The 144,179-nt window shown below is 45.1% G+C and overlaps 3 protein-coding genes across 4 annotated transcripts in view; 2 read left to right on the top strand and 1 right to left on the bottom strand.

Annotated features, from left to right (window-relative positions):
* The window catches only part of Pxn (Peroxidasin), a 62,910-nt gene extending 54,858 nt beyond the window's left edge, over positions 1-8,052 (top strand). For both annotated transcript variants that reach the window (XM_084578784.1, XM_084578783.1), the window contains 2 exons: positions 1,425-1,636; positions 7,012-8,052. In XM_084578784.1, the coding sequence (XP_084434910.1) occupies positions 1,425-1,636; positions 7,012-7,106 (307 nt within the window). In that variant the 3' untranslated portion in view covers positions 7,107-8,052. The remainder of the gene's footprint in view (positions 1-1,424; positions 1,637-7,011) is intronic.
* Positions 8,053-29,128: 21,076 nt separating this feature from the next.
* On the top strand, positions 29,129-98,745 carry LOC146179076 (uncharacterized). The gene is made up of 15 exons (XM_084579592.1): positions 29,129-29,468; positions 30,157-30,283; positions 30,723-30,751; positions 46,640-46,819; positions 74,080-74,221; positions 75,585-75,835; positions 76,754-77,054; positions 78,122-78,300; positions 79,273-79,449; positions 80,456-80,635; positions 82,068-82,247; positions 89,772-89,907; positions 91,637-91,920; positions 93,221-93,302; positions 97,766-98,745. The coding sequence occupies exons 1-15, from the start codon at positions 29,129-29,131 to the stop codon at positions 98,082-98,084; spliced, it is 2,907 nt and encodes a 968-aa protein (XP_084435718.1). The 3' UTR covers positions 98,085-98,745.
* Positions 98,746-114,380: 15,635 nt separating this feature from the next.
* sha (shavenoid) lies at positions 114,381-124,664 on the bottom strand. Its single transcript, XM_084578782.1, has 5 exons — positions 124,227-124,664; positions 122,561-122,860; positions 119,817-120,061; positions 118,854-118,997; positions 114,381-116,879 (listed from the first exon to the last, which is right to left on the bottom strand). Exons 1-5 carry the CDS (start codon positions 124,662-124,664, stop codon positions 115,961-115,963), a joined length of 2,046 nt encoding a protein of 681 aa, XP_084434908.1. The 3' UTR covers positions 114,381-115,960.
* Positions 124,665-144,179: the final 19,515 nt, after the last annotated feature.

The raw sequence follows: 144,179 nt of genomic DNA, 5'->3' as shown, positions 1-144,179 counted from the left end.
GTAGCAGTTCCTTTTGGGGAGCGTTTATTTTGCTTCCTATTTAACATATATCTGCTAGTCAAGTTGGCAGCTAGTTTGCAATAGAGACTAGAACCGACGAAAAACGCACCTATAATTTAATCGTCATTAACTGTAAGTTGATTTGATCTGCTTTAGTTTTATGGGGTTTAACTTCCCAAAGCTACTCAGGCACTACGTCACGACAGGCGGATGGGCGATAATAAAGGTGCGAGCGCGGATCTGAGCCGAGTCACGTGGTCTCCTCTCGCCACTTTACCCAAGCCCGTAAGAGCAGATTCATTGGCAAATTCTTTATCGCTCGTTCGCTCGTCGTGACGTTCTCTGATGGGAGAGAAGGTGATGCAACGGCCTCGGCTCAGGCTACGAGAGACGCCGTAGTGGAGGGCTCCGGAAATTTCGACCACCTGGGGTTCTTTAACGTGCACTGACATCGCACAGCACACGGGCGTCTTGCACTTCACCTCCATCGAAAAACAGCCACCGCGGCCGGGGTTCGATCTCCCATCCTTGAGCACACTAGTCGAGCGCCCTGGCCTTTGCATCGCTATCGCGTCTTCTCTTTTTTATTTTTATTTTATTTTCATTGACGCTTGGTTGTGTAAACATTCAGAATGTGCGAAAAAGCCTTTAAATTGCGCTCACAGCACTACTGCTTATTTTACAGTGATTTTTAAATGTCCCACTTTATTTTATTGTCAACTTTAAAACGAGTGGGAGCAGGTTAGTGAAATAAAGATGGTTGGCGTTCAATCGATTACGTCCTCCTTTCAGTGTGTTAACGGTAGATTTCTGTACAGCAGGAATCAGCATCATCTGCGTGTAGTTACAGGCATAAAGAAAAAATTAATACAAAAAGCAAAGCCGCCCTCATAAAGGCAACTTTAGTTATTCGTTTCACTCAAATTCCGTAGCGTGCATCACAGTAAAGAAAAAGAAACAAGGGGGGGGGGGGTAGAAACACCTCTAGTTTTGTGCTATCCCACAAGCTTTGCTCCAAAGCTAACAGCCATTTTAGTCCGAAGGGGGCTTGCATCATACCGTTCAGAGATGGCAAACGTGGCAAGCGCTAAAGGTAAAGCAGAGATTCATTGTTTTGAAAACGCCATCATCAACTCAGTTCAGTGTTTTAAATCTACACTAAGCCTCCATGTAGGAATAACTGGTACGAGTAGGTTTCGCTGCTCAAAAGGCAAATGCATCAGTACAATACGTTTTACCTTAGATGCTCATTATAACGTCATATGGGCTTCCAGTACTGGGTAATCAGGCGTCAGCAATGTTTTCAGTTTAGCTTTAAAGTGCTGTCATTTGTAGTCTTCTTGGCGCATAGTTAAATTCTAGTAAAGCTTCACGCCGGTTTCTCCGCGTTCAGTCGCTCATTTATATCCCTTTGTCTCGCGCAGACTCTGGTACATGAACGAAGGCACCTTCACAGAGAAGCAGCGGCAGGAACTGAAGCAGTCCTCATTGGCCAGGGTGCTGTGTGAGAACGGAGACAACATCACGCACGTCACTCGGGATGTTTTCACTCTTCCTGAACGCCAGCAGGGCGGAGTCGTTCACTGCTCTCAGATACCGGCTCTGAACCTCGAAGCCTGGAAGGAACCCTCGCCAGGTCAGTATGACAAGCTTAAGGTGTTCGAAAAAGGAGACGAGAACTTAAGGATAAATCGAACTATTATCGTTGGTGATAAAGAACTCCGCCGCAGTCAGTGGCGTCAACCAACACTCATGACGTCGTAGCCCACGCCCTCGGACCTGTTGGCGAGACAACACAAGCTGTGGCAGATGAAAAGGGGTTCGTCATATCTTGGTTTAATCACGGCCCCATGAAAATGTATCGAAGTTATTGGTTGAAGGGTCTGCTTTCATGAGCATCTGTCGTTATTTTTTCTTTGATTATATGTGGTTATAGTGATGTTAAGGGGCGTAAGGATTTAGTGTCAAGTTATTATGTAGGCGATTTCTGTGCCCGTGTCTTGCAGACAAAACGATAAACACTCAGCGTTCATCGTTAGGCCATGGTGTGGTCTATATTTGATCAGTACATTTAAGTCGGGTGTAACATGGCATTCATGCTATGTCACCATATCGGCAGGGTATAAAAAAAGCATTGATATTTTTTTTTCGACATGCATTATGCAAAACTGTATTTGACATTGCCATGTATACATTTTTCGTTCGCTGTCTCCCGGTTCAATCAGCGCCAATAGCGACACTTACAGGTTAAGAATGGTGATGACGACGTTTTTACCTGCACTAGAGCACGTGGGACATCTCTAAAAGGCAGATCGTTTTGAAGGCCCGAAATAAACGTAGAAAACGTCCAACACAACCATTTTCAGTTCAAAGTGTCCCAGTAGTGACCCACTGCATAATTAAAGCAAATCAAATAGCCTCAAATCACAAGAGCTATTTTGTACATTTTTCTATCCTCTTAGAAGGGCCAGTAAGCTCTAAAAAACAAGGTGCGAAAGTGGAACCGAATCTCTACCCGAAACCGCAACTTAACTCTTGCATGTTGTAGGATCGGCATAGTCATCGTTTTAATTGAAATGGTACAGCGCGACATTGCTACCCATACATATTGCTGTAGACTAGTTAGGCTGAAGCAAAACCAAGGTGTCAATGATAATTGAACGAACTGTGGAACGCGGCAGAAGCAATGAATTTACTCCGAAATGAAGAGTCCTATTTTTTATCGCCCCACCAAGTTACGAATTTTATTGTAGCACACGCAAGCATGTACTTGTCAAGCCTTCTGAATCGTCCGTAAAATGTTCTGATAGAAACCCTTCTTCCATTTTAAAAGTCCTGATCCAAGGTTTCCGGAAAAGAAACTTTTTTGCAGCAAATCTTTGGAATTATATTAAAACCATGTCATTACTATTAAAGTTATCTGTCACCACCATAAGAGGGCAATATGAACTATCTGTGGGATGACCACAGCACCCTTAACGTTGTAGCGACTTCTTTAGTGTATTTTTCGGACCATACATATATATCGAAAGCTCAATATAGCCCCCGCCCTCACAGACTATAGTGTTAAATATTGTTTTGGTATAAACAGTGCGAAGACACGGACGAAGGAGAAGGAAAAGACACACACGGCTATGTGTATTTTTTCCTTCGTTTTCCTCCGATGTCTTCGCGCCGTTTTATACGAAAATGCATAACCAAATCGCCCAAACTGCCATTCTATTAAAAATGTTCTATAAATGTTGTCTTTGCTAGGAATTTGCTCAGAGTCACGGGTACAGCCTTCAAAATGTTTAAAATTGTTCTATACATGTTACGTTTGGTAGGTCTTTGCTCACGGGTTCAGCCTTCAGTCTTTTCTTTGCGCTATTCATCTGCGTCCATCTGCCATGTCCTACGCCATGCGACTCCTTTTCCAGCGCAGTAGCATTCGGGCATTGCGATACCGCGCTCGAAACGTTAACAGTGTTTCAATAGTTTCCTGTAAGAGTACGCATTAAAAATTTAATTCTTCGTACCTAACAAACAAATTCTTCTTTTGTGCAATGCTTTTCGGCAATGTGAACATTTTGCATAATGGAAAGGATGGCACAAAGTTTCATATCGCTTTGCAAATGATCCGGTCTATGGAACCAGCGGGAAACCAGCAAAGCTGGGTACGTATGGTTGTCAAAAAATGAGCAAGGTTCTCGTAGAACGAAATCATTTTGCACATTAAAAAATGCTTTAAGACTAAGCAGGCCAAAAAGACGATCGCCACAGATATGCGGTCACATGCTATACGCTAGTCACGCATAGGACTCGGATCACACGGTGAAGCTTGGCCGCCGAAGAGGGTTCAATTTAGAAGCTTCAGCTCGAATACTTCCACACATCATATACATACTCTTCAGCAGGGTTCAAACTACAGACGGATTAACACAAGTTTCCATTTTCCTATGCTTCAGACCATTCGACCATCTGCGCAGCATCTCTGTTTATACACTCGAACTCTCCGTCTTCTTCAACGTTCATCCAATGATTTCACGAAGCTGCTACGGCGACCAAAGAGTGGATAAAAGCTGCAACAATTCAAAAACGAAGGCAGCGAGAGATGGCAAGCTCACTTTAAAGCAAAAAGCAAGAAAACCTTGGCCGCAAAAAGGGCCCCCATGAAGCCCCAAAGACAGCTTTGGAATCCAAAAAACAGCGCGAACAAACGTACGGCTCAAATAAGAGATGAAACCTACGGAAATCATGACAGCAACGATGAAACCTATGGAAATCACGGCAGCAACCAGAGAGATCACGCGTGCTACTTAGCTTGCAAAACAGAAACGGGCAGAGGATGGTTATATTCAGCAGCCCCAGGACGATTGCGGGGATATAGGAAGGCGAATTTCGCCTACTATAATAAGTCGTCCTATAGATGGCTATGGTCTTCGTACGCTGTATTTTGTACTTACATATATCCTGACGAGGAGATACACTGCACTATTTTACCGAGATATGAGATTAGACACCACAGACAGCAATTTAAAAGAGGTTGAGGCGGTCTTTGCCCACTTGCATGCGGTAGCTTGCAGAAAGTAATTGAGGCTAAAATAAACTAAAATAAAACCCTTTGTGACCGCGGGTGGGCTTCGAACCAGCTGAGTGGTCTAATTTAGTGAACAGCTACGCTGTTCTCTCCATTAATATGCCATCGTCGCAGCTGAGCAAGCAGCATGTTGAATACTAGCCTCTCTTGCTGCGCTTTAAATGTCCTCGTCTTCTCCTTCTATGCGAGCAAAATGAATCCGCAACACTCCACTATCGCATTGCTATCTTAAGGTACGTTAAGTGGCCCCCAAATTCTGTAGCGCGGTTTACCGCCAAGCCCACCGGTCACCGATATCACAGATCATTTTAAGGAGCCTGCTTAACCGCTTTAGACCATTTTTTTTTTAATAACCTGATGCATTCCTTGTCCTGACACGGTTCTTATAGAGGCCCTTACTGCGTGAACGCAGGACTCAACAGGTAAATAACTTGAAAATGAAGTAAATGATGATCAAGCTCGAGATTCGCGACAACATGTTAAGTCAGAAAAATCTTTAGCTGATTTAAATCTGTGGCTTCATTCGTTCCTTCTTGTGCACTATGCCGCGGGCAGTGTTTTCAAGTTGGCTGTAAGTCCGAACACCTCGCATAAAACAGATTTTGTTCTGTTCATTATCTATGAGTATGCCATGCGAAAAAGCATCAGAAGGTCAATTGAAAATTCATTTTTATTAAATTCAGTGTCTAAAAACTGTTTGACCGAGTCTGAACCGGTCTGACCGGGTTTTATCAGGCTAAATTCAGAAATTAACGTCGCTCCGGAGCCTAATCCGGAATTTAATCTGAAAAGCAGTATCTAAAACCCGAACCGGGTCCGAAGCAAATTCTCTTCGACAGCTTGCTAAAAACAGTTTACTGCCAGGAAATCAAGCGCGAACGACGCATATTGGAGCACGTCCCATCTTCGGCTGATCCATTTTACGTCGCATCCGCGCGGGTGTGATGTGAACGGAAAAGTGCGACTTTGCTTTGAATAAGACGAGGAAGAAGTTGCATTTTAAAATTTAAAAGAAAAACAAGGGAAGTAGCCAAACGCTCGTCTGAGTTCCTGCTTCCTGCGCTGTTACGGCGCAACATAATGGAGACGAAACAGACGCCTCTAATTGCGCCAGCGGAAGCGTTTCCAGCAACGTGCACTCGAGCACACTTGCCACACTGCGACGCTCGAGTAGGGCGGCCGTGAAAAAACACACACGAAACGTAGTGCATGTTGCCTTCCTCTTTCTTCATAAAGTTCCCATTGAAAGGCAGAACTTGGACGTGTTCCCAACGCGCCGTGCAAATTTTCGTTCCGTTTTAATTCCTCTACCAGCGCAAGAAAACCCCTGAAGTGCTTGTAAGAGCGTCGCTGAGCGCATCGCTGCCTTCCGGAAGGCAACTATGCCATGCTATCTTATTCAGAAGACGCCGCCTCGGGACAAAATAGCCGCGTTTTTGGCGCTAAAATTGAAGTTTACATTTTTTTGTTTTTCAGTGCGATGTTGTAAAAGCGCTCCGGGTATCAACAAACTGCCTTACGAGAACAGCAATTGCAGAAAAGAAAGCCAAGAACAATGTTGAGACCGAGCCAAGTTTTTTTAGGGGCGCTTCCGGATTTCCTGTGGTGGCACTTTCATTGAAGAGCCAACGCACACCGACCGTCATGGCGAAAACAGTTCAGTCTCCGCCAGCTTCGTGGTGAACAAGTTGCATCTGTTCAGACCACGTGCCTGCCACAGAACTTCTAGAGGGTGCTTCGAAAGTATTTCTTTCGGCTTCCCCGTTGTAGAAGACCGAAGGTCTAAACTTTTTATTTCGGTTTGCAATTGTTCTGTATCAATAAACTGTGCACATTGTCAAATAATGTTCCATTAATAATTAGCAGAAAAAATATAGGAACCGTCAGCTCAAAGGAAAAAATAAAGTACAAGACGCATGGGAGTAGTACAAACGACGCCACTGCCAAAGGCACGGATATATAGCTTTTATTTTTTTCTGCTTGCGCAAGATAACATACAATCAAACTAAGTTCGCCTCATTTCTGAAGTCCTCTCAATTTCCGCAGCATTCAAATTTTGTAACCGTTCTTGCTTATATCCAAAACAAGCATTCAACACAAAGAAATAGCAAATAATACATTGGATATTTTATAAGCAAACAAATAAATAAACAAGTATGAGTTTCTGGTGCGGACCATTGAATAGAAAATAGACTGGTGTCTAGTTGCCTTGCCAACCACAGCAAACAACCATAAAACAGCCTGTGTACGTAACAATTTGGCCAAGGCCGAAACGTCATTGCGGTGGAAATTCAAACAATAAGAGGTCAAATAATGCGGCTATCCTGTCAATGTAGCATTGTTTCCTATGAGCACGGAGCTCTCTAGGTTGGGGCACTGAACGGTAGGTTTTTCACGATTCTCAACATGCTTCCACGCGTTTTCTTTTTCAGACCCCAATTGTCCGGGCGTTCGAAACAAGCCAGCGTCGAAGAAGCTTCGCTCAGCAACAGCAGCGCGTGGCCGATATGGGCAAGGAAGCACATGATTGCCCACACCAATCTTCCTGAAAAGCATGCTTGCTTTGGCCACCTACACAAGGCGTAAACCTGAAGCTAGTGCCTTGGACCGCAACGCTCAATACCAATTGATTCCCCTCGGCGAATGCTATCTGATACTCATGCCATGAGGTAACCAGTAAAAAGGACCGTTGAATTTTAGCAGCTTTTTACTTTGTAAAATTAAAATGTAAAATGAGATTTAGTTCCTTGTTAAAAAAAAAAGCAGAGCAATTTTCGTAATTTTCACCTGTGGGCTGCTCGAAGGTATTATGGATTAATGGTGCGTTGAATTTGGAAAAATGAGTTGCTAATATGTACTTATTTCCCAGCCTGGCCGAAACGAAAAATGTTGACACGGTAGTCACTTTAATTGATCTTCGCAACATCATGGTGCTAAGGTAAACTTTATAGTGCTCGATAATCCTTACCTAATAAAATAAACTGCAGAACGTGGGCAATTTTATGAGAGTGTTCCAAGGAAAAGCATGTGACATGCTTGTATTTCTTTCATGCTTATAGTTTGTTTCTAAGATGCTGGAAGCAAAATAACAAAAAAGAAGGAAATGAGTGTTAATACATGGGGGCACCGTTTTACGTAAAAGGCGATGCTTTTGTCTTGCTTCCACCACATCGACTGCATTTACCCAGACTTCTTGCGTCTGTTCTGTAAATAATGTTATTTCTTGTTTGTTGGTTTATTTTCCCCCACTGTTTTTGCGTATATATATTACTGCCAAGCACATATGTTTTGTGTTTCTGGCGTAAGGGAGCGGATTCCGGCGCAGCACTGCCATTTTGAGAGCGCTTTGCACTCATAACGTTTATTACCGCGCACTGTTACGTGTTTTTCTTCGCTGACTTACTGAAAGTCGCAAACCTTTGTATTTACACGTCGCATAATTTGTTTAAAGCTTAAATAAAACTGCTTCTAAACGTGGGGTCTACTGTCTCAATCTTGATAGCTTAATTCTATACCAACGCGCACTGGAGACAATTTTGTCCAGGATATACCTGCTTCCACCTATAAAGGCATGTTGTTTTCAAATACAAACATCTTTTCGCTTTAGATGCTTACCAATCAATGTAGCATTTTATATCTGGGTGTTTGACAATAGATTAGGCATTAGATTCGCAAAATAACTGCAAGCCGCAAAAAAAATGAAGTAGAAGAACATTTTCAAACTTGTATATTTTCTTCTACTGTACTTGTAGCAGTAAAGAGAAAAATATTATTTGCAGGGCACTGCAGAGGCAGATTTGGGAGAGGAAGGGTGTCTTCCCGTCCAAACATGGCGCATAGCAAAAGCGTACGTGAGAAGTAAAATTTTTTTACTAAATAATTAAGCTTTCTTTTATAGTGTAATTATAGCTGTATTTAATTAAACGTTACTCTAAGCGAAGTCCTCTGATAGGAGAGCTCCGGAAAGTCTTAATTAGAGCCTCTTAAATAAACACGCAAACGCTTCGCCTCACGTGGTAAGGATATCCCAGAGCAGTCCACCTTTTTTCAGAGCATGTGCTGCCCTACGAGCAAGAGGCGAGAGGGACGAGAGCTAGGTGGTTGAAAACGAGCCAACTTTGAACACACAGATGCGCTCGAATTCGACGAGGTACCAACTGCGCTCGCGAAGTGGATAATGTGAACTACAAAAATTTATGCTTTGAAGTAAAAAAAATAAGAGTTGTTGCAAATAAAACCTGTCGTCAACTATAAGCTAAGCACTTCTGTTCGGAGATTTACTCATCTCGCAAAGCTTTCTTGGTACAATATGCTGAAGCAACTTGTCCCTTGAGCATATTCAACGGCGCTTAAGCACTGGTTTGGTTTGGTTTGGTTTATGGGGTTCAACGTCCCAAAGAGGCTCTGGCTATGAGAAAAGCGTAGTGAAGGGCTACGGAATAATTTCTACTAACTGGGAATCTTTTACGTGCACTGACATCACACAGAACATGATCGCCATGTTTTTCGATTCCACCGTTGAGCGCCATCCCGACCCCGGCAGCCGCTCAACATGCCCGAAGCAAAAAAAAAAAAATAATAATAAATAAATAAAAGCGCTTGAAAGGGAGGAATTTCTAAGTTTTAAACGAGCGCGGAGGGCAAATTGAAGCTAAAGGAAACTACTTTCATAAAAACAACCATCTTTCGTGTGGGTAGAAATGAAATATAAGGAGCTTTCGTCATCGAATGCCTACACGCTCTTCCGAATCAAACTGTCACTTTTCCCAACCTCCATCACCAACACGATATCCATTAAACGCTTTATTTGAATGCATTCTCTTGATATCGTGACACCCTTATACCTTCCTTGGTATCTCATGGACACATGACTGTCTTCCACACTCTATAGTTCAATAACGATCGAGTAGTGAGCGTTTGATCCGACAGATGGCGCCAGTGGTAAAAACTATGAGGAAAATTACCATGCGAAGCAGATTAATTAAACAGTATTTTAATCGAAAACTTGATTGTTAAAGGGTATTCAAAAGATTCACAGTTCAGAAAAGTTAATTTCGCACAGGCCAAGCTGCCAGATCTAGGTGGCAGGCCTTGACACATTCGTAAGTACTATTGTAGCCCCACCTGTGATGCTCGGATGGTCGGAACTGTCGCAACTCGCAATGTACCCGCAGAGGCGCATGAAGGAAGAACTGGTGGCACGCCGAAAAACAACTTTGATCTATCTTATCTAACCACCATACTTTCATTGGAGCTGTTATTTTCGACTATCCAATAAGTATTGGATTAGGAACCGGTAAGTGTAGTCCCTAATTCAGTAATAACATCAAAAATGATTTATTACCGTATCTTTTGTGTTTTCTTTTTTTTTTTACGTGTATGGATTGTGGGGGTGTTCTCATTCGCCCTTGAGATCCTAATGCTATTCGCGAAACTCCATTAAGTGTTTAAAAAAAAGGAAAAGAAAAACTGAAAAGGGAACACTGTGCGCAAGTAAAAAGCCAAAGCGTCCAAAAGTTATATTGAAAAAAAAATTTAAAGCTGAATTTCTTTGTTTTTCAACTTTTAACATCTTTTTTTACTTTTTCTTTTCTCCGCAAAGCGTCCGCTCTTGTTGACAACGGACTGCCCAACCCACTCGGATCCGTTCCGAGTCACGTGATCGCACTCCGTCAAAACATGGACGCTGTATTCGTACACACTAAGTCCATTCAAAACGAAAATATCACAAGCAAAAGGAAGGTAAACACTGACGGCATTGCGCCAGCGCGCCAGCCGCCGCGGGGAAGACTCGCCAGGGGCGGATGCGCACTGCAGGCGTAGGTTGTATTGGGTTACATGCTGCGCGATGCAATCCAAGACGCACGCTCTGGACGCTCCACGTGGGGTTCAAGGTGCCCACAGCCGCCGCCCGCTAACATTGGTAAATGCCCTTTCAGATCAATGAAAACGGGCATGTGGCACTATTTCCCATCGACTAAGTGTGCATTCAAAATGCCCAAGGGACATGAATATAATTCTCTTCCATATCCCACTGAGCTGCGGGGCAAGCCACTACACCTAAAAACGCCCCACGTACCGTTCCAAGAGTTTGAGGCGCCACTATCCAGCAGTTATCCGGATGATGATCATCGGAATCTCATCGACCTGATCAAGGCAGCAATGGCAGTCGGGAGTAACTATCAACGTAGCTCCTCTAGTACGTTAAACAACTTTTCAGTCAATCAGTTCCTCAAACTAAATAAGACTGATAAAATGGTGGTAACGCACTCAGCGTGTTTTAGTCGGCCCAGTCGGGTGGCGGAAGAGTTCTAAAATGGAATTTTCCTTGCAAAGAAATGTGATGCTTTGCAACCGGAGAATCAGCATCACCGAGGTGTACTAGCGTAAAATTATACCCGATTACCGTATGTCGGCAGCGCATAGGCAGTGGCCTCTCATGCCTCACACGCCGGCCGGAACTTGCTCTGAACGCGTTCAATCACTCAGTACCTTCAGCTTAATATGATATTTTAGGCTCTGTTTTGCACATAATAGCTGGAATAGGTTGCTAAAACACCCACGCAAAGCGCACCCAATATGAGAAAAAAAAATTACGTATTCTATATATCTACCAAGATGATATGTGTGCCTAAAGACGAGGTAAGCTTACATACGTTCCGTATAGATTCTGAGCTCTTAAACGTAGTAGATAATCTAATAAAGATCTTGGTTAGGATATATGTGGTCTGTTGCTCATAAAAATTAGACACTGGCGTTACTGCGTCCCTATCGTTTTAGTATTTTTTCGTCACTGATGTGTTTGTCGCGCCGCTTTAAATTTTTAAGATAATGAATTCTGCAAAAAAAAAAAAAAAAGCAACCTCTCCGACGATGGCTACGAAGGTTTGCCATGAGCATTTCGACCTGGATTAGCAGAAAATGTCCGGCAGCATTCATTTCGCTGTATAAAACGCTTCGTTAAGAAATGAAACAATAACACCTTTTTAGTGCCCAATTCAACAATGGTAAAAAGTTGTAGCCAGTAGTTTCCGAATTCACACAAATTCAAGGTAAGCACAGATATTTCGGCAGCGTTTCCTTCTGCCAAGTTGACTCAGGGTTATCGACCTTGCTTTAGGCTTCGAGGGTGGCTGTTCCTGGCCCTACGGGGCTGGGACGGTAGGTCAACGCCGTTTGCGGTGGGAGCCACCGAATTTTTATCTGTTGTAGGCCGTCATTGCACCCGCCACCGCTTAGGTGGTGGACGACGGCTGTTACGGCGAGCGTCTTTCTCTCCCTCTTCTTTTATTTCTTCTCTACTTTCTCTCTTCTTTCTCTCTTCTGTCCTAGCTTTGCGCAGAGGCAGTGTCGCATCATATGAAGTCTCTACTTTCTCTCTTCTGTCCGCACGAGGCAGCAAAGGGGGCTCAGCTACAGAGTCAGTAGCAGGCCCATGCATTTTATGTTCCTTCTTCCTACAGCTACAACAACAATAACAATATCTTGCTTTACTTCATAGCGCTAGTCTCGTGAATCGTTTCTTTTGTTTATACTGCGCTACGAAGTAGACTGTCATTATTGTCGACAAGGAGCTACGCGAGGCAGCCAGCACCAGTAGATATCCCTGTGGTGTCACTGAAGTGGTGCTTACACCTGATTTGAGCAGCACCTATTGTTTGCCAGAAAATACTGATGAAAAACGTTCCCGATAGAGCACTTCAGAGTTTACAGCAATCGGAATTGTCGCCCTTACTGGATCTCTAAAAATATGTGATAGGCGCTCAGAGTGGCTCTGCATTCGTTCGTTGCTGCTTTTCGCTTGGGAGTGGTCGTTACAGCCAAACGATGATAACATAAATGCGAAACCATTTCTTTCTTCTTGTCTGGCGTCCTCAGAGCATGGTCCCCAAAGCGTGTTCTTATAAATTGAACACCTAAAAAAAAGAAATCGTTTCCACGCTAAGAGTTACACCAATATCCCTCCGGGTTCCAGTCGAAAGCGGTATGTAACAACTACTTTACGTCGACTTGTTTTTACTCTTTATTCACTTTATTTTAAAAAGTTATAGACTGGCCGATTTGTCTAAATTTGGCCAATTTACGTTCAATACAACCAATTATAAAAATTTCAACCTGGTCACTGTTTTTCAATGCATTGATAAACTCAGGTGCACATGACTGAGTTTTCGAAACATAAATGATCTGTCGGACAGGATCGCCAAAATACCCACGGACGGCTCTAGCATGAAGATCAGCACAGCGAACAGCCATTCGGCGTTTCCACACACACTGATCCTATCCCAAACTAACATCATTGTCATGCCGTAAGGAACTCCCTCATCGTTTTCTACACTGCTATAGGAACCGTATTCCATACCAGCTTAATGAGAAATTTCTGCGCAAAGTTAGCTATAGGGCATCACTAAAGAAAACTACATTACAGCAGCCTATAAATACATGTTAGTCTCCGGCCTTCTGCATCAAACCAAATTTACACCCCATGATAAGAAGATTCTTTAAATTGCATGTTCTGCCCGTGAAGATGAATGTATGGCTGAAAAGGAAGCCACTACCCAACCCTGACTTCTTGCTAACGTCTCCATAATTATCGATGCGTATAGTATAAGTACGCTGGATAGCATTGAGGAAAGCAACTGTAACATTTAAGAGAATAAAGTAATGAAACAAATGTAATAAACGTAAAATACAAAGTTGCTAAATTGAAAAATAAGGTAATTAAAAAAATACGAAAAATGATAAATAGAAAATAGCAATAAAGAATGACGACGCGTCTAGTGTCGCAACAACAGCAGCAGCAACAACGCCCAGACTCGCATTTCTCCAGTGCAGGTTTTTCAGTGCTCTCAAAACGCTTGCTGCGCTTGGAAGCTCAAAACACATGTCAAAAACGGGGCCACTCGAAGCGAGCTTTACGTACAATGTATACGTGAAAGGTCATTTTGTGACGTTTAAAAATGGTAGTCTGCGAACACGGGATAATTGTAGAAAAACAAAAAAATACTTCCTGGAACCCTTATTTCTCCCAAATACAGTGAAAATAGACTGTAAATACATAGCGGTGCGCCCGAGCGGCCCGCGTTCCTTGCTCTTTCGAAGCGGTAAAAAATGGGCTTTGGAGGCGTGAAAAGAACGAAGCAACAGTGGTCATCCATTAAGAGGGCCTACTGACGGCAGAGGTAGTCGTACATATTTGTGCCTTTGCGTTTTTATTTTTTTTTAACGAACAACCAATTCGTTTGCTTTCAGTCTTTCCGAATGAATCCAACTTAACGCTGACCGAAATATCCGGATGGCATGCGATCGCTGGCAGTCCTGTGAGGATTTCTTGTTCGGCAGTTCGGAAAAAAAAAGTTATATTGACATGTTTAATGGTTTGCCTCGCCCCTGTGGTGCAGTAGTAAGACGCTCGACTACTGTACCGGAATACCCGGGTTCAATCCCGCTCGGCGGCTGCATCATAGTCATCAGCCTGAGTATACCCACTGCAGGGCGAAGGCCTCTCCCGTATTTCTCCACTTAACCCGGTTCTTTTCTAGCTGCATCCACTTGACCCCTGCGAACTTCTTAACCTCATCCGCCCCCCTAACTTTCTGCCGCCCCCTGCTACGCTTTACTTCCCTTGGAATCCAGTTTGTTACCCTAAGCGACCATCGGTTATCCTCTCTTCGCACTACATGTCCTGCCCATGCCCATTTCTTCTTCTTAATTTCCACTACAATTTCGGTAACGAGTTATTTCTCTGACCCACTCTGCACGGTTCCTATCTCTTAATGTTACCCCTACCATTTTTCATTCCATAGCCCTCTGGGTTGTCCTCAACTTAAGTAGAACTCTCTTGGTTAGCCTCCACGTTTCAGCCCCATAGGTGAGTACAGGCTGCGTTTCGATGGAAGCGAAACGAAGCGGCGTCCGTGTGCTGTGCGATGTCAGTGCACGGTAAAGATTCCCAGGTGGTCGAAATTACTCCGGAGCCCTCCACTACGGCACCCCTTTCTCTCTTTCCTCTTTCACTTCCACCCTCCTTCCTTCCCTTACGGCGCGGTTCAGGTGTCCACAACTACAAGTGTGACAGATACTGCGCTTTTGATTTCCTGTGAACCAATCATTATTTTTTTTAAGGGCCGGCCCACTGGCAACTTCTCCACCTTTCACAAGGTTGATTTTCCATGCCAGTTGCTCTATAATGCGAGACATAATATATACCAAAGGTGGAGGCGAGTATCTTGCACACATATTTCCTTCCAAAGTCAGCCAGCGCACCGTAGCACAGCAGAAGGTTAGAGGGCGGCCTCTTGATAATCTCTTGGGCGGCCATGTTGGATTTTCCGCAGTGTCCTCTTTAGTTCACGAAAGTTGCGCATCGCCAACTGGGCCCCCTACTTTCGACGTACATAATTTCCAACCTCGGTCAACCATGGGTTAGCAGCCTGCTTCAACAAAAAGCCTCCACGAAACGTCTCGCTAGCGAAGACCTTTTTGCAGAGCTACCTTTTCCTGCAGCACTTGGAACCAACGTGGGTGCGTGTGGCATGTCCCGTTTCTTTCCGCTTGATCTGGCAGAACACGTGGACGTGAGCGGAAGCGGCTTCGCTCCTCGGTGTGCGCGACTTCCATTGGGTCGCGGCGAGATCAAAAGCTGTTGAGCTGGCGCTCTGGAATGCCTGGACGTTGTCGCGTATCTCGTGGTATGTGGGCCACTTAGGTGGAGCCACGCAGTACCCCACTGCGTTGTGCCCAGGTGCCGTCGTTCGTAACGTTGACAACGGGGTGCTACCGTCCAGTTGTGCCGTCTGGTTATTGGAAACTGGATTGTTTTTATAACGTATACCACTGTCACGTGGAGAATGGGAGCTGTTCACATGGCGTCATTGGGAAAAAGCCCTAGCGCAGGTAAACTAGCGAAAATCTCAACATCTCCCCCCCCCCCCCTCCCCAATTATTCTTATGCCGCGGCTGAGCCCACCAGGGACACCACTGCCTTCTTTGAGCTCTGCATCTTGTCTGCATTTTTCAATTACTATAACCAAACCTCGGACCCTCGAGCTTATATAAAGTTCGCGTATACTGCGATGTCGTAGTGGGAAATTTCAGCAACAGAAAGAGGCTGGCGCAAGTATCACTGAGCGAAATCTGTTCACTGGTTTCGTTCTGAGCAGAAATGCGAAGAAGGGAATATATAGCGAGCGAGTACCTTCCAAGTGTACGTGCAGCTTTAGAAAAGGCGCTTAGGCCTCAATTTATCCTTCTTCTAAAGGTCAGTGAACTCAGCGAGATTTTTTTTTGTTTTGTTTTGTTTTCGTGTGGCTTGGTGGCATGGTGACAACTTTTTTCTTCTTTCATTCTTTCCTCCTCTGAATAGAGGCAAGAAAGGAGGCGCTTAAGAAATGTTCACAAACGCAATATTATGGGACAGAGACTTTTATACAGTTATGCGGAAGGAATCCTTCAAATTGTACACTCAAAACCTCGCCCACTTCTCAGTCTTCGTGACTGCGAATTACGGGGCCTCGATAAGTCTCTCGTGTAAGACATTTTACGATTGAGCAGCTCAGTGTAGGGCGATGAGCTGCCGTTAAAATGCATTCATGAAAAAAGGTAATACTCACTGCAAGCAAGGAAAGGATAAGAGAGGTCATTTCCCAAATTCAGGTGCTGTTCAGAGAGCATTCATAATTTCGAAGCCATTCTATTCAGAATAAATGACTTAGAAAGGCAAAGTAAATAACACATTCCACTAAAAACTTATGATTGATTTTTCATCTATAGTCTAAACTGTTCTTCAGCCCAGAGCGCGTCAGCAACTAATTTCTTTGTGCAATCAAAGCCTAAACTTGAAAAAAAAAGGGAATCTCTAAGGTTATTCTTGGTTTCAGTTGTTTGTTGGCTTCTCTTATACATCAAATGGCGCCGAATAACCACTCCCTGGCGCAGTGATCGAAGGGTAGCTTCTGGTTAGTGTTGTTGTGTGTGTATTAAAATGAAGAGAAAGAAACCAAGTAATAAACCTCGCTGATGATGATGACTTCGCAAAGGCGTTTGAAAAAGTACCCCATAAACTATTACACCTCAAGCTAAGTAAACTTAACATCGATCCAAATCTTTTTTCCTGGCTTGAATATTTTTTTTGTAACCGCTCTCAGTTCGTATCTACTAACAATACATCTTCCTCATTACGTCCCGTCGAATCTGGCGTACCCCAGGGTTCGGCCCTCTCCTCTTTATAATTTATATTAACGACTTACCTAATTGTATATCTTCTAACATTCACCTTTTTGCTGATGACTGCGCTATTTTTTAGGAAATTAACGACATTAACGATTTCTGTGCTCTACAAGACGATCTCACTTCCATATCCGCTTGGTGTAAATTATGGCTAATGCAACTAAATTCTTCAAAATGCAAAGTTTTGCGTGTTTCCCGCACATCACCTGCTACTAATACATATCATCTGAATAACACTGCACTCGAGGCTGTCACATCATATCGATATCTTGGCGTCCATATAACTTCTTCTCTCACTTGGTCACTCCACATCACCACCGTAATTAACAACGCTAACAGCATGTTCGGCTACCTGCGCCGCAACTTCTCCGCCGCTCCTACTTCATTAAAACTAATGCTGTATAAAACGCTTGTCTGCACTAAACTCGAATACGCATCAGCAATTTGGGACCCAAGCTCCACTAACTTAACTAATTCACTCGAGCTAGTACAAAACAACTCAGCCCAGTTCATCCTTCTTAACTACAATCGTACAGCAAGTGCCACCTCGATGAAAAACAAGCTACATCTACCTACTTTAGCCTCCCGTCGAAAATTCTCACGGTTATGCTTATTTCATAAACGTTTCTACAATTGCCCCATTCTACGAGATGAACTATACTTCTGTGCCATATTTCATCTCATCCCGGCTTGATCATGCCCATAAAGTCGGCATCACATCATACAAAACCAAAGCTTGTTCGCAGTCATTTATTCCCCACACATCAGCAGATTGGAATCACCTTCCCGGATCGACAGCCAGCATTCAAGACAGCCTGCGATTCCGTGCCAACTTAGCTAACATTGTATACTCAGGCCCTTAACAATTGTAGTCATTGCTGTTACAATCACCAATGTTATTTTTGCCTTGCACTTACAACTATATTCTTACTATAGCAGCTAAAAATGTATAACCAGGAACATGACACTTGTATTTTTCATTTTTGTTCTTTAACCTTTGTTCTATTATTTTTGTAACCACTCCCCTCTGAAATGCCCCTGGCCTTGAGGGTAATAATAAAAAAATAAATAAATAAATAAACCTTGAAAGCAAGACAAAGGCCAGACGGGCGAGTACGTTGACACTGTTTGAATGCTTCGCAGCAATTTCTTCCTCATATCTCTGCGCGCGGACTCCGCGGTAAAGCTTCTTTATTATTCTTCGTTTCTTCATTTTTTGCTTACACCAGATGGGAAGTAAATAATTTGAACAAGTGACTCTGGAGTGTCGCGAAACTCAACGAGGCGGGTGACAGCTTCCGCTACGGCTAAAGGAAGAAGAGACGACAGACCTAGTGTAAGGCGTAATAAGGTCGACAGCTCGTGAGCCAAGTGTCAAAAAAGCAGCCAAGGACGAAGGATTCATCGCCACCGGGTCAACTCAACACCACGCGCAGCCACACATCAGGGGATGCAAAAGCAGCCCAGAGGAGGAATGGCCAAATAGCGCAGTGACAATCAAGAACATAACCGTGGGAAAAAAAAAAAAAAAAAAGAAAAAAAAAGGACAGAGCGGAGAAATACGAGGCCTCCCGGTCGAAGAAGTCTTGTCTACGCATGCGTAGTGTGCTTCTGACTGCGGTCGCATAGCCTTGTTATACGTGCAGCGGTACAAAGAAGAGAAACGCTCGTGGCGGTGGCGACGGGGGAATCACAACAATGCGCTCGCATCCGTGACATTTCCACGGTCATGACTCCGGTGGCACGCGGCTCCCCCTCCCGCAGCTCCTCGCGGCGTTGGCGGCGCGAAACCAGGAACCCGGGTGGCGCGACGACGCGGATCCCAGAAAGAAGCCCTCCCGTGGTCCGTGAAGGAGGGAGACCCCGACGAGAAGACAGCCGACGATTGCACGCACGTGCCCGTCGACACGGCGGGCCTCCCCGGGTGACGCCTTCCAAAGGCAGAGGCAGAGTCATTCGACGCGACCGCTGTAGAACTGGGTGGTTACGCTGGTGTTGACGTGTGGACCGAAATAGTGTGATGATTCCATTACTGATTAGGACTGACTTACTTTTATGGTGTTCGCTCAACACATCGCGTGCTCGCGTTTGCGCCCCCTCGTTGAGGAAACTCTTTTAAGCACCCGAACTAAAGTTCTTACCTAAATAAGTGGCTCTACCTCGCCTTCATGCAGCCAGAGAGCACACATTTTAGTTTATATGTGTCTATATGCTACTTCAAATGTAGCATTTCTCGATGATCCGGGGAAAGAAATATGGCTGTCGCACAAATATGCCTGTGAATATGTATTCCGTATAGCAGAATAAATGGGCCCTTTTACAAGGACAATCGAGCTAAGTTAAGAATGGCAAAAGTAATTGGAGAAAAAAAAAGCGCGCACAAAGCAGATACTCCGACGACCTCTGGCGCTGCTCACAAGCACTATAAAGCAGAGAGCTCAGTGGAAGAAAACATGCGATCCATGGGATTGCATTTCGCCAGCAAGCCTTCTTTGTTTCGCGAATGTGTACAAGCGATGAATAACTTAAATGGGAAAACGCTTTTCGAATGAATGACGTCCAGGCGACTTTCCTGTGTCCAATCATCATAGGTAGCGCACTGTGCACTGTAAGATTTGTAAGATCAGGTGCTCTCAGGTGTCGGCTTCTGGTTGGCTGAATGAAAACTTACTAGATAGACAAACCGCCTGCTTAAAATGCGAATCTAAAAGAGAAGCCACGTTACTACGACGCAAGGGCAGCGTACAGCGCGCTTTGCTACCTCATCAATCCCATTGAATACATTGAATACACTGCAAGTCACCGGTTTGGCCGCTAATTGTTGACGCATTCAAGGAAGAGTTTTCAAATTAGCTCAACTTTAGTGTCCTCACTAGCTAGTACCATTCTCCTGGTACAGAATTAATATCGTAATGTATCGGCTGTACGTATTAAGCCTTCGATTTTGTTTTCTTTTTAGCGACTTATAGCTTAGGTGAAGCTAGTAGGAGGCAGAAAGGTCATATCTGAGAGAGGGAAGTAAGTGTTTAGTATGCCTACACTGCGTTCCGATTCAGCTAAATAAAATGTACCCATGTAGCACTGTTTCTGTAGCGAATTACTCACTGTCACGCAACAATTGCAGCAATGTTCTTAAAAGGATTTCCTTTCGCCGTTATTGAGGTTGTTGCTGCCGTGAGATAGAGGGATGTGGAACATGAGGGGGGGGGGGGGTACGATAATTGAAGCCGATATAAGAATGACACTTTGATTATTCGGTTCGTGACGAGCTGGTGCGAGTTGCACAACTTCCACTAGTGTGGCAGGCAATTTCAAGACATGGCCTAGACGCACGACGGCTGTAATGTGTGCGTCGGGCACTCCGTGAAGCGAGGCGAGGTGACGCCTTCCCCTGCACACGGGACGACGGCCCGTTCTCCAAAGCTGGCCGAGTGGGATCGGGGCGAGTGAACATTCGGATCGGAACACGCTGACGCATAAGTAACCTATAAACATCGTCGTGCTCTAAATAGAAAATATCTGAAGCTCGCTGACAGTTTTGACATGTGTTAGTTCAAATATACACCGCCCGTCCAGGAAAACGAAGTTGCCGTCGTCCCCGCAATTGAAGGCGATGGTGAGAGAAAGAGAGAGGAACACTTTATTTAAGGGTTTTCGGCTCCAATGTTTGTAGTCGTTGTCAGTTTAGAGACATAAAACAATACAAGTGCTTAGTACTAATCTACGAACATCGTAGTATTATAAATACTTGTTCTTATGACGCACACTGAGACTGTGTAAAATAATTTATTGTCTTTGTGACATAAATGGGGGGGGGGGGGGGGGGGGGTAAAGATGGGAACTATTTATGCTTGTCCAGGCGTCTGCGCAGGTATATTTTTTTATTAAGGTAGAAATGAAACGTTGCGTAAGGCTACTAGACACTTCTCAGCTTGATAAGCCATCAGCCCCCATTGGCGAATTGCTTAGGCAGTTAGACTATACCTGCTCTCCTCTCGGGCGTAACCTAGCGCTGCATCAGTGCAGGCGCAGCTTACAAGTCATGTTCCTGTTACAGTATTTGAACGTTATAAAAGAACGTATATGATGTAGTGTTCTTTTTTTTTTAATTCCATGATGTAGTTTCTTCGTAGATATCTTTGTAGGCGCCGCTTTTAAATCGTAGATTGGTGATACGAACAATTTGTATGTCCAGTTTCATATAAAACGTGCTCAATACATATCAGCAATTTATTTTTTATACGCACATAACCAGCTCTCATACGTAGCCCATTCTAGAAGCGTAAGCCTATGACACGTGCAGTAAAATAAGTCGCCAGCAACCTAGCAACGGGAGTCTGGATACAAAACCGTAAACCGTGACTTCGGTTTCCTTGTAGGGATATGTTTGTTTCATGGAAGGTCAACAACGTAATTGTGGTGGGGGACACTTCCATAAATGTGTCCCTTGAAAAAGAGGTGGAAGCTGTATTTATGCTAGATTTTTATGCCACATTAATGGCCCCGTTTAAAGAAAACCCTCTTGCGGCGGCCGTCCTCCGGTGTTGGCGTTGTGAGGGAAAAGTCGCGAGTAGCAGGCAGTAGCTGGCAGCTGACATGGCCGCTTACTGACTGGATGTAGGGTTGACTGATATTAGGTTTGACAACTCGGGCCTCTCCTTTCATGTCGGAGGATGATATCAGAATCAAGCTGCCCGGAGTATTGCCTTCACTTTACACCTAGGCCACGCAGGCATGTTCGTACAGCTTGCTTTATACCGGGTGTCCAAGCTAACTTTAGCCAAGAGTTAAAAAATAAAACATTTGAGATAGGCCGGAGCGAACGCTTGTATACAGCTGCCTGTAATTAGCTAATTAATAATTAGGATAATTTTTCTAATTTATTAAGTATTGTCTTTAGACAATAAATGAAATTTGCAAAGTTGGAGACCACCTTCTGATACCCCCATTCAATTTATTTCCAATAAAGAAAACCTCACGTGTATCATTTTTCCAATCTCTGAAGAAAGCCCGGGAAATACAAAAAATATCACGTGACTAACGCATTCGTACGCCACGATTGTGGTGCTCTCAATCGTGCTTTGAGTGAATGAAATTAGCTGCGGCCGTGACTGGACTACCCAGTTTCAGCGGTAGGCTAATATGTTGGCAACGGTTGCAGTCAGCGTGGTGAGCTCGCTGCGACTTGCCCCGTCGCGTGCGCTGACTGCCTGAAGCGGACGAAGAAACCGCCGCGGACATATCGGCCTACCGCTGCAACGGGGGCGTAGCGCCAAGGCCGCAGCTGATTTCGTTCACTAAACCCCAGTTTGAGGACAGCACTATCGTGGCGCACGAATGCGTTAGTCACGTTATATTGTGTTGGTATTTCCCGGGCTTTCTTTGGAGCTTGAAAAAAATGATGCACGTGAGGCTTTCTTTATCGGGAAGTAAATGGAATGCTGGTTTTAGAAGGTGCTCTTCAACTTTGCATTTATTTTCTAAAGGTAATCGTTTATAAACTAGAACATTTAACTTAATTACTAATTAGTTAATTGTAAAATAAAAAATTGCCACTGGTACGCCAGATGGCTAGCAGTTGTATAAGAGTAGTTTCTGTGCCTTACCTCAAAATGACTCATTTCTTACCCTTTGGCTAAAGTTAGCTTGGACACCTTGCATAGGGTGTACCTACCCTCTTGCTTCAAGTGTGCCCCAAATTACACAACGGAGGAAAGGTTTGCTATTATTTTGCTGCCTCTGTGTCAGCCACTAGCGTATACATTTATATGAGCGGCTTCTTCCGCCTCGCTAGCGTCAGTTTTATTATTATAAGCATTGAAGCGGTGCACGAAGAATCCGCTTCATTTCTCATTACTGGTTCTCCCAAAGCAGCATTAAAGCCTGTTTGTGCCCGACAATAATATTCTATAGCAAGTTTTTTTTTTTTTTTTTTTTTTTTTTTTTTTTTTTTTTTTTATCGTTTCCTTGTGCAAGAAATGATATCTGATCACGGTAAGCTACACAAGGCAAGCAAAGAACAATACCCGAGAGTAATCATTTCTTCCCTTTGCTTAGTACTCTCTGAAGAGATGCAGAACGCTGCAGATAGCAATCAGTGTGATGCTTGAAACTTGGAGGCATGGAAAGCAAAGTATTCGTATTAAAAAATTGTGTACTGCATCAAGGCATAAAGACGCGCGCATTTTTCTCCGGTATTGCGTGGGATTCATCGCCTTCACCATTTTCATTATTGCCACGAGTTCATAGGAAAGCCAACAATAATTTTTATTTGTTTTGCTGAATTTTTATTTTGGCCTCCATCTTTCCCTGCTCTGCTGGAATAAGACGAAAGGAAATATTAAATAGGTACCGAAGTAGCTCTAAATAATAACAAAGACGGTTAACATCGATGTAATTCGTTTTTATACCAGTAATATCTGCGACCCATACGGTGCATCCTGGGTCAGATTTGCGAGTGAATTCCGAAACATTATAAGTTTCTCAAAAGGGGACCAAATAGTGATTTCTGAAGCAATAACAACCATAATAACTGCAGCTGTCTCAATATTTACCTCGGCGCAATGACTAGACGTACTGAGTACTCCATTGACTCCATTCAGCCTCGAATCCACAAATAAAAAATAAACACTGCGCCATCTACTCGCTTCCCGTTCGAAACGACGAGCCATCTTGACTCAACACCCTCAACCATGCCGGCGCGTGAACCGGAATTTGCGCCGGTATAAGAGACCGACTGCGCAAACATATTGCCTGCATAAAAAAGAAGTGCAGAAAAGACAAAAAAGGGGGTCGAACTGGCTCCACGCTGCAGCCGAAAGCCCGCCCAGACCGTAGAGGCGATGACGTTGTCGTGAGCGCGCGTGGCCATCGCAACGATGGCCCTCTGCCGATTTTGTTCGTTGCGGCCCCAATTCGCACACCAACTTGCGGGGTACGGAGGTTTTTCCGAAAGTCCCGCCGTTCGCCTGACCTACTCTCTAGAGGGTAAAAACAAAGCAAAAAGTCACTCTTGCTAGGGAAGCACAGGCAAAGCCCATTCGCGTCAGTGTGGCAGCGAACCAGACTCGGTCCTCCCCTGCGGAATCCGCGTTCTCGTCACCGCGGGTGCCCGCAAGTGCGTAAGATTGGTCCAGCGGTCGATGACCCCGTTCTCGAGTGTTGCGAAAGCGAAGGCGACTAATCCGCCGACAGCAGGTCGGCTCAGGAGAAACCCAGGGCGTCGCAGCCAGCATGTCGTTACATTACCTGCCCGGGCGCGTAGGTAAATCGAGAACGAGTCACTTCCCTTCCTGGAGCTTAGAATACGGACCTCCGGTTACTGTTCACTCGAGTGAGCTATTCCAGGGGCAGCTTTATCTGGTAGTTTCTCCGAGTGAATCAAACACGGCCAACATAATCATGTACTAGCGGACACTAACATGGAGAAAAAAAATACGGACAACATGTATATGTCTTGTACATGCTCATGTCCGTTATTCCGTGATTGCAATGTACCAGCTCGCCCAACATTTTGTGGTAATGACATAGTACGATGCCACGACCTGGAACGCTTAAAAGTGCTTACTGCGTGGGCGTCTGTTAAGGAGAACAGTCAAAAGTGCGGGGAGTATAATATTAGCAAAATTATTTGATATTGTTGTTGAAATTAGATGTATTGTGCAATGCATGGATGCCTCTATCTTCCCTGCGTATATATATTCGGCAATGAGACTTGGATATTAGAGCGTTCCATATAATCTTCCTACTGTGCGTACGTTTCTGAATGAATTTGTCGTTAATGTGCTATGCGGAATCATGTCTCCCAATTTTATTTCGTAATTCAATGCGTTATTACTGATTCCAGCCTTTTTCTTTTTATCTTATGTAGTTGAGTACGAATGTTAAGAACAAAATTCGTAAACATCGCTCCGTAACTCTGCCACTCGACGTAAAGAAAGAGAAGGTGATTTTTTTACTTTTAAAATTTCTTGTAATCTGTATTTGGTTATGCCTGCGCCAGCCTATGGCTGGTTCTGAAAATTTAAAACATGATTCCTTGACTGGAAAAACGTCAGGGAGTAGAGGTAAAAACATCCATGCTGCGTTTTGTTTTTATTTGCATATAATTGGCACTGTGTACATTTTGTCTGCTTCGTTGATTCTGTGCTCTATCAACTCAAACTCAGTTAGAAATTCCTGCCGAAAGGTACTTCGATGCCTGTCTCATACGGATCAACATCACACTGACTGTCATAACGAGGGGCTTTAATAAACACTGCAAATTACCTCTGCTTCGATTGTTTGCAGTCAGTAAGCTCCATACGAGTGTGCTTTAATTTCTGTGGGCATGCTGACGACGTGATCTCCTAAGTATTTCAACTCAACCACAACAAATAAACCTCAAAATAAAGAGGAATATTTATTTTCCTGCTCCGAGCTGAGTTACATAAGGATGAGTGCCTTAACAAAGGCGGCTGCCATAGGCGCAAAGGGAACGCTTTGCTGGTTGCCTTTTTCGAGTGGCACTGACCTGAATGTCTGCTCCGCTTGGATAGAGAGACACAACTTTCTCAAAATATAAGGGAGCACTACTGGATATGCAACACGGCTACACGAAGAAAAGATCCCACGCCCTCATTGTACTTCTGTCCTGCAACGCCTAAAGCCGTAGTAGAATTATCACTCAAGCGTGTCGTTTTTCTTGCTCAAAACCCTTCTGTGTGTGAATTCGCTGTCGTCCCCACCAACCACACGACTCTTACGGGGCCGGTTTAGGACGTAAAACATCCAGCTTTTTAAACCTCAAAGCAGCCCGTGTGCCGTGACATCTAGTTGTTGATAGAGAAGAAAAACACAGAACTGATGAATCAGGCGCGACGTGAAAGCTGGAAAACAAAGAATACAAAATAGCTACGTTAGCCTGCAATGTGCATTTCAGAGGAGCCGATTACTTTTGGGGGATTGCGAGAAACGGTTTCACGGTGTAAATTCTGAAGAAAATTGCAGCGATCGTTCAGCCAGCTATAGTAAGCCCGCTTTGAAGCTACTCCGTAGCTATTACTTTTTCGCTGACACTGATTTTAGCTGATTATCTGGTAGCTAATACATACACTGACCCCGTATGTAGCTCCAGGACGGGGTAAAGTTGAGTACAACTTTCAAATTTCGTGCACTTCCTGCAAATACTGACTGCAAGCAATAATGTCTAGAATTTCGGTGAAACACCTGTTTTCCATTGCTTGGAAAGTAAGAACTTGTATGATCCAGAAGCAGCTATGAAAGAACAAGGCCTCTGCTGGCTGAGCGGCACTCTAGGAGCAATAATCATCATCAGGCCGATGACGTTCACCGCAGCGCGTAGGTCGCAGCCACCCTCAACAAACCTTATTTATTTAATTTTAACCGAGAGTATCCAGTGCGGGATCATTACCAAGGAATTATATTGTGACGGTTACAAAAGTGCCGTCAGCTTGTATAGCTGGTATATAATCTTGAAAAACCGGGATTGCTGTGGAGCTGCCATCTTTTTCTTTCGGCAAGGCCCAACGCACTCGAGAGGGCCCCTAAAATTCGCCTGCGTACTAAACCCGGATGTCTTGAGTTTCCAAGAATTTCAAGTTAACAGCGCTGTTATTCTGAACGAGCTTATCCCCTTCCAGTTCCAGGACTCCAACACGAATGAAGCATTCTTCTCCGTAGGCTCACTTTCCACTTCCCAGCAGCGCCAAAACATTTTTTCCGCCTCCCTGCCATTCACCCGCCCGCACGTGCAGCAACGTCGGACAAAAAGACTGCAATTGACGACGTTCGCTATTTTCAAGTTCAGGTTCCTTTTCTGTTGCTGTAAGCTTTAGCGCCAACACAGAAACTATCCTGACTAAACTGGCTTCTCCAGGTGTAGCCGTCGGGACCACTGCCACAAAGCATTGCAAAAAAAAAAAAAAAGGTAGAACGTGTGTCATCGCGCTGCGCAATCGCAAGTCACAATCACGCAGGTACTTTTTGCTTTGTTCGCGGCAATTTCGGGATGCTGGCACTACAGAAGGGGAAAAGGCCCTACAAGTGTAACTATGTAACCTCAGCCGCGGTGCGGGGCGGAGGCACGCCCAATGCGAGGGGCGCTTTATCTGATTGGGAAAGGAGAGAGCAAGAGCAATGGGCGAGAACTGTGTGCGGTACCCATCGTTTCTCTTGTCAAAAGATCAGAAACGCCAAGTCTTGTTGAAGGGCTTCCTTTTCCGGAAAAAAAAAAAAAAAAAGAGCTCTCGCGACTAATATTTTCGAAAATTGCATGCTGCACGCTTCTCCGTGACGGGAGACCTCCCTGCTGAGCTCAAGAAGAATGGTGTTCCAGGCTACAGCCACAGCAGTACTCAGTGGGATCCTTAAATAAGGATTCCACCCGAAATAATCTCATATTGTCTTTTTCTTCTTTTCTTTTTCGGATAATAAATGTTTTCAAGAACAATATCTCCATGAGATATGGACATTATTAGGTGGGCAGGCTTCATTCGTTTTGAATGTGTAGGCGAACGCGAAAACTTAATTTCAGTCGACTTGTGTTGCTGTTGCCAACGCATTCAGGCGCGTACATCGTCACTTACCTTACGGCCTTTCGCGGGAGGTCATGTGAACCATCGAAAAAATATGAAACTAATATTTTCATTATGTTCCGCATAAAAGAAAAGCAACAGCTTGGTTCAGTATTCCGCCGAGAGCGACGTTACCATTACGGCCCCGCCTTTCCAAAAGACGCAACGTTCTTTTAATACTGTAGGCCTTACTTAAAACGATATGTATCCGTGTATTAACTGGATATGCATCCCCATATTCCCACAAGGAGGGTACCACTTGCTCTTAATAAGAACCGCTTATAATCCAGCGCCCCACCACAACAGACAAAAAGCATAAAGACGTGGTAAGCAATATCCGCAATGCCTGTCGTTCCAATGAGCCGTACATCCTTCGAGGAATCATCGCAGCCGGATGTTGTGCTGCTAAGAGGGCTTTATTTTCGAAATAACCTTGGATAAAACTACCCTGCCTTGATATATTTGACTCGTTCCTACCAGCCAATGCAATAAAAATGGGCGCACTATTTGAAAATTGCGAATGCTCCTACAACGCTTGTGCTAGTGATCGTAATATTTGAGTACACTCTCATAAAGAATTTTGCACCTAAACGTTGTGGGGCTCATTAGGCTATCTAAATTTAGTTCTATTTTTCGCTGTAGTGATATGCCTATGACTTCGCGCATATAGCACATAAAACGCAGCGTGGTATTCTCGTATGGCCGTTAGCAAATAACCGTTTCTTTTTGTGCCCTTTGCATCAATCAAGCGATGAATGTGTGGAGTGTTTAGGAGTTATGAAGCAACGAAGCACGAAACAAGAACCTGTAGCTGAATTTCATTTGGTTCCTGTTCATCCAGTTTCTAATTATTATCTATACTTTCCTTGGTGTAATTGGCTTTTGGAGAACTTCATATGTATCCCATAACGAGTCCCTCATTTTCCATTTCTTTTTCATTTCCAGGAAAAGCACACAATGCTCTCCAGGCTACGCTTGAAATGCAACTTTCTTCCCAGACAGGTTTAAGCGCACGAAGGCTTCTCAGCTAAACAAATAATTCCTTCAATATGTTTCTTTTTTTTTTTTATTATGCTCACGGGTAGGGGAAGGCTGCAGGAAAATCCTAAAATCCCTACCTATGGTCTCCGCCCGGCGAATTCTATGAGCTGTGTTTACGGAATAATGTCACGAGGAGTGATACTTGAAGGGCCGATCTTTTTTTTTTATGCAGTTCCTCAAAAGCCTCTCGTGTGGGGCATTAATTACACCAGGATGCATTTAGCGTCAAATTTGAAGTCAACTGGTTAATGACTTACGATAGCCGACTCGTGTTTTCAGTTATACATCATCCTGTCATTGACGATAGATATCCTTGAAATGACAGTTGTACCATCAAAGTGGTTATTAAGAAATATGTTATCTGCACCTCCTATTTAAACTTTTCGAAATCAAAATTAAAGAAATGAGTCCTGAAATCGCCGGGAGCTTGTGTCTACGTAACCTCTGTGATCCGACAGACGGTGTCACTGTTTCCAGATTTTCGAGTAAGAAAACGTGCCCATTTAACCTGCGCCTTGAGATTGACACGTCCAATTAGTGAAAACTTCAAAAAATGCGGGTCAGTGTTCTATGCTTTGTTTAGGTGTTCTATGTTTTGTTTAGCTGTGCCACTTGAGACACTTTTGGAACGCGCTTTAACTTTCGAAGGCACGCCTGGTAGCGCGATTAGCGCACATTCTGGCGCTTGTCTGGAAAGTGCGCTTCAGTCATGACGGCGCGTCCCTGCTCCAAGCGAGCGGCTGGCAGAGACAGTGGCGTCGGGCGAAAAGGCCAAGTTGAAGGTAACAGCCGCGACCCGACGAGAAGACAGGTGGGCGAGGAGGTAGAAACACACCGGCGGCGGCCGCACGGCGGAGGTTGTTGTCCTCCATACGGGCGGCCAGAAGTGGGTCAGGAACAGGCGCGCTTCCTTGCCGCACCAAGAAAACAAGCCCTGGCGCAGCGACAAACCCGAGCAACCAGGACCTGCGCACGCGGGCGCTCACGGTCCCGCCCTTCTAGTTCCGTGCAGTGTGGAGCGGAGAGCCAGGGTGCGCGACAAGGCTCAGGTGAGAGACGCGCCACGAAAAGTAGTTCACCAAACTGCAAGCCTTTTATACTATCATTTTTCTTCATTGAGGTCCCTCATATTTGACAGGAAATTGACACAAGGGTTTCATCAAAAAGACACTGACTGAGGGAGGTCTGCTGCTGCGGTGGTAGGCAGCCCGGAAGCCACAGCGGAGTGGCACAGTACCATCCGAAACGTCCCATGCTCACCGCTGAAAAACCGGCTTCGGCAGGTGCATCCTGGCGCGCTGCACGCAACGGAGAGCAGCTGAAGGCAGGAAAACCCAACTCTCTCTCACCTCGCGTCTCCCTCTTCCCCTCTTGAAAATCCGCAACAACCTCCTCTCAGCCAAATTGAGCACGGAGGTGCTACGACGTCACCGGTGACGTCACCCGTGACGCTACTCGTGCCTTCTCTGCCGCCTTGTGGAGTAGCCCAGCGTGAGCCACCAATACCACCACCACGCGCCGGGATAGAAAGAGAGCAGAAGACCTGTTGCGGAGGAAGCAACGGTAACGGCGAGGCGCTCGGCAAAGCGTGGCGACTCCAGCCAAAAAGAGACAGGACAAGGAGAGGAGTGCGCGAGCGGGGATCAGGTCACGAATTCTTACGTGGTGCCGCGGGTTCGCTAGCTACTGCCGGCTGAGGCGCAACGGTGCTGGCCTTCTACGCCGCCGTGCATCCAGAAACCGGTGGACGTCGGTGTGCTACGGGCCGTCATGGCAGCAGGCGCTGCACCGTCTTGGATAACACTCGCCGTGGGCGTCTTCACAACCGCAACGCTGATCTTCGCACCGGTGTCAGGGACCCCAGGTGAGAAACGACTGTTTGTTGTTACCTGTGAAAGAAACGTTGTGCACGACAACCTCACGACCGGTGGACAGCGACGCTCGAAACGCGGAGCTCGTCGATGGCTGGCGAATTCTGGTCATCGGCCAGTATCGAGGGCGCGTTACCTCTTGACACCGGCTGCAGGCAGGTGCGTCGGAACACGAGCTTATTTTCATAAGCGTGGTTTGGTTGGCAGTGCTGTTCCTCGTAGCTCTGTGTACACGTCGGTGTGACTCAGATTATTGAAGTTCTGAGTGTTGATCGCGCGGTCACTGCACTAGCTTTAGATCGGCAAGGGCATGCGAGTGCTCTCTCTCTATTGCTGAGATATAAGATGTGGTGATGCTTTTAGCTATTATTATGTCATTTCTGAATGAGCAAGACATTTTTTTTTTTCATTCATAATTTATATGCCTCGTAGATCAAAGTCACCACTGGCCTTTCTGGGAGGTAAGTTGGAGGGAGAAATGTGATTGATATGTCAAAGCTTTGAGACGTTGTTTGTGTGTCGTGCTGTGTGAAAATGCTGCCGCGCATTCGGTTGTTGCGCGCAGCTAGTGCTGACAGCACCGTTCACGGATGTATGGATGTCGCCTTTCAAACGACTGGTGATAGTAATCACCAGGCTGCTCAACCTTTTGTTTTTATGTTTTTTTAACTTAGACAATCCGTCAACTATAAACACAATCCGCCAGCATTAAACGACTTTCCTTTGAGTCCCGGGTTAACTTTAAACGCCTGTGCTTAATTTCGATTTAGCTTCCATGCGTCCTCTCCCTGCTATTTGTCCACCAATCTTCCAAACCTCTCTGATCGCCTCTACCGTAGACATGCTGTCAGCGTCTCCTGACGTTTGTTTCTCCCATTGCCGGTAGAATTAAAGGCGGTTTCTCGCAAGATGTTCCTGCACGTGTTTGGTGGACAACTTAACGTCTGATTCTGTAGGCTATGGTGCGACACTTGCGACGAGCTGCACTGGGCAGTGGAAGCACGAGATCGTGAAACCGAGGATAGTTACGAGAGGCACTGGGATCTGTGCAGGAGCTGCCAAGTACGAACAGCTGTTTTATTACAGAGTCGCGCAGCGGAGCGAAATGAAGGCATTCATCTCAGTAATTAATGGGATTCAAAAATTTCAAGTAATGCCGAGGATCAAGCCGCATTCACTGGTAAGCCTCTGTATAAGGTGTCAGACTCTGACTGAAGTGCTCAGCTACGTGTCTCCTAGAAATAGTTTCGTGCGGGAGAATTACGACGAAATGTCAAGAATGTTCGTGTTTGACAGACAGGTGTCTGACGCTGTTTTCTTTTTCACTGCCTCGACGAGAGAGGGACCCCCTTTTCCGGTAATAAAAGGCCCCCACCCCAAATGGTCCGAGTCTTCTTCGGACCGCAGTAATCGAAGACCTAACACATTGTATGGATCCCCCTTCACAAACAGCCTTTCAGTGGTGTCAGCTCAACAATGCGGCAACCGCAGCCACACGCTTGCGTGGGTTCCAAGAAGGAGCAGTCATTACAAACTGCTTTATACTATTTACATGGGCTTACTTTTGGGCATGGTTGCGAGCAGTGCTGTCTTTTGCGCGTGCGCGACCCATGTGTGGACAGGCCTGCCACGAGTGCATTGCATGTGCTGCATGTATTCCGCTGATCAACGACTCTTCTAACCAGTTTAGGTATTGTCCCTTAGGACAGCGTGCCCGAGCATCACTAAGAAGGAAGTTTTACAATGGGATGTCGGCTCGGGGGAGGCGGGAGTAGTAGAGTGCCATAGCGGATGCGCACGATGCTGATCTGGTGAAAGGGCCAGGACAGGTGTTCGCTTTCCTCAAGCTCCCGGAACCTATTCTCAGGCTGCTTGTCATGACCCAGCCCCTATTGGGCCTTTTCTGCAGAAATGCAGTTCGTAAACCCCTGCACAGGACTTGTGAGCTATTCAGTAACATCACGGGTAGGATAGCGAATGGTCATTGCACATGCATGTGACCAAGGCTACTGGGAATAGCTGAATAGCCGTATATATGCGGACGCAAGCCACACTTCTTTTAAAAATGTTCCCGCCAACGTGAGCGGCGTTTACAGGGACGCGACAAGAGCGGGTTGACTTATCGGATCGAAAACCGTTTACAGGGTTCACGTAAGCGCTGTTGGGTCGACTCCTGCACAGGGGGTTCGTTGAGTCGACTCCACCCCACTGCAGGAAGCATGTAAATGAGGTCGAGTTGAGTCGGCGCACAGTGGGAGAGAACAGTATGGAAAACACTAGGGAAGCAGGGACAAAACGGAATCAGGTGACATCTGCTCAACTCGACCCCCGCAATTGGGTCCATGTAAACAGTGCTACGGAAGAAGGAAATAAAGAGCAGTAGCCGAAACATGGTGCTGCACAAAGTGCCTACGCGTTTCTCAATGTTGACATCAACTGCACATAATTTGGCCACTGTTCAGCATGGCCGCTGTGCATCTGAGTGCTATCGATGAGGATATCAAATCTGCCTGCATTTACTGTGCGCTGTATCTTGACCTCTTCGTTATGACAGCCTGCAGCAGCTGGTAGTTCCAGCTGGGAAAAAGGCTTACGTTGAATGAAACGTGAAACTGTAATATGCAATAAAGTAGTTGGGCAGGAAAAGCTTCAAATTTGGCCCCAAAAGTGTCGCAGCCGCCAAACTTTTGAAAATAAAAAAGCTCCGATCCCATCCACATATAGACGGTATCCTGAGGGCCTTATTTCGAGCGCGATAATCATTGCTGCTAGGAATCTCATCATGCGTCGCTTGGAAAGAAATAATAATAAAAGAGAAGGGTTTGGTATTATGGTGTAGTGCGCAGATACAAAACGATGCTCCGAGAAAGGCAGACATTTGTATGACAACGGTCACCATTCGCTGAAAAGTGCCTTTAGTTTCTATTTGAGGCTCATCAATAACTGATGGCGTCTCAAGCAGAGATAGAGGGCATGCCACCGGTGTTCTTGACTGATGTTCCAGTAGGCTCTAAGATAGCCCGGAAGTCTTCTTGTCCCTGATAAGCAGAATAGCATTAATTATTACGGCGAAAATTCACAATGCAATTAGCATGTTTTTGTAAGCACGAATAACTTAGCGTATATCAGGATGTTTGACCTCACGAAAAAAAAAAAAAAATACGCCACCGAACTATTGCCATCGCTGCTTCGGTGTGATGAAATACTATTTCCTTGATACTTTAAAATTGCGCTATAGCTCGCTGCGTGAAATTTGTTAGTTACATATCGGCGGTAAAGGCGCAGCTGCCTGCAAAACGCTGAGCACATATTACGCGAAATTTAGACAGTCAGAATTGTTTACAAGGTTATAGACCCCAGAATCAAGTAAAGAACGAAGAAGCAAGGATTTCCCAGCTACGATAGCATGCTGGTCCTGACATCTTGTGAGAGCCCGAATAACATCATAATGCATTTGGTCACTTAGCATGACGCGACAAGTTTTATCATTGGTATCACAGCATCACTATACTAGCTTCACAATCATGTGAATTTTATGTGTGTGTTGCGCCCTGTGCAGCGTACATTCTAATTCAGATGCCCCAAATATCTACTCCATCTATTTACATTTTTATCGCAAAGAACAATTTGTCATTAGCGTCCACCGAACCGCAGCCAGATCGACACAAAGGAAAGCGATACAGCGCCCGCATAATCTTAATTGTGTATGAAAAATTTGTCCTGCGTGGGGGAATTTTTCTGCAACTATATATATATATATATATATATATATATATATATATATATATATATATATATATATATATAGTCTGTGTGGCAGCTGTGTAGTTATCTATGCAGATGAATACTAATGAGCAATTACTACTTTATTATAAAGATGTAGTACACCTTGAGGGACGGCCCTAAAACGTTTGCATTGACCAACTACCGCATTTTCACGATTCCAAGTACCCCCCCCCCCCCCCCCCGCTTCCTTTTTCGCAAAAATTTGGGCAAAAGTACGCATACGAATCCAAGCAGCCCTGCCCACCTCCGCCCTCTTTTTTTTTTGTTTTTCTGTTTGTTTGTTTTTGCAAGAAAGAGATGGTATCCAAGGCCGCCAAGCGGGCTTCTTCACTCTGTTGTCAAGCCGCAGCTGTCAGAGTCGTCAAGTGGCGCGGCGCCGTAGCGTGGTTGTATGCGTGGTCTCCAGCTTCATGTGTTGCGGTGTTCTGACAACGCATGACACCTGGCGACTCAGAATGCGGAAAACCGGCCGAAGTGACCCCGATAACTCTATATCTGTGCATTATCACGTGGCTGTAGTATCGGTGGCGCTTGGCAGGTTTCATGAGTATCGCGGGCGCGCGTTGCTCATGAACAAAGAACGTTCATGAACGTTGTTCGTGAACGAAGACTGAAAGATTTTGTAGAGGATTCCCTACAGCTTAAAGTTTAAAAGAACTGTGATCGAGTTTGCCGAAGGTGTTTGCAAAATTGACTCGGAGATATCCGCGCGAAAAGAAAGGATGGAGGAGGCATTGATTTTAGATTTTTAGAATCTACGCCCCCCCCCCCCCCCCCCCCCCCCCCCCCCGTTCCAATCACTATTGTAAAAAGTGGGGATGCTTAGAATCGAGTAAATACGGTATATGCCTATCAAGAAAGCAGGGGGCATAATACCTTTAAAGGATGCACTTCAACCAATTGTGTCAGGCGATTTTCATGATGCGGTGACACGGTTAAACACTGGTAACTTAATATATATTTTTTGTTACACCACGTGGTCCCGCTCTATCCAAGACGCATTGAGAAGCAGTCCAAGGCTTTGGCTGCAGAGAGCCTTCTTAGAGGAGGAATAGCCCCTTCGTCTTGAGAGAACTGTCATTTTGTTTGCTGCCAAGGTATCGCACATGTTGCGAAGTGCAGAGTAACGTTTTGTGCAGTGTTTGGAAGACGCAGTTGCGGTCGAGCTTATGAAAATGTTCACATAAGCATTTAATACCGCCTGGTGCCACTTAGTGTACCAATGATAATGGGGATAACAGTGCTTACCATTGAAAAGTAAACACATTGACTTTTTAATGACGGTAAACTTATTTTTCTTACAAGTCTAATAGCCAAAATTGATTTTGTTTGAAACAATTGTGTACGGCGTCATAACAATCTTTGGCAAAATGTACTCCTTTGTGTGGAATTCGCGACATCGGGCTTGAGCTGATAACTATCCATCGACATCGCAGTGGACGCCATGTTGTTGTCCCTGGAGCACTGCGAAAAGCCGCCGGTGTGTCCTAAGGTGTTATCGCGTCATGATCAGTCTTAGCTGCGCACTGGAGAATAAGATGTCGCCTCTGATGTCATCTGGCTTGCCTGGCCAGGGCAGATGCGAACGCTTGCAATGTTCTGCTTGAATTTCTATACACTGAGGATTTAAATACTTTGTTCATCACGTGTGTCCTTCACAAGTCGCTTTTTCTCTGGAATAATCAACTCGATCGGTATAATGTTCAACACCTCTACAGAGAGCGATTCTTATGCTTTGCGCATTGGTAGTCGCACAAGCACTATTCCTGGAAAGTATAGGAAAAAGTGCCAGCTGTGGATTCAGCACTGCCTGTTGAGTTATCAAGAATTTTTTCTGATCAGCCTTTTTCAGTTTCGATATTTTTCTACACTGCTTTACCTTCTGTTTTTTACCTGCTGCTCAACACTTTATTCGTCCCGGTTCTTGTGCCCTGCATACTTAGTGTTTAGTTTCCTTGTTTGCTTCCGCCATGTTGAGTCAACGCTTTTTAGGTATAGGTATTTAAATACTCTACATGCTCGCCTGTTACTGTCCATTTTTCTGAGGCGTTCTTCATACAATGTTTAGTTTTAGATGCCGTGCATCGAGTGATGTCCAGCCCATATCTCACCTAGGACACCTAGTGATAATCGTTCAACAGCTCTCTGATTTATTTCTAATCTCGATTGTACCTCTGCTTTTAGTCTCGAAACCGCATTACCAAAAGTAAGCCCTGGCACTATAATTTCTTTCCAAATACCCCTCAGGCTCATATTTCTGTTGTATCCCCACAGTGCCTTATCTTTCTTTATTCCAGTATCTTTTCGACATTTTGCGATAACATTCGTTTCGTGTTTTTACATGTATACGCCAGTCCTTCGCTTACCCATACCTCGAGATATTTATATGCTGCCATTCTGGGTATTTCTTGACCTTGCAATAAAGGAGATAGAACGCACATAAAATCCTTCAGGCTAATTACGATAACATCTGTTAATATAGGCTGCCAATGCGAGTGGTGAAATTAAAGATACTGTCATGGAAAGAAAGTAATAAGTTACTCGGAGAACTGCAGAACGGATTCAGTAATGGTAGGCTCATATACGATAGCCTGTTTGTTCTTACGCAATGCATAGCGATAGCTAAGGCGGAAAACAGACCATTGTATTTAGCCTTCCTGGACATAAACGGGGCGTACGACCACTTAAACAGGGAACTCCTGCGGAACTTACTATGAGAGGAAGGTTTAGGTCATGAGGTAGCAGATTTCTTGCAGGAAATATACCGGAATAATAAAGTAGATATTAATTGGGAAGGCATAAGAAGTGAGCAAGCTGTCAAAGTACAAGATTAAGGCAAAGCTATTTCTTTCGCCACTATACTGTTAATGGTTTATATGGTGAATATGGAAAGAACGCTACAGTATAGTAAAAAAGACGAGGCGGGAACACCGTAAAACAGCGCCTACAAGTTTATTGTGTGTTGATGACCGTGCACTATTGGCAAATAGACAGGAAGGCTTGCAAACTTTAATTCTTGTGGAGACGAAGGAGACATTCTAAGGCTTCTCGTTTAGTGCAGTTAAGTCGGGTCTGATGGTCTTCAATGGTTCAACGGATCAGGCGCTTATATATAATACCTGTCATAAATCAAATTCCTTTTACTCTACTGCCAGCTATCCGCAATTTGCTTCTTCTTTATGAAGGTTCCCTACGTTTTTAACAACGTTTCCTTATCTTGCGTCTCCCATAGCTTGTGTAGCGACCCGTGATGACACACCTTCCCTGGCACTGACTGCTAAACTGACCGCGTCTTCTCGCTTGAGGCGAAGGCAGGCGGGGACAATAACCTTTTGTAAGCAGCACTACTAGTGTCCCTAGAAATACTTCTAAAGACTCTAGCACTACTGCGCATGCGCGAAGCCTCCTCGGCCGCTATTTTCGCCGGGATGCCACGCACTGCACGTGCTTTTCCAGGAGACGACTTCCTTCGCTTCATCCAACGCGAAGAACTGCTGAACAATAACTGCGTGCAGTGCTAGCATTTTCTTGGTCTTTGGAATGGATGAATTATATTGTCCCGCCTCCCTCAACGTGCCTCAATAGAGAAGACACGGCCAGGTTCGCCAGCTTCCCGTTGTGATTGCCGTGGTTTAACAGGAGGGTAGGGGGGAAGGGGTAGTGTGTCAAGGTATGCTTACAGATGACTCACGCGTCTCTGCACAGGCTAGGTGAGACCAGCCTTGCACTCAACTACTGTTTAGAAACTAAACTCACCCCGCTACTATACTTCGTCTCACAAAATGCTTGCAGCACTTCCAAGGCAGAAGCACCCCTGTCCAACCAGTATCACCCGCACCACAATAGGCAATTGTGCTCCTACGCGCCTCTCGCCCCCCCCCCCCCCCGAATTGGCGTGGGTGACAGTACGAGCAAAATTCTCTATTATAGTGCCCACTTAAGAACACAATGGAAAGGGCTCCCCTGCCTTTCGCAGTGCTGCAGATATCTTGTGAGACGAAGTATAGGAACGCACTTCTGTACAAATTCTCGGTTTAACCGGTCTTGTCAATTGTACTTCACCTGGCGGCCACAAGGAGGGTGCGCTACTGGAGAAAGGTAGGGACCTCGAAAAAGGCCTATTGGTGCATTTCCTAGGGCTTAAAAAGGTGGGCCTAGCACCGTACATCGGTTCGCTCCATCAATGATTGAGAGGATGTCGTTCCGGGAAATTCCCGCGCAGCGAACTCCTCCTTCCATTTCGCCTGTCACGACCACTGAAAATGACGGGCGAGGAGGCCTCACGCATGCGCTTGACATTACTGGCAAAGTTCTGTTTGCTGTTGAGGAACACTGCACACTTTTGCTTGTGTTGCTAACCCGAAGATGTAGCATGCGAATTAAAAGATCGCTTGTTGCAGTCGTCGGCAAAAAGGCTGATCTTGTATTTTTAAGCAATGTAGGCAACACAAGCAAATACTCCCTAGCTCTTAACAATGTGCCTAAATCTAGCAAGATTATAGGCCTGACTTTTTTTTATACCCACAAAGAAAGGCACTTTGGCGAAAGCGAAAGCTCTATTAGCTTGGTTTAGCATGATTCAGTAAGGTTTTACATGGTTTGAATTAGGGGACTCTGAAGCCTCGCCTTGAGAGTAGAAGCGATAGCGCCTTTAATCCTGCCATATCATTCCGGCATTTTTTATATTTTTCGTTTAAGCTTTTTTTTTTTTTTTGGGGGGGGGGGGGGGGGGGTATGTGCTGTATTTGTCGCTTTTTTGGTGGACACCTATGCACCTAATTAGGTCAATGGCAATCAGGTCCAGCAAAAAAAAAAATACAGAAATAGCGTGAATAGCGCATTCGTGCGCAACAATTGTGCTGCTTTCAATCGTATGTTATGCTGGTTTAATTTTGCGAGCAAAACCAGCTGGTTTCGCGGGATTGCTCTGGGGTTCAGATGATACATGGAAAATCTTCTCAATAATGACGCTTCCTGAATGTGATTTGCAACTTTGGAAATCCCATTTACAGCTTAAAGGAAATATTTACAAACTGAGGTACATAATATAACTAATTATTGATTGTAAACAAAAAAAAATATATATATAAGATGCTGTGATGCGTAAAACGGCTGGCAGCTGTATGGACCTGGTTCCCCTGGCCCATCGCAAATATTTCGTTTTTGAATTCTTGGCTCAGGTTAGCTGGGACGTACACTCGGTATTTTAAATTTATTTTCCCAACGCAATCGGTTTATTTTTCAACCGCCCAGTGAGGGTGTGACATCAAATGTCAGCATAGTTCACATGCGGCATGGAAAAAGAAAAGCTGGGACGTGATCGCTTCTTCGTCCTTTAATTCGCAGCTGGCAGGCATCAAAAGCCTGAATCACTAACAGAGAAGCAATTATACTGCAGATTTCTCCCCTGACGTCATAGCTGTCTCTCAGCAGTTGACACCGAAACAGCTAGCGTGAAAGCACCTTCGGTTAGAAATTGTATAGCACTAGCGGGCGATTACCCCGTAATGATCCATATGCACTTATCTCTTAAGCATCATTAAAAAGAAGGAAGCCCATGCCACAATTTTATGCGTCAGTTTCATTAAAGAAGTCTGGTCTGTTCGTTCTGACTAGCGAATGCCCAGACGTAAAGAAATTATTTGCCACCAAAAGACGGTATTACATTTATTCATTGCTCTCTTCAGTGCAATATAATTAAGGTTCGTCTTGGCCTGGTATTATTTTGGATTGTAAAAGAACATGCTATGTACTTTCATGCCGGAACGAAGTAAGGAGAGCTCCTGTGAACAAAAGAAAATATTTTGCGAATTCACCAACATTTTAGCGGCTCTACTGGGAAAGGAAAGCTGGGTGGGAAAAGAAAGGTGACTGGCTTTGAACAATACATGCTCCTGAAGGGTGAAAAAGGCTTGCCTCTTGCCTTTCCCGCCCAGCTTCAGCTGCAGAGTCAGAAATGGTCTACCCAATCAAATATTTAAACCGGTTGTACCGGTGCGTCTTGCAAAATATAATAGCAGCTTTAGAATAGGCTTAGAGGGGATAGGGGGACACTAAACGCACCTAGCCGCACTCTTAGCAATTTCAGCATAGCATTACGCGCACGTGCAGCTGCGCTTCTGCGCCCCGCCTTTTCTCTGTCTCTAAAAATGTCTCCAAGCCCTACTTTTTTTTTTTTTGTTATTGCTGTTCAGAGCAGTCTTAAATTGGACATAGTGCCTGGCAATAGAGGGACCGGTCTTTTGTACGGTTATCGGGTTACCTGCGCAATCATTGGGGTCAGTTTTCCCCGATTCCCCTTCTTCGAACCCAAAAACCGATGCACTGCACTTAGACACAATGCCCTGATCACTGATTCCTCACCACCTCCGTGACTCGCGGTGGTATTCTCTTACTTAGCGTGAAAGAATGTTAAAATATTTTGTGTAAAAATGTTGGCCTCATCACCATCTTGTGAAGACAAATGGTTTTCGGTTCCTCTTTTCTGTTGGTTCGCCAAGGCTGAAGAGTGCAACTCCGTGATTAAAAAAAAAAGAAAAAAAGAAACAAAGAAACGTTTTCTCCATTTTACTCCGTCAGGGACACTTAGCACTTACACGCGGTACAACACCAAGTGACTTGGAGTCTCCAGGCTACAAATTTGCCTTGCGGAAAGGGATGTAAGGGAGCGTGGTCATCATAAATAAGAGGAAAATGGCAGCTTGTTTTTGCTTTAGGATAAGAGAACAGTATCTATTTAGCCAACGGAGATGGGAGTGAGCCATGTCTGGACTCGCCGTGATCCGGTGAAAACGTCCACGGAAAAAAAGCGGCCATAGTACAACCGTCCCCAGCAAAAATGGTACTGGAAAAAACTCCCCCGGAAGAAACGTTTCCATTTGTGAACAAGAAAAAAAAATGTCCCCGACGGGTGCTATACAACTTAATATAACGTCAAACTTGGCCTCGCCTGATGTCTGGATTATTAGTGATGAATTGATTTCGCCATCACCGGCTTCTACTCATTTTACTTTACGTATTCTATGGATTCAGCTTGAACCTAGTTTGTATTTTATTTCATTTTTACTTGCGTTTTTTACCTACACCAGGGCTCGCTTGCCTCGCAGTAGGTTGTCTGCTATGCACCTAATCCGGGATTGAAGGCATCTGTAGTCTCAGACTTCGCGTGTTCACTTGCAGGCAGTGCGTGCTAGCCCAATGTGCTCACCTGCGAGGGGGAGGGGGGGGGGGGGGTTATAAACGCGACAATGCATCTAATTTCCATCCCGCAGTCCGACGACTTCTCGGTCGAGAGCCTGCCATTCGTGTTCGCCAGCGATATTACAAAGCACGCAAAAGGCAGCCGAGCATTCTACGCGGATGTGCAAGAGATTATTAGAGTAAGGTTCACTACCGTGCACCTGTAATCTTTCTTTCAATATCAGAACAAACAGATGACTAGCATCGTGAGTGCAATCAAAGGTAGCGTGACCGTCCGTTACCTCGGACTAACCAGAACCATCGAAGCCGTGATGCGTGGGACAGCGTTTGCTTTGCAGTTCCCACGAAGACATCCATGAACGCTGGGCGCGTCTCGATGACTTTCCGGCGATCGATTATAAATCAATACATTGCGTACGCATTCCTCGCTTCCAACGGAGCGGTGCGACCTTGCCCTTCGCCGACCCCGCGTGAAAGAAGGTCACCACAACGCCTATCTATACTACCACGCCGCGCTTGCCGATGACAGGAGAGCACCCATCACTGCACTGACTGCACAACGCCGCGGTAAAGAACCAGAACAGGAACCATACGGCGACGTCCGGATCGTACACGACTCCGATTCGGAAACATCCCAGAAACGCAGCGTCTCGACTACGTGATCTCGCAAAGGCAGCGTGGCGGTTTCTTCGGTTGCTTGCACCGTACGGTGCCTGCGGGGAACGAGCGCCATTGACCCTGATACTGACACACGCCTCTCTCTGTGTGGAACACGTGTACAGGCGTAGCGTCGCTGTGAGTGCGTACGCGACGCGCCGACCCGCGCAAGTTATGCGGCGGCGTGTCTTCGAGGGGGTGTGAGAACATTTGGTTTGCACGGCGGGCCAAGAGCAAACAATGGCGCGATGTCGGAGCCCCGAAATGGTGTCATCGAGCAGCAACAACGGCTCGTGATGTCAGTTCACGGTACAAGGCCCATTGAGTTCGCCGCCGGGCGTGGAAGGAAAGGTTGGGGCGTGGGAGGAAGGGGGTGGCAGAGACCATTACGTCAGCTCAGAGACGGCTTCGCGTGGTTTACGAATGCCGCACTGTGTGACTTATCCTTCCTAGCGATGCCGTTTTTGATATGCCGGTCCAGGAGCTCCGGTGTCGAGGGAGCGACATGGAAGAGGGAACACGGAGAACATTAGTGCGAACCGTACCTTAACTCCTAAATGGTTTGGCCGCGGTGACAAGTTTTGGTTTGTTTCCTTCTGCACCTCCTGCAGTGTAATATTGCCCTTGCCAGCGCGAAATACATGCCGAAATTGATATAATACGTTGGAACTCGAAACACTGGCGATGATTGAACCTGGGAGGATGAGAGTTGTTAATGTGTATTGGAAATCACATTCTTTTGAGCAGATACCCTGTGACGTCATCTAACCCATTTGACTATACGGGTGTTCGTCTTCGATAGGGAACTGCCACTACTTAGGAAGACGGGTAGGATGAGGTATAGGCGTAGTATCAAGTTTCACTTTTCTACGGCCGACTGTACGAGGCGTCCTTTTATTGATTTTTTTAACCTTTTTTTCCGTTGTTTTCGCTCAAAAAAGAAAATAAAGATTTATTACAGGTTGAATCTAGCCCATTTGAGCGCAGTTGTTTTTTGCCTCTGACGTTATCGGCCGTTCCGGAACGCACGAGATCTGCCCTAGTTTTAGCACTGTCGTACTGCGAATATACCAACTCATCTAACAAAGACCTGTGCTCCAAAATGTGGCTGGGCGAACAAGGCAACGGCAGCAGTATCAGCCTTACGGTTGCGGATTAAACTCTGCTAGAAGTCTCAGCAACGGGAAGTGTTTTTGGTCGTCGTATTCTTCCGGCGATCATGGTGAGAGTGACGCGATGTACTACAACAGTACGACTTCAAAAATTAGTTGGTTTTGTTCAAGAAACATTAATATCGTTATCGCGCTCGATGCCACCGTTGCGCTGATGAGCTTTTTGAGAATCTCCCGCTTCTAAACCTCTATGATTTTCTTAACCTTGAAAACGCGTATTAAAGAGGATTACATAATTTCATACAACTGGACGTCTACATTATGGGAATATTTTGTAACTCTAGAGGACAGGCTGGGAATTGCTCCCAGTCTACATGCCGTTTTATGCATGGGACAAGACTGCACGCTTTGGTTTTCTTCACGTGCCCTGTATGCTTGCAGACGTGAATTCGGCATCGCTGAATTTTTATTTCGTCAAAAAGTGAAAATCAAAGCCTTTTTATTTTCCAATGCCATCCCTCATGCATGTCGCCTTGACATTTTCTTTTTCTTTTTTTTTTTATGGCCAAGAGGCCTCGTTAGAGTGCTGAAAATCACTCCAAAGGAAGGTACAAGCTTAGACACACAATGCAAACATCTTCGACAGAAGTATAGGCCTGGTTGGCTTGTGGTACAATATCAACCAGTATTTTTTTGTGGGTAAATGAGAGATTAGCGACCAGCCGAAAGGACCCGCCTTCGCTCCCCTTTAGTTGATACGCGATGAAGGCCATTCATATTCGCGGAAGAGAAAATTCCTGGCACCCTGTTGTCAATACTCTTTTTGAGCGGAATGGGTCATGGGTCATGACTCAGTTATGGTGCGCTGGCTTCTTTGAAAGTTACGTTGTGGTCGATGCGCGCTCAGAGCTCGGGCCGTGCGTTGCGTTCTGCTTTCATTCACCGTACATTGATATTTTGAGTGGTCTGATTCTCTGACTGACGCTTGCAGCCTCGGCGATTTATGATGGCTGCTTTCAGTGACTGGAATTTTTCTGGCAATGCGCGTTTGGACAACAAAGAAAACAGGAACGAATGATAGCACAAGATCTCATGAGTCTCTCTTTCTGCCTATCTGGATATATAACTGCTGATACTGATTCGGAAGCGAACGGCTATAAAATAGATCGCCGGTGAAGACCGGAATGGATACTAGTGGTTAACGGCGCCTCATTATACTGATTTGCCATGCTGTACATTGATCGTATTGGCTTTACAGAGTCAGAAAACGCAACTGATGCCGTGTTTAGTGGGGCTTCTCCGAAAGTGATGCCATTTTAGTATACGCATCTATGAAGCCGTGTAAATTAATTGCGGTAGGCTAGAACATTCACTGCACGGCAACACTGTTAGTTTATTTTCAAATGCAATTAATGGCAATTAATGGCAAATGCAGCAATGACGACAGCAAATGTTTTAAATAAGTAATTGAAGCAATGATGCAAGGGAAAATTTGCAGCTGATGTCTACCAGAAAAATTCATAATTTAGGCAACTTTCCACGCCCCCACTGTCAGCGTACAGAAGAAGGAGGATGGATGAGGCAGAGGGAGCTTCGCAAGAACACACAGATAACGGGAATCCATTCACCCCTCCCCCCCCCCCTCTCCCCCCTCCCCAACCCTTTCGGTTTCCAGCATCGTCGTTTCCTTATAGGTATTTCCGCGCCCTGTTCAGCTCGTTTAGAGCCAGGAATGAGCCCTTTTGTTCTGCAACGCTCGCGGGAACGTACACACACGTGGCCTCGCAACGAGCCGAACATGAGTGGGGTTACGCTTTGCGCATACTCTACGATCCATTGAGCTAAGTGGCGGGCGGTCGCTCGTCTGACCGGTCTTCGGAGAGCGCAGGCGCGCACGACGATAGATCATTGAATTAGCCGCAGACAATGCCTGGTCCGCCAACTGTCGCCCCTCCCCTTCACCTCCCCGATGAGCCACGCCCACTTACAAGCGATGAACGTTGAGTAGGCAGGATCGCTCTCCGCATTCGACATTGAACGCTGTTTCGGCAAGCCAAGAGCAGGATTTAATGCAATCATTCAACCGCTACGCTACTGTGAGCAGGATGCGAGGGCGCGTCGAGTAGGTCTGTATAGCTCTTTGAAACAACTGGGTCGCCGAAATTCCCCTGCAATATTCTGCAATCAGTGAGCAAGTAATTTGCCGCCTTGATATGCTTTCAAATGCGCATGTACTCTGCAAATTTCTGATAGACAGTTCATATGACTGCCACATGAATTGAGTAAGGTTATATACAGCGATACAGCCTTGGCAAACATATGATTATTTGTGCAAACAAAGGTCTGTTTTGCCATAGGATTGGATGATTCACTGATTCACTCGCGAGTTCTATTTAGTTAGCCTGCACCGAAATTTAAGCGCTCCATTTTTTCGCCGTGCCTAGCTCAAACGCGAGAACCTCAGTCACGATGTAGACGTCAACTTCAGTGAAACACGTGGATAAGGCGTGGGCTGGTTTACCTTGAAATTAAAAGGATAGGCCGAATAGGAGGACATTTTGGCTTAAATCTTCTGACACGGAAATATCGAATGAAAAAGAAACCACGAAACATATCGTGATTGTGCAAAACAGAAAAAAAAAAACTTAATTATCAGAAGAGGCTCTGGAAATTTGCTCGAAAAAGTCAGAAAAAGCTTGCACGAACCGCTCAGGTGCCTCGGTTTTAGATAAGTCAAAGTTACCTAACAAGTCAACTAAAAAATAATCTGTTTTTAAATAAACAGATAGGCAAGAAATATAGCCAAATCACAGGTGATTTTTATACCCACTTTTTTGTTGTTCAGTTTGCTGCCTTGACAAACATTTGCCGCTCTGTCAGGTATGAGAGACAACAGAAAACGGGCGTAGACGGGACCCGATGCATTTCTTGTCCTTTGCTTTCCCCGCTTACAGGTCAGCAACAATGCACCAACTAGCGTGCTGTGGTTCGTCTAAATTAGAGCTCGCCCGCCTCAAGCATTTATTTTATATATTCGGCTATTGTTAGAAAAAACAACAGCAGAGAGAATATAGATCTTTGCAGTGTGGTCTTCTTGGGTGCCAGCATACTGTCCGCTGTACTGTCGTGTGAACCTATTTTTTCTTTCTTAGCACCATGGCAATGTTTAACGTTCTTCCTGACGTCATTCGCCCTCTCTGCCTCCGATTTAGTATTCGATGCTGCTAACTGGAGTGTAAGAATTTCTACCTTGCTTTTCTTTGTATATTCAAATCAAAGCACATACTTCTGACTGCGACTAAGTCATTTTTGTCTTCTTCTGACAAAGTCATGCTGTGCAAGCTGGGACGCGGATAAATTAATATATTCCTTTATTATATTTGTAGTCCTTCTTGCAGCTCAAAAGGAGATTTAACGGAAGCTATGGCGCAGCCTGTCTAGTTTTGGAAACATTCGCCACTGCGTCACGTGTTCTGGCGCAATACCGAACCATGGTGTTGTGTGAAAGATTCATTAACTTATTCATAAATCTTTATTCGTGATCATGACCTGAAAAATGCGCTAACCCCATTTGTTTTTCTTGCACCTCAACAGATGGCGCTTGCGGTTACCCGGGATCCCCAGCCCACTGCAGTGTCACCTTCTCGAGGGATGACCTTGCCCCCGGTACGGTGGCGATGTACGCTTGTGACCCAGGATATGAACTCCTGGGGCCCTCTCGGAGGGTGTGTTCAGCTAACGGAACCTGGATACCCAACGGCGTGCCCTTCTGTGGTAAGTCCCGTGCCGGATATTTACCGATGAGTTTGATAAGTACACGTTACATTTAGTCACACTATTGTCAGCACCAGTTTTTTGGCGCTATTTCTGAATCAATTGTGACGCGCATTTTATGTTTATTTTCTTGGGAGGCAAAGGCTTGTGTTATGTTAAAGAAGACGAGAAAGGACATACTTTTTTATCGCTGATAAGTTTTGTGTTTTATCGCTTTTCGCTGATTTATTAGTGAACAGAGCATAAAGAAATTGCTCTGTAAGGTGCCGAGTAATCAAATACCGATCGTACGGACGCTTTTGGCGCTTTTCTTGCCTTAGCAGTCATTATTTTATGTCTCATTTAAGCCCCTGCAGCAGGTCAGTGTCATTGCGGTCGAATTGAGAAGTTCCTCAATTGCTCTGACTTAAATTATCAGCTGACATGATTAGTAAGATTACAGCGTATGCGTGAATAACTCTTGTTGTGATTGATACTCAGCGTTCAAGCATCACCGATTTAGATGGAAATCCCAGGAGTCAGTACTTGTATACGTACCCACGCAGTTGACTAACCAATGAATGCTGTGTATAACGAATCCCAGGTCTCCTGGCCCATATGGTGCCATCATAAATTATTTGAAACAGATGTGGGCATTCTTCACCCTGAACTTTCTCTGCTTCTGTACATACTGTTGTCAACCAACCATTTAATCCAAAATCTAGGTTTCTTTCATCCTTCTGATATATTTGCCTTCATTGGAATCAGTTTCAAATTTTGGCGGGAACGTTATCCATTGGCATACCTATGCGCTGTAAATCAGAACCAAGCCAGAGCGCGTATTTCAGCTAGTTTATTTCCACAGGTACAGCAGAAATGAGCGCACCATAACAGAGGCGCACAGGAGGCAGCACATACACTAGTGTTTTTTCTTCCGCTCGTTCGTTTTTTTTTTTTTTTGAGAGAGGGGGGGGGGGGGGGGGCTAACTTCATTCACAACCATAGCCTTCACACACTTAAGAGAATGTGCCGACCGAGCCGCTGTCCACTTGGATGGCGTCACCGTCATTGTTCCGTGGGCAAAAACGGTTGCGGGTATGTATCCAGGTTCCTCCATGCAAAATTTATTGTTGTTACAGGAATGGAAAGCTATCTTCCTTCCCCATTCTCTCTCTCTTTCTCCGTCCTTTTTTCTTTCCACTTGGCATTTTTGGCCATGGCACACTTGGCCACTGACTCGTTTTGCTTTCCCGAAAGTTGCGGCATCATCTATTGGAAAAGGAACACTTTGCCCCACTAAAGTTATAAACAAAGTGAAGAACCACACACACCTCTAGCGTTGTTATTATATTAGTATTCATTTTCTTGCTCTGATTGGCTTAATCTGTTTTAATATGCTGCGTTTACAGCGCGTAGAAGAATAACACACCGATTGAGGCGAGCAAGTTCAGTGCACTTATGGAGACTGCGCTTCGGCTACCTCGTGGTAACTGGGAGGTATACATTGTCACTCAAGGTAACGAAAATGGCTTCAACCAATGAGCGGGGTATTTCAGAAAAGAAATGAGCAAGCAGAAAAATTACGAAACCTATTTTTATGCACGCTAATGTAAAGAAGATAAATTCGTTACAATAGATGTAGCCTCCAAGTATAAGTATTTATGTCAATAATTTATTTCAAGCCAAAACCAGAAGAGACAAGTTTGTAGACTGGCCGGAGAATTAACAACAAACACGATAGCGTACTCAGGAACTGCTTCCAGCTCGTTTGTTAGGTTGTCTTAATTGCTTCCTTAATATATAATTATTAAATGTGCACTAAAAATAACCTCGTGAATGCTGTTTGTATGAAGGGAATTTCGTTTCTTTCAAACTCCGGCGACGAGGATACAAGTTAACAGATTCCAGCCAGAGTGCAGATATAACAATAATAAAAAAGAAAGTTGATAACCATGGCTTGGTTACCCCGGCGTCTTTTAGTACTGCGCAATCAACCACAATAGCAAACAAAACCTACCTTTTGATTTTAGATATGTCTGACGAGCCACAAATATCCAAATTATATAGCCTGCAATGTTTACCTGGTGCTTTTTTTGTTTATCGAAAGGTAACAAGAAAAGCTTAAACCTGGCTACTTTTCGCCGCACGGTATTCCTGTCTGGCAGTCACTGCATACTTTACTTGTATCCGACTACAATAACACTACACATAGGCCTTTAAGCTTTAACAAAATGCGCTTATACGGAATGACCGAATGAAATTCATTGTAAGCGCGCACTTAAATTCCGTTCTTGACTGCGGTAAACGTTTTTGATCTTTCTCTCAACCACGGAGGAACGAAACTCCAAAACGAACTCTCGGCGTAATATAATGAGGCGCTGCTAGCTCATTTTCGTAGGCCGCTACATTCCGGCACCATCAGATCATAACGAGTTATTTCAGGAGCAGGTTATATAACAAAAATTTCAAATTCGACTGATACACTGGGGCCCAAGGCATACACGTGTCTCAAGTGTTGCACGATCTTCTTAATGGGCAGAGCACACAGTGTTTGTTTTTTTGTCTGTTCAAAGTAATTGTATCGAGATATGACTATATACTCTGGAGAATTCCATTCCACGGCCTAAATAATGGGACAACTGCCACAGAGTGCTTCGGTAACATATTTTGTGAGCTGAGAAGAGAGCAGTTTCAGAGTCACTCTTTAAATGAGAAGCGAGAGGTTTGAGCCAAGTGTGAACGCACAAAACTATTATCGAAATCTTTTCCGTTATAGATTCCGACTTTACATGATATATCCAGGTGGATTTGGGCATTGAATAAATACGACGTCCCTGCCGATATGTGACGTCGTACTGAAATTGTCGGCCGTCTGAAAGGTTTGATTGTTCTGCGTAAGGTTCGATATTCGCCGGAAGAATAAACAGGGCGCTATAAATGTACGCAGGAAGCAGAAAGGGTAGGAATGCGTTGTTCGAAGCGCCCGCTTCGTCACTCACCGATGTAAAACTGGTTCAGCAGCACACCGATCACAAAAGCAACGAGATAAAACGGTGCAAAGGGGAAGCGAGGTCCACTGCATCTTATGGCAAGCGGGCCGCGCTTTTGTTGATGATAGTAGTGGCCCGAGGCCAGCCCTTGTCAGTCAGAGGGCCCCACTCAGACTCGAAACACGCGGTCTGCTTTTTGGCCTGCATTGCGAGCTCGACCCGGTTAGGCGTGCGGACGTCTGAACTTGACGAATTAAACGTCAAGTCTTCCTCCCTCCTATAAAAGGAGCGGCTCTTTTCGAGGTGCAGCGAACGCTCACCGAAAGAATCGCGAACGACGCGTAAATAATAATAAAAAAAGAACTGCGCTCACGAAAGACGATGGGAGTGGACGTGTGTGAGCGTTGCGAGCGTGACACCATCCTACACATATGACGTCCTCTTTCCGGTTTGCATAATCTCCGGAGAGGAAGGAAGCAAAGAATGTCTAACGGGACGCTGCTCATCACGAACGTGACCTTCAGAAAAATGCCGCAGTGCAAACGCTCGTCAATGTACTTCGTTCAAGACGACGCAGCGGGGAGCTGTAAGATGTTGAACTCTAGGTTTTGGAACAGGTGGAGCGGGTTCAGCGTTTCAAGACGGGCTTGCTTGTTTATTTTGGGTTGTTGGTCCCAGTGTAATAATATTTATACATTGTAGACAAATGCAGCCACTGCGGAAATGCATACTCACCGTCATGTAATATCAAGGCTATGTTCTTTTGCCTATTAGAACCCGCTCTTTTTCATCTTGTCTTTAAATGCGATCATAAAATAAAAACGGTGGTCTTATCCCTAACTATTCCTTTTTTACTCTAGGCGGGATTACATGCGTGCTGTGCCACGTTTAGTTCTGAAGCTGGCACAGCAAGAACTGCCACACTGTAATCTTTTACCGAATTGTTCATATGCGTCGGGAGCGCGCTGTCTGGTGGCGCCAAAATGGTGGCGCACTACCTGAGGCTTGTATATGCTCCTCTCGGCATCAGTGCTCCTGATTCGGTCAAACCACCCTTACATTTCAATAGTGCTGCAAAGGGCTTTTCAAAGAGAGTACAGGCGAGGCCTCGCCTTTTCCCGGCTTTTGGGCTTCCAATTTTTTTCTGGCCGGAGGTGTCACATGTCTAGAGTTTATTTATTTATTTATTTTTATTTATTTATTAAGGAACCCACAGCGCTAGGGAATGTACAAAAAGAAGCACACATGACACCTCTGCTCGCAGGTAGAGTTACAAGCATAAAGAGGGAAAAAAAAGAAAGAGAAGGCAGGGCCGTTCGCCATGTACATCTACAACCTCAAAAAGAACGCATCATTTGATCTCACACTCACAACATCGCTCAGCAGTCTGTTTCATTCCCTAATGGTTTCCGGGGGGAAAAAAAAAAAGAAAGGACATTTTGAACAATTCAGCTCAAAAAATTGTTCAGGTCAACATGGTTAGATGTATAAAACGGCTCCTGCACATACTTTTCACGTTCAACCCGAACAGTTGAATAATCAACAGCATAATATAGCTTCAGACGTAACTTCTTTCGGCGCGTGTCAAGCAATTCCCAGGTGAGTGCATCCTTCGTGCGCGATGCACTGTAACGAGCCCCGCGTGTGCCAGACACAAAACGAGAGGCAACGTTCATCACACTCTTTAACTTATCTTTATCTCTAGCAGTAGGCTGGTACCAGACCGTGCACGCGTAGTCCAGAATCGGCCTGACATAAGTCTTGAATAAAATGTCCCGACATGACAGTGGAAAAGTGTTTGCATTTCGGCGAAGAAATCCCAAGTTTCTGCAAGCTTTAGGAGAGACATAATCGACGTGACGGCGCCAGCTCAATTCAGGAGTAAAATAAACGCCGAAATATTTAAATTCGAATACCTGTTCTAACATTGTGTTCCTAATAACACATGAATGCGCATCAGGGTTTTTCCTTCTTGTAAACTTCATATGGACAGTTTTGGAAAAATTCGAATTCATATTCCATTTCATGAAGTAAGACTAACCGGCCAAGAAGACGCACACAGGAAAAATCGACACAGAAAGAAAGAGGCTGGACTACCAACTGAACTTATTAGCAAGAACGGGGCTCAAATATATAGAGGCGCTCAGTCACATGACCTTTCCACAATCGCCATCACATCCTTCCGTCGTGGAACCACAATTCACTTCCATCATAACTCCTTTATCGTACCTACGCTTACCGAGTAATCACTACATACATATAAAACTATAAAACCACACTATCTACGCAAAGCTGCGTCAGAAAGAACTAAAGTCATACACAATACAAACATTCACATACAAACATTACAAACATTTTTGCGCGCGGGTATTAAACCATGAATCAACGCCATGATAACGGGCACACACATATCTAACAAGGCCTGGTGATTACAAAACAGATTGAATGAACCTGATTTCCTTTCTTCGTAAGGCAACAGAACAATCACTACAGCATGCATCTCCTTTCTGTGTTATCATAAATGCTTCAAGAACTTCACGCGCTATTTTGTCGCGACTTCTGCCGAGAATCTTAATGCCGTCAAGCACCGGCTCACATCTGCACTCTTTACAGTGAAGGGGCAAATTAGACCCGGTTCCATTCCTTAGGGAATTCGAGTGCTCCAGTGCTCTGTCGTTAATACAACGACCCGTCTGGCCTATATAGACCTTGCCGCAGGTCAGTGGTACTTCATACACCACACCGACCGCACATTCCACAAAGGGTTGGCCATGCCTCTTTTCGCACTGGGGCTTCTTTTTCCGCCCGATGCGTGCACACAAGCCGCTCAGCTTCCTCGGGGCTGAGAATACGACAGGCACATCATACCTGGCTGCAACCTTTTTCAGGCTGTGGGCGACACGGTGCATATAAGGGACTACCTGTGGCCTCCCTTTTCAAAGCTTAGCGGTGGAGCTTTTCTTGCCTTTCATTTTTTGTAACAGGGTCTCTGCTACTGCAGACACAACAGAGCACGGGAAGCCTGCCTTTTGAAGTCTGTTAATCTGATTATTAAAACTTACTTCCATCATGTGAGCGCAGGACTTGATCAGCGCCGATTCCAAGCAAAGAGAAGCGATCGCCCTTTTTACTGTCTTAGAATGTGATGAAGCGTAAGGCAGCAATTCTTTCTTAGCTCTGGGGAAATACATCCAACAGGCACGTCCTTTTGAAAAGCTGATGTTAATATCTAAAAATTGCAGGCAATTGTTCTCCGGTATCTCATGGGTGAAAGTAAGGCGTTTTCCTTGTTGTCCAAACAGGCTTAAGATTCCTTCTACCCTACTGGCATGCGTCAAGTTATGGTTAGTCTTTAAAATCACCAGAAAGTCGTCAACATACCTAAAAATTCGCAGGACAGAGCCGTTGTCAATAGAATGTGCTAAGGCACGGTCAATAGAAGACAAAAATATATTACATAGCACTGGGGCGACACAGGAACCTATGCAAATTCCCCTTTTTTGAATAAAAATGTTTGTTCCAAGAGACACAAAGGTGGAGCCAAGGTAAAACTCTAAAAGTGACAGGAAACTTTCCACACTAATACCTGATGAATTCTGAAAGGCTGTAACCCCATTAAAATCAATACACTCATGTACGGCCTCAAACAGTTCTGCATGCGGGACGGAATAAAATAAATCTTGAACATCAATGGAGAACATGAACCCGATGTCCTTCTGCTCTTTTAAATAGGCGGTCACATCTGTCGCATTCTTGGTAGCGAAGGGATCATTAGTAATAAGTTTGTTTAAGTTTAGAAGAAGAAATCGGCTAATTTGCTGTTGCCATGCGCCGCGCACTCTGACAATACATCTGAAAGGCATTTCGGGTTCGTGCGTTTTAACGGAAAAAAATATCTCCAGGTGACCCTTTTTACATTTGCTAATGCCATTCGCCAACCTGGTGAGCTGCAAGTCATTGCACATGTCTACCGCTTTTGTGTTCACTCTACAGGCTTGTCTGCTCACCTGAACAAAGTTCTTTGATACCGCTAAGGAGGCCTTATTGTCGTAGGTTGAAGCTGTCATCACCACGAATCCGCCTTCTTTATCAGCCTGTAGTTGCCGCAGGTTGTTCTTTTCGAAGTAGCTTACTACTCGCTGCATACAGTCCTTTGGGGAAAGGTCCGCCTTCTTTTTTTTTTTTTTTTTGATGTTCAAGATTTATTTTATTCCGTCCCGCATGCAGAACTGTTTGAGGCCGTACGTGAGTGTATTGATTTTAATGGGGTTACAGTCTTTCAGAATTCATCAGGTATTAGTGTGGAAAGTTTCCTGTCACTTTTAGAGTTTTACCTTGGCTCCACCTTTGTGTCTCTTGGAACAAAGATTTTTATTCAAAAAAGGGGAATTTGCATAGGTTCCTGTGTCGCCCCAGTGCTGTGTAATATATTTTTGTCTTCTATTGACCGTGCCTTAGCACATTCTATTGACAACGGCTCTGTCCTGCGAATTTTTAGGTATGTTGACGACTTTCTGGTGATTTTAAAGACTAACCGTAACTTGACGCATGCCAGTAGGGTAGAAGGAATCTTAAGCCTGTTTGGACAACAAGGAAAAGGCCTTACTTTCACCCATGAGATACCGGAGAACAATTGCCTGCAATTTTTAGATATTAGCATCAGCTTTTCAAAAGGACGTGCCTGTTGGATGTATTTCCCCAGAGCTAAGAAAGAATTGCTGCCTTACGCTTCATCACTCTAAGACAGTAAAAAGGGCGATCGCTTCTCTTTGCTTGGAATCGGCGCTGATCAAGTCCTGCGCTCACATGATGGAAGTAAGTTTTAATAATCAGATTAACAGACTTCAAAAGGCAGGCTTCCCGTGCTCTGTTGTGTCTGCAGTAGCAGAGACCCTGTTACAAAAAATGAAAGGCAAGAAAAGCTCCACCGCTAAGCCTCGAAAAGGCCGCAGGTAGTCCCTTATACGCACCGTGTCGCCCACAGCCTGAAAAAGGTTGCAGCCAGGTATGATGTGCCTATCGTATTCTCAGCCCCGAGAAAGCTGAGCGGTTTGTGTGCACGCATCGGGCGGAAAAAGAAGCCCCAGTGCGAAAAGAGGCATGGTCAACCCTTTGTGGAATGTGCGGTCGGTGTGGTGTATGAAGTACCACTGACCTGCGGCAAGGTCTATATAGGCCAGACGGGTCGTTGTATTAACGACAGAGCACTGGAGCACTCGAATTCCCTAAGGAATGGAACCTGGTCTAATTTGCCCCTTCACTGTAAAGAGTGCAGATGTGAGCCGGTGCTTGACGGCATTAAGATTCTCGGCAGAAGTCGCGACAAAATAGCGCGTGAAGTTCTTGAAGCATTTATGATAACACAGAAAGGAGACGCATGCTGTAGTGATTGTTCTGTTGCCTTACGAAGAAAGGAAATCAGGTTCATTCAATCTGTTTTGTAATCACCAGGCCTTGTTAGATATGTGTGTGCCCGTTATCATGGCGTTGATTCATGGTTTAATACCCGCGCGCAAAAATGTTTGTAATGTTTGTATGTGAATGTTTGTATTGTGTATGACTTTAGTTCCTTCTGACGCAGCTTTGCATAGATAGTGTTGTTTTATAGTTTTATATGTACGTTGTGATTACTGGGTAAGCGTAGGTACGATAAAGAAGTTACGATGGAAGTGAATTGTGGTTCCACGACGGAAGGATGTGATGGCGATTGTGGAAAGGTCATGTGACTGAGCGCCTATATATATTTGAGCCCCGTTCTTGCTAATAAATCAGTTGGTAGTCCAGCCTCTTTCTTTCTGTGTCGATTTTTCCTGTGTGCGTCTTCTTGGTCGGTTAGTCTTACTTCATGCAATGCACCAACTAGCCCAGCAACGTGTTTTACTGTATAATCCATTTAACGCACCACTCTAAAATCCGGGTCGGTGTTGCCCTCACACCAGCTGTAACTAGGACGTGGTCATACTTCCAACACTTATATCCCCTCCCAGGGCGCCCGATCTGTAAAAACAAAGATGTTGAGGCCGACATCCACCACTTACTGTGGGAGACTGCCCAGCACTCAAACCAACACGAATCCGGCACCTGAGCATAGCTGGCCTTTCAGCAACCAATCCTGCCTCATATGTCACTTGGACGCAGGGACCTCATCATCGCTCACTTCTGGACTTCATAAAATCATCCAACTTTTTTCCATTCAGTTAATCATTTATTCATCCTTCATCTCATGCCCTACTGGTGCCCCGAGGCAATAAATATCGATTAAAAAAAAAGTATTCCTGAAACATTTCAACATCTCGATCACTAGTGACAACACTATAAAGAACGCAGTCATCCGCAAATAACCGCATTTGAGTTACTATTCCGTCACTAATGTCATTCATGTACAGCAAGAACAATAGTGGCCCCAACACGGAGCCTTGGGGAATACCAGACACAACCTTTACTCTTTGAGACTCGGCGTCATGCACAACCACATACGGCTGCCGTTAACATAAATAATCTTTTACCCGTGATATCACTTCAGGGCTAATATTAGGAAAAGACAGTTTTTGAATTTGTAAAGAGTGCGTCACGGTATCAAAGGCCTTAAAGTCCAAAAACACGCAGTCCACGCTGAGTCGCCTGTCCAGTGCCCCTGCCAGATCGTGCACATATTCAGTCAGCTGCGTGGTACACGATAGGCCCCTTCTAAAACCATGCTGATGAGAATTAAACAATGAATGTGTGTACATATGTGCTGCTATACTGGTGTACAAACTATGTTCGAGTGTCTTGCACGCAACTGAAGTCAGTGATACTGGTCTATAATTCGATACAGTGTTGCGAGGGCCAGATTTTTTTTTTAAATTGGCACAATGCTTGCAATTTTCCAGTCATATGGAAGACAGGATTCTTCAAGCGATTTTTCAAGAATGATCTTTAAGTAGGGTGCGACCGATTCCGCACACAGTTTGTAGAATTTGTTTGGCAAGCCATCAGGACAACCAGCCTTAGCAATCTTCAGATTCTGCAACAGAGACTGTATTACAACATCATCCATAACACTCACCACTGGCTGGAAATTCAGGGTATTCATATCAGTATGTTCGATTTCAGAGCTGAAAACAGAGCTGAAATACTTTATTAAGTATTTCAGCTGTTTTCAGCTCAGCTTTTTCTGCGTAGTCATCAACAAAGATGTTACCAGACGCAAGATGTGGTACAGTTACCAGAATTTTTTCCATTTCTCTTTACATCCTTCCAAAATTCCTTTGGATTTTCTTTTAATTGCAACTTTATTGAAATTCCAAATGAATTTTTTGCAGCTGCCACAGTAACTTTCATTCTTCCGGCAATTTCCTGCAGCTGGAACCTATTCTCACGCGTCGGATTTCTTTTAAATTTAACGTAAACACGTTGTCTTTTGCGCGTAAGACTGCGTAGCTCCCGAGTAAACCATGGTTTGCTTTTACTCCTCCTTTTCGTTAATATCCATGCCGGAACAAAGCGCTGCCTCAGTTCAAAAATCGTATTCTTAAATCTCGATAATAGTTCAACCACTCCAGAGTTATCGGCATACGTTTCAAAGACCGTTCGGTACTCATTCAACTCATTGTTTATCTCGCTTATACGTTTGCTTCTTAGTTATATACTCGCCTATTTGCTGTACCAGCGCTCCTTACATGTTGCACATTCATTTCACAAAGCACAGCACTGTGATCGCTTATTCCAGGTAGCACCTGAGTGGAATTGACGAATTCAGATTTATTTGTGAGCAACAAATCTATGATGTGATCCCCACGTGTCGGTTCCAAAACCGTTTGACGCAAAGCATAAAGTCCAACCAAGTTAATCAGTTCTTGGCAGGAGCGGTTCGTATAGGACTGGAAGTGAAGTTGATGACTTCAGTTAATACTAGACAGATTGAAATCACTTCCGGTCACCATAAAATCTGTTTGAATTTCGTCAACTGTCACCGCCAGTTGCGCAAACGCATCAACGGATGAATCAGGAGGGCGGTAGAACGAGCACACAGTTATAACTTTGTTGTTATTAAGCGCCAGTCTGCACCATACAGATTCACATTCATCGACAACATTTATCTGGTAAGAAGAAATTGTAGCATCCACAAGAATACATACACCTCCTTCATGCATGTGTCTGTCCTTTCTATAACATTTAAAGCAATTTGAGAAAACTTCACCATCAGCAATTTCATTTGCTAACCATGATTTGGTGCCGAGAATAACAGATGGCTTCCCCATATCAACTAATGCTGCAAATTCATTAACCTTGTTTTTAATGCTACGGCAAGTAATCACAAAAAAGGAAATAAGCGTTGTATTACGCTGACACCGTCACCCGGCCGGTGCTACCTCCTTTGTAGCACCGGCCTTATCTCCTACTACAGGTACGACCTCATTTGTATTATCAAACAAGTACTTCTCGCCGTTTACAATAAGACTGTCATACCTGAGGCTGATCTTGTCGCCACTTTGTTTCAGTGATATCGCGAACTGCATATAATATTTCTCTTCCTACGTACTCCCTCAGAAAAGTCCTCTGAAATACTGACATCGCTTCCTGTTAATTTATAAGCCCTGTTTAAAACCTTCTGCTTATCAGCATACGAGGCGAAAATCTCTATTAAAGGGCGGTTGTTACCGGACTTGAATCTCCCTAACCTATGAGCAATTTCTAGTTTTACGGATTGAACACCTAATTTCGATTTACACTAGTCAATTACGCATTCTACTGAGTCCTCATTTGACTCGTTTGGTTTTGTATCCTCGACCCAAAAGAAAAGCAAATTGCAACGCCTCCTCTGGTTCTCCAGATGCTCAACCTTCGCCATTACTAAACTCAACATCCGCTGATGTTCTTCAAATTGTTTTTTTCCATTCATGAACTGCATAGTTCATTTCATCAAGGCTCGCTATTCTTGATTCTATTGATGCAATACGGCTGCCGAGATCGTGCATGGCTCTCTTACTTTCAACCTGGGGAAGTTCTATTGCACTCAACTTGGCCTTAATCGTATCTTGGCCATCTATGAGCATCTGCAGTGTTTCTGCGGTAGACGGACCTGGGTTAGGCTCAACTTCGCCACATAGAAGTAGCAGCAACAGATAAAAGGAAATGAGACGCAATAAGTGAAAACGACGACGCGAGTAATGTTTCGGTTGCGAGTGAGCTCTGAGACAAGCAAATAACACTTGGGGTAGAACCGACAAAACGAAATGCTCGCGAAAACAGTGCAAGTTTGAGATGCTAACCTGTAAAAGCAGCAAGGAAAACGTGAGCGGCAATGCTTCAGCCAAGCCGGTTCCACGCCCCTCTGGGTGACTGCCAGATCCCGGTATTTGTAGGCTGTCGATAAGGCAATCACTGCACCAGTGCTCATAGACCGGAACGTCACATCTGTCGAAGTCAGCGGCGACGCTCGTCGAATCGTCGTTTATAGCTGCAGGCGAAGTTGCGTTCCTTAATCTGTCGACGCATATCCCAGACGAAAAGGATGAACTCGTAGGCGATGCACATGAAACGACGCAACCGCAACATTGCTTCAAAGCTGAGGTGCCACGTATCTGCAAAAGCAGCAAGAAAAACTTGAGCGGCAATGCCTCAGTCATGCCGGTTCCACGCCCAGTCAGTTGGGTTGGCCTGATTCTTTGTTGAGCGAGTTGGTAAATATCCATTGTTAATTTAAAAAGCGCGAACTGGCATTGGAGTAAAGGCTTAGGCTGAATTGTGAGTCAGCGCTTGTACTGTGGCTTCATTTTATCTTGTCCGGTGTCTTCCTGTGCCGTTCCTGTTTCGTGTCTGTGCCATTCACCCGCGTAGCCACTGGACGTGAGCGTTTTGAGGCGATAAAAATTTTATGCGAAGCCAAGTGCCTGTGATGACGTAGGGTTTCCAGACACGACTGTCGGACGGCGACGCGATGAAGAAGGGCCTTATAATACTTCCCATTAAAAAAAAAAAAAAGAAATATTCACTGGCAAATGCATATTGTTTGGTTTGATTTCGTTAAAGAAACCGTAGTAGAGGGATCTACAACCCAGCTTCCCTGTGAGGCAGAAATTTATGCACAATGGCGGCAGAACCTGATTGAGGGACAATAATTAAATGCAGTGCATGCATCTGCTACAGTCCACGCAGCTGTGGATGCAGTCCCTGTCGCACAGGCCAATAAATAATAATAATAATAATAATAATAATAATAATAATAATAATAATAATAATAATAATAATAATAATAATAATAATAATAATAATAATAATAATAATAAATAATAATAATAATAATAATAGTAGGTTCACAGGAAGGGAAAGGCGCAGTATCTGTCACACTTGTTTCACAGATACTGTGCGAGAACAGGTTTTCTGACATTTTTGACGCGGGAAGAAAAGGGGGGAGCACATGGGGGGTGGGAAAGGGCAATGTCCAGAAATAAGGAGATTTAGAATAGGGCCACTAACCGGTTGAGGGCATAGGTTAATAGCGGGCGACAGTGCGCACTCACGGAATGCTGCGACAAATGGGCGAGGGGTGCTGCAATTACCCTGATTGCCGGACGATGTACCAGCGCTGCTCCTATTACCATAACGTAAGTCTGTGCCGTCATTGTGCACCAATTCCTGCCGCAAGCTGACTTGTAGGTTTTGCAACTGGTCTGATATCGTTTACGATATTCTGTATCGACTTGACACGGCACACCACCGCCCGGGATACATGCGACGTTCCGTTTTCTCTCTCTTCCTTTCTGCCTTCTCTCTCTCTTTCTCTCTCTCTCTCTCTCCTTTATTTCCACAATGTAGCGTTTCTTCGGCGTCGTCGTTCAGCGCGCGCAGGGGAGGCTGACCAAACACCTGACGGCGTACGAACTGGTGCTTGCCTGACTAAAAAGTTCGAAGAATTATCCTCCGTCAGTAGCTATACTGTGGAGGAAGAAGGGAGGCAAGGGGAACAAAAGCTGCGGGAATGCCCGCGAGCAAAAGAGGAGCACTTGCCGTCGTGGAAACGAGTTACGCCTGTGGCTGCAGGTACAGCAGCACTCCTTCAACCTATCCCACTAGTTTCTTGATGCGCTACTGAAGTTAAGATTAGTGCAGAGGCGGCGCTATGACGCTCCAGGATGTAGTGTAGAATGTGGTGTAAGCGTAAAGTTGTCATACGAGCACATGAGATAGCATGCTCTAAGGCGCGTATTCGCCAAAGACTATTTCAAATCGGAGGTTAACATAATGTCGAATGACATACGTTTTTCTTTCTCTTTTTTTTTCCCCCACCGAATTTAGGTTTTGCGACAGGCCGCCTTGCTTCGGAGTCGATTCGCCGTTGTTACCAGTTTTTTCGGCACGTCCATTGGTCATAAACGGCTCATCGGCTGAAGTTGTCACCGGCGGGCTTTGTTTGCGTATTGTGCATTAAAAGCGTGTCACAAACAGCCTAACGTAACTCAAAAGGCTACTCTAAAACTTTTGAATGTTCTTTCAAAGCCGGGTATGTAAACAACGTCTATTCGCACTCTTCTGCAATCACATAATGTTGCTATCTTCCACGCAGCTGCAAGGAATGATGAGACAGAGCATACAGGTCCCGCCTTCATCGAAACGCGGCATTCATAGGCGGGAACAAAACACGGGTCTTCTGGCTCAGTGTTCAACAACGGCATACACTGAGCTGTCGCTTCTGAGTCGAACACGGTTCACCACACATGGCGATCGTGTCGTTGAGTGCAAATGTCGGGCTGTTTACATTTAGTGCATACTGACCTCGTTTGTGCTCTCATTAAACCAACGAAGCGTTGCATGTGGCCAAAACGCTTGTCCAGACGCTACGAGCAAAACAAGCATTCGAAAACACTGCGTAGTGTATTGCGCCTTTATATGCAGTTTATAAAGTTATCTTCTAATGACCCGTACTCGAATTCTGCTCTGGAAGGGACTCCGGATTCTTTCGTGCGCTGATTCACACGCTGCAGATCCTCAGAAGACACCGAAAGCAGGGAAAGTTGTCGCTTGCGACAGTCCAGCGAACCAAATGCTGATGTATCATGTGCTTCTGGCTGCGCGGGGAACTTCTCATGCGGAAAACAGCCCCCTCTACAAGCGAGACTGCTTAGTATCAGGGCCAAGAGGGAGGGTGGAAGAGACATCTATACGAGAGCCCTTCTTTCGTGCGCCTTCGTTTGTGGCGAAATGTGTACAGGGTTCTGCCGCACCGCCAGCCCTTGACGATATCCGATGCTCCTTCCTTCCGGCAATGACCAGTCACGACCGCGACGGCTAATGTCCGCGACAGCCGAGCGGGACGGAAGAAAAAGGAACTAATGCAAAGCAGCCGGGATGCACCCGGGCTATGCGGTCCATGCTGGGCGTGCTAGACGGATGAACTATAATCCAGAACACGGAGAAGAGATGACAGTTCCTCAACCCTCCTCCTTTCTCTTTACGCAAGAACCATTCGAAACGAACGTAAAAATGAACTGCATATAAGGAAGAAAATATAAACACCAGTCCTCTTCCACCTTAAATAAATGAAGTAATAAAGAAAGGCGAGACGGAGGCGGTCCCTCCCATAACTCTCCTCTGGCCGTCATTGCCGTGTAGAAGATGGTGGTGTTCTACCATCTCTGTTTTGTGCTGTGTCTCTTTTTTTTTTTACTTGCTTTGTTGGGGTCGTCATCAGTGAAGAAAAGACTGCCTTCAAAGCTCCGTGTGCATTTGAGCGTATTCTTTCTCGGACGGACGGGACAGTTTCCGCTCTGTGGTCTCTTTGGCGGACGGGGTCGTTCCTAACGTCTATTTTTCCCCTTGACTGGGCACACGACGACCGACTGACAGAGGAGGTACTCGTGGCGGTAATCTTTGGCAAACAGAGCTGTTGAACAGGCACGCACGCAAGAAGAGAAGAGGAGGAGGGTGGAGGGGCGGGTGCGCGGATAGAAGGTATAAGTATGCCACCCCGACATTCACTGTGCCCAGAAGAGAGGAAACAACCTTACACGTGCGGGTACTTGAGCCTATTGTAGACCCGGATGGCCTGCGTGTCTTCTGCACGAAGGCTCCCTTTGCTCCAGACAGGTCAGCAATGGATATGTACGCCTGCTCTTGAGCAATATCTCGTTGACGTTTCGGGTGCCCCGTCTAGTAACCTATGGCGAGCGATGTCGTTACCCTCAGTTGTTTATTTGCTTCGGGGTAAGGCTCCAGGAGGTCACTGCGCGAGGATTAGTTGGTGCTTGCCCGCTTTTACGCGGTGTCACTTGGGTTAGAATGGGGAATAAATGTACCTACAGAACGGTTATAAAATCGATTGAAGAATGACGCCGATTTCTTGTTCACAAAATGGCGGCTCAAAGACCTCTCGACATCAGTGGGGCTACGCGTGGTTCTCTGGGTGCAAAAGACATCGCGGGATAAAGGCGGAAATGAAAAGGCAAAGTCGCAGTGTCTTTGATGAGGGACTATGTTCTCTTCCTTCAGAAAAAAAAAAAAAAAAAAAAGCTCAAAATACCAGATGATCGTAGATAGCAGAGTCTTGACCAAGGGAGTTATTTCGGCAACATAACGCCTCTAAATTCGTTGAGCATTGCAGCCCTCCCCGTACTTTTTCGGTATTTTTTCGCCCATTTTTTTTTCCCCGACATTGTTTTCCCAATAATTCTGCCTACGTCATTGGTGGCGTCAGTAGATACTTTGAATTACTTTGAATTTTTCGCACCTGTCAGCGCTCTTGTACGGAGTGCTGAAATCGCTTTCCGAAGTTAGACCAGCAATAGTCGCTGTCTCAGCGCTAAGCTCTTCCTCTTGTATTGCTTGATATGTTTTGTGGCTTTCTACGTTTTCCTTATCATTATTTACTGCAATTAGCTGACGCTCCTGAATTAAAACGAAAATTAAAAATCTGTCTGTGTGGCGAACATGTGAAGCCATAACGCCGTTCCGCCGTCGCAGTCGGAAAACTTCACTTATTATGCGAGAAAAAAAAAAAAAAAAAAACGATCCCAGAACTCTGTACGGTCATTCTCTCTCTTCTCTTTTTGCCTTTCTTTTTGCAAACCACCTTAAAAAGAAACGCGACTATTTAAATCGCCCTAATCGATTCACGTTATAGCCTTTGTTCAACGCAAGTCTCGTCTTTGGGTTCGAGCGACCATCCCAAGCTAGTACTCATATCTAAGACCGTGTAAGAGCGGCATTGCTTGCAGGTAAGATAGATTCTTGCGTTTGCCCTGTGGGTAGGAGGTCGTTCCCACAATTTTGGAAGCCTGGTAGAGTTGAATCAGATGCATTCGCGATAACACATAAACCCTGATGCCATGCCTTGTTCCAAACACCCCCCCCCCCCCCTACCCCCCCCCCCTCCATACCGACCATTGAAAAAAACAAAACATAAAAACTTAATGGTTGCGGATTCGTATTTTTTTCTGCGGCAGGGTGCCTTGTATTGAAACTGCTGGTCAAAACTGCAGGAAAAGGGAAAAAATGTATTCCACAATGTCTGGGATCATTGAGTAGAACAGTTACGGAACAACAAATTCTTTTCTTCGGCGTTATTTTCTTTTCGCTTCGTGAGACCAAGGTCTACTTTCTGGCTTCCAAAGGCAGGCTTGCAATTCAACATTTGGGGCGTACAATTCGCAGGCTTCTTGCCGAACTTGCACCAGAGCAGCAAAGCTCCGGAAAACTCGGCATTCCGACCGCTAACGTGCTCTTTGGTACACCTCCTTTCTTTTTATTTTGAAGGCGTGGGTTTATTTTTTGGGAGCGATGTACATTTCTTTCCGCCACAAGCCTCTGCTGATCCTTCTTCTGTCCTTCTCTTTCCTTGTTTCATACACCAAGTTCAGGCCTTCATATTTCGATAGAACAACAAAATAGAAAGGAAAGGTGCACTTTTATTTAATATTTTTTCTTGTCGAAACGCACTCTTCGGAAGCACACCCACAGGAATGGACTTAGCAAGCTTAAAAATGAAAAAAAAAAAAAAAATTTCAACACTGACAATAAAAGGTAACAAATAGAGCAGCAAATAAGAAACAAGCCAGACCCCGTCGTAGCTGAAGTAAAAAAAAAATAGTGAGGCGAACGAAATGAGCGGGAAGATGGCTTGGAGGAAGCAGCCGGCGTTCCGGGTCAGATGCGTAGAGACGGCGGCAGGAGCTGTCTAACAGCTCCTCCCTCCTCCTCTCCGCCCTTGTTGACCACCATCTTCTTTTTTTCTTGGTCTTTGCTTTGGCTGTGTATTGGTCTTTTCTATTGCTGTGATTTCCTGTTGCACCGTATTTTCTCCGCAGGGTACATGCGTTGCTTTTCCTTCTCTCCCGGAATACCTGTTCTGATAGGAATTCTTCAGAATGGCAGCGGCATTCTAAGCTAGGCACTGTATCGCTCTCTTTCTGTACCGTTTGTATAGTTTATTTTTTTTTTGCGCGTTTTTTAGTCGAGTGCGCTTCTCGAGATTACTTGATTTCATTCTTTTCGGCGCCAGCAACAGCTCTTTCCACAGTGATTTTTTTCTTACTTTATCTTTATTATTTCACTAAAAAGAAGTATTATTAGGTATCGTTATACCCAGATAGACCGCCGAAATCCCCCCCCCCCCCCTCCCCTCCGGTCTGTCTTACCCACAGCGATTTTTTTCTTGCATTATCTTTATTATTTCACCTAAAAGAGGAAGTATTGTTAGGTATCGTTATATCCAGATGAACCACCGAAAGACCCCCCCCCCCCCCCCCTGTCTCTCCTCCCCAAGAAGAAATAACGGAATTGCGCAAGAAACTCCAAACTTCATCAAAACTGCGCGTAGCAAGCATTGGAGTGAGCTCACCTCGGAGGCACAAAGGGGCGCATATTTGTATGGAGCAACGAGATGCGAAACATTTGCACGCTTGGGTCCACTTGCGCAATGCGAATGCTTTTTGGCGGACGCTCGCATTCGCAGACAAACGCGACATTCCGCAAGCGGAATTCGTTCGCGGTTCTAGTTTCATAGATGGTATACAGCGGCCGAAACTATCAAACTTTGTGGCAACACTGGTTAAAATGTGTTGCCTTTAGCACGCGTGCTCTGAGATGTTGCTGATCTTCTGAGGGAAATGATACAGAGCAAAGGATGCGGCAGGGTGTTGCTTAGTGCACATTATAGTGATCACAATAAGGCGCATTGCGCCTCCAATGCACATTGATCAACATTATGCATGATGCTCAAATTTGAAAGGAAGGATTCGGTTTTCACGCAGTTGTAAATTATTTTATCACGAGGTTGGAGGTGTCATGCGGTAATTATTAGCCCTTAGGAAAAAGGAAACATTATTGAGAAAATTCTCCGAGCTCAGAATTGTAATCATTAGCCGGACGAAGATCATTTGTTTTCTTTATTATTCGAGACTAGTACGTCACTGCCAATCCTTAAAGGAAAGGTGTAACGATCATTCAAAATTTTTTGCTATATCTGACCGCTGTAGTGGCTCAGTCAATAGAAACTTAGTTTAGCACTACCGCTTACGCGCAAGCGTCAGTACGCATGCGCAGATAACCACGAGACCGGCAGATGGCGCCATGTTCCTGTCAAATTCCGGTGCACTATGCACGCAGGGACCAATCAACGCGTGCTGTGCTGACGGCGCACGGTAGCGGTAGACGGCCGTGGTAAACGGCAGCGGTAAACTAAAGGTCTCTATTTTCACGTGTTGCCGATCGGCCAGTTTATTTAATTGGAGCAGTTTGATGCAAAATACGCAGCCCCGAAGCTTCATTGATCGTGGGTACGGCGAAGATGGCTGAATGTATTACAATGCTTGATTTCTTCGAATTTTAAGGCATGCCTCAAGCCCGCTTGTTGCTATGGCCACAAATACCCCCGAAAAATATTGAAAATGCCGTTGTTATGTTGTTCAGCCCTTACCAGCTGCGAAAAGAACTTCATAAGTAATGTGCCCACAGAATAGGCACAGTTGGTTTCTTAAACATGTTTTCATTATATGGTACTATTTCAAGAAAGAGAATCATACGTTGTAAGTGGGAGAGGCTACACAATTCGATCAGGCGCATCAGAGCTCGCCGTCGCCTCTTGCGACATGTTTGTATATTTTATAGTTCCTGAACCATGCAGAAATCCGAAGTCACATTGAAGCGCAAAAAGTTATTCTTTTTGGCTGTTTATTAGGCTTCTTATTGGAGGAATAACAAATGCCCCGCAGCCGTGGTTCAGTGGGAATGCTCGACTATTAATCCTAAGGACTCGGCTTCAAGCCCCGGTGTACAATGTGAGAGTCCTTCACGGCGATGTCCACATAGCGTGAGTTACTTTGGTTTGCTAAACCTCTACAAACAAACCAAACTCCGGGGTGGCGCAGTGGTTACGGCGCTCGACTACTGTTCCCAAGGGCGCGGGATCGAATCCCGGCCTCGGTGGCAGCTTTTCGGTGGAGGCGAAAAGCAAGGCGTCCGTGTGCTGTGCGATGTCAGTGCACGTTAAAGAACCCCAGGTGGTCGAAATTTCCGGAGTCCTCCACTACGGCGTCTCTCATAGCCTCAGTTGCTTTGGTACGTTAAACCCCACAAACCAACCAACCAACTAAACCAAACTGAAGCAGCGTCGAGCTGGTTCTTTTCTCTATTTATTTTCTTTTTCTCTGCTTGGTAACATACTGACAAAAAAGCGTGGAGTTAATGAAAAAAGAAGGTTTGGTTTCATTCTTGTAGTGTAACGTCCCAAAGCAAGTAAGGTTATGAGAGACGCCGTAGTGGAGGGCTCCGGAAATTTCTGTCCCCTGGGGTTCATTAACGTGCACCGACATCGCACAGTACACGGGCGCCTTGCTTTCCGCCTCCATCGAAAAGCGGTCGCCGAGGCCGGGATTCAATCCTGAATTCACCCTTGGGCGCAGTAGTCGAGCGCCGTAACCACTGCGCCACCCAGGCGGGAAAGAAAAAAAGAAAGAATAAAGAAAGCATAGCAATTGCCCTATGACATTTTAACATAGGTTTTTATGAACGAAGCAAAATGGAGTTGAGGATATTTTTCTCCCTTCTCATAGAACATTACTTGAGTTTTCAGAAAGTATCTAACACTTGGGTAGCCTGACTTAAAGGAATGACGTAAGAAAAGCTTTTTCGTTGCCAGATGGAGCTAAAATGTAAGAGTTTTTGGCTGTTTTATGGACTTGTTAACAGAGCATCTTTTTATTTATGTGGGCCGTTTTCGCAGAAATTATGGCATAGAAAACTAAACGTTTGTCTTTATCGTCAGTGCTCTTTACGCGACTAGGACAGTAAACAATGCCCTCAGCAGGTAATACTTGCGAGCGGGCTAGTTGGCTCTCTCGCTTGTTTGTGTGTGTTGTGTTTGTGTACAACTATGCAGCGCCAGAAGTCTTCGGACTCAGCAAGTATATATTATTTGGCGCAGATATATATCTTACTGGCAATTTTATATCCTCTCCCCCCTCCAAAAATATATATATATATATATATATATATATATATATATATATATATATATACGCATGATTTTGAAACATACTCCGCGAATCCTGGCTGTGTAACACAGCGGTCTCTTATTTCGTACTGTATTTTGCGGCTATTCATACAATAGATTTTGTGAAACTGTATATAGGAGAAATAAAAAGAATGTGCAACATTAGGCCACTTTCATTTTGATTTTGGGTAAGCATCAATTTTGAAGCCCGTTACTCATTTCGTCGCCATATATCTTTTCTTTGTAGTTGGTCATAGAACGCCATTTTTGGGACAATCCTTAAGAGTGGACTTAAAAGCGTATACGATTAAAACTCCGTATGTGCCCACGGAAAAGAAACAAATAAATGGGAAAAATTGTCAAGGAAGATAAACAAAAGCAGGGAGAAGCAGGAAGGTTGAGTGGGCGACGGCCAGTTTGCCGCACTGTGCAGGAAAAGGGGAACCTAAGAATAGAAAGGAAAGGAAGACATGAATGTTTTATCAGTTTCCCACATGCCCTCTGGCCATTAGGGTTCGTTCTCTTGAAGAGCAGGAAGGCTTGAAGAGCAGGAAAGAAGAGAAGCAAGACTTAACTTGGGTTATGATGTCTCAATGCGATGTAAACCTCTCGTTTGGACAGCTTAAGGAAAATCCCGCTTTCTTGGATTTCATTTTCAATTGTGAAGCAAGCTCAGGGTTTGTAAGACTAAGGTGCTGTAATGAAATAATTGAAGGGAGTAGTCCAGTCCTACGACACACAGAAAAATATTTATTTCAAGTAGGTTTTATCGCTCGTATCAAGTAGTTAAGACCGCCATATAACATCAATGAGAAACAGCTTTCATGATAGCAGAAACGTTAACAGCAGTAAACTGCGAACCACCCGAGGTTAGATTTGGTGATATACATTGGTTGCTAAATTTTCGCGGGATGCGACAGAAAATGTTTCATAATCAATTTCGCGTTGCGAAACGTTGTTGTGTAGGATTTTTTAAAATTTTTATGGCTGCTAGACTGTAAAGCTTGCCGCGTTTACATCGGCACTCTCGACACCTAAATTACAGCCATAACGTGCGCTTCCTCGCAGTACTGTGTGACATTGCACTTTGGCATCTTTCACATTGTGTAGGCACTGGTTGCGCGAGGGTACTCTGATCACGCCACATTTTCTGCGCCGATTGCGTTCTTTTATTTTTGAGCAGTGTCCTCTGCTAGACATGCACCAGCCTGCGAAAAATATTTAGCCGAAGCTTTTACTCAAGTTTGGCCCCAGTGACCTTATTCGCCCCTCTTTACTGCTCTTTGCAAACATCTCTCAGCTTGGCTTTGAAAGATCTGCTGCCACTCGGCTAATCACTTGCAGACATTTTTTTCCTGCTAGCTTCGTAGCATTTAATTTTATCACAAAGTGAAACACCGCAACCGTTAGAGCGATGACCTGAATGCCATTTCCGGTTCTCAGACGGGAAGAGAGAAATAACACGAAAAACGCGGTACGCGCGAGATCATACTCCGCGTAACGGTGCTTGCACTATCTGGTCCGACCTTGACGCAGCCGCAATCGCGCCGTTACATCGAAGTCCGGCTCGCCCGTGGAGTGGGAAATTCTCATGCCGAGCACGTCCGCACCTCCGAGTTTGCTCTCTTGGTCATTAATGTTTCTTTTTTCCTATGCGCTTTTCTGCTTTGCTGTCTAGATTGTTTCCATTTTTGTTCCTCTGAAAGCCAAGCCATATTACGGCCGGTCTTATACTAGGGACGATGCGGGCCCCGGGAGGCGCTCGATCGTGTTTCACCTACAACGCATACACTGCTTTCAGCTACTCAAAGCTTACATTTCAATTTCTAGTACACTCCCTAGTCGTGATTGCAATGCATGAAGGTTTGTTATGCGGAGTCCCCTCCGAGCTTTTTGCAATGGTTTTAATATGCTCTATTCCAGGCAGCCACATCCACAGTTGATCCGGGCTGCATACCCCTACCTATGCTAATATTCATTTTTGCGGTTTCTTTCGCTCGCTTGAATATACATCGCATTTCAGTTCTTGACTGCATTTATACTGATGTTTTTTTTTAATGGCGTAACAACCAGTGCTCAGTCCATTACAAGGGTGGAGTCTGGCGCCAGTGTAGATGGGTTTGCGCAATGACCAGCTCAGTGGATGTATACATGTATTGTAGTGTTTCACGACATAGCTGGTTCTCTTCACTGGTATGCTTGCACCGCTCCTCCCATGCAGCATGGGCATGCATTACTACTATTTTGGCGATTCGGATCTCCGACAAAAGAGTTTCTTTATGTGTGATTCGTAAATGGTATCTTTGCGGGATCTAGGTCGCGGCGTACAATACGCGCTGAATCGTGTGGAGTGGACCTGTAGTGTAGTTCAAGCGGTTTGTGAATGGGTCCAATGGCATTGTGGAAGGAAGGGTGTTATCTGGGGCGAATTATATGGCAGCTCCAAGATGGTTGCCTCCCTCGATGTGCACGGTGCTTTGATATTATAACAAGAGTATTCCAAATTCGCTCCACTTCGTTCTACGTCGTTGACGGATGCCCCAACACACCCCTCGTAATATACGTGATGTGATATTCAGAGTACCGGGTAATAAAAGTGGGATAAAAATGGGAGAAAAGAATGGCTATTTTGTGGAGGTTTATGTAATCAAGCTTGCTCTAGAAGATACCCTACAGAAGCGTCACAGAATACCTTACCACTGGCCCATAGGTCGTGTTGTCAAGATCAGTGGCCAAACGGCGCTCACTACAGATCAAATGCTTCCGTCTCTTCTCTTTAATTTATCTACTGCCGCACTAACTACGGTAATCCCACAAAATGCAACGTGACGCATCGTCATGCACATAAACAGCAAACAACACTGTTTAGCCATTCAAGTTATGTTCCATGACGTGACGCTCATCTATGAGGTGACTGGTTATCTGCGAAATATATTTACATGTTTATTTTAGTAACTTCCTAAATTAATTTCTTTTTGGCACACCCGCGCAGAACAGTTCGTTTAAACAGCTATTGATTGTTCGACTAATTCGTGCCAGTAAACAAAAGGAACAAGAATGGATACATTTTGACTCGCCGGCTTTCTAACGTCTGTAGCACTTTCGGAACATGAAACTTTAAAACGTCGCTGTACGAAATCTCGCCACACGAAATACTAGAGGAATCCCGAGGGCCACAAATTGCCTCCCGGTCAGTGCGCCGCCTGGAGCGAGAAAACGGGGCGCATGCAGGCGGAGCGGCGAATTTCGCGCGTGACACCCTCCGGGCGGCTCGACGACCTGGACACGTAGCGGAGGCCGGCCGGCCACACGGTAGGAAAAACAAGCAGCGTCAATTACGGGGTTCAGCAGAGACCGAGCTGCGACGTTCGCCGCGGTCGGTCGGTCGCTCTCCTCTGATGCTCTCGCGGCTCCACCGTTTTCCCTTACGCATCCCAGACGCGACAGGAATGTCGCTTAGCCTTCCTACGGCGGCTCGGAAGCGGTGTTCGCTGAATCAGGGGGCTTGAGTAACGCTCGTAAACACCTTCGCGTTGAAGAGGAGGCAAAGAAAGTATAAGCAGTTGATGTTCGTGGATGCCCGGAAGTGCGGCTTGAATTACCCTGTCGCCGTAACGGGTGGCGGCGGAAAGTTGTCACTCGCTGCTGGCGGAAGAATGACGACACAGCTGAAACAACCACCTGCCATTTCCTGAGAGTACCTCCCCGCTCGTTCGCGCTATATTATGTGCTACTAAAACCGCCAGCGCCGGTGGAAGCCTGCTCTGAGCGTGCGCTCATTAGGCTGCGTGTTTACGAAGCCAGGCGCATGCGACATGCAATGATTGTGAGTTTATTAGAATAGAGTGAAGGTTATCGTGCGTTAGCGATGATAACCTTCACTCTATTCTAATAAACTAATGGTATTCTGATTTCAACCCAGGTCTGGGAGTTGCATAGCGGCTAGACCATGCGTCCCACTTTTTAATTTTCGTCTTTGCCGCTTTTGTTTTTACCAAGGCAATATCAAGTGATGATAGTGCCAGCACTTTGGTCGTACCCTGGATTACAATGCTCATACGAGAATTGTTAAGGTCTACTTTACAAAGAACAAAGAAAGAGGTGAGGGTGGCGAAATGCTAACAATTTGCAGAATCGACTAGGGGTGACCTGGCCTGATCCAAAACCTGATTCTCTTTTCAAGGTCAGTCCCTAGTTTTGTGCCTTGTATTCGTCATTCTCAACAAGCAATAGTGGGGGGAGGGGGGGGGGGGGCTTTTATGTTTCTTTCACCAGTCTACATTTGTTTTTGTTAAGCCTTGTTAAGTGAGCAGTACACTGCGCACAATGTTAGCCTAATTTCGTATTCTGGCGTAAAGAACTGCAGTGATCGCAAAAAATCCGCCATCCCTATTCACCGAATAGGGCTAAGACGAGTACAACAATGAGTGGCCGAAGGACTAGTTATTCACGTCTAGAAATTATTGGTCGTCTTGTTCTCTGTTTGGTCAACAGTTCGCTGTCTGCCAAGATGCACTTTTTTTAAAGAGCGAGGGCTTTGTACTGTCACCATCGATGTTCTAACACGGCCGTCACATGACCTCTCCTACCAGCGTACTGGGTTGGGTAAAGTGGCGAGAGGACACCACAGTTTTGATTTCACTTTCGGTTTCACCGCGAAACGAGAAAAATGAATTTTCCACACACAAGCAGCAGTCATAACTATTGCTTCATGTTGTATGTATTGCTTGCTCTGGCGCCTTGCACGTTTTTCTCGTGGCATACAATAAATTGCAAGACAAGCCCGCATCAACACTCGGAAATCTTGTACGGCTCACCAGCAACAAAACCCGGTACTGTCGCCGTAAATGGGGTATACTGTAGAAGACGTAAGACGGGTCAAACAGGACTATGACGTCATCATATCAAAGACCACTCAGCAAAAAGCGCTAAATTCGAAAAGGCTCACGTGTCACCCCAAGTGAAAAAAAAAAAAAAAGACAGGTGAGATATTCCGACTGACATCATATTTCTCCAATGAAACCTGTCACCTGCAACGAAACAAAAGTAATTGAGCTGTAAAGGAAATTTGGTTGCTTGGATTCGGTTTGTCGTAGGCAGGCCTTCAGCTGCGAGACGGGCACGCTACCCACATGCCCTGAAGGGTAGTTATTACAAGCTTGTTAAAAGTAGATCTATTGAATGTGCGATGCAGTCGGTAGCTGAGCCAGTCTGTGATAGTAAAAAATAAAAATGAATAATAAACAAATGAAGCAAACAAAAATAGATATTTATGGTTTCCCCTTCAATGCACGTAAGCTCTTCCTTCTGCCCTGGCTCCTGGTTACGCTGCGTTGCTGAATCCGTCAGAGTACACGCCCTCAAGGATATTCTCATATGTAAAGTGATTTAGATCTGACGGATTCGCTTAAAACAAGCGCTGTCTTTCTCCCTTTGCAATTTTTGAATGCTTACTTCATGAAATTTCATGTGGGTTGGGGCAAACCGGCTAAATTAGTTTCGGCCATATATGCTTATGTTAAGTTTAGGAAGCGGTTGTGGAAACATTTGTAATCTTCTTAACTTCAAGAGGTCTGCTGGTGGTTAAATTTGACCTTTGAGCAACAAGTGCGCAAAGAGAAAACATTCTGTCGCGATCGTAGTAACCACTTAAGTCGTTTTTGTTTGCCACGGTCGACTATGGCATAACGAGGTAAGTTTATTTGACTGACTCCTCATTCCATTGATACAAGCCTCACAGTTTCAGCAACCTTGCAATGGATGTAAATATTTGTGCGCTCTCCATCCTATCAACAGTCAACACTTGTTCTTGTTGACCGCAGTGCTCAACGTGGCGGCGGGCAAAGCACCGCTGCAGTCTTCAACAGCAGCTGGTGGCGTTCCCCAGAAGGCCGTCGATGGCAGCACCAGCGCCTTTTTCTCTCCAGACACCTGCTCGCTCACCGAGCCCGAGAGATCGCCATGGTGAGTCACAACGTGCCCGCGCTTTGTACGCTGTCATCTCGCGTGGTTTGAAGGTCTGCTCAAAGAGGTTCCTAAACTTAAACATCAGGACATAATAAAATATATAAAGCGCAACAAATTCGTGCACAGTTTGTCGCTTGACAGTGCTTAGTGTTTCAACCATTATAACCAAATAACAATCTTTAGGTGCATTTGTCCTTGTTGTTTAAGTCGGATACGTCGCAGCAATGAAGTGCACAATACCTGTCATAGGATGCCCTCCCCCAGTGGCGTCGATCAATTTTCTTGACGCTGTGGTGGTTAAGCTGAGAACGTACTAGGTTAACACGGCTCCTTACAGGCTTGTGTAACAGAGGAGTAAACAGAGTTTAAATGCGACACCATGGCGATTATTAATGGTCGACGTCGTCTGCCGGAGGCCTAATTTTATGGGCTTTTACGCTCTGTCTTCCATTTGTTTTCGCCATTAGATTGTTGCCTATAGGTGCCGTCCTAGCATCGTTGAAGACCGGGGCATCACTTATGTAGTTACTGCAGTGCGTACCGTGAAGACGCAATGCCAGTTTCTCTTTCACAGTATTTACACCGTGACTGAGTATCGTGAATTACCATGAACTCCATGCTAGTTTTCTTTTTTTTTCACGGCGTAAGAGAATGTATGGAGCAGGATTGTGCAGACTCCACTGTGGATTTCACTGTGTCGGAGACTCAAAAGTGTCAAAGACATACCGAGGCAGAGCTTTCGTTTTTGAAGACATCAACAGTGGCTTTATCTTACAGAATGGTCAATGCTTCTTTAACTGCGAGAAGAGCCCCCAAAGACATAGCGGAACGAAGTTCTTAATGGGCTATTCTGTCTTTCAAACAGTACCCGAAATCAGTCCCCCCCCCCCCCCCCCCCTCTCCCGCCCTCCTCAACTTTTTCGCTTTCATATTTTATATTTTGCCAAAATGGCTGAAAAAAAAATATTGTATTCACCATCATTACATCTGGCAAATAGAGCAATCTGCTGGCCACATGCATTTATCTTTTTAGCTCTGAATTAACCACTTATTAAAATGTCCTATGCCTAAGCACGGGCCCGTAGCTTCAAAAACCTAATTATTATATCCTAGTCTGCACTCGTCCAAATAAATTCGCCTTCTCATGGTGTCAGATGCGTTCGTTGTAACTTGTAAAAATAAACAACATCCCAGTTTTTAAGAAGACGTCATCGATACCACTTGTTTTCCAACCCGTATATTTTTTCTCCTATCGCACCTCACGTGTTTCATGATTCACATTTGCTACAGGTTGTGGCTGCATTAGATGATACCGGAGCAACAAATATTTGGATCCCAAAATTTCTCACTCCATTTCCAGGTGGTACGTGAATCTGTTGGAGCCGTACATGGTGCAGCTGGTTCGTATCGACTGGGGCCGTTCCTCTCCACCTGGCCCAGACGGGGCTGGAGGCACCACAACGGTGGTGGTGCGGGTGGGTAACAACAGGCCTGACCTGGGTGCCAACCCGGTCTGCAACCGCTTCACGGGATTGCTCGAGGAAGGCAGGCCACTGTTCCTGCCCTGCGCTGCGCCCATGCCCGGAGCCTTCGTCAGCATACACCTGGAAGGTGAGTGATATACAGATCGGCGGATTTTTGAACCATAATGCAGCCGTTTTTGATGATGCAACCTTCTCGAGGAAAAAACTTATTTGTCCCATTGCCCAGGCGGCGCGCCTTTTGCATTGTACCGATGGATACAAAATGTTTTCCGACAGTGGCGTATCGAGCTAGTTGTAATTTTTCATGACAGCTAACAATGCAACAGAGCATAAGTTTAAGACAGGGCTCTTGTGTCCCGTCTTTTCGCCATTCCTGTCTTTAAGTTGCAATGTTTTGCATTTTAAGCCGTTACAAAATTATCTCGTGTTTGTATATGGCAATGGTCCGCGATAAATATATAAGCGCATATCAACCAGTAAATTGAGTTCGCGGACATCGAATTAATAATTCATAGCTGAATTTGTTTTGCTTGCAGCGTAAGTTTCAGTCTTAGAAGCCCATCTTCGGCTATAGGACATCAAAACTGTTTTAGGAACATGAGGCGAGGAAAAAACAACAACGTGCTGTCTTTGCCAAAATTAACCAGGCTGCATGATTTGCCTTTTTCTTTTATTCTAAAGCCAACATGGATTACCAGAGAATGGCAAGTCGTTAAGAAGTGAGGACAGCAGCTCACCTTTACTTTGCACCAATTTATAGCTTCAGAAATGGTACGAATTTTCTGCTACCCGACTGAGAAGCGGAATACGCTGCCTGGTTACTTTTGGCAAAGACGGTACACGGGAGTGTACGTGTGTGCAGCAAGATACCTTGGGAAAAAGGCGTGCACTAAAATTTGCGAGAACAGTGCATCCTCGAATGCTTACATATTTCAGGAGATGAGGTCCTGTTTCAGACGATCGCGGAACAAGAATTTTAGCTGTGTGCAGAAGCTGCAACATTTGCGAGGAGTTTGAGTTCACGTCGCACGTTCTCTGAAAACAGGGCCAGGCCCGCTGTCCCTGTGCGAAGTGTTCGTGTACACGGACCAGGCGCTGCCGGTGGAGAGATGCCCGTCGTTCCGCGACCAGCCCCTCGGCTCGGCGGCCACGTACCACGGCAAGTGCTACGCCTTCTACAACAACCAGCCGGCGCCGTTTGAGATGGCACGGCGCTTCTGCGAGGAGCGCGGTGGCTCGCTGGTGGACGAGACGAGCCCGGCTCTGCAGGGCTTCCTCAGTTGGGAGCTGTACCGCCGCCACAGGCACGACACCGAATCGGGACAGTACTGGATGGGCGCCAACAGGTGTGTGTGTGTGTGTGTGCGTGCGTGCGTACTTGTGTGTGTGTGTGTGTGTGTGCGTGTGCGTACTTGTGTGTGTGTGTGTTCGCGACAAATTTGCGAAGCGATGAGGCATTCTAAAATTGCCCTCGGATGAATACCATCGACGTAGTCTCATAATGACATGGTCAACCGTATTTGCACAGGCCAGGGTGCAGGTTCTAACAGTCGAGCCAGATTCGAGGTTTCGTTGATACTTCTTTTGAGGTGCATTCTGCCGCTTCAAGTTTTTGTCTTTGAATATATTCGTATACAAATCGTACAAACCCATTCTTGTTGGGTTAGAACTGTTAAAACATCTAGTTGGCTAATCGAGAAGAGTGCAATAAGTTTGCTGTGTGGATAGGTCTGCAGCAACTCCACGGCGCAATATTTGCTATGACATGACGTTTATCCGGGTCAATTTTGTTTGCGTGATATGGAACAACTGTTGCATAGAGAGGTCACACACATTAGTAGTGCAAGCACTACTTTTCATGAAAGTGGTGCAATAATACATGCGTGTATGCTTCCTCCGCTGTTTCCTGGGGAAGTAAATTTTCCGAAAAGGAAGCTAGAATCCCGTAACAGCGTACTTATCAGAGTGTGATCGCGAGTTTGCAAGTTTTTCACAAGTTTGCAAGCCGCGCATGCATTTTATTAGGGGGCTAAACCAGAGCTAAACAAAGGCAACACGCGCTCTTTCACCAAGTCATTGTGCAATGAAAAACACCGTTACCTAGAAGTTGCACATTTTTGGGCATGAATGGTATTAACCCTACTTCGTGAGAAATGGGCTCCAGACAAAAATCTGGCAACGATGTATTTTCCCCCTGAAATGGAAAGGGGTTACACGTACTCGTGTGCTACATGCAGTAGCATGCTAGATCGCTGCTACAGAGAAAAAGTAGCATTCAGTTACATTTATAACCATCCTCAATTTTACTCTTTCATGTCTGCCTTACGGCTTCTCATGCGCTATTCAGAACGATGCATATTGGCTGAATCGATGATAATGTTTATGTGCTTTTCTTATTCGTTCCTGCACGCAGAGATCCACGCGATCCCAGCAGCTGGCGGTGGTTGAATGGCCGTGAAGTGACCATCTCCTTCTGGAACGCTCCCGCCAACTCGATGCTTGAGAACAACTGCTCGCGGTTCGACGGCAACCGAGGCTGGCTTTGGTCTGACACCGACTGCGACCTCCCGCTGAACTTCATCTGCCAGCATAGTGAGTACGGCATGTCCTCAGGCAGGATCAGCGTACAAGTACCCGCAAAAGCTGCGTGTGTGGCCGGGTCTGCAGCGATAAAGCGTTCTGAGTTTGGTGCTGCTTTAAATTTATTCATTCAGCTCTTAATCGACGGAGTAATTTTTTGTTCTGCTCTTTTGCGAACGTTGGGCTGTGCATCGCACCGCATTCATTCGCTGAACGCACCAGACTGTAGCTAATAGGCGTTAATAATTGTATTGAGCGGGGCTGTAAGCACAGGGAACATGCGAACAACGAATGTTGTAGGTGATTTATTAGTCAGATCAGGCTTGAAACGCACCAGATACTGTAGCAATATTTACAACATTTTGCCTATCAAAATTCAGCCTTTTTAACTTTCACTTCAATTCACTTTTCTAATCATCATTATTAAGGTATTTGGGGTTCTCAGCATTATAGACAACAAACCATTGATTTCTTTGAATGGGAGCACGTTTTAGCATCTCGATGGGTTTAACATGTAAAAATCTTGCTTGCAGATGTACCAAATTCACAAAAAAGTGCGCTTTTGGCTTTGCGACTGCGAACATGAGTTCTTTTACTCTACTAACGCCAAAGATTAACCCCATCGCAACAATTCTCTTTCACTTCGTGCCTGGTAGTATATAGAACTACTACCTCTTTTTTTTTTTAGAAGCCTATCGCTCGTTTCTGAAGACCGACTCGTTCGTTTTACTCAAAAGCCAAAAATTTGCGGTGGAAGCATACAGGAATAAAAATTAGAGTAATTGTGTAAATATAGCTGTTGCATACTTGAGAGTGCAATATTTCACCAGTACCACTTAAAGATATACTACACTTACATGAGAGAAAACACGCGTGCCCATAGACCTCTGGTTACTTGGTTATTAGCAGCACTATGACTGCTGCGCAGCTTTGCATCGGTTACCAATTTGCTTGTTTCAAGTCAGAGGAATCCTTTTATTCCAGGGCCTACGACATGTGGGAAGCCGGAACGGCCACCCAACTCTACAGTGCTTGCCCGGAATTTCGACGTCGGATCCGTGATCGAGTACAGGTGTGCCCCGGGACACCTGCTCGTCGGTCCCAACATTAGGACCTGCTTGGCCAACGGCTTCTACAGCGAGTTCTCCCCAAAGTGCAGATGTAAGTCCGGCCGCCTAACATGTATACCTCTTGTGTTTTCATGATGCTGCGCATAACGGGTATAAAGTAAGGCAATTTAGTAGCCAGAAATATTGTTCAGGGGTTGTTATACCAGCCGGTCGAAAATAGTGGGCGAGACAATTAGGCCGAAACGAGGAGGGATGCAGCGTTCAGAAAATTTCTGGAGTCTTCTGACGCGGAAACACCTCCATATGGCAAAGCCCTTGACATAAGGCGCCATGAAACTGACCTCGAAGTCGAACATTACTGTTACCCAGCTGCGCGTCTCGACATGACATCGCACTCGCGTTTTCGTTTATCAGCCTCCAGGGAGCACAGAACAGTTTTAGCGATATGCTTCCTGGTGCCTATTCGAGATTCGCACATGCGAGAAATGTGAAAGGATAACCACTATCCCATAAAGATTATTGATCAATCGTTTTTCTGCGACACTGTGACATGCATGGGCCTTTGCGGAATCCGACGCAATTATCAGCTGATCATCCTTTTCCAGAGCAGGCTGTGCTTTTGCTCTATATATAAACTTCAAGCCACAACCTCTTACAGGTGAACAAGAACGTCATTCTTCCGCCCTTCTGGTCTGCCAAACGTGGTAGTTTTACGACAGTTTTATTTACAGTGTGCGATAATTTGTGAGGGTAGCCTGAAAGTCGCAATTCCTATCAATGCTTTGCGAGGAGTAAGCACGCTGAATTGAATATAACACTGCCTACGGTTCCTTTTTTTTTTTTCTGAGAAAAGAATTGTATAATTCTTGGAGTGGACGGAGGTGCGAGAGTGCAAAACACGATATTCACTAGACATTTTGCAACTGATAAAGGTGAAATGCGCCTGTCCTTTAATTTTGACGACGTCAAGCACTGCACAGCCATTCAATTGAACCGCGATCACTTCGCTTTTATCCTTCAATGGCAGATCACTTTAAGGCTCGATTGGTGGTTTGATTGAGCGAACCATCAAATACACTTTGCGCTTTCACTCGCAGACTTGGAGTGTGGCCCTCCGGCGCCCATCCCCAACGGCTTCCTCGACCTCGTGAACGGCACGCGACACTACATGAGCGTCGTCGAGTACCGTTGCCGCGAGGGCTTCGTGCTCATAGGGCGCAGCTTGCTTGTATGCGACGTCGATCAGCGGTGGAACGGCCCGCCTCCAAGATGCGAGCGTAAGTACTCGTGTCGAAAATGCGTCTAAGACGGGTCATTTTTCTTGCACCGTGCTCCAGCAAAAGTCACAGAAAGTCATTCGACTTTTCTAAAACTGTGACAGGACGACACCATAAAACACGACAGGGCAAACGGGCATATCATGTCCCGTTTTATTTCGTCGTCACATAAATCGTTATACTAGAGCAAAGAAATGAGAAAAGCACGGTAGGACTGCATGCGGCGATGTCGCTGCCGTCGCTACCCTTCTCACTGACACCCCATCCAGGCCAGCCTTGTTCAAGGGAGTAGTTTTCCTGAATAGAGAAGCAGCGCTAAAAGCTTGTCAGACATTACAGACTTTTAGTTTACTGCTGCCGCTTACCGTGGCCGTCTACCGCTGCCGCGCGCCGTCAGCATAGCACGCGCTGATTGGTCCCTGCTTGCGGAGTCCGTTGAAATTTGACGTGGCTTTAAATTTGACAGGAACGTGGCGCCATCTGTCGCTTTCGGGTGATCTGCGCATGCGTGCTGACGCTCACGCGGTAGCGGTGCGGTAAGCGTTAGCGCTAAACTAAAGGTCTCTATTATCAAACACCCGCTCGTGCCGCTTGAATTGCTTGCCAGTGGGGTCGGCAAGGAAAATTTCCGGTTTCTTCTTGCATCGCGGAGCCGGGAAACGAAATACTTGGACAACAAAAAAAAGCATATATGTATTAAAAAACTCGGCTAAAATGTATTGCACGTACTCTTCATTGCTACATGAGCGGGGTTAAAAAGGCATAAGCTCTCGCATTAGTGCATCATACCAGTTCGTCGTCGTAATCAATGACGTGCGTAATCGGAAGCAGCTGCTAAGGACAGATGTCGAATTGGGAATGGCACTGTACAAACAAGGGCCCCTTGGCTGTTGTGCTTATTGAAGAGCCCGTAAATGTTCATTACAATCGATAGAGGGCACAACAAAAACGACAGGCCTCTCCACTTTTGCCGAGACAAGAAACGATGCTAAATAACTCGGTATTGATACGCGTTCTAAATTTACGGTCCGGTAAGAGCATTAGTCAGTGACGCTCGCTGATTAGGCGCTCCCTGCAACGAGACGAGAGCACATTTTTTTTGGAATTGATTTGCATAGCTGTAGCTGGAGCTTCGCTTAAGGGACGAACGCCAAAACGCTTAAGGTCACGATGCACTTCACCAGTCTGCCAATAAAAGAAACTTAGGAGTGCGCTTTCAGTCCTGCGAAGAAAAGAAAAGTAGCCGATAACAATTGAGAACAAGCTACTAGCGCGAAACAAGTACGTGCACGAGCTTCTATGCGTGCAGTGCAATTGCAGAAACCCTTGTTTCTGCATCGGAGCTCCCAGACAGCTGTCAGTAAATAGCGACGTGTGTGTGCCCGAGCTGGCATGGAGCATTGGTCCTTGACGTCGTGTTTTCTGGCCGCAGCGGTCATGTGCCGGCCGCCTCCCGTTGTTGCGCACGGACTGGTGCGTCTCTCCGCCGCTTCGACGATCTTCGGCACCGTGGCCGAGTACGACTGCGAGCCGGGCTACCAGCTGAGCAGCAGCGCTCGCCTGGTCTGTGGACCGTCGGGCTTCTGGCAGGGAGATGTCCCCGTCTGCCTTCGTGAGTATGCCTTACGAACCTTTCCAGCGCATCTTTAAGCTGTGATTTTCTGCTAGCAATTCAATTATCTTGAAACGGGCTAACACGGAGCATTTTACGGGAACCTCCTAAAAAAAGAAATCATCAACGCACGAACGAGGTAAAATGTAGGTCCTTTGAGTTCCACTCCTGCGCTTTCAGCATACAACCCACAGATGTCGTTTTCCAACTATAAGCTATAGTTTATAATTGTGTAGCAGATAACAGGGGTACTTATAACACGGGGCACAGTCCTTGGCCCCCATTGAATTTTGGGTGTCAAAATGCGCATGTGCAGTATAGCATTTGTGGCGAAAGCTATAAAAGGGGGCTAGCACGAAGAACAGGGGCTAGCGCGTATAGCATAGCCGAGATGTCGCTCCTGACAGGTAAAGAAATGACGGCATGGATGCGTATAGAAACGGCACAAATTCGACGAAAGTGTGCTCTCAACAAATTTTGTTTTATCGGATATGGCACTTTTGTGGAGAATATTTATGAAAAAGAGGTGTGGAATATGACAAACCGAAATAGTACAGGAACCGAAACAGAAAAATCACCACCCCTCTTCCTAAATCTTGCCACGAGTTTTGTTTCGTAGTCTTCCAAACCTTTTTTTGTAATTTGGTTTCCGCATAAAAAAGAGCCACATATCCCGCAAAAAAACAAAACAAAACAAGTACGCGCTTTGTCGGCCGTTCCGTGTATGTCCTGTTTGTATGTATGACTCCCCTATGACATAAGCCATTTTTTTTTTCGAAATAGCACGCGCCTCAAGTGGCCTCCAGCCAGCTTGCTTTGTGGCAACATGGCGGCGTCGTTGAAATGACGGCTGCTAGCTTCAGCTCCGATTTTTCGTTCCCGCTTCACAGTGTTTGTCGTTCAGGGGAAACGGCAGGCGTACAGAGATTTTGCTTTGTCTGAGGATGCGCGCACCTCGAAATTTAGTGGTGAAACGCGCCATGGTTACAGGTTGCCTCCTATTTAGGTAGCTGATAGGTTTAATGCGGGGGCGTCGCTGAGTGGTCATGAAGGTCCCATAAAGCGCGGGAGGTTCAAACTATTTAACCACTCGGGACCCAAAAGTCGACTTGAAAAACAACGTTTCGATGATGTTCCAGTAGCACGCATCTTTTCTATAACATTGGGTAATATGCTGTTTCTATAATAAGTAATTTTTGGTCGCGTTGTCGGGAAGAAGACAATGTGTGAATAATATTACATAAAGTCGTCACTGCGCATTCTGGCTAAAAATGGCGCTGCATGCGGCTAACAATACAAGAAATGTCCGGAACATTCGTTAATTGCGTTTATTTCGATTTTTATGCTCGAATTTAGAGCTTCAACAATGTATGTAAGCATTTATGGGAGGAAAACATTATACCTGTTTTTGAGTCTTCTAGGATATCCCGCCTTGCTCGTATTGGCGCTACATTCAATGAGCCGGCCTAGCTGCATTGCGTATAAAAATATTCCCAACTGTAATATTCACCGCCGGGCACGCGAGTGTAATGGGGGCCCACTATTTCCTTGCTTTTTAGTTTCTATTTCTAAACCATCGTTTCACATTTAGAAGCTCGTGATAAGGATCAAATAACATCTTGTTCACAGGTGATAAATGTACGGCGAGAAAATACAGGCGAATAAAAAACAGTATACTGCGAAACACAAATCCTCCATAACCTATACCTGACATGTCATAAACGGCGCAGCCCTGCCTTTCTTTTCTTCTTGAAGGACTGTAGAATATTTTGAAATGCATTATCCCGGAACAATTAACATTTTTATAATTAGTTGCTTTGAAAAAAAAAACTTCGACAGAGAAAGAAAGGGGATTGTCTGCAAGAACAGACAGCAGAGAGATCTGGCACTACTGTGGGAAATACTATTAGCACCAGCGCATGGCTCGTTCATCGGTGGTAGAGTCGAGCGTCACATGCGGAGATCCGCGTAGGTCGGTTTCTGTGTAAAAATGGAAAATTCGCCCTTCTTGCCAAATATTAGACAGATTTAGCTTACCGTTATTTGCGATCCGCCACCGTGACCCGCTACCGTGCGTGGGCGAGGTGCGCACAAGCTGATTGGTCTCGACGCGGCAGGTCTGTGCCGATATCCAGTATGTGGCGCCATCTATCGGCGTCAAGGGATCTGGGCATGCGCAGTGGTATGCGCGGTGGCGGATCACGGTAGCGGTTCGCGGAACACGGTAAGCTAAAACTCTCTATTAGCACCGGGCAAGTGGTGCCGACGAGTGGTGCCGAAGTGGGCAACCGGCCCAGATTAGAGTAAAGCCGAACGTGACAGACGGCAGAGCAAATGATTTTCATTTCGCAGTATAACTATTAACGCTGCAGGAGCAATTAAAAGGTGCCCGTAGAACGGAGAAGTGAACATATACAAACAGGGATGTCTATCGCTACGTCACTACGCTTTTATATGTTTCCGACTACAGTGGTTCTACACTACAGTTTCTTTGGCCATTGTGGTAAAAAAAACTGGCTCCGCATATTTAAAAAAAAAAGGATGAGGCTGAAGTGAGATGATGCAGTTAAATCTCGATTTAACAAAGCTGAGGTGAGCCACGAATTACTCCTTTAACTCGGAACTTCGGTAAATGGAGTGAGGGATTTCTCGGTCACCAAATTCAATGAATCTGATCATATGATGTACCGGCCTCTAGAAAGTCACCGCGGCACCATTTTGGCAAAGCATAATGGGGCCGAGAATGAAATTGCGGGCCGCGGTAACAAGCGACATCACTAGAGCGTATCGAAAGAATCAATAAAAATTGTTACCTCATCTCCCGAGCAGAAGTCGGCGATTTTTGCTCTCTTGAGTGCGCTCTGTAAGCAACGATCGCACGGATTCCTTTTAAGTTGAAGTGTGCACAGCACGTATTTCGTCCCCTTATGTGTCCCAGCCAACTGATTCCGCATACAAAAACCATCACGACCTCAAATGCAGTCTGGGGCATTCCATTCAAATTCCCAAATCTCGTTTTGCAGGGTGCAGTTTGGTAAAAGCAGGACGAAACTGCTCCGTGATGTTACCGTTGTCTGGTAATCAATAAATGTTGGGCGTTCTCTTCAAAACAGACCAACAATGACCAGTTTTTCAGCTTGACTTTTCGAAAAGGCTCGTTAAATCGGGAGAGATCGCGAAATCGGTTTCGTCATTTCGAGTTAGTCAAAGTATTTGGCCCTATTGGCTTTTGAATGGAAACAGGAATATATTCGCTGAATAGGGAGTTTTGTTAAGCCGGGTTTCATTAAATCGGGTTTGGCTGTATTAGGCAATGCGTCACCGCTAGTGGCGGTCGAGCGCATTTTTCGCATACTTCCTAGTTCCTAATAGAAAACCTACAGAACCGTGCCAAAAATACGACAAAATGTTCTGTATTTTGCATGTTTACGACAAAAGTTTTGTCTTAAACGGCAGAATTTTCTGCAGTTTTCCAGTTCACCCCTATTACCAGGGACTTTTTCTGTAATACCTTTCTTTAGTCTCTAGTTCGTTAGTACTTTTCTATTTTAACTTCAAAATTTCTAATGTTACTACAGAGATTCATGCTGTCACGACAATTTAACTATCAAACACCGCACAGAAATTCTGTCGTGGCAACCGAAAAAATTTTGTACTTTTTTTTTCGACTGGACTGTCCCTCATGTTGGTCGGAATAATAGATTCTTCAAGAAATGAAAGCAGCAGATGCAAATATCAAGTCGTCTTCACTACTTTTGTCCATTTGTCAGCAATTATTTGCTACTTGTATCCGTTTTCGCGGACGTTTTTTGTAGTTATTTTGCTAACAAAATGACGCGTGTCGCCATTTGCCGAGATGAGAACATGGCTTGCTTTTTGTCTTGATGGCAGTTTTCCAAATACATTTGTCAGCAAGTGAAAAGCATCAACTTTAGAGTGCGGTTGTATGTGTATATTACATGACCCTGAATTTTGCTGACAAAGGGAGATTGTCTCTGTAAGTATGCTCTGAAAGCCAGTGCGGCTCGTATTTTATTATTGTTGTAATGTGATGAAACCATTGTCCAAGCATGCAGGCTATACCACATCAAATAATTTACTAAAACCACCCGTGAGATTCTCTTCTTGCAAAGAAGCAAGGACGCCTATTGTGATTCATGATCGCTCAACAAATACCAAAGCTATAACAGTAACAGTAAAAAAATACAAAAGTCACCTTGTTATACTTACAGCGTAGTAAATTTCACCGTGCCGTCACATTTGCACCTATGTATTCATCCCATTTTACGAGTCATGTTTCCATCTCGGAGACTGGGGACACGTCCGCGCACGTTAACCGAAGGTCACAAGGTGCATGCGCCATTTGCGCTTACTTACTAACGCAAAATTAGCAATCAGGTCGTTCCTCCCCACTGGGAAAATATGTTAGTTTTAAATACAGCAGTATTAGGTAAGCAGCTTGGATTTCTTTCTTTGTGCTGTATTAAACAACGCAACTATGGTCTTCAAGCTTTTTGAAACTTTGAACGAGTGGAGAACGCGCGCGTTTTTTTTCGCCGAGGTTCTTTGTGTATTAGTTATTATTGTGTTTATTGTGTTCAGTTCCGATGTGTGCCTCTGTACTACTAAAAGAAGAGGCGCGAAGCCGCTTCACGGTCTGGCGACAAGGCCTGAATGGAGGTCGGCGCGCTCTGATAAGCCCGTCACCTGGGCGTCTTCACGGTCGTCTCCTGGGTGTACAGCATAGGTGTCGACGAAAGACGCGGACCCGGTTGAGAAACGTGCGAATACAGTGTGTCGCTTCCTTCCTTTTGGTCGCTTCCTTCCGGCGTCGCGATTGAGGTTACCATTCTTCACACCAAACGCTGGTGCTTCCTACGTGGAACGACGCAGGATTGTGAGAAAGAACAGAAAACCTGATGCGGCTGTCGCGTGAGCCGTGGCTTCCAGAGCACTACATAGATGTGATCTTTGTTCTGTTTGCTTACCTAGAAACGTTGGTATATCCTCGGAGAAAAGAGAGCTTAGAGAAATGCTCGATACGAACACCGCATAAGTGAAAAATGCAGTTAATGGCCAAGTTTAATTATGGGCCTCTACGTTGGTGCAGCGGGCACGATAAGCGATCAGAAGGCCATACTATGCACCACTAAACGCTCCGTAGTTGTTCCTTTCGACTAAGACAAAAGCAACACTGGCTCCGACATTGTCTAACTTTGAATGCTTAAAACAGCATTAAAGGCGCTCTCGGTTGCTCGTGGGGCGCATTTTCTGGGGGTACCGTTACATCGACCTAAAGCGGCTGAATATAATTCCTTTCCTTTTCGCATTTCCAGCCATACGTCACTGGCTGAAGTGATACCACGCCCACACTGGGCGGTCATTGTGCTCAGATTGCGATAAGAAAACGTTGGGCGTAGCACGGACCAAAGCAGTTAGGAATAGCATCAGTAGGCGGATTAGCCAATTAAGGGACAGAATGGTGTAGTTGAAATATTCGGTATATCGTTCTCATTTCAAACGGTCAAACGATGCAAACGCGTGGAAAAGAATAGTTTGACAAAAACACAAAAAACAAAAAATAAAGCTGCCTAATAAAACAGCTCAAGATTCTATCTATTATACCTAACAATGACAAGTCTGGGGTCAGTGTACCTGTGCTCTTCTGCCGACCTTTTTGTTTTCTTTTCTACACCAGCCTATGGTGTTAAGGATACTAGATTTTTTTTAAAACTATCGTTAGTCTTGAATTTGTGCTGTATTTCTCAGACATGAATGTGTCGGGGACGCGTGGTTCAGTTCTCTCAACGGTAGAGTGAACGTTGGGTAGAGTCCTATTAGCAGCGTTACCTAGCGGAAAAAGCAGAAATTTTATGACAGCGAATAGGAGCAGCAAATAAAAAACTCCTCCACCTGTCACTAATGTTGAAATCGGCAATAAAGAAAACAAAAAGCTTCTGTGGCTCAACAAATTAGCGCTATATATTTGTAGCGAAAGCTACACAAAACTAGTAGAAGCTCATTTCGCAGTGTGAGGCAGAGGTCACTATTGCGCATGCGCCGTTACCATGCCAACGCTGTTCCACATGTGGTCTGTCGCTCCGCAGTAGCAGAGGAGAGCGCAGAGGAGTAAAAGGGTAGTTTCCGCACTGCTGATGGGGGCGCCGCCGTGGAGAGTTGACTGAATGGAGCAGGAAAGCGTCTGCCGGCATCACATGCGCAGGGAACGCCAGCGAACTTTGATGTGTTCAACGAAAGGCTAGATGTAATGCTCGGTCACCCACAGCCAAAGTTATCGCTCCACATTCGGTTCAGCAGTGTAGAACTCCTCTCTGATTTTTTAAAGCTTTTTTTACTGACAATTTACAACAGGACAGCTAAACAACATTCCCTGGAGGTTTGTTCTCTTTTAGGTAGCGTTATGGTATGCTTTTGATTCTAAGCAGCCGTAAAACCAGTGGTGAACACAGCCAGGACGTGATATCATATGTTAGAGTGTGGCAACAATGACACAATAAAATTAACTGCACCGAAATCATTTACCGCTTTCTATGGATGTATATTTCTTTTTAACTTGTTGACAAACGGACAGGCGAAAAACGAAGAAGTTGTTAGACCCAATCGTTGAGAGATCAGAAATAGTGTCGGGGACTGTTGTGGACCACTTGAGACCGGAAGCGGGGGGGAGGGGGGGGGATTTTGTGCGGACTCCTGCCACAGTTGCGGGACCGCGTCGCAGAATTTGGATTCAGTCAAGGCTACACTAGATTCTAAAAAACGCGGACCTTATAAGCTACCATGTTACGGCTTACAGAGGACGTGGGGAAGAGGTTACACGAAAGCGTAGGTATGCATATCGTTAGAAGGCGCTGACTCTTATGAAATTCTGAAGTTGCGGCGGCGTCCAACAGTGCAGCCAGAGCTCGAGTTTCACTGATGCCAGCATCAACAAACGCCGTAAACGCTCTCTCTCCCTCGACCCCCCTTTCCTTCGTGCGCTCTTTGTTTCCGCACTTCTCTAGAGCTTTTTTTTCGCTTTGAGAGACCACAGTCGGCTCTGAACCCCCGTGCTTTCAGCCCTGCGAAATTGGCTAGCTAGACCAGAGCTATCGCACGATCTTTCTTTTTGTTTGTAAGTGCAGGCTTCGCGAACTCCCTTTTAAGAAATGCTGCCTCAGGGCGCAAAAATATTTTTCACAACGAAAAAAGTGCTAGTTGAATGAGAGCACAGTAAATTTCCTCACGGGCCATGCTGTTAGGCTAAATACATGCTTAAAGCGTTGTACTGGTACATAACTCAAAATGTGAGAATCCTCCACACCGCCTTCAGACGTCCTTCTAGTGATGCTACGAATGCGGTTTTGAAGGTCACCCCTGTGACTCCCTGCTTTTCTGGAACCTTGTGTCTCATCACACATACAATGTAAAACACATGGTCGATATGAACTCCCCTCTGTTGAGTTCCATTCCACTGACAAGCCAGATCTTGCGCCTTTCTCACTCGTGGGTGACGTGACAACGCAGGGCCGACGACACCGCGACCTGTGATGACAACGACGACAACCACTACGACCACAACAACTGAGGAACCGCCGGCACCCCCACGCATCAATGGCCACACCGGCGGAGGCAGCGAGGGTCCAATGATCGTTCCCACGAGGTGAGAGCTTTTTATCACAACTTAGTTTTATTCAAAGTAGCGGTGGGACACCCTGGTTTTCATTTTTCGTGGGGATTGGAGGACTTTATGTAGGAACGCAGTTTTCGTTGCTGTTTTTTTTTTAGCGATTATTCTTTGCGGCTGATAAATTGCCGCTCTTTTTGCAGTAGTATATTGGAATATTCCTGTGCGGCTGAAAGGCACTGATATAGTTAACTACAACTCGTAAATAAGGATGCATACCCTTGAACAGATGCCCTCCAGTCAATAGGGCTCTCACGAGGTCATGGTTAATTCCATCTCATGGACGTATTTGCCGCCGTCTAGGATTTCACTTTTGGATCTTAACCCGTGCGCCATTAGAATCTGTGTGGGTCATTGGCTTGAGGGCATTATTTTGAGGCAATCATCGTCATCAAAACTCACATTTAGGTTTCCCCTATTTTTAATGATATGGCGACTTGCGGCTAGTACTTTCGAGGGTCGGAGCTCATAACGCTAGTGTAGCTCATAACGCTAGTGCTACCGAAATGCGAGAGCTAAATTATTGTTCTCGCGAATAAATTTTTGTTCACAGTTTTGTCTACATTAATAACAACAACAAACAATTGATAATCAATAGATCAATTGAATATTGCCTAAAATACAAGAGGCCGTAATTTTACTCCAGAACCACGACTTTGTCTACACTGATCGCGAACTTCCGTTCATATCCTGGTGACATAGTATATACCATGGTGGTATGTACCAAAGCGGCCGCAACTTATCGGAAATGACGCGAGCGGCATGCACTTTGACGGACACCATCGTAAGGCTAGTACGGGGCAGTCTACATTGCCGATTTTGTATTAGTAGTGTGAGCTAAGTTGCATTAGAAGTGGCGACCCGCCAATTACCTACCCCATATCCCAGTAAGCGATTGGTCGCACTTTAATTGAGGTTCTTGTCCGTTCATCTGTCTTCTTCCGGGACGTAGTGACGATAAGCGTAACACATGTTCTTATTATTTTTCCATCACAAATGCAAGGCACCCTCTTCCGAATACATGTTTTAGCTGGTCGAACATGTTTTTGAAACGTTTCTTTGTTCACTGTACAGGTATTTGATTCACTCGTTCACTCTATTTGTGGCTCTTCGCTTCTCATTGAAGATGCATGTACTGCGAATGTGCAAAAAGGTACATGTATTTATTTATAGTTCCTACTTGTTCTCTTTGTATCTTTCTTCGTTGTGATTGCAGATGTTATATATTTAAAGAGCTGTTAGTGAATGAGCGGGAATTTTGAGTGTTTTAGAAATCGTGGCGTCAGAGAGACCTGTGCACTATTCAACGAATCTGAGCTAACAGAAAACTAGTAAAATTGATAAAATCGACTAGCGCGGCACAATAAATGGGGAGAAAAGATTTATGAAACACCTTGCCTGGGGAGGCGAGAGCTATGTCGCATCAGAATAGAATTTTTTATAATTTTGTTTGTGGCGGGCCCTGGATGGGCAAATGTTTAGATCAGTGGCGGCATGCATAGCTCACACAGTGGTAGGTGATTAAGTTACTGGCATGTATATAATACATAATCGATTCTCATGGTACTGTCTTCCGGAAAATACAACTGTAATCGACCATCTATAGGTGCAACGAAGTGTTGAATTTGTGACATTCTTCAGAATTGCGCAGGCGCCGAGGTACTGCCAACACCCGCTGAAGGTTTTTTTCATTGCCTTATCGCAGGTTCCACCCAGATTTCATGCCTGACCGCCCCGACCAGAGGCCGACATTTGTCACCACCACTGTAGCGGCCCCTCGGCCAACGGCAACAGCCACTGTTCGGGCGACGCAGCGCCCACGGCCCCAGCCGACGACGCCATCGCAGCCTCCTCGTAGGCCAGCCTTCCGGCCCGTGGACCACGACGTTGCTGGGTCAACGGGGCACCGCACGGTGTTGGCGCCACCAGACTTGCAGGGTGCTTTCGGCGATGACTCAACGGCGCGCGCAGGGGCCAAGCTCAATATGGGTAAGGCTCGGAGATTGCCTCATTAATTTTCAATGATCTTGCTTTAGGACAGAAAGGGGAGTGAGGTACAGGTGATATTATGAACTTTATTCTGAGTTATTCTTTTCGGTGAATTGATTTACAGATGCCATGGCAGATGTCCAATAAGTTTGCTAAGTTGCACTGAATTCGTAATGCGCTTTCGATTTTTTGTTTTTTCCTCTGATTTTAAACATCCAGCTGTTAAAGAGCCTCCAAAGCGTGAACCAGTTACGATCGAAAGATACTCTATTTGCAAAGAAATAAAAAATGTGGGGACAGGTTAATGCCATTCAGCTACTGCGCTTAGTGTGATACCACATAATGTATGTATTCTATTTCGTGTGTTTTGTCCTCAGGTGATTTGCTAGTTTGGTCCAAAATTTTCTGGAGTAGGGACATTGCTATGAGAGCACTGGACCCATTGAAAACATCCCGTGGATACGTAGCTTTTTCAGCGGCACGTTTGATAGCACCATGTGCTAAAAAAAAGCGAGCGCAGTTCTTTAAATATATGAGATAGGCATGTGAACGAAAAAAACTGCTAAAAAGAGGCAAAATGTGTTTGCGAGCTGTTTATATACTAGATGATGCAATTAACGTAAATGTGCAACTAACCTAATTTATTCTCAGTTTTCCATGCCCTGAAATGTGACTAGCTCCCTTTTTATCTTTACACCTACCAGAAAAAATATACTGCGTCTCTTGCAACTATAGATATCAGTTAATCTCCTTGTGTAAAATCACAGGTAATAGGCAGGTGTGTGGTTGAAATGAAATTAAGTGCACCATCATACGATCTGCTGGGTGAGGCCTCTTCTGCAAATAATCTGCCACTTCCTGTTCTTGCAAAACCCCTACCATTCTTATGTCACTTACTGTGAAAGCAGATGTATTATGACATGTACAAGACTTTTAGTGCCACTGCATGTCTGAAATGATGAGCTTGATAAAGCGAATGATTTCTATGCAGAGATTTAAAAAAATGTAATCATGGGTTGCAACTGCTGGCCGCTCGGGTTCTCAATCAGACTGGTGTGTTTCTACTGCTTGAGTACTAGTGAAAGTTTATATGTAAGTCAATTTTTTTCACCTCACATCGGAAGCACCCCAGAATGCCGAAGACCGCTATCAAGTCATACGTTTAGGCCTAAGCCTAAGTGTCCTCCTAATATATGTCAATATTTTACGTGGCATTGGTAATTTAAAACTTTGTTTTGGAATTTTTCAATTCAAACTAATGGTCTAAAATTTATTATTATTCTATGTTTTGCAACTGCAGGTGGCTTCATAGCTTTGGGAGTCTTCGGAGGCTTCGTGGTTCTAGCCGCAGTCATCACCATTGTTGTCATTGTCATTCGTCGGTAAGTGAAGCATTTGGCAGAATTTTTGTTGCTTCTGTAGCTCTTTACATTCCATTTCCTTGCAGCCCCTCTATAGCACTTATTGGTGGCACTCCTTTCAATAATGTGCACAGTGACACCCCCTTTTCATAACTCCAGCACTCACTACATATTTGCCTTGAAATATGTATGTAATATAGGTTCCTTAATGACTTAGGTATTTTCGACTTGTCAGATATTACTAAGAAAGCTTCATTGGAAAATAAGTGATGACCTGTAATGTCATAATCTCTACACAAAGCATTGAAATTGTGGCCAAGGGACTGTGTGAGCAGCCTAGTACACTTGAGAATGGTGAAGTAAAATTCTGCTGTCTGAGAACAATTTTCAGAACCGTTGCAGATGAATGAAAATGCTTTCCATTTGAAAAGGAACTGCTTTCACCACTTGGATTTGTTGATATGTGCTTTCTCACTCTGCACTTAAGACTTTAAGGTTACAATTTCCACATGTCCAATCCGTGGTGATCTTACAGGACAAGCAAATTCAATGCTTCAATGCCTTGATGAAGGCTGCACAACCAACCGTGCATAATTACAGAGACACATGCCTGAGCTTGTTTTTTGTATGAATGGATACCACACTTTGATTGGTGTATGTGCTGCATTTTTTGGTACCATAACTGGATTATGTAGAAGCACACACCTGAAATTACTTCCAAGGTGCAGTTACTTTTCCAATTATATGTTTTTCAGTACATGTGCCAAAGTTAGGCCCACCGCATCTAGCTCACGGAAACAGAGGCGATAAAAAATGTTTCGCTAAGCTCGGCGTAGTAGTATTATGAATGGCGTGATTTTGGTGCCTCCATGCAAATATCGAAAGCCTTAAGAGAGGCCAAGTTCCATGAACCCAGATGTGATGGTAAAGGTCACACAGCAACAGATGAAGTACAATACACCAACACATATCTTTATCCAGACATGCAGTACCTCTACCTGCCACATAAATACTGATGCCATGTGACATGCCGAGGTAATGTTAACTACATGCATATGCATTGCGTTTTCATTTTTCAGCTCACAATAACTAAAAAAGGGAATATGAGAAAAACAAAAATATGTCTGCAGATGCCTGTGTTAATCATTATACACACATTGCCGCCAGGCGAAGTAGATTCAAATGTAGGTTTTTTTTTTGCCTGCATTTCAAAAGGTTTACGAAGAGGGAAGTCCCATGTAGAAGGGCTAATTTTGTTCTTCTCGTGTATGTACACGTTTGGTATGGCAGTCAGTATCTGTGTCGAATATCTGTCTGACATCGTTGGCTCTGGGTAGTTTGCGCGTTCCTGTTGATGCCAAAAGAGCTTGATGGGAACTGTACAGGTGACCTGACACGCCTGCTGACTTGTGCATGAAAATTGCTTTTGGCAGCAATGAAGCCGACCTCCATGCGGTAAAGCAGTATCCTTGGCTCACACACACAAAAAAGGTCCTAGTCCAAGTAGCAGAGTAGAATATGACACAATCATTACAACCTGGTTTTGACAGAATTAGGATCCACAACAATGAGTTCATGGAAGTTATTACTTCAGCTGAGGAAATAAGGTTTTTTATTGAAATAAAGATATTTACCTTAAGAAAAGAGAAAATTTATACAAAGTACCTTGTACATGAGCTCAGAAATTTATTTGCCCAAAGAAAAATGCAGCGGGCTCCCACATCTATGTGGTTGCGTAATGCATCTATGTTCCAAGTGTGTCTCAAGACATTTACTGGTTCGCTGATGGCTTGCGGGCGAAAATGGATATCAACCAGACATGCCTTGGTTCAGCACAAGTGGATATTTTAAGCGCCAAAAACACAGTCATCAAACGTCCAGGGCTTTCATTGAGGTTTCGCTGAGAACGATACATCCAGGCGATATTTTTCCCCTATTTGTTAAAGCAATAATAGCCGATTCATTGAAAATTTGGTCTGAAGTTTGAGCGGCGGGAGAAGAGAGCTTCAGCTGATCCAAGCAAGCAGGTCTATATTAGTTCCATGGAAGGCGAAGAGTCTGCTTTCTCAAGGAGAACACCAATGAAATGCAGGCTGCTAATGTCGGCGAATGTTTACAGCATTTTTCGTTCTTTGAGTTCTGCCTTTACGCTCATAAATAGGGCAAGCATATAGTCACTAACATTGGTATTTCATGCACACGACCGGCTAGCCGGTCTTGTTCATGCAACTGATGGGGTGTTCAGATTTCCTGGCCCAAAATATTGCTTGGTTGTTAAAGCACAGGCAATAGTCCTCATATCACATATGCAGCACGATAGTGAGAAACCTGTAAATTATCATTTAAATGACTAGGGCTATGAGTTAAATGAATATTTCTTCGATTAGCTGTTATAAAAATCACTGTTAAGAATGTATGTTCTGCATATCAGTTATAACTGCTGGATTAACTGTTTGACATTCCATTGTACTTCATACTTGGTATTATGCTTAAAGTTAATTTGTTCTTTACATGTAGCAAGAAGCAATCATGTAATGTAATGTAACATTACATTGGCTGCACCTATGCCCTAATACTTGGTTTGTTACACAAGATATCTCAAGCCAGATATCGAACTGTGTCTGATGTGCATGTTTCGATCCCAGTGCCAATGATTTGGTGCTCAATTGTCCCCTCCAATCTCCCACACCTTCCCTCTCCCTGAAGAAGTGTTATGCACCCAAACTAAGTGGTTTTTCTATTTTCTGGGCACTCTTCTTGTGGGGAAGGAATGCATGTATGTTCACTCTGGTTGCATGTGTGGCACACTCTCTAATAACGAATAGTGTTCTCGGCACGGTGTTGTTACCCTCCTTTGGAAATGCCTTTTCTTCCGTTTGTTATTTTGACATATTTTTGGTGTATTTTGAATTTGCCTTTCATTTGTGTCATTTTTTGAGAAATTATCCATTTTTTTCCTAAAAGATGACACTGCCAAAATAACAAAGCTCACATTTTAGACAAATAGGATTTTCGGAAAATGATTATAGAACAATAAATCTATAGCTGTGATCATTTTCTTGAATAATTTAGAACATACATTAAACATTTTCCATGCCACCAGCAGAGCTTACTGTGAAGTCTTGTTTCAATTCAGACTACAATTCGATATATGATTTGTAGTTCGTTTTGTGCAATACAAGAGGTGTTATACCTCAAGTATTTGTATCCGAAAACAAAGGTTTCTGATATGAGACAAAATCTTGGGTATTTTTCCCTCTTATCTTTGAAAAGGAATGAGTACAAAAAGAGCAACAAGCACACCATGAATGAGCTGTAGTGGATCATTCGCGGGAACATAACCTCATATATTTTTGGTGTATATATGAGAGTTTTTTCAGCACTATGTTGCTCGAATCTATGCTATTTGGGCCGCTTCGTTGATGCTTGTGGGCTGGTACTCACGAATCTGCAGAGCACGTAAACATATTACTATCTGATTTAATGAGGGACATGATACAATTTGCAAGGCTTGTTTTATCTGGCGCCGGGCTCCAAATTGCACCCATCATTGCAGACATTGAAGAAATCCATCTAATGTCGCTCATTTGTCAGCAGTAAAAGAAAGGAAAGACAAAATCATGTGAATAAGGTCAAAAATGCATGGCAGGATTTAAAACAGCTTTGATGATTTGAAGCAGCTTCCAGTAATAAGAAATAATTTCAGCAAAAGGATGAGTGTTTTCTGTTGCCCATAGACCAGCCACATTTCGTGCAGCTGTTTATCAAGGCATTAGTTGATAATTGGTTTGGTTTGGTTTGTGGAGTTTAACGTCCCAAAGCTTGAGGCTATGAGAGACGCTATAGCGGAGGTCTCCGGAAAGTTAGACCACCTGGGGTTCTTTAATGTGCACTGACATCGCACTGCACATGGGCGCCTTGCTTTTCGTCTCCATCGAAAAGCGGCCGCCGAAACCGGGATTCGATCCCGCAACTTTGGGTACAGTAGTCGAGCGCCGTAATCACTGCGCCACCCCGGCGGGGAGCTGATGATTGGTTCCGTTCATTAAGAGGGTTTTGGGAAACGTTTAATAGTTGTTATCTGCTGCGTTACTTCATAGCTTCCACAGGTTTCAATTCCTTACAAACTCGAATTACAGCTGGTTGAATTTACTTCTCACAGCTCGATATGTAATTTGGTGGTACGGTCATGGGAGGTACTTTCTTTTCACTAACGACAGTGATGGCTTGGTCATGGTGGGAGAAATTGTCCAGGCGATTTTTTTTTCTGCCTTCCACCACCGTTTGTGCGGCATTAACCCTCACTGACCCTTCGCGGTTTGCCTGTTGTGCCCTTCCCCTTCCTGTCTCTACCCTCGCACGCTAACAGGTCACGGTAGATCGGTGTTTCCCGCTCCTCTCCTCACAACAACGCAACCAATCAACCATCCATCCAACCAACCAACTCGGGGGCGATCTTGCCGCTTCATACCTTCATACCACAGTGCGAGGCAAGGGGAGTGCGATGGCGTCGACCGCTGTCGCGGATCCAAGATGGCGCCAGGAGGTGGAGGGTCGAGCGGTTGCTCGTCGCTGGAGCACTCGCCTGTTGGTGCTTATGCCGAGCATGGCTTGCAGAGGCACTACAAACGAGCCTGGGAAAACCTACGCTACGACGCCGGCGCCGCCGGTAACAAACTTTCACGCATCGACACGCTAGACCATCCGCACGTGTCCTCCCGGACGCTGGAGGGATACCGGGAGGCCAACGAGATCACCGTGAATGACGTCGCTGCTCTGTATGGCAGGCCGCACCGGAGATGATGGCGATCGACCCCGTCGCTACTGCCTTATGATAACCAATGGACTTGTCAATGCTCACTTCAAGCGGACACTATTGTTTGCTGAAAAGGGCTATGCCGCTGGATTCGTAGAATTCTTTAGCGCTCCTGATAACTGATGTCAACACAGGGCCATTGGCACCCTTCACAAGTAACTAATTTACACACACGAAGTGCTAGATATCAGGGTGCTGTGTTTCTGTATAGAAAGCTTTAGGCTACCGGAAGCGTGCCCAATGAAAGAAGCAAATGAGCGCGAGCTCTCCGGATTTTTGCGTAAATTGTGAGTCACAAAACGTGTGAATCATGTTGGGACAGCAGTCACTGGATTTGGCGGGCTGAACATTAGGTACATTCACATGCTGTTCTCACTAGTGACAGAGAAAGAGCTGTATAGTTCGCACGCAATTTTTCATGGCAGGTCATTAGACAAATGTTGAGTCATGCGATACTTTAGTAATGGAACGCAGCAATTCGTAGCTTGTTGTGGTGTTTTGAAGGAAAATGACTCTATGCGATAACAATTTTTTAGAGGTGATGATCAAGCCACAGTACATATATCTGTATACTTCCAAAGACTCCATGCCTTTCCTTTTTCTTGCTTTTTCTAATTACAGTTAAAACTCGATTTAACGAAGTTGATGGAAGCCGCGAAATATTTCGTTGAATCGGAAACTTCGCTCAATCGAGAGGCATACTCGGTCACATATTTGATGAAATCGATTATTATATGGTGTCGCGGCATCAAGGAAGTACCGCAGCTTCATATTTGGGAAGCGTGAATGCGCTGAAAATGAAATCGTGTTTTGAAAGTACGTAGCAACGCAACTTAAACAAAGACCCAGAGAAGTTGTACTGTTACGTCATCTTGAAATACAATGCCAGCTTGTCCATTATGCTATGTAGCTGCATTGAAATTGCGGCTCGCGTAACCACCGACATCGATAGCGCGTATGAAAAGAAGCAACACAAATTTTACCTCGGCAAGAAGGGTCCCAGGTAGGGGACTAAACTTCTTTCCCAGCAAAGACGTCGCTGATCTGCTTGCTAGCGGTTCTCAAGCAACATCTGCACGGATTTTTCGTGCGCTCTTCCCTCACGTGTTCGGGCAAACTTTCGCAGCATATTAAGGGCAATCATAATTTGTCCCGGTGTTGGCATGCGGCACCGCTGCCGACACTGGGTTGACGGGCCGACTTTTTACCGCTAGCGAAATCCCATGAATTAAAATCAATATAACTCGCGTTTCGCAGCGCGTAGTTTGGCAAAAGCGGGACGTAGTTGCTTCGCGATGTTACCATTGGCTTGCAGTCAATACATTCTTGAGCGTTTTGTAAAAACAATAGACCAAAAATAGGCTTTTTCACCTTCATTTTAGCAACATTTTCGTTAAATCAAAACGGATAGCGAAATTAATTTCGTTATTTTGAATTGCTCAAGCATTGGACCACATGGATGTCTGAGGGGGAATCGGGCTATCTTCGTTAAATCTAGGCTTTTGATATATCGGGTTTCGTTAAATCAAGTTTTCACTGTAATTGAATTTGTGTCCACAGTGCTGAGCACAGCTTAGCTATGAGAGAACACCATCTATTGCTTCAAAACCTTCCGCTTTCAAGTTTTGTTGTCATGCCGATTGCCGAGGAGCATTTGTTGGTATCATCGAAATGACAATGGGAATGCCGTTTTTGACACGCGGCTACTTTTTCATGATATCGTCATCTCATAAAACTGAACACTCAGTAGAACTCCAAAGCTGCTCAAGTATTTCACAATATGAAATTGGTTTTACTTCTAAAATTCTCGAAATCAAAACCCAAAGTGTGTGCTGCATCATTTTCAGCAAATTTCGATCAAAAAGCATAGTCAACTAATGGCCTAGAGAAACTTTTAGTATGTCTTGTTTTTGTGACATGCGTTTGTCATTCATTGAATTGTGTATCAGTGCAGTGCATCACTGACATGCATTGTCATATGCTACTAGCTGGTTGAATTGTTTGCTTCGTATATTGTTTACTTTGTAAACGTTTGTATTTTTCATTGTTCTAGCCTACAGTCGAGACTCACCAGGATGCGTTAATATTATGGTCCTGAATTCTGTACAGTACGTAGCTCCATTACCTAGCATGGGAGAATTTTTAAGCAAGCTTTCGGTAGCTCAATGTCTGAGCAGTAGTTTAGGTTGAAGTAACCAGGTAACATTACTCAAATGCTCTAATCAGGTTTTGAAAGTTGCATCATGAAGATGAAATAATTCTGGCATGTTGCCTGCAATTTCAGCCTTCGTTAAGGCACCCAGATAATTCCATGTTTCTAGGTAATCGAGACGTTAGCATATGGAGTGCTAGGGTGTGAAATCAGTGGTCGATGCAGCTTTTATGTGTATATTTATGGCGTTTTCTACAATAGCCTGACTCTAATATTTAATCCTGTTATTAAACAAGTGAATATATTATCCTATCACTGTTGTGAAACGCATTGCGGTGTCTGCAACTCTTGTACTTCACGAGTGTGCTTTTCTTTTAAATTATCTTAAGAAAGGTGTGAACGTCTCATGTCATGTGCTGCAAAGGTATGAAAGGTTTCTATTCGTGTATTTTTGAAATGAAAAAAAAAATAGTGAAGTGAACGTGAAGAGTATTGCTTTTTTTGAAAATAGTGAATACTATGATGCAACAGTGAATGCAACGAAAAGTATTTTGGTTTCAGTGTTTATCTTCCACTCATTAGCTTGTGTACTAGTGCTTGTATTTATGACAACCTAATATGCTGCTGCGGCTGCGTGGTTTTCTCATTCGCACACATATTTATTCTATCATCTTTCACAAGTGTACGAATCATCAAACGTTTTCGTAATTTTGAATTCCACTCCACCTGGTGCGCGAGGTACTTCCTTGTTTGAAGAAAGTGATCTCTAGAGGTATGCCCAGTGTTTTGGCACTTAGACTCGAGGAATTCTACAAGCATACAATTTAGGGTTGGCCGAGCTGTCATGAATTTATAATAATTCTGAGTACTGGTTATTAGTTACAAAGCATCAAGTTTGCTGTTATTGTTATTATTACATAATATCATATCAACAGCACAAGCCAAAAATATTCAGGCAAAGTTTGTGCTGAAACCCCACGTGCATTACATGTTGGGGTATGTGCTTGCAGTGTACTGGCCAGTATATTTTTATTTCGTGTAGGCTGCGCTGACGGTAGTTTAAAATGGTTCTACGTATTGATGTGTGGCCGAAAATAAATTCGCAGGTCAGTACACGTTAGGCAGGCCACCGCTAGGCGATGGTGGCACTAGTAGTCGGGGGAAGCCATTGCGCTCGGTCAGTGTTGCAGATATACTGTTATCTTTGCCTGTAGAAGGGCAATATTGCAGGAAACTTAGCAATTCCTGAGTTTAGTGCAGGGATGTTTCGAGCATGTACATAAGGAAAAAGTGCTCAATACGTGCGGCCTGAAGTAAAAGGATTGTGGGGAAGAAGCCTAGGAATGCGTTCCTGATTCACTTTCAAAAACTTTCATTTACGAGTACAACTGCATATAACTACCAACGTTTTGCTCCATGAACAAGTCTCACTAGTATGATTATTATTCTATTTTGCTATTTTTCTTCGTAGAAATGTCATGCTTGTCAGTGACAACTTAATTATGTTTGGGTGTTTACCTGCACCAATGACAATTATTATTTATTGCGAGCGCATTTGTCTGGAAGTGTCAATAATTCAGCTTTTTGTGTACAGTTGTGTTTCGGCGCTGGCGTTAAACATGTGTACTTTAATTTTTGTTTATTTTTGTTTTGTAATAAAGTTGAGTTCCTACACATGTGCTAAGGAGCAGCGTGTGATTTAAGGCATAGTACTGTCGCAAGCGAGATTCTGACCCTAATGGAATCGATTACAATCAAACTCTATGCAGATCCGGCATTGAATAAATGAGCGAATCGATTACTGATTGAATCGATGATTGAATGGATAACGATCAAACTCCATGCAGATTCGGCGTTCCTAATTATCAGATCGTGGTCCCGGTTGAGCACTCCTGCACCCGTGCATTCGGCGGTTGAAGTTGTCAGATCCTGATATTTATTTGGGTTTAATGGCTTCTTTTCTTCAGTTCATGATGCAGTTGGATGCTGTCTAATTGCTAGTTACAGCCATTCTTGCGCGAGACTTAAAGCACCTTGCAATATCCGAACTGAAATGCTTTTTTGTTTATTTGTACATAAGTATAATATGAGCTGCCTGTACAATAGAAGAAACTGAGAGTATTGGAGTGCCATATGGTTTGTTATCTGCCAACTAGTCGATGCGGATCGAGGGGGAATATGTTCAAATTCGAGAGCTCTAAAGTGCTCTGTTGAGATCGGGCTCAAATAGCTTGAAAGATATCATGTGACAGCGCTGTATTCCTACTTCTCCTACTACTACAGCTGTATTCCTGCTGCTCAGATCCCACAAAGGTAGGTATCAATTTGCTGTAGAGCTAGATTGCTCGAGTCCTATCAATACACAACGATTGAAACATACGGACTATAGAAAAGCAGGGGTGTTTTCTCCTGCATATGCGCCAGAGAAATATTTGCTATTTTTAACCTTGGAAAATATTCTTTTGAGCAACCTCAAGCTCAACATTTGTTGGATTAACAGTAACAATATTCCCTGTCGTTTTCAGAATTAGCCCCATTCTGTTTGTGCAGATAACCAGAAGCTGAGTTAGGAACGAAGAAATCATAGCCAAACTCAATATTTGTCTTTGAAATTCTTTAAAATTTTTCTGGCATCAAGTCATGTTTTATAATCTGCGGGATGAAATCGTAGAAATCTCATACCGTTGTAATAGGACAGTATGGAGGGAGAAAGGAAAGTTAGCGGTCGATTCTATTTTTTTTTTTTAAATAATCGAAACCCACGATGTGAAATTTTCACCATTTTTAGAGTGCAGTCAGCGACTATAACGAAAACATAGTTTGATATTTGAAAGGAACCAGTTGCCTGACCGTGCAAGGTAAAGTAACCTTATCGAAGAGCATGGCCAGAAGCGGCTTGCTTTTGAGTCAGGAAGTTAGGTGGCGAATGATAATTAAAGCTTGCATGTGTCAAATGGATGCAGCTAGCGCAGGACTGGATTAATTCATGGATTAAATCCAATATAGAAATATTGGAGAGGCCTTTGCCCTGCAATGTGTATATACAGCTCCCTTTCTTGTTTTAAAATTTTAAGCTACCATATGTAAGTAAATAACTTCCTCTAAATGTCCTTTTTTGTCGATCCAGTCTGCCAATCAGCTGCTTTTTTCATTCCTTAAAATGATTCACCGCTGCATAAACCCCTAAGTGATCGCTGTGCAGTCGAATAAAATAATCTTCACTGTGAGCTTTTTAGAACATCAAGATTGCGCTTTTCGCCACACGTAGTACACTAATATTTGGCTTGATCGCGATAACGCATGCTATCAAAATTAAATACAAAAACACTGAAGAAGCATTCATGCCCCCTCCTCTAAAGAAAGAATATTTATAATGAGATGGTTAAAAAGCTAATTGTTTACATTCTTTTCCATCCTTATCCTGAATCCTGCCTGTTTTCAGGTCGCTTCATGAACGCACCTTGAGTCAAGACTTGCAGCATTATATATAATATTAATCCAGGGCACTGCTGCTAACTGAAAGGCACACCGAATGAAAAAAAAAAAAAAATGAAGCTGCATTTCCGTACATGTGAAGCCTTTTTTACCTCCTGTACGACCTCTCGGTATTGAAGATGTAGAATTTTACCAGCAAGCACACATGACAAAAAAAGTAACAAGAATTAATCATACTAGAGAGTTGTAAGATTTTCCGACAAATTATGACTGCAGTATCATTGATGCATAAAACTGGTCTGGGTACAGTAACTTTAATGAAGGATGCTAGAATTATCAACTGTAAATTTGATTTCTCTTCAGTATCTTATCATAATGACATTTATAAATTTCTTATAAATGATGTTCCAAATTGTTTTCATTTCTTCTGCGTCCGTGTTGGCGCACATTCACTTATCCATTTTCTTTTTGCTTGCTGTTTATCACCTTTAACATACCTCCTTTTGTTTTGAAGCTGTTTAATGGGTACCTTTTCTTGGCTTGTTAGTTTCATCATTCTTTTCAGCTTTCGAGCATTAAGCTGAAGCAAGTGTTCAGGAGGAAAATATATTTGCAGTAGTTTCTGAACCCTGGATAGGCACCTAACCTCGCCCGGGGTAGAAAGTAGAAAGGACACAATTTTTCAAATGTGTCCAAGATTCACGGGGTGTCACATATATTTTCCCATTTTTTTTATCTACGTAGAAGCTAGTAAAGCGGTTAGGCTTGTGTTACACTACCATCATGTTTTATTAGTATTATTTTTTACAAAGGATTTGCTAAACTCAGCGAGCAGTTAGTTCTTGGTAACTGTGCCATGATTTTGAAGAGCAAAAGAAGGGTCGCCGTTTTCTTTCCTTGCTGTGCAGAAAGCTAATGACACTCGATCCTTTAAGAGTGCTGTGCTCACGCAAAAAGCATCCCATTAAAGATAACCAGTCTTCTAGGACGAGCAAGTTTTGTGGAGGATGCTAACTTCAGGAAAACAAAAAACCTGCTTCTTTTTCGTAGTGTTCTTTTGTGAAACAGTACTGAGTTCACAAGGGCTTGTATACTGCTAGCACAAGGCTTGCTATTAATAGTCTTGTTTTTTCCTTTATTCAACGCACGACACGGTCCTCACTGTGGGTCTGCGTTTGCCGATTCTCTTATTTTCTTGCCGAGACCAAATGTTCCTCCTTTTTTTTCAGCACGGGTCGTCAGAGGCACTACAGAGTGCCACCACCTTCACCCGTGGTTGATATCAGCAAAGAAAACTGCAGTAATGAAGACTGTGGAGGCCGATCTATATAATTTTCTCAGCAGCAAATAATGAGTGCCACAAGCATTGCTACTGGCCATCTGTAAATACTACATGCGCGTGGAAGAAAGAATGCCTTCTCTTGGAGGGTTTCCTCAGAGATTGCGCAAGGCTGTGATAAATAAAACGCAATGAAGAAAAGTCCCTCAGAACTCATTCATCCGTGCCGGGAATGCCAGGTAACATTCAGTCTCCGATCCATTAGGTGCAAGAGACATTTCTACCAAACCATGCTCGTGAAATGCACCATCAGTGTTCTCTCACTGATATGTGGCTACACAGATTGCTTTTTCTTTTTCCCGTGCCTACATTCCTTCTCTGTGCATTGTGGATGCTCTTCTGTAGGTGCTAAAAGAAAGCTGAAACATTTCCCCCCCCCCCCAAAAAAAAAAATAAAGGGCTCTGTGCAGAATTTTATACTTTTTTTTTGTCCATGAACACGACTATCACGCCTAAAAATGGCGGAAATGAACGCAAAGAGCAGTCTTTTAGAAAAAAAAAACCAGCATAAGCGGTTCGGCCCCCGAAGCAAACACCGCAATTGCCCACAACTGACCGGGCCAATTATGACATCATTGTCGGTATATCCGGCCGGCACCGGCGTTGTTGCTGCTTGCGCGTTGCTTCAGGCGAATTGAAAGCTCGATTTAAAGGTTCTACATTATTGGAGCAATGCACAACAGCTGGGGCTCTTAGCGTACGGGTTCGAGCAACCAGCGATTTAAAAAAACAAAATGACGCTACGAACAACGCTGTCGACGAAAACGAAGTTATCAAATTTGCGCGAGTCGGAAATCGCTACCCAAGTGCGAAAAGCGCGCGAGCTGGCCCACTTAACAACTGCCCTTTACATACTAAATCATATTTCAATAGCAACAATTGAAATAGGCATTGTATAGTGTGCAATCCTAGTCCACAGCGCGTTTATGCAACCATCAAATATCGCCTAACGGCGCAGCAAAGAGCGCACGCGTTCTGCAGTTGACGGTCTTGTCCTTGCAGCTTAATTTGAGCGATATGTTGTTAACGCAACGCCGAAGACGGTTCGCTTCCAGTCGTAGCATATAGAAAGAGATTGGTAAAGAGCGGACACTCCCATAGGGCCATTTGACTGTAGCGCACCAAGCGGCCGGCGGCAACTACTTCCGGTCTTAGTGAAAGGCGCGCTATTTGAATACTAGCATGCGCTGCGCCCTGCCCCTTTTGGCGCATTATTTTGGTTTCACATGGTCTGCTAGTGCTTGCACTTTCAGCATGCATAACAAAATGAAAAATAGATACCCAGTGCTCTAAACTGGCCATCAACGCAGCAACTCCATAGCCTTCGCAAAACAGTATTGCAGAAAAGATGCCAAGTACTTTGTGAAATTAACATTTATTTTGCTGCTTGTAAAACACACAACAGATGCAACAGATGTAGACGGAGGCATTGACAAACCTTTCCACACATTAGGCGATGTGCACAGTACAGACAAATAAAAACACAAGGCGAGCAACAACATTTAGGTAGAGACAAAAATAGAATGACGTTGATTTCCGAATAATTGGCAAATGATATGTAACAAAACAGGCGCTATACATAAACTACAAAGTCACAGTCGCGGCCACCTTAGGAAGGGTAACTTGTATTGATCAGGGCAGAGAGGAATACTGACGCTTAGGGGAAGGCCACACCGTTCACTCGTCGCATCTGCCGTGCTTCGGCTGCAGTCTGTGGGTTCATGCAGCGTGGTTGGAAAATGAATGAACATGATGCAGAAGGTTGCAATGAACTGTAAGGCCACTGCACCGCGCATACATCTGTGCACGTGGGTGCATACTGAAGCTTGGTGAGCAGCAGTTATGGTCCAGAACTGGAAAGCTGTCATTCGTAAAATTGGTACAAAAGGTACTCTTGCAAGTAGTAGTAGTAGTAAAAGATTTTATTGAGCCGCAACACTTAGGCGCCAAATGCATCGATGGCCTGCTGGACGGGCAGGCGCTGCTCTTCACCCTCAGCACCATGCCAGTCCACCCAGGTCCGGATAGTATGGGAGGAGGCGGGAAAGTACTCTTGCAACGTACAGGTCAGGAAACGCAGGCTAACCGAACCTATCTGAAAATGCATTTCCGCAGCAGCCACTAGACTAACGACGTTCCTCAAAAGCACTGAACAGCTGAAGCAAAGAAGCTTGCAGCATAATGAAACTTTTCTCATTTTAACTTTGTCCCGCTAAATAAAACGCGCCACCACGCAAAACTAGCCGTTCGAAAAACCGAGTCAGGCTGGCCTCACGCCATTTCACATGTCACCGCGGCAAGCAAGCAAGCACGCCATGTTGGCTTGCCCTTCATACGTGACTTTGTGAAGCTCAGACCGCCGTGCTAAGCTAAAATGCCTGAAATGCCGCGAGGTTGGACAACAATGAAACATTTCTCACCTAGCGGTTTTCATGTTAAACGCGACACGGCCGTTCGGCAAACCGCGTCAAGCCTGGCCGCAGCGGCCGGCGAATACGTCATGTTAGCCCAACGGCGTGTCTTGGTGCCTGCACTTGCCAGTTTGTCCAGCGTGCTGAGCTAAACTGTTCGAAATCCAGCGCAGCTTCGCAGGAACACAACATATTACACCTCGCCGCGGTTGAAAACTGCGCGAGCGTCACGAACTGCGCCTGAACTTCTCTATGCCTGAACAGCCGGCGCGCTTGTTCACGAGCTGCGAAATTTAATTGGCCCCGGCCGGCGTGGTCAGCGTAAACTAACAATGTTGCTCACCTTGCCGTCGTTCCAAATCACAGTTCTTCCGCATAGCAGCCCACGGAAGATAAAAATATGCGGGCTGTGCCGCACAGGCGAGGCACGCGCAGATAACCAGCCCCTTCGACAACTTTCTTTCGTCTGCTCTGGCGAGCTACCGCTGCAGCCTAGTGCCGCTGCACGCGTGTCCGTGCTGGTGCCGTTATCCACCCATCAGCGGCAGCGCAACACGTCGCGCGTCATTTCCTGGTGCCAGTTTTCGCCGAGTGTCCGCTCTTTACCAATCTCTTTCCGTATGGTCGTAGCACGTAATCGGACAAGTTTTCGAATTCTGCAGCGCCGGATGCTACGAGCTCACTGCAACGATGCCGGTATGCGAGCGCGGCGAACGGGCGCTATAAGCCCGGTACTACTCCCTGGTCGTCGCTATTCATATATTGTTGTGCACCGACGCCACGGCAGACACTTTGTGACTGAGCAGTGATGTAGTAAACGGCCACTCATAGAACGGCCTTACTGTCAATCCCGTTGCCTCACCATAAAATTAACATATAAATAATTACGGCGCCGCTTTAGGTGAGGAGCAAATGTACTATACAAGAAGATCAGACAAGCCGCGACGCACCGGCGGCTACTCAGTTGTGAAGTGAAACTTGCTTTTTTAGCAGTTATCACTCCTGCCGGCATCTTGGTACGGTTCAGCGGTCCTCAATAAGAATCAGTGTTTGACATTCATTTAACCCTGGGCTTATTATTTAGGATAACAATAAATTATAGCACGCTTTTCAAAAGCTAGCTAAAGGGATGTGTACGTACGGCTTGAGGGAGACGTGGCCGGCGCGGCATGTGGTGACGAGCATGTGCTGCCTTCGGACGATGCTTGAGCGCGCTGTGGCTACTGTGGCTGCGTGAACCGCACGGCATTCCAGGCACTGCGTTGTAAATGACTACTGGAAATGCAGCTTCGTTCTGCCGATCACTGAATCGTGCGTTTCGTTTGCTGTACCTAATTGATAATGGTTGCCCTAGCCGAGAATGGCGGCGAGATGTGACAGTGAGTCGTGACTCGCTTTTTAATTTCGGAACCTCGGTTAAGAGTAACAATGGGGAAGCCAGTCATGCAGCAAGGGTACTAACTTAATTAGGTGTGAGAATAATGATAGAACGGCGCCGGACTTCAGTTGCGCTGATTGGCAGCAATCACTGCCAATATTCGGTGATCGTTATCGGCACAAAAATTATCAGTTTCTCAAAGGCAAGAATGTTTTTCTGTTTCATTTCAGAGACCCACTGCGCAGAAAGTTTTATCTTCTGAAAAACTATATGAAGCGTCATGTCGCCTGGACCGCCAAGCCGGACTGAGCCACTAGTCGCATCATGCACTCACTCGGAATGCGTTTTTAATGACACGAAGAAGATACTTTTCGAACATTAAAGGACGTTTATTTTAAGACTCGGCAAAAGAGGCGCACTGGTCGGAAGGCTTCGAAGCGCGGGCCGCGCTACTCTGTAATATACATCTGCGTGTCTGCTGGTCGACCTCGTGGAGCCTTTGAACACGCGGAGTCTTTAGGACAGAACGACCGAACTGGAGAAAACAAACTTAACCAGCAGCAGACTATGCTGGCCCGCTGATCACCAAAGCGCAGGCCAAAATTTCCAGATTGACGCGTGTCATACTCCTGTCCCTCAGGCATCGTCCCCCCTCCCCCCGCCCCCGCGCTTTTTAACAAGGATTGCGGCTTTTCTTATGAACAGAATTCAGCAAAATGTACAGACATGAATAATAAAGCCCCTTCTTTCGAACCACTGAATTTCATGCAATTTCAAGACCGTTCCAGATTCCCTTAAGGAGAAAGCCTTTTATGGGTGACATGCCAGCGTGCCCGTCTGTGCGTCCGCGAGAAGTCTCCCACTTCTTCGCGAGATTCCGCGGCACACCGCGGGATTTCACTTGCCAATCATTCTGATGACGTCACCAAAAAAAAAGAATACTTTATCTCCGCCGAGAATCGAATCTCCATCCCTCGGATCCTCTAGCGAGCGCTTTAATCAACTGCGCCAAGCATGGAATCGTAAAACGCAAATCATAATTCTCCTTGTCTACAGTGAGAATGACAGTAGCGGTATTCCGCGAGTGACAGATACCGCGCCTTTTCTTTCCTGTATATAATGCAGATGAACTTAGATACGTTCAAAGAAACGGTGATTGTGTTCGACAAGAAGCGCGCGATGTACCGTGTGCAGCAGCAACGCTCAGGCTTTCGCATTTTTTCACTGCAGATTCTGCGGTGCTGCTGTAATTTTTCTCTGCTGTCTTCTAATGCTATAAGAAATTTATTATCACATTTCTTGTTGCACTTATATATTAATCGCTTTTTCCGTACTTTTAAATTGTGGTTGCAATTCACTCAGAGAGGCATTGGGTCATCGCCCTTCTCCCATCTGCCTTCAATTGCCGCAATCTGAGAGGAGTTGACATTTCACGGCTCTTTCACCCCGAGCTTTGCGCCAATAGCCAACTACACGAGCGCTGTTTTTGATCTGCAAGGTGACGAAAGGAAAATGGACGGAAAGGAGAATAAAGGAAACAAAAAAAAAAAAAGGAAGAAAGCAAGAGAAATAAAGGAAGAGAGAAAGAACGAAGAAACAGTAAGTACTCTTGATAACAGATGCAGATGAAAAGGCGTTCAGAATGAGGAGTAGATATATTCAACGGGCACGCTTCTCAGAGCCATTTCGCACCCCTCGGATATGCTCCAGCGCTGCGGGCAGCACTGCTCTCGGGCCTCCTGCTTCGACCAATCATCACTTCCGTGATGAGAGTATTAAAGGGAACGCCTTTAATGGCTCGTGCTGTCGTGGAAAAAATGTGTCCCGCTTTTGCGACATTCTGATTGGCCGTGGCGTGATTACGTCATAGAGGTCTCTACTAATCACAGGGCTTTACAGGGCACCACCATAGTATGGCCGAATGCGTGCCTTATATGGCCATATATCAGTCAATGATTAATCATTAATAATAAACTAATAATGACTAATTAAGTAATTTATAATTAAATAATGATAAATTAATTATGTAATTGTGGTTGATTAATCCTCTAAAGTGCTAATTATAATATATAAATAAATAATTAAATAATAATTATTTACTGCTGCCAGTTGCGTAGCAGAATGCGGCACTCAGGCTTTCGCCTTTCACTACTTTAGTCGCTAAAGTCCCTTGTAATTTTAAAGGGTATACTGAATACGTAAACTACAAAGAGGACAAATGCTTTCACACGTGTAAACATTCCGTAAGCTACTCGTGCCGATATCAAAGGCGGATTTGCACAGCTGCCGTGGTTGACGTGTTTGTGTTCTGGGATTGCTCGAGAAACGCTGTTTCATCGCCTGAGCTGGCAACCACCTTCAAAATTCGAGGAAAGAAGAGCAGCGTGCACAGCGAAGACTGGAAAGACTCATAGTTGAGACCACGTAAAACATGGGTCGAGGAGAAAAACTGAGCTGAAGTACAAAAGCCAAGTCTTTCCGTGTGTGCAGTGCAGGCAGAAAATTTAAAACTCCAATCTCTCGGTATTCAGTATCGGTTGTGCCATGCAAGCTAGGCGGCCGAATTATCTGCTACAATGCACCAACCTTGTATATCCAAAATATCCAATGAACACTATAGCGGGATGGCGTTCTTGTATATGCTCCCGCAGGAAGCAAGCAGAGTTGCGCGATTGTTTTTCCCAGCGTCGCTCATCTTACGCGCCATATTGGCGCACAGCCGACTTCACAGACCCGGTGACTTCTGGTACTGGCACTGTTACTGTAGGCTGGTGGTACGCGGTTCCAGTGGCTCTACCCTCTATGATATGGATGTACGGATTTACCATTGAGTACAACCGATGAACAGTGGAAATGGGACCCGCTCTGGCAATAGGATCGAGGTTCCGCGCGCACCCCTTCAGAAATTCCCGGGTTGGAATCCGCTCTGTACCGGCGGTTTTTTCTTTTGTCTTATTTACTGCTATTGCTACGGCTTTCGGTCTTAGGAGCGTTCAATGATTTTACTAGGCTCTGAAATTCTGGACTAGTACTTTCACTGTGAAATGCGGGAAGCACTTTCTAAAGCGGTTTGAAAGTTAACTGCTAGTAGAAATAATAAACTGGCTAATAATACGAAGAAAGCTCATTTATATATTTTATATGCCAACGAACTCAGTTACCAGCCACGCATTCCTATTGGAAACATAGAGGCGTGTTTTCCCGGATATTAAACTGATCATGGAAGTGTCTGGAACCCATCGTTCCAGACACGTGTTCTTGAACTACTATACTATTTTTAACTACTAAATGAGGAAACAAATAAATTTTGCTCTCCCCTCTTCTTTAAAAAACCTATAGCGACAAAAGGAAAGCAATTACGTTTCCATAGGTTTATATTGTCATTCACATATAGAGTATATTTTGCTCAAAGGAGTGATTTTTTTTTCTCCACTTCAACTACTCCCCTAGTGTGTGAAATAAATAGTACAGTACGCACAGCTCGCCGGAATTCTTATATCTAGCAAGCTTTTGGAAGTAGACTGACACTTTCGCTGTTTTAAGTTATCGCAACAAAGCTCCTCAATTTTAAACATCGCATTAGGAATCGTGGCATAAGTTTGACTACTACCCACATTACAACAATCTTTTCCGAAATGACATCTTTTTTTGGGTCACTTGCATTAATCCTTGAAGGTCACAACGGAGCCCCGGCAACTGGCAGTGCGGACGTCGCTATGGCAGAACTCCCTCACTGAAAATATTACCAGAGGGGCACACAGCGGACAGAGAAAAGACAGACCGGCTCGCTGCGCCATACGCAGGCATCGTCATGGTTACTGCCACGTTGCCTCTCCGACAAGTCTTGCCGGCCGGTCACGCCTTATCGCTTGGCTCGTTGATTGCGCGTGCCATCCATTACCGAGAGAAAGCCGACAAGGGCGCTTCCTTACGTGCCCGGCCTGCAAGACGGCACAAAATGTCGGGCGTTAATAGTGTGGGTCAATCGTCGGTTGAGTCCTTGCAGGCGTGGGCGAACTTGGCGGGAGCAGCAACCGCGATTAATGAACCACCACGTGCTGTACCTTTCACAATGGCGAGAAGACTCTGGAGACAGGGGAATCCGGGTCATGTCGGAGGAGGCTAATGAGGTGAATGGGCTGTGACAATATGGTGAAAGGTCAGCGGGTAGTCGGACCTTTCTGCTGAAGTGCCCGAGCTCTCTTCGGATTCTCGGTGATTTCGCCTGCTCTCATCGAAGCGGCTGTTCGGTATGTTTATTGCGCAGTCTGTCGAAATCGGACAACGAGTAAATACTCGCGTCTATGTTATGTAGTTGGTGGAGATTAAAAAAAGCTAGAGAACAAGGGATGCTTTCAGCTTTGGAACGCAAGAAAGCGTTACTTCTGAGTTCAATGACTGAATAAGCGTATATGTATTGGTCCTTTTGACAACCGAGGACGCTCGTTTCATTTCTATACAGCCTATAATTTTCAAATTCGAATTGCCTAATTAGATGTTGAAGAAGCGTTTCACTCAGTGCCTTTGGCATGATGTACTCATGAAACGGGAGTTTACACCATCTTCAGGCTGTACACATCAGACAGCACAGATTGGTCAAGTAAGGCAAGTGCAAAAGATTGTCTTATTCCTCTTACCATGAAAAATAAGCTTGTGCGCGCACACTTTCACTACTTTTTCATTTTTCTTTTTTGCTGCCGTTTTACATCCTCTGCCATTTTCATTCATAGCCTGCACTGTGAAGCACTATGCAAAGCCTGCACACCCTTGGGTCAGGTATTGCCACTTCGCGCCGGATGACGGCTAAATGTAATGGGTTTCGATTTTGCTGTTGGCTGCCGGACCATGTTGTGGGCCAACAGAAAAGAAGCAGTGAAACGCGCTCGGCTAAGACGAACGTCCAGCAAAAATCTTTCATGTGTACTGTGGCTATCAGTGATTAGCCACCTCGCTATGCGATCGGTTGCGGACCTGATTTTGCCGTCTTTCAATGTCCGCGGGACCTCATTGAATGATTGAAGAACCGTATGTAAACAGGCGCTGTATGCCTCACGAAAAGTGCTTCTTAGGAAGCATTTATTTTTTAACGTTCTAGCTGGTAATTTTTTTTTGTTATGCTGCCGCTTACACACACACGCGGGAAACAAAAGTGGACTAGTTGGAGCAGCGGATGGAAGCAGTGCGCAAGAAATTGGGTAAGAGAATTCTGAAGGCCAGAATTCAACGCAGATTGCACCAAACAGAAAAAAATTGCAAGGACAGTTTTATGAACAGAACTAGGAGTAAGCTCTAAAAGCAATGTTCTCACCCTTAGTTCTTTGTGGCTGTAAAACCTCTCTTGTGGTCCCGATGCATCGAATTTGCAGTAAGCCATAAAGGCAACGCTCTCAACCTTGCCAGTTGTTTGCGGCTGTAAACCCTGTGATTCCGATAAGAGTTAAAGACAATGTTCACACTCTGTTATGTTTTTTGGGTCTTTAAAACTGTTCCTGTGACTCCTATTTGTGTGTGTACTGCGCTACCAAGCCTCACCACAGGAACCGGGTATGCAGTATTGACTTCACGCACAGTCTCGCATACTTTATTTCAATATTGCTTATTTTCACATGATCCCAAGTTGGCAATTTTTCTTTGGCAACAATGTCACGTCAACAGTATAAGTAATGACGCCAACTTCTGTATCCTCCATATTACGTGTTCATGCACCCCGTGAAGCGTTCTTCATGAGAGAGTTCGATGAAGTGTCTCAGAACTTCTGTTGTTAGGTGGAAGCACGTACACGTCTGTGCTTTCAGCGATGCCTTCTTCGTATATGCCTATTCAACTACAAGATCCATCGTAGAATGGATGATATATTGTGGCCCAAAAAGGTTTTCCTATGGCGATTATGTTGATGTGACAGTGTACACAACACTTTTATGGCAAACAAAACAAAAACATGCACCTGTACTGCTCGCCAAATTCCTGTGGGTGTGCAGCGAATGCTAGGAAGACAATGAAAGGCGAAGGACCTGTGTGATCCTTCTGTGTCACGGCGCAGTACTGTCAGTAAAAGAGTATTGATTTTGGCCATTTGCTGTAAAACATGGTCTTTGCACTCGTCCGCCGTACCTTGACCGTCGCTTTTTGTCCAACCACCTAAACTTACAATGACAAGGGGCGAGATGCAGAGTTGTTCAGTTGTAAAACGTGAGATAAGGGTGGATGTTTAAGTGAAAATTGGGACCATTCCGTTTTTAGGGCTATATTCTGCCGCGGAACGGCACTTGTGCTTCGATCCTCCAACCTTCAGCAGTCAAGTGCCGGTCCCTTACCTTTCCAGCCTAGCCTTGACAGCAGAGGCGTAGGAATTCAGTGGCAGTATTGAGTGCGAGCTATGGTACTTTACCGCCACGAGGCGAGGGCATCGAGGCACCTTTATTGTCTGCCCCAATAAAGCGAGCGGATCTGACGTCTAATTTCGCTCGCAAGAAGGATCACATGCTGCGGATTCTAATGCTGCGGGGGAAAGAGTGTAGGAAATAATTACTGCGTATCAAAAAGCGCAGGTCAAGATATGGACAGGTCGAGGAAGCGATGAAGGTTTGCATTAATAGATATTTTCGCAATGGCTTTTGTCTGCGTCTGTGTAACTTCTACAATTGGTTATTCAGACGTACGGCCGGAAAAATCAATTACTAAATTATTACTGTCGTAAAAATATTTCAAAGCTACAGAGTTGGAAAATGCACACATGTTCGTGGTATTCGCCGCATTCTTGCGTCCCCCAAAATTTGTAGTGGCGAGAAAACTATGGTAGAGTATATAGCATCGCTTCCCTTTCGGAGAATGTGACTTCTTTTCGCGAATGCCATCCCTAATATAAATGTCACTTTTTAATCATTCTGATCACAACTAAAACATTGCTCCATGTGTTTTAGCCCTTTCCCAAGTTCCGTAGCTGACTTCAAATAGCGCATAAACGGCACTGCGTTGCTGCGTCGGTATCACGAACCGTACACGTTTGAAGGGTCTTATAATGAAGCACTTAGAAGCCTATGAATCTCTCATTGGCTTCACGGTTAGACACCAGTGGGTTTTATAAGTATTCTGAAAGTGCAGGGGGCTGTGGTGGCCTCAAAAAGCAGCCACAATTTTTGGAAATCACATCAGTTAGAACTTTCTGATGTGTCCAGCTCTATTAGTGTCACGAAGTTTCCTTTGCCGTTCAAAATGTCACCAGCCGCATCTCCCACTTCGATGATTGTGACGTCAGGTGGCGGTGGTGGTAGCGTGTGTTTTCCGCTGCGTTCAGCACGAGACCGGAAGCGACGCCTGGTGCGTCGCAGGCTAACCACTCTAGCGTCCGTTTGCGGTGAAGGATCGGAGTAATCCGGGTCGTATTCTGAGTCAGAGGGCGACGGCATCAGGCTGTCTGAAGCAACAGACGAGCATCCCACACTGTCCCGGCGTTTAAGCTGACCTCGGCACACATGCATAAACTCGATGTCGCCCGCCGTCACTCGACGTAGAGCGTCCATGGCATCAAAGCCTCGTGGACAAGGAACGAACCGCGAAGAAGTCTTGATGCACTTCTGGAGCGACTGCACGCTCATGTAGAGCCCGGAGTGGGTCGGCTTGAACGAGCTGGTGACCTTTACTATCATCTCCGGGCTAACTTGGTCAGACGAGTTCATGAGATAACTGGGGCGGGGTTCTCGAAGGGAGTCAAAGATGATTGGTTGATCGAGACCTTCAAGAAGCGTCTGGTCCGGAGGTACCGACAGCTTGGTAATGTTTCTCGAGTTCAGAGAATCGCAGGGAGAGTAGAGGGAGTCAGGCTCGATGCTCGTGGAGGAGACGTTGTCTCCGTCCGCTTCATCATCCCGAGGATGGTCGACGGGCGAAGTGCAGAGGCGAGGCGGTGGTCGTGGCGGAGCATCGTGGCCCGAGCCCTTGGGCAGCGGCGGCGGTAGGACGTTTTCGTAGGATGGGCTGTCGGAGTTCCCATCGGGTTCACAACGCACCCCGGCTGGTTGTTGCGCACGACTTTCCTGGAGCTTATGAAGTTTCTCGTAGAGGTCTTTCCTGAAAGAAAAAGTCAAGCGTGTTTTTTTTTTAATCCAGGGCACTGCTAGTTTACTGCACCAAAGTCAAGCGGTTTTTTACTGCACCAAATAACCATTCTCCTTCCTATGTACTTTCAAGCGAAAGAAATAGTAAACCTGCAATTGCCCTCGCGTATATAAACAATACCGTGGTGCAATATCGAAGGTGGATGTAGTGATTAGGGCTTCCGTTATTAGGTTCCAGTTTGAGATAATGTTGTTCGAGGAAATGCCGCTACTGTAAAACTGAATTTTTTGAAATTCCCTGTTGTAGGTAAACACGTGAAAGTACCATGCTTTTTCGCCAGCCACCTTGAAATTCGTACAAATCGTGAATACTATGAAGTTTTGCTTAGTAACTGGTTGTTAAATTTTTAATCTATAAAAATGATTACAACGTGAAAGACAAGAGATAAAATCAGTCTGTATTGGAACGTGTGCATATTTATCATGCTAATCTAATGTTTAAGCTCTTGAAAGCACTGTCCACGCATTAGCGTATCTAAAGAATGATGGTTTCATATGATTATATTTCCTCTGGAATAGCTCCGACGGACAGCAGCTAACGCGACACGTCGAAGAAGTTGACGAAGTGGAGCCGAAGCCTGGTTGACACTGGAGAACTGCTTCTAGCAATACTCAGTCGCCTAATTGGCACTCACGCATCCCCTAACGTCCTGGTGTTCCAATAAGCACCTTACACCTCATTTTATGGATGCTAAAAAACGCCTGTTTTATAGCAAATGTACGGCCACTACATAAACGTCGAATCAAGTAAGCAAACTAAATATAAGTCATAGGCGAAACAAGCTCCTCATAAATAGGAAAAGTTTGAACAGATATATTCTTTTGAAAAAAAAAAAAAAAATTTAGTGTTTGCATGCTCTGGGCATTTTGTTATTAATTATATCTGAAGCGAACCCATTGAATCATTCAGGGCATTTTAAACAGCTGAAATGTATTTCATTAATAGTATATGATCCACAGGAGGGTTTTTGAGATTTGTCAAAAAATAATGTCAAGCATGAAAAATTAAAATTTTTAAAACCCCTCTCAATGAAAAAGGCAATGCTGATTATTCACATCAACACAGTTAGTTTGTTTTCAAGTCTTCGTAATTGGACGCATTACAGATTGTGCTGTGAGTGATTCGATTTCAGGGTTCCTGAATAGATAATCTGCAGGATACTTTGTTGCAAATCCTCTGCTTTAAAACAATGGATGGACAAAATGACACTTTGAAAAGAAATGTTGGTGCTAATTAAATACAGGCAGCTGTGCTGATTGAATAGGCTGCAGCATAGACTCCAACGCCGAGTCTCCATGACATACAGCCAGCAGTGAAATACAACGGTTGACTATTGCGGAAAGATTTCGTTTGCAAGAGGAGAGAAAATTATTTAATTTCACTACACATATTTATGAGCGAAATAAGGGTGATCTTGATTTACGCATTGATTCTTTCTTACGATGTTTTTACGCAGCGAAAATCCTTGTTCTGCATAACCTGCAGCGGCAACGTACCGTATTTTCCAAGCGCAACCAGGCAGTGTGGTCTGTTTCTTAGCTATTGCAGTACACAAACTATGGCATCTCATATGTTACGAAATTTGAGTAAGGTGGCCGAACTCTCCACCTGATCTAACACAGGCCTTTTTGGTTTTTGGTTGGTTGGTTTAGATGGGTAGTTACTGCTCTGGATTTGGTTAAAGAACGGATTCCGCTGCCTACTGTGGCAAACGAGTCTTACGCCATCACACATGCCCAAAATCTATTTCAAGTAAAAACAAAGAGCTTTTGGTCCCCGAGCCTGACATAGGACTTAGGATTTTACTCTAAAGTTGAGATAAAAATCACATGTGTTAGTTACTTTTGGCGGAAATGGTACTGTGGATCGTCATTCGACAACGTCGCCGCAAAGAACAAAACAAGAGACGCATATTAAGCTGCTCACCTGAAGCGGTCAAAACGGGCATGCTGCGTGTCTTTTCCAAACAGCTTTCTCCGGCGTCGCTCTGGTGGTCTTGGAGGGTAAGGTGACTGATGCGCCAAGGCCTCAAGAGGCGAGTCCTGGAAGCTTTCGTTCACCTCGAAGAACCTGTGCAAGTGACAGTCGTCGAGTGCACGTTCAGAATCTAGCCCGATCTTGCTTGTGCCGTCGCTCTGACTGGCTAAGCTTTTCATGAGGCCACAACCACGTAACTTCGCGCGGCTAATTCAAACTAAGTCTGGTAGTGCCACGTAACTTCGCGCGGCTAATTCAAGCTAAGTCTAGTAGTGCGGCTCCAACCCGCAGGTCTCCACGACGGGCTTGTAAAGTTCGCTAGCCAACCAATGACTCGCCATGACCCCTGCTTTCGCACTAAAGGTTTCTAAAACTATCGGAGTTAATTCAAAACAGTCGGGTTGGAACCGGGCTACTAGGTTTAATAGCCACCGTAGCTTAGCGTCTTAATCACTGAGCCACCGGGGCGAGCGCATTCACTTGTAAAACTTCCTGCTCTCAGATGGTACCGCAGGAACAGCTGAAGCTATAGCACACAAGGACCAGAGCGAAATTAAGTTAGTATCAGGTATAATGTAAAAAGAAGCACCCAGTCACACCGAGCTAAAACAAGTAAAAAAAAAAAAAAAAAAAAAACCTTCGTTATTTTAGCACTATAATGTGTTTAACAGAGGTAACTCCTGCCAATTTTTAGAAGGGTAGAGACGCCATGTTTTTCTTTGCATTTTTCTAGGTGATTATCCTTGTTCCACTGCAGTGTACGAGGAGCATGTTGCGGTTGGCTAGCGGATGAGCGCATTCATATTATATACTTTAATGCGGCTTACAGCAATCGTAGTACAGGGCAAGAGACACCACGAACAATCAGTCTATGTTTGAAATAAAAATTAGGCCTCCGTGAGCCTAAATCACCTGTGACAGTCGACTCCAAGCAGCGGGTTATGCCTGACGGAGCTGTCGTAGATGCCGTTGCAGCCACCGGCAGCGCCAGAGAAGACATCTAATTTTTTGGCAAACTGGTGGTGTCTGTGTTCTTGGTCCTGGCACTGGTGGTGATGTTGGGTGTGATAGTAGTCGTCTTCTGGTATGTCAACTAGGGAAGGACGGAACCTGAAGCTTCGTAGCCTGGCCCTCGCGGCGGCCACCATCTCACGCACCTGGGGAAACCGGAATCGCACAAAATATTACAGTTTATTGAGAGTTTTGGCATAACGTGCGTGGTCTAGTGATATAGTTCACAAAATGGCACCAATGCGCATGCGCGGATACCTAGCCGCCATATGCAGGCAAGCTGCGAATCGACTTGACACGTCGGCGGCTCAGAGTATTTGGTATGTATGACGTATTACGCTACACCTCTCTAGCATATTAAAAATATACTCGTTGAAGAAACTTTCATCTACTATTCTAGTTAAAATTAACAAGCATGCAAGCTTGAGTATCATATGAAAATATAAACTGGTTTAAAGGAAAGGAAGGCACTCTGTCACCCGTCACCCATCTCGACCGCGCTGTAAAGGAAGGGGAAAGGTGGTACTGAGAGCGATAGAAAGAAAGAGGGGCTGTAGTGGAGGGCTACGAATAATTTAGACCACCTGGGGATACTTAGCGTGCGCTGACATCGCACAGCACACGGACGCCTTTGTGTTTCGTCTCTATCGAAACAACCACCGCGGTCGGATCCGAGCATTGGTGCTCCAGTTTAGTAGCCAATCGTCCTTACCAATGAGTCACCCCGGCGGATAATATTGAAATTGTAACAGCGAAAATTATTATTCTTTTAAGAGGCTGTAGTCCGCGGATCGCTGATGCGCAGAACACCCCTGCGATGCAACAGAACCGACTCGGAACAGTTGATACCTATTCATTAAAAGAGAATGCAACTCAGTTATTTCGGGTGTTGCCGGCAGCCTTTGCCTTCCTTGAAGAGATTCTTCCGTAAGTTACCCTTAGGACGAGCATGAAGAGAAAATAAATAGACCATTTGTTCTTTTTTCACGTACAAGCTCTGACGCTTTTAGTAATCCGCCGTTTAGCAATCCGCCTTTAAGAATTTAGCTAGCGAGGTTCAAGCTTGAGGTATAATATAGAATCATTGAGAATCTTGAGGGTTCATGCCATGCTTTAGCGCGAAACACTATTTTGTCTTTATCCAGCCGGAAACCTATGCATAGTTTCTTGACATTATCGCCTCTTTTGACTGTTATGCCCATTATTTTCAATTTTTGTTTTTAATTTTGCTGCCGTTTGCTGTTACCACACACTGTTTACTGTTAACAGGTGATGCAGCTAGCACAGAACCGGATTAATTAGAGGAATATGGGAGAGGACCTCGCCCTGCAGTGAGTATAGTCAGGCTGATGGTGATCATGACTGTTAACAAAAGCCAGCTTAATGTCTGAGTTAGAAACCCCCCTTTCACTTCGTGCTTTAGGCATGTCGTAGCCGCAGAAAAACAAAATGGAGTAGGCATAAGTCAGCAACGTTTAATGCCCAAGCTTCAGTGTTTTAGCTGTTTTATAATGTTTCTTTGATCTCAAAATGCAGCCAGCACAGCTGCGCGAATTTTCGTTCCGTGTTCAGAGCTGACGCTTTCAAACTAGCTAGATTCAAAAATCGGCTCACTCTTTATAGACAATGGCGAATGGCAAGCCAGTATCATTTGGCTATACAGTTGAAGCTTCCAATGTCTCCGCTTTGAACCCGCCTTTTTCACAAAATGTGGCGCCCTCTGGGAGTGGTTCAAAATTCGTCTGCTACTGGTTGAAAACGTCCTTGGGAGATGCAGCCGCCAGCGAAATGGCAGTGTCTGTTCTTGACAGCTACCTCCATCTATCGCATACGCCTGTCACGAATATTAACTACACATGGTCTACGAGATCAGCTGCGGCTGCGCAGATCGTGGAGGCCAAGAACTGCGCATGCGCAGCTGAGGTTGAGTGTTTGTTTTCAGCCAGGGGAGAGGCGCGCATGCGCAGAGCGGCCTTGTAAAAAAGGCGGATTACATTTACGAACTCCTCACATATGCTAAGCGCGTGATGAATAAGACCTTCAACTTCCATTAAAATAAAATTACTTAAAATTACATATATTAATTTTGCGCAAATGGCGGAGGTCCATATACGCTTATCCCGGGACGGAAAAGTAACGTCCGAGGGTTGGTACTTCGCAGCTACCTAAGGACTTGTCTGCGGGAGCTTTAAGCTGAGAATAATTTTAGATTTTGCAGCTTCCATCGCATGTCCCGCATCGCTCAGTAACAGAAATTAGCGCTGAAACATTGGACGCTTGGCTCTCTCCATAGATCTTCTACGGCAGTCAAAAAGAGTAGGCAATTCATATATGATTTCGATTTCACATCACATTGGAAGCGTAATTTCTATTAGGTAATATGTTCGCTCAAAATTTCATCATAACCTGCAGTTTACTCATAAAAGAAGTAAGAAAGAAGGGAGAAAATAAAGATGTGGGAATAAGCGAGAAAAGTTTTTACAAAGAAGTAAATTATGAGGTAGCTTGCACTGAAATCCTAAAGATGACTCTTTTGGTATTAGTCGCTTATACAGTAACTTTATTGAAGAAACCTCAGCTTGTTCTGGAGCTAAAAAAAAAAGTTTGTGAAGCATCTGACTGAAAATAACAGCCTTTTCTCGCACCTTGGCGAGGAACTCCTGTGCCGGCGGTGGCGGACAGGCGAGCATCTCTGGCTCGAGCAGTTCGGGCCCGAGGTTCATCTGCAGCGCGGCACGGCGCACCGACCCACGTGACTCAAAGTGCTGCGACCGGCGTCCGTCACTGCTGGATGCGCTGCCCCCCGGTAGGCACTGTTGCTGATGCTGGTGGTGGTTGCCGGAGCGCTTGAAGAAGACGTCACGGTTCGACGAGTCACTTCCGGAGCCGCGAGGCGTGTCGTACGCATGGTACTGCTGCTGCTCTTGGGTCGGCTGCCCATCGACCTGAGAGGGCCGAGAGAGGCACGTTGCGGGAGCGTTCAGAGGAGTCGGCATTACGAAAGACAGAGGGCGCGCAGCGGAATAGAGTAAAGCGACAGTATTTGGTGCTCATCTTAGAGTTGCCTTGAAAGTTTCTCGGACTTGAGCTTCACATCTTTTCACAAAGCATCCTTGAGATCCCTTGGCGAGAATCTTTCTTCCCAAAACAAACATAACTATTACGAGACCGATGCCCTGGGTCCTTGTTTCGTTATTTTCAGCCTTTAAGCAGCTTTAAATGCAGGTCTCGGCAAAGATGGACAGAAAAACTAATTTTTTTCTCAGACATATTCTTCTTCGCCTTGCAATCGGCACTTCCTTGATTAAATAACCACAAGGTATAATATGCGCGCGTATTTACTGATATTTTTATAACGTTTAGATAAACATGAAGAAGAGTTGTAAGAACATTTCGACTCTTGTACGGTTGTGCATGCGCGCCACCAAGTCAGAGAAATGTGACAAAACTATTAAATATGTGGGAGAAAGAAGTGACAACTGACAAACCGTTTGCCAGTATTAGTGAATGAATAATGAAAAGCCCCGAGACTCTAATTGTAGCTGTCCGCAATGAATACGAAGGGGTTATCTCTTAGGTTATCGCGTCAGATTTGCCTCAAACACCAAGTTGCGCAAAGAAGCGGAAATTAGTTTCATCGGTGTAGATGTGAAATAGACTATGCGACGAATGATATAGCAGCTATGATTGCTTTTTTCTTATAAAGTTTATATTACGAACCCAGCCCCACTAAGCCGCAGAAGCCTAACAGCGTGTCTTTTGGAGTGAAAAACGCTTGCAAAAAAGAAATAAAAATACTAGTCGGAAGGGTATTTCGGAGCCCCTACTCCTACTGGAGCTCCCAGACACTTCAATCATTGACGATACTTTAATCAGCACAAGGCAGCGTCACCTATATGCTTGGTATAGATGAGGTGTAGAAAGAAGCGAGGATGCATAAATAAAGGAAGGGAAAAAATGCATAAAGGTAGAAAAAAGAACGAAAGAAAGGAAGGAAGAATAGGGAGAAAGAAAGGACTAAAGGAAAGGGCAAGGGGAATCAATAGCAACTCACACTCGTCTCAGTTTGAAGGTCTGCAGAATTACACAGTCCTAGCTCTACCAGCACTTGCTTATAAAGTAGACTAGTTAGATGCCTGTTGTTATGCTTTAATTATATTCGATAAGCAAGATAGCCAATGAGACACTCTTAGGCTGGCAAAAGCAAAGACGTGTGAAAGCGTTCCTTCCTCAGAATTTATCTCGGGCAATGTCCATCAAGTGTGCTCGCGAGGTAGAAGTCAAACCACACCCAACATCTGCAAATCTCACCGTAGACGTTGGCTCCTCTTCCAGGTAGCTACGGAATGTGGACTTCACATTAGCCTGTCGTACTCTCAGGTAGACGAGCACGGCGAGGACGTAGGCTAGTCCAAGAACTCCCAGGCAGAGCCCGACTACCGTGTAGTCCGTAGTCCTACGTTCTACAGGGGAGATGCCCGGTGCCCAGCCGGCGCGGAACGCTATGCAAGGCTCGAACACCGCACCAGAGTGGTCCGTGCAACGCACGCGCAACAGGATCAGTCTGTGCTGGAGCTTGCGTCTCTCTGGTTCACTGCCAAGCCACTGTAGGAACGTGCGGTTGCTGGCCCGGTACAGAGCGAATGGCTGACCTCCTGTCGAAGCTGGGTCTCGAGACTCGAGCCAACCCTGTGGGCTCAGGTACTGAGTCCGGTTGACACGACACCACAGCGGGTCGATAGGAGCCATGCCTGTGAGAAGGAAACAAGTTTGTAGTAGAAGTGACGTGCAGAAAGACCTAAGAATGCGAATATCTGCAGCTGACATCTTTCTTTTGTATTGCATCGCAATATTCATAAGGAACGTGCAGGCGCTCTATCCAACTTTAGACGTCAGTCGCATAGGCTTGCCCAGAATTTGGGTGTATGCATGTCCAGTATTTCATCTTGCTTTTGTTCTTGGACATCAACTGCCCCGTTCTTGGACAACACACTGCCGGCATGTTCCTCCTCAGAAAGAAAGAAAACTCTTCTTCACAGGAATGATATAAGATGAGAAATGTCCTCTGCCATTTAGCCCTTGTTTAGATGTCACTACCCAGAATTGCAGGAAAGAGATTTAACACCAGGCGTGTTCCTTCAGCAATAAAATTCCCTTTGGTGGAATGTAATCAGCTATGTTGGAATCATGCTTGTCGGCACTTTCGCACAAATTTAATTTGGGATGCGTATTATTAAAGCGCGTGGCCGGGTTAATGCCACGGTTACGAGAGAAGCTATCGAGCAACTGAGGGTATATATTACGACTGCTGCTGCTATTGACGGTGCCATGAAACGTCTTGCAAAGCAGGACACAAAGCTGAGAGACACAGAACCGCACTCAAGATCAGGTATCGCGTATACATGAACACACCAAAATAGCGGATCAGAGGAATATGTTTTATATTGGGTACCAAGTTCTATTGCACAGTGGCCGTAAGCACGCAGTATAGATAGAGATATAAAGGGGCAAAACGCAATATAAAACATTCGTCGCATTCACAGATAATGAGATAGAACACTGTCGCCACCAAATACGCTAAGAGAATGCGCGTGACCACGACGGCGGCTGCAGGAAAGAAGAAAACGTTTTAACTATATGCTGAAGACTCACACGAGCCTAATGATATATTAAGAACATTCGCTAACGTAGGCAATTCTCACGTTTCAAGAGAGAAAAAAAAAGACACCATCTGCTCGTTATGTAGGTGTTCATTATCTTGTTCGGCAAGACCGCACTAGGCTCTTGGGGCGTCTGTGAACACGACATGGCGGTGTCTGTACTTAAGCCGAAGTTTTCCTCATCCTTCATTCAGCTATTTTATTTTTACATAGGGGTGCGGGGGGAGCGTCATCCGAACGCAACTGCATCATCAACCTCCTGCGCAGCCTTTGCGAGTGCTTAGACGTGCCACTACAGCTCTAACAAAAGGTTCAACGTTAACGCTAAGCTGATTAGGTCCGGGCAAAACACGCGCGGCAAACAATCCCCTCATTGCGTGTGGTTACATACTAATGGTTAACGTGGCACCTCACTAACGACGGCAGTGTATATGGCTCCTGAGCAAAAGAGAAAGAGTGAGGCCTGGAACAGTCATCGCATAATTACCGGTGCATCACCGTAAGTACGGGGCACTTAACACAGGCCCGTGCACGCCACGGCACGCATGGCAGGTCGACCATGAAGTTGTGCTCTCAAGACCTGCTCACAAAGATACTCAAAGGGCTAATGCAACAGTTATAATAGCGATAATCTGCTCGGCATACCTTCAGGATGTCGAGTCTCATTTTTTTATGTTTGACTTGGCCCTAGACCGGAGCCTTCCACCTTAAGCACACTAAACGCAGAAAATAAAAAGTTGTTTTGAGACATTTGCACACACAGACAATGCAGGTTACGAGGAAAAAAAATGTTTGAATTTAGTGGAGATACGCCACCTACCACACACCTTGACAAGTATGCCTCCTAAAGCAAACACAGAAAATAGTGAGCTGGGTTGATATTAAGTTGGCAGATATATGGTGTGGAGATGAATTGCTGACACACTCGTTGTCGGGTCTCCACAAATATATTTTACAGGATCCGCTGAGCCAGGCGGGAACGGAACAGCGAAACGCCGACATGCAGTGCTGCAGCCACGAAGAACAATCTGCGCGCGCTTAGCAGGCGTGCTGAGGCTGTCTTCTGCGGCCGGACCACGACGGAATGCTACAATGGCAACTTAACTGGTCGATCAAGATAACTTGCGCGCATTCCATTGGTCATTTGGAGCTACTCGGGGCGCTCCAGCTCGATCCGCCGATCAGTCTGATCTCGCCGGAAGTTCTAGTCGGCGAATGTGTCACTTCCTTAGATTGCGGTGATTTTTTTTAATATTTTTAGTAGTTTCAGAGATATCCGCAGAGAACACTGGGCAGCAGCTTTTTTCTGCGAGCGCATATGGAAGTGCGTCTGTCGAAAAACGCCTGCAGCGTTAAATGCGTTCGAAAGCAAGTTGCAGAGTGTCGCACTCGCGCCTCTTTATTAATCGCAATACATTTTGGCGTAATGCGACTTCAATTTCCGGAACCTGCTTAGCATTACCTCCGCTGTGCACTCTGCATCTTCCGCTGGTCGACCAATGTACAATTTGCTATGTAATGGTTTAGGTTGCTCTGTTCCGATTCTGAAGCCCAGCTCTAATCTACCAGTTAAAATCGCTATTAGTCTAACTCCCAACCACATTTACTCCTATATAAGCACACAGTTTACAAGCTGGATATGACTTTAGGCCATTATATGAAGCTGGCGAGGAATTCACTACTTTTACCTTCTCTGGAAATCGATGAAATATGTATAGTACGGTATGGCGCAGTATGGTACGCATGGTATGGTGTAGTGTGGTATGGTATGGTTTGGTGACTAATAGTGACATGTCAGAGCTAGTTACTTTAAGGGAATGGAAATGTTGCATTGTACCTTTCGTCTTCAAAGTGAAATACACCGTGATGGGCACTGCGCTGATTAACATTACATAAGTGCCTCAGCATTTTAAGAGGAGCCCTGTGCCTCAGTAATTGGTAATATTCGTCCCGTGAATAATACGCTTCCTGCACGCGCATGACGAAAACCAATGCAGGTCTCCAGTTTTATTTTGAAAAGGAACGCATTTAATGTTTGGTTTGGTTTGGTTTGTAGGGTTTAACGTCCCAAAGCAACTTAGGCTATGAGAGACGCCGTAGTGGAGGCCTCCGGAAATTTCGACCACCTGGGGTTCTTTAACGTGCACTGACATCGCACAGCACACGAGCGCCTTGCTTTTCGCCTCCACCGAAAAGCTGCCACCGAGGCCGGGATTCGATCCCGCGTCCTTGGGAACAGTAGTCGAGCGCCGTAACCACTGCTCCACCCCGGCGGGGCATTTAATGTATGGAGCGAGATTTGTACTGCATAGCCCATTTCTGTTGCTTGAACAGGGCGGGAGAAACTAAAAAAGCATATTACAGAGCGCTCTTGCTGCTAGTATTTGTTTTTATTCGATGAATCTTCCAATAATGAAAGCAAAAATCATATATTAAAACACCGTTGAAATTCCCAGAAAGAAAATGACAATGCAAATAAGAAACAAGCAATCACGTTTTGAAATTTCTGGTATGAACCATGAGCTAGGCTGATCTGATTTTCAATCACTTTTAGGCATTGGATATTTAGCCCATTTTCACAAACGAAATCAGAATGCAGAGTTAGACATCGTGAGTGACCTGTAAAGTAAAATATAATGTAGATAAATAGAGGTTGTATGCCTCAGTATTGCAATAATGAGGCTGTACTTGTAATGTGATATAGTGATTAAATATCAAGAGGTTAGTAAACCTCTTTAGGGATGGCATAATTGGAACTGAAGCAGTGAGGTTTTCGCACTCTCTAGCTACGAACACAAAGCAGAAACATTTAAACAAATCTTGAAAAAAAAAGGAGGGGGGGGGGGGGGAGACTAATACTACCGAAAGAAGTGTTTGAGAAGCCACCGAGTGAAAGCGCGGCTTAGAAGGAATGGCAGAGGTAGAAACCAGAGGTTTTACGTCGCGGGCTGATCTTGCTGATCTGCTATTGTCCGTAGAGGATACATAACACAGACGTGAAATCGTAATCATCAGCCGGACTCTACTGCAGTGCGAATGCACCTCCCATACTCCTCTAATTAAGCCGGTCGTCTGCTAGGTCTGCTCTACACACTTCCTAACCTCGTCCTACCACCTAATTTTCTGCCACCTCTGCTACGCCTTCCATTCCTTGGAATTAAATTTATTATAATTTGATACCGTCAGTTATCTCCCCTTCGCATCGAATAACTCGCCGATGCCAATTTCTTCTTTATTTCGGCTAGAGTGTCATTAACTCCAGCATTTCTTTGACTCACTCTGTATGTCTTCTGTCTCTTAATGTTACACCCATCATTTCCCGCTCCATAGCTCTCTGCGTTGTCCTCAAATTAAGTAGAACCATTTTCGACAACCTAAACTTTTCAGTTAAGATGAAACTGTTATACGCTTTCCCCTTGAGCGATACTGCTAGCACAACATGCTTCACCCTAATTGTATTTTCATTTTCAGTTACTAAGTTTCCTAAGCTGACATATTCATCTGCCACTTCGAGTGCTTCGCCACATAATGTAAACTGATGTTCCATTCCGTGCCTCTGAACATTGCGAGAAATAGACGAGTGCAAATAAATACAAATGTTCTGGATCCTTTACTTGATCACAAAGGCCGTGAAGAATATACGTTTACTTTTAGTTTCTATACCTCAAGCCTTAAATAATAAAAAAAATATAGTATTAGTGCAGTTGCCTTCATTCTAAGAGGAGCCACATTAACAAAAATGCCTGCGCCTAAGACCGGTCCAGCCGGTGTTCGTGCTCAGCTTAGCAGGATAGGCAAAAAGGGGCGAAGACGGCCTAATCGCATTATAATCACCTATTATTACGAGTAGTTACTTTGTTAAAGCTTGCCTGACGCCGACAGTGGGATGTACCGTACAAGGAATCTTCTCCAGAAGCGTGACCGACGCAAAGAAGTGCACGTCGTGCAATCTGGTTAAGTTATTTCAGCTCCCGTATGAGCTTCCGGAAAACTTACCTTGCTCGCACCACTGCAGCGTAATATGTTCGTAGAAAGTGAAAGTGGCCCCTGTTGCCTTTGAAAGGAGCACTCGAGGCTGAGATAGATGACTGAAACACGCTTCTGTACAAGCCGCAGTTTCACGGCATCCATTCGTCTTCTGTTTTAGAGCTTCTATTTTTGTTCATATAAAATGGGTAGTTTTCACAGTTGCCTGCACGCGAAGTCACATTACTACGCATATTTGATATGGAAGCTTAATTCGTTAACCACTCGGTTTTTAGCATCTGGTTGCCGGCAAAGTGGGACGTGAGTCTGACAGAGCGAAGAAAAAAAGAAAAGAAATGCGGCTGAAGTGCGGGACAAATCTGGCGCAAAAACAAAAAGGTTACCACAACGCGTACTAATCGATTTCCGAGAGAGTTAAATCGCTCACTTTGATTGCGTTCATTGCCATTTTAGATCTGAATAGCGGCATGTTTTTATATTTATCTGTGCATAAAAAGAAAACGAAAGCGAGCCCACGAACGTTTCTTATTCCAAAGGGGCGAAATAGCCGTAACGTTCACTGCATTGTATCCCAAGCTGACCTTTGACAGGTTAAACTGCCAATCTTCTCTCTTTCTCTTCCGCCTTTCGCTCTCTTTTTTTTTTTTTTAGCATGCTACACATCTCTCAAAGCGCCCTTTTTTCGGCACGAACGTACTTTGGCCGTCAGCGTGACTTGTAGCGAAAAGGGCGTTTTTCAGATTGCGCCTCCTAAACGCTAACGTTAGGGCATGCAGCCTGACGTGTACCAATAAGAATGCCCTGCATCCTCTCTTTCTATATTCCTGCAAATAGGCCATACCATCATGTGCACACCAGGCACAATATTGAGGTTGCTCTCTTGCTGCCAATCTCGATGGCATCCTGCATTTCCGTGCACAACAATGTTCATTTCTGCTTATGACTTACGACGACTACATCGTTCCATCATTCTGAAAGATAGAACACAGACATCCGTAGCATTCTAGATACCTTTTAACCTTTGTCGTATCAAAGGAGCGATAGAAACGGCCGTGTCTGTAGTCCTTCTATATGGCACTTCGTGGGAAGTGACTTGATTGGGATTTGGGTGGGATGGTGCAGTGATCTTGGAAGGATAATACTCGAGCACAGAAAAAACAAACATGGAAAGAGAGAAAGAGAGAGGACACGCGCACGAACAAAACTGCGCCAAACAAGCCGACGGTTCGAAAAAAATGTCTAAGGTTTTTGATCTCTGCCTTCAAAATCTTAAGCGACGTATCGCGGACATACTCTCAGCTCCTGTTCCTAATATGAAATAATTCTTGTGCCATCTTGTGAGAGCCCTGCCCAGTATCTTATCTCGTCCCAGTAAAAAAAAACAAGAACAAACAAACTACAGAACTGTGTAAAAAATACGACAAAATATCCGTAGTTTTGTTGTAAACGTCACATTTTTACGCTGTGCTGTAGTACTTTTCTGCGGTTCCGAAGTTTTTTTGGTAGTAGTTATTTGTTGTCTGTAATTCTGTAGTACATTTCTGCTGTAAATACAGAAAATTTTGATGCTACTACAAAAAGTTATGTTGTCACAAAGGTTTCTTGTCAAAAACCGCACAGAAAGTCTAACTGTAGCAACAACACATTATGTTCTGTAGATTTTTTCGACTGGAGAACAGGAGTGGCTCGCACGCTCTGCAGTTGACTCAGTATTCTGCTAAATTTATCCCTCCGCTTTTTAGCCACAAAAATTGATCTCCTGTTCGGGATCATGACTCGATTGAATGACGAACATGCAATACAGAAAATGACGTGCTTGAGTTTGGGTACTAGAGAATAATTTTCTCTCCTGTTTCGATTCACCAGTTTCATGTTCCGTGCAGCAAAAAATAAGCTAAACACTACAGTTCAGGACGTTAGTGCAGGGGAGAGAGTTATAACAGGCTGATCAAGACAAGCACCAGAGTAGGGAAAGTCGTTCAAGTACTGGAAGCCGAATGAATACATTTTGGCATTGTAGAGCGGACCAACTGCGAACAGCGTACAACGCAGAATTTATCGACCAGTAAGCCTCCACTGCTTCATTCGAAAATCCCCCGTCATAAAAATTCTAGCATTTTCACTTCACGAAAGTGGCCTTTGAAAGACGTGCGAAGTCAGGCCGAACATGAAAATATATATTAAGAGTACCCACTCGCAAACAAACCCCCCGAAAACCATTGGACCAACAGGCAGACGCGCAAGTTTCCATCCCTTTTGCATCTTACGTTGCCAGTGAAGTTTGCTCACCAAAAGTGTAGCTTTTAAAACGAGGCGTCCAAAGGAACTCCGTGAAATCTTATGCTTGTGAAGTTACTCTCTTCAAAGCGCTGTTATCTAGTACTGCGTTTAATTTCTTGGCTGCGAAAGACACATTTTTGTGTGTGTGGGAGATTTAAAGCTAGGGGCATTTGGCGGCCATATTAAACTCATTGAGAACTAGTTATTAAGGATGTTAAAGAAGCTACCGAGATGGCTGACACAGACATTTCCGAAAGAAATACGCCCTATACGTCCCGCAGTCTGTTCGGGAAATGCGTTTTTGGCAGCGCGACATGTAAACTTAATCCTTCGTGGTTGTAATCATAAAAGCTAGCAGCCTCATTGTCTTACAGAGCGGCAATATGTAGATGTGAATGTAGGGCGGCTTAAATTTATCCGCACTGTCTCTCTGAAGCACCGTTTCAAGAAAGGAAGTTTCGTTTCCTCAAGGAAACAGAAAAAAAAAAAAATGGCTCCGCAGGCGCTAAACCACAGAGCCACAAAACTCTAAAGCGAGGACGGCGAAGCCGAATCACAGCATCTAAACGTCTTCTTTCTCGCTTTTTCCCCTTCGCAGTCACAGCCGAAGTTTTCCCCTTTATTTTGTTGTATAGTTGGCACCCACGGGCTTTGTAACATCACTTATACCTTGGTTAATCATTGAAAATAAGCAAACGCACATACATTCTCTTCCATGTCTGTTCCATGAGCTGTCGGTATCGCATAATTGAACTTACACCGCAAACATCACGGCATATGAAAACTCCTAGACATTTTCATCGTCTCTGTATTATTTGCAGTATTTATAGCGAATGCTTCTCAAAAAGCGTCTGAGCATTACCTGCCGCCTAAGTATATATTCTCATTGTTTGGAAACCCTGACAAATGGCTTCAGATCACACGGTAATGTGACGTTCAAAATGCCCAATTTTTTTGCCACCGCTTTGCAACATTCTGCCAGCAGTTTAGCACCGAAGAAAGTGTTCCAGCGTCCCAAATTTTATTTTCCTATATCGCGCCGCCTTTGGCAGAACTCGTATGCTCGTGTTGTGCTTATCTTGCTCTGTAATGACTTAGTGGTTCCGCTTGCTTTTCTCCATTTTTTTTTTTGTCTCCAAGGACCGGGCATAGCTACCACCGCGGAAAATAAAGCAGACGCGTAGCCCGGGAAGAGGAAGTAGCCGCGAGAGAAGAATTCGAGGATGTTATGACTAGCTATTTATACACACATCCAATTAGTCTAAAAACGATAGCTTCCTTAACTGCGGCAAGAAAAGTCGGTTGCTTCCTTCAAAGCCGCTGCAGGCCATTGTGAAACAGAACGCAGAAATAGGTTTATTGTTGTGACACTTTAACCATATCTTTGTCTTTGGCCTGTTTCACATGATGCGACTTTCGCCTCCCGACGCTGCAATTAACCGTTGCTCTGCGAAAAGAGTGGTTGTTGTTCTAGCCGCATACTGTGTGCGATCGGTTTGCAACCGTTTGGAATTCAAACGCAGCGTCGGCTTGATTTGTCGACGCCTGACCAATAGGGAGTTCTGCGACGCTTTGTAGCGGGCGGTCAAGTATAGTTGGCCGAAGCAGCGTATGCGCGTACTCGTGGGTGGCAGACACGAGGCAGAGAGGACTGGTGCCCCAGGTATGCTGCTTTGCCCGGCAATTCCCAAATGACCGCGTTACAGCGCGTCATGACACTCCCTCTTAACCTTTCCAAACGGATTCTCTGTGCATTCTTTCGCTTTTAACGTCCTCATAAGAAACCAAACAGCGGCACCAGCGACTACACTGAAGTTTTTCACCGTAGTCGCAGTATGTGAAACAGATGTTTTGGCTCATCTACCGATTCTACACTCACCAGTACTGTTTGTTTGACATGCTTATGCAGACAACACAATAGAGCTCTGATATCACAGAGTCGTTTTTTACGAAGCCGCAAAGATGAATCCCAGTGCACATAGTATATGTGCCATATACTCGGGCGCGTTACAACATTCCCCGGATGTAGCTGCGTGGTAGCTAAGCCTTTATGCTGCACTGAACACCGGGTCGCGTGATTCAATAGATACCATCTGTGGCTGTATTTCGATAGAGGAAAATTACAAGGGAGTGCGCGTGCTTTGCAACGTCGGAGGACATCAAAGAACTCAAGGCGATTGATATTAAGGCCGAGCCGTCTACTTCAGCATTTGTCACCGCCACACCGTGCCTCTTCAGAGATTTAAAACTCCCATAATACCACACAAACCAGCCCCATGGCTAACTCTCATCGAACAATTAGGCTTATACATGCATAACAGGAAACGAAAGCACCAGGTAGAATTTTAAAAAGAAGACGTAAAGGATTCGTACATTTATCCGATAAGCTCCGAGTGTGAGCGCCGTGAAAAACGTTTACCGCACAGCTGATGATGCATCCCGAAAATTATCCTCTGCTCTTCTATCACCATCTTGTACCTGGCTTCCAAACCTGCAACTTTCAACAAATTTATGTGGATAACTTACTTATAGCTTATAGCTCTACTTTTCCATCCAAGCGTGTCGTACACAATACTAATAATAGTAGAAATGACCCCTTTTTTAATATACAATTTGAGCTATTTTGTGAAAAGGCGGAAAAGGAGCGACCGACTCCATACAGCGAATTTCTGCATCAATGAACAAAGCGGTAGAAGAAGCATAAAGAGCACAGAACATGAACGTACGCAGTTCTCATTTTTTCACGCTGGCAGACATTAAATGCTCCAGTAGTTGGTACTTAGCTCCTGCTAGCACGATATCTTACCCGTTAGGCTGAGGTGGGCGCCAGGATGAACAATCTGTCCGGCCAACGGGAGAAACACCAGTGGTATCTGCTCCATCGGTGCACCGAGACGCACGAAGGCTCCTAACCGACACTCGCCCAAGTCTCGCACGCACATACGAATGTCCTCGCGGTAAGTATGGTGGGACGGTACGCACTGGCAGCGGCAGAGGCCTCCGCCCGGCGCTTGGGCAGCGTCCGGACCGCATCCCGCGCAGTCCCGGAAAAGATCACCTCCGTGATGGCGCGAAACTTCCAGGTCCGCGGCGCTGGTCGATGCGACGCGCATTGTTATTACAACAAGGATCGTTTCGATGACGAAGGCGAGCATTCTTCCATCATGTCTTGCCGCTGAACAGGAGTAGGTCTGGTCGGGTCCTCTTAAGCTCGAATCTAGTTTCGTTACAAGGTGAAGGCGGTTGATAATCGATGGGCGATTACGGGTCGGGCTCTTAAGTGAGTGATTAACCGCGCGCGTGACCCGACGATTTCTGAACTAAGGTTTTCGCATTCCTTGAAAAGGTTTCCGTCCGCACAGGAATATATGACATCTTACGTCCTAAACCGTGTTCGACGTCAATAAGTTTGAACTGTAGATAAGTGTTGGCCGTATATGGCTGATGAAGGATGAAGATATCTTCAATGGCCGAAAGAACTCTCTTTCTTTGCCCAGCTGACGACAGGAAATTTTGCGGCGATTCTTCAGGCACTCGCTTATAGAGTGCTCACAATGGCATTCTCAAGCCGTACAAGTGCTGTCGTGTAAAATGTCTGTTTCTCAAAAATAATTCAGTCCACTGGGAAAAGTGCCGCACTTTCTCACTGTTATATTCACACGAAAAGCTGCTTGTGCTGGAAGCTTTGGGGATTATGCAATCAGTGAGCAGCAATTCGAGCACCAGATAAGAGTTCATCAATTAAAGTAGTGCGCACTTTAGACACAATATTATGTTCCAAAAGATCAAGCGACATAAAGGAAGAAATGAAGTCTTGCCTTCTTCGAGTAATACAAACAAAAGAAGGCACAGTGGCTCTGGAAGTCTTAAAACGATCTCGTCAAATGCACAAGAGGTGATTGTCCTGTAACAAGATACCTCTTCCGTAGTGTTGGCGGTCTTTGGCACTGAGGCTTATGCAAGAAGTTCGCGGAAAAAAATACTGTTGTCTATCTTCTTGATGATCGCACTTGAAACGTTCGGCACGATAAAAAAAGGTGCACTTGTGGATGCCTTCGTCAGGAGCACATATCGCACTCACACGTGTCCGTGTCGGCTGCTGGCACACAAACACACAAATGACGCCGGTCCCCAAGACGACATTCCTCAGCACCAAGCCAGGCCATCGTTGGGTGCCATCGATGTCAGCGGGCTACATCTTCCAGGCGTTGAGTACAGACAGGGCGGTCGATAGCACGTTCTTCCTTGGACGACCATCTCTGCAACCGGGCGGTACCCTCCTCCCCACTCTTCGCTGGGAGCACCAAATGCGATACCGGCAGCTCGTCTCGCTCCAACGGTTCCGGCCTATCGGCTACGGCGCGGGTCATCACCTCAGAGCCTTGACCTTCGCAGATCGGCGCAACGGGACTTTCTCGCCACGGGTGCCCTGGGCCCTCCACGAACGTCTCCGTCCGCATCACCGCGTCGAAACAGGTTTCGGCCACCGCGCCGACGGCACGCGGACAAAAGGCGACGGCCACGCACCTCGCGTGTAGCGGTCCTCAACGCCGCAGCGGGGAACCGGTCCATTCTATCGACGGCCCCTGAATAAAATGGATCGCTGAACTGAATCCCACCAGCCCGCGCCTGCCACCTCTCCACTTCCCAGCTCCCGACAGCAGCGTGAGGCCGAAAATGAACTGCCAAGAATCAAAGAAGGGAAGCGAGGAGGAACATGAGTGAAGAGCGGAGGTGAGGGCGAAACAGGGGCGCGTAGAGCACCACGACGTTTTCTCCGCTGAGAATACCAAAGACAAGCAAAAAGGTCCAGCGTTCTGGCGTGGCCCCTTAAACGGAGTCACCTGAGCGGAAAGCTCAAGTTTGACCCTCTCTGCACTCGTCCTCCTTTCTCTTTATTTCGCGAAACCTCCGTCGTCCGAGAGTCCGGCAACTCTCCTCAAGCATCGGCTGAGCGACCACCACCTCCTCCAGACACGCCGGGATCTCTTGAGGCGTCGCTGATCGCAGAAGTAGGAAGAAGAAGCACTAGAGAGGGAGACGAAGCCTTGTGCGGCGAAGAGAGAACGTTGCCGGGTGGCTTGTTGGCGAAGAGCGTCGACAGAATGCCGGAGATTCGTCCGAATCTCGCTGCGCCGGCACCTCTTTGGAAGAAGCACTTCGTCGGCGGCCGAGACAAATGGGGGCTTTTCCGTCGGCGCGCCGGAGCGAAGCCAAGAAGATTGCTCCTCGCCGCTGCTGCATCAGCACAGGCGGCAGTGGACGCACGCGGGGCCCCGCATTGCACGCGCATTTCGGGCGGCGCAGCTCGGAAAGTTTGTTCCCCGCCCGGGCGCACCTGGGTGCAAGTGGAAGCGTTTTACGATACGGCGTCAGTCAGGTGTGCAAGGTCACATTGTTATGGCGAGCTTGCCCGGGCTGGCTCGCGCTCCCTGCCTTCTTATCCGCCTCAGAGTCAGGCCAGGGTGTAATAGCGGTCGCACGCAATGCTGCTGCTTCCGTTTGATGCACGTAGCTCTTGACATTCACAGCTGGGGAATCGGTCTTCCTGGTTTGAAACACTCGGCTGCTGCCGGAACAAGCGAAGCAAGCATGACGTACTCTCAGAGTGAGTGTTTGTGGGGTCGCGGAAATTAAAGGGAGCCTGTCGTTCGAATTTCTTCTATGGACGTGGCCGAGAGGGGGCTGGCGAGGGTATCGCCAGAGTTCGTCGCAGGCAGAGGCCGGAGTGCGTGGATCTCTGCTTAACCGTTCGAACTTTCGCATTGCATTGATGGCTAAGTTTAGTTACTGAGCCAGGTATTTTCTTGGACCATTATACAGGTAGTATGCTGTCTTGGAGAACATTCGGGCGATGCGGAGCATGACGAATATACAATAACAAAATGAGAACTGCGCACAGCGCACCGTGTCTTTCATTCTGGAATACGGCTATCCCGTTTGTCTGTTCAAAGCAGGAGGAAAATTTTACTCCCAGTCTTGACAAAAGCGCCCTGCGGGTGGAATTGTTATGGAGGAATTTAGCAAAAAAAAAAAAAAAAGTAAACAAGGCGAAAGACATGGTACAGACTGGGTCACCAACACAAGACAACAGTAGTTAGCGTCCATGATAAGAAACGGGAGCTTTTGGTTCGATTGATTTAATGCGAAATAGCGAACTCAAATATGAGCCAGTATTTTTTCTTTTTAGTCACCGAATTCCTGCATTTTTGCTTTACGGAAGAGACCTTGCGAAGATAGGAATCTTTGTACAACGACCTACGCATCAAAAGTAACTCGTGCTAGTCGTTTCAATAGCGAGAAAGCGTATTAGCAACAGAAGATAATTTTGAAGAGAGCCGCAAGAAAAAAACAGGAAGCCGAAAAAAGAAAAGATGAGCATGCTTATATATAGATGATTTCTGCGTTCTGTACAAATGTAACCCATAGCCACGCGTTTTAAGCTCCAAGCACTGCCTTCACACTCGGTTTCAAAAGTAACGGCTGCTCCCACAGCATTCAGTGCTGTATGTAGTACTATACGACCCTCGAGAAACTGAGGGGACCAAGAAATAGGCTACTTTTCCAAACTACGGCCCTAAGGTCGTCCTCTTTTACATAAAACAGCAGCAATAACTGTCACTGCACTTAAAAACGTGTTCAATGAAGACTTCGGTGCTGGAGTTTCTTTGCGGACGGCTTAATATGAAGCTGGAAGGGAATGAAAGCATGAAGTTGAACGCTCAACGTCAGTAAGGATGAAGAGTGGCTGGTGGTGGAGTATAGCAGGCCTGAAGAGAACTGTAGGTACGGGTTAGCCTGATGGAGCGTCCGTGGACACTAAAGCCGGTTCCTCAGCGGCGCGATGATTGTAGAAGGGTGGTTGCAAAATCGACGGAACGTAGTATTTTGAGGCAATGGGCCTTTAGTAAAGAATGCACACCCAACCATATCTGCTGCCTCAACATTCAGTTCGTTTTCTATTATATCGATAACGTTTGACATTTTTCCAGGAGCAACCAGAATTCTTGTCACCAGCCATTTGGAGCATAAAGCTTGTGACGGGGTACCGAAGAGTCCCATCAAATACCTAGAGCGAAAACCGCACTGTCTGTGCGCTTTTGACGATGGTCCTACGCATGGTTTCAGGTTTTGGTATATGCTGGTGGCGCACACCTACGTGAAGCCTATTTTAAGGTCCATCACCAGTCACGACGATGTTAGTTTTATGCGACACCATAAGGGCCCGGGACGAAAAGTTGACAAAGGCATCGTACACTTGCCACGTATCACTTGCCAATGGTGGATCGCGGAAGAGCCGTTCGCCACGTACCTACGGCCTAGCACATTTGCCAGGTGTCTAAGTAAAGAGAGCCAAATCCTCTTTTCGTCTTTTGAGATAAAGAAGGTAGTGCCTGGAAGCTATCTGCCATGGTAATATGAAATAATAGGAGCAATTTAAAAGATGTGCTTAGCGAGGAATTGTATGCTCACTCATGCATTGCGTGTGTGTGATGTGGTGCATGTTATGTGTGGTATGTGCGGTCGTGCATAGCAGCTTACGAGGAGGTTATTATAGTGGCAGCTAAGAACAAAAACGTGCTCTAGAACTGCTCCGCGTTTCGAATTCATAGGTTTGGAAATGCTACTTCTTTAGTCATTGCGAATGTTGTGGCAAAGGTTTGTGGTTCTGACGCTGCTGTCCTGGATTTGTATGAATTTATACCGGGTGCTTCAAAAGAGAATGAAAATAAGCTGGAGGCTAGCACTAGGCCGTGGGACGATATGCACGCACGCGCCGCTTTCAGCACCCCCAGTCAAGAAAAACTACACAACTGTGTCAAAAATACCACAAAATATTGTGTAGTTCTGTTGTAAATGTCATCATTTTCTGCAGTTTTGCAGTACTTTACTGTAGTTGAGAGTTCTGTAGATTTTTTGTCGTATTTTTCTTTAGACTTGTTCTTTTCTGTTGTAAGTAAAGAAAATTCTGACGTTACTGTTATTACAACAGGTTCAATGTCAAAAACTGCAAAGAACTAAGTTCCGTTGTGACATCAGAAAATCTGTCGTTTTTTCCTATTGGCCTAAAATGGGGCCCCGGTTCATTGCATGCTAGTGTAGTGAGAGAAGTATACCCGGGGAACCGATTGTAATAATATTTGCAACTGAGCAATGCATTTGCAGCAGGGACTATATGTCCCTCGACGGCTTATGAGAATGTCTCGGTTACGACATGGAATATTGGCTGTCGCAGGTAAAAGTAACTAATCTTCTAAACCAGAACTGTTTTAGCAAAATGAAACCTATGGAGTGTTGCTGATTGAGAATCGCTGGCCTACTCTGCAATATATTTTGTCTGCAAAATTTGCTGTTAATAAATATTCCTAAGCTTAAGAATATAAAATGGCGACTCGCTACGATGGCTTAGTAGTTAGGGTGCAAGACTGCTCCTAGTATAAAAAAATAACTAAAAACTGCAGAGCTGGGTCAAAAATACGACAAAAATATTCTGTAGTTCTGTCTTAAACGCCAGAAACTTATGTAGTTCTGTAGTACTTCCCTGCAATTCTGTAGTGTTTTCTGTGGTACGTTTCTGTGGTTTTTAGTTCTGTAGTACGTTTCAGTTGTAACTACAGAAAATTCTGATTCTACTATAGAAATTTCTGTTCTTACAACATAATTAGTGCCAAAAACCGCACATACATTTTGTTGCGAAAACATAAAATCTTCTATAGAGTTTTCCAAGTGGGCTGGACCAAAGGACGCTGTTGAATCGAGACTGTGATGGTAGCTTTTCGATGGAGGAAAAAAACAAGGCGTCCGAATATTGTACTGTGCGATCTCAGTGCACGTTAAATAAGCCCAGGCAGTCGAATTTTCCTGAGCCCTCCGCTACAACGTCTATGATAGCATGAGCTGCTTCAATCGTTAAATCCTTTATACCATATATACCAAACCAAATATTTGATTCCCGAATGAAGTCTGGATTGACAAGTTGTAGGTCCCCTTATAAAACAGCTGACCGAAACCTCTGCACTATGCTACAAATTTGAAGTGAAATTTACCTGCCCTAAAGCAAAACCTGCGAAGCCCACGAGCTGCCAAACGAGAGCTTCTATCTCGCGAAGTGCACCCGCAATACACTTTGGAAGAACTGCTCCTCACAAGAGAGCATTTTCTTCTCGGACACGCTTAATGGGAAGATGAAATAGCGCCGTAATCACGTGATCGCTGTTTTATTTTTCGAGCCCCATTTAGGCCGATAAATAAGCGTTACGCAGATGGAACGTTTTCGTTAACAGTGCTTCCGCAGGCTGTTGCTTTAGGCCGATCTGCAATTTTCCGGCTGAAAATCTTATCCTGACGCAAATACTAAGAAAGTTAGGTACTCGTGCCTTGTAAACAGTAGACCTTGAAGGAAAGAAAAATCACAGCTCGTGAGTACTCCGAAAGGTTTCTTAGAAGTCAAGGTATTGACAGGATACAGACCTAATTTATAATGCGTATTTAGTATTTTTAAGAGAGTTTTGTTGGGCTAGTTGGTATTCTGACATCACGAGTATATTATTTAGCGCAAAACGACAGGACGACACAAAGACAGGACGAAAATGGGCGCTGCGGACTACTAATTTATGGAAACAGACTCTGTCGCCCTGTCGTTTTGCGCTCAATATAGTCTACTCGCTATGTTAGCGTTTTTAGTATACTATGAAGAGAAAGTGCGCAAGTTGCTCTATACTAGCGCCAAGACAGACAACTGAGATAGTTTGGAAACATTTAGCGCGAAAAACTTATGCACGGTGTCCCCATTCAGTGTCGTTGTTTGTTAGCGCTTATTATTATTTATTATTTTTTTTTTGCGATGAATGATGCCTTATGTGCTAGAGGCCCGACCCTAGACAACAACGCCGTGTTCCTTCAGGACGCACCCAAGGATCTCATATAGTAAATTCTTTCCAGGTATACATCCTACCATCGAGATGCCAAAGCGCATACAGGTCTTTGAGAGATTCGGGTTAATTCGAATTTTAGCGGTGTCTGCAAGCACCTTGTAACTAGCGTTCACGAACCACTGCAGGGCGTAAATCATATACGCGGAAGTACGCGCTGTGTGAGCGCAGCGTTCATTGAGGAACGGTTAAGCTCTCTGAATTCGGGTTTTGCTTTCAGCCTGTCAGTTGCGTGTACCTCCCTCCCACCAACCTGCTTCAGTAGCTTTCCGCTATGGAAGCATTAGCGCTTTGGTCGAGCCTCAATTATGTTATCTGACCATCGTTTCAATTCGATGCGCTTTGCAGTCTGTGTTTCACATCGCCGTATTAAGAATAACTGATCAGAAAGGAGTGGCATTTGCCGTCCTAGAGAGCATTCATTACGGGCGTGTGAGATGCATGCTAATCGTTTCAGCTACGTCGCTTGAAGGATATCGAGACGGTCCAGGCAAGTGCGTGTCAAGAAAATGGGCACCTGTTTTCTTCGTGGTATAGTGCCTAGAATATATTGGCTAGTGTGCCGACCGAGGCCTCCCGGGTGGCACCATGAGCAATGAATGCCGGCGGCTGCCGCCAGGAGCGCTGCAAACTGGGTGGGTACCAGCCGCGCTGTTTGCTGCCTACCGCGCTCTCACATCTTCGGCAAGAGGGCTGCTTGCACTGCATTTCAGCTCTAATTAAGTCGCAACAGACCTCAGTTATAACTGAAGCCGCTGACTACAAGCTTCAGGCTGCGTGTTTTGTCTTAGACTGGAAGCGGCGAACGTATTTAACGCTTCTTGCTTGCGAAGGCTTCTGCGAAGTTTGAGCATCTTAGTCCCGAACATCCCGTGCTCACAAACGGAAACCCAGAATTTCTATTCTAACAACAATTAAAGCAATTGACAAGCAAAGCAACAATTGATATAAAATATATTTGTAATCTCTGGAACAAAGTGAAATGCTTCATTTTTATTGATATATGGTTCTTTCTGCGCACTGTACACTTGCTGACAAGTAAACACGTACGCGCAGTTTCAATTATATATTGTATATGCGAACAACACAGGAAACAAAGTCACGCAAGACTCCTCTTATGTATATGTAATAACAAACACAGGCACATGTGGCAGAATTGGAACAGCAGAGCACAAACGAGGAACCTTTACTTACCGCCGGCTAAGGTACATCGCTGCCTGTGATTGCACACAATGTTTTGCCGAAGTCACCGTCTTTTGAATGAAAAAGCTGACCAAGGTTTTTTTTTTTTTTTTTTTTTTTCCTCTCTCTCTCTCAGGCACACAACATCCACGAGACGCGGCCGGTTCATCGCGAGGAAGCTCGTTGGTAATGCCGCGCTTACGGTGAAACATGCGCCTAATATATAACTGCATCCATATGACATATGCGTAGCGCAAAAGGACAATCGAGGGACACAGAAAAGGTACACAACACAGGTGCTGTCTGTAGCTCCTGATTGTGTACACTCTGTGCCGCACACTGTCATGGAGCACCGTTACCGACTCGCCCAAGTTTCCATCCTTGTGAATATAACTGCATGCTCTAAAAATGGTTTTCGCCAACAAAAGCAGTTGCCGTTTACCTTCCGTCATTTCTTGCTTCGTTCCCATTGTACAGAATGCGTACTTACGTAGCATCAGATAGCGCAGTAATACGTACGCTCCTTGTTCTAGCGGTAGCCCCGTTTGCCAAAAAAGCAAGTCTTCTCTGTGCACCACCGCTTTCTCTTTGGCATTTTTCTCTGCACTTTCGTGAGAGGCACTGGGGAAACAACAATCGGGAACCGCGCTTCACCACTGGCGACACAGTAAAAAAAAGAAGGGATACAGGCGAGCACTGAACGCGCGCACAAAACGCGAAAAAAAAACAAAAAAAAAAACGATGCAATCGTCGCCGAGCAGGTAGAAGTGCGGAACGACTCGCATGAGCAAACACCTACACCGTAAATAAACTGCTGCACCTTCGTGAAAGCAAAAGACGCGCAGAAGCAGGTTTAACACGCACGCACAACACCAACAGATTGCCGTATTCTGAAGCGAGAAAAACTGCGTCGTCTGCTCAGGTGGTACCCTCCCGACAAGCAGCGCCCTCTGCCGCTAACAATTGGCTTTCATTGCAAATAGCGACACCCTCGCCCATAGGGAAGCGTGGGCGCTCGGCACACTAGCCAGTATATTCTAGGCACTGTATTCGTGGGAACCTCCTTCCAAATGTAATCCCCCCGTTATTTAGCATTGGTCACGCATTCATGTTCGAGAATAATGAACATAAGACTGTTGTGATCAAGAAAATTGTTTCGTATAAGAAAATTTTCTTTCAAGTTTTCAAGAAATTCGAAATATTTTTTCAGTGGTGTGTAAATT

The sequence above is a fragment of the Amblyomma maculatum genome, chromosome 9 (assembly GCF_055883805.1).
Source record: "Amblyomma maculatum isolate TAMU_Amacu chromosome 9, ASM5588380v1, whole genome shotgun sequence".
Taxonomy (NCBI): Eukaryota; Metazoa; Arthropoda; class Arachnida; order Ixodida; family Ixodidae; genus Amblyomma; species Amblyomma maculatum.
The sequence above is the reverse complement of the archived record's forward strand: the minus strand, read 5'-3'. Positions and strand labels throughout refer to the sequence as shown.

Coding starts and splice junctions, on each gene's coding strand:
- LOC146179076 (XM_084579592.1), top strand. CDS start 29,129: ATGACGGCGCGTCCCTGCTCCAAGCGAGCGGCTGGCAGAGACAGTGGC. Junction 75,836..76,753: donor CGTCAGCATACACCTGGAAG/GTGAGTGATATA, acceptor CTCTGAAAACAG/GGCCAGGCCCGCTGTCCCTG. Junction 91,921..93,220: donor AGGGGCCAAGCTCAATATGG/GTAAGGCTCGGA, acceptor TTGCAACTGCAG/GTGGCTTCATAGCTTTGGGA.
- sha (XM_084578782.1), bottom strand. CDS start 124,664: ATGGCTCCTATCGACCCGCTGTGGTGTCGTGTCAACCGGACTCAGTAC. Junction 120,062..122,560: donor CACAGGAGTTCCTCGCCAAG/GTGCGAGAAAAG, acceptor CGGTTTCCCCAG/GTGCGTGAGATGGTGGCCGC. Junction 118,998..119,816: donor CTTGGAGTCGACTGTCACAG/GTGATTTAGGCT, acceptor TCACTTGCACAG/GTTCTTCGAGGTGAACGAAA.